Raw genomic sequence first — 141,161 nt, 5'->3', positions numbered from 1 at the left:
GACTTCAGTGTCTCCATTCAGGGAGATAATGGGGTCTTAAAATCAACCCACCTACCGACTAACAAATTCATGCCTTTCAGAATGGGACCTTTACTGTTAGGGTAGAAACAATAACTTTCTAAATGATTGCAATGCAGGAAGCCAGTCAATATTATTACATATTCTCATCCACTGTCATTAGTGGACCTTAGAAAATACTAGAACTGGTCTTAAACAGATAGCCAATCTAGATACATCACACTATCGTATTATGGCATATAATTTGAGTTAAAATTTAGGAAGTTGCTTTTCTTTCTGATTGGTCTTGATTTGGGCTCCTAATAATTATTATTATTAATAAGTGTGCCTACTCTCCAGTTAGTAATCTTTAAAAAAGTACTTAGGGATAACTGAGTACTGTAGGGGCTTCACTCTTTAAGGTATGGTGAGGTGAAATATTTCTAAGGGAAGAAGCCTTTATAACACTACAGATCATCTGCTAATTCATTTTTGGTAGATTTAACACAGAATGAATTAAGTTTAGTGCAAATAAACAGTGACAAAGTTAAGTTTGCTGCTTCATGTTTTCTCCTGTATTTTAGGTTAAGGCAAATTATTTTTCACTTTTTAGTTACCATCCAGTGATTTGGGAATAGCTAAACATAGATTAAGAAATTTAACAGATACATTTTCATTACTTTCTAATTTTTCTTTGTCCATGCTTGATTCCTTAAGGACAAAGTTTAAACACGTGTACCCTGACAGAAAAGACATCTGAGAAACAAAAGTCCATTAACCGCCCACTTTTGCATCTGCAAAAATTGTCTCCAGAACCAGCACTGAATAAGGATTGTGACAGAGAAGTTGTATCTAGATAGCCAGCACTTCATGCTGTGCAAAAGTCTGAGGAAATGTCAGTCAAACCAGGCAAAGTAGAGAGGAAAAGTAATTCAGAACTCATCACAAATGAGATGAAGCAGAGTTTTGCTGAAATTTGTGAAAAATACAAACTTCCTGGTTGTCCTGATGAGGAGCCTCTGCAAGAGAACTCTGAAGGAGCAATGAACCAAAAGGAAATACTCGCTAACTTGACAGATCGCATGCTCGATTAGAAGAAAAAGGATGCATCTGAAGTGCCAATCTCTGGAGAAATCCAGGCATTTCCTGAAGGAAAAGATCCCCGTCTCAAAAATGGCTTTCCATGTCAGCCATACTCTGGGTCCCCGAAATATGCTAAGAAATATACAAGGGTGGAACCTGGATTGGAGAATGTGATTTCTTTTCCATCACATAGTGACAAAATATCAGAAATACATCTTGAGGAAGAATTACACCAAGACATGCAAACCTTTAAGAATGAGGTGGGCATGTTACAAGCAGAGCTTTTGTGGCTCTGGAGAAAGAAAATGTTCCACTTCAAAAAGAGGTAGGGCTTCACTTGCTGCTGCTGCTTTTTGTTTTTTCTCTTATCAATTATCTGATCCATTCTGTGGGAGGTAACTTAGAGACATTTTAAGGAGGAAAGATATGAAACAATAATCATTTAGTATAACCATCACTGGAATAGTGCACATTGTACCCATTTAGTAATTTTTCATTGCTTATCCCCGCTCCCACCCTCTCAGGCTTCCAACCCTCCACTGTATACTATTCTTCTATGCCCATGTTTGTACTCATTATTTAGCTCCCACTTAGAAGTGAGAACATGCAGTATTTGACTTTCTGTTTGAGTGATTTCATTTAAGATAATGGCCTCAAGTTCTATCCATGTTGCTACAAAAGACTACTAGCTAAACTAACCAAGAAAAAAGGGGAGACCATTCAAATAAACACAATCAGAAATGAAAAAAAGGAGACATTACAACTGATACCACAGAAATATGAAAGATCATCAGAGACTACTATGAGCAACTCTGCTCTCACAAACTAGAGAACCTAGAGGAAATGGGTAAATTCCTAGAAACGTACAACCCCCAAAGATTGAACCAGAAAGAATAGAAATCCTGAATAGACCTATAAGAGATTGAATCAGTAATAAAAAATAAATTTCCCAACCAAAAAAAAAAAAACAGAAAAAAAGAAAAAACCCAGGACCAGATGGATCCACAGCCAAATTCTGCCAGGTGTACAAAGAACTGGTACCAATCCTACTGAAACTTCTAAAAAATTGAGGAAGCAAGAATCCTTCCTAACTCATTCTATAAAGCCAGTTATCACCTTGATACCAGAGGCAGGCGATGGCCTTGATTTTCTGAGTAATTTAAGGATCCACATTTGAAGAATCTGTTACACTATAGATAACATTTTATTGCAACTAAATTTCTTTCAAAATGTATTGTTTGTTTTGTTTTAGACTATTCTCAGCCTACTTCCTTCATTAACAAGTGGGATAATTTTATTCATGCAGACTGATGGTCTTAAAGCAGAACTAGAAATGGTATCTCCAAAATCTCTATGTCTATATACCAAGAATCAAGTTCTTCAGCAATAGTCATTACCTATGAAAACAGATACAAAAGAAATATGAAGAACTAAAGAAGAATAATAAGAAGTTGGAACAGGAAGTGGTAAGTCTCAAAAGTCACATGGAAAGGAATATGTTAGAACATGGTCAAGTAGGACAGCATAAACAGGAGATGGAAGAAGGAGGAAGACTGGATATAGTAGAACATTTAAAAGAAGGCAATCTACAGGTTAGTTTACTTACCTGGAATGTGCATTCATTCATTTCACTGCGAAATATATTTTATATACATATACATCACATGTGTTTCCTCTACTTCCCTTATAGCAATTTGTCTTGTTGATTTCTAGAAGGAAGGTGTCGTCTGTTTCTCCCTTTAAATATTTCAGTTTGGATGATTATTATAACTAAATTGATCTTTCAGAAAACTGATTCTTCTTAGAGAATCATTTGATTCTTAAGTTGTCATAAAACAAGACTATTAGGAAAATAAAAATTATGATTAGGAAGTTATGCCATATTCTTGAATAGTTCTTAAGTTACATTATTTAATTTTTTTATTTTAAGTTGATTCTACTGTTTTTGAACTATCAAATTACATGAGAATTAATATAAAAATGATTCAAATTTTTTATAATTCAGATTTATTAGGTCATTAAATATGAAATGTCTGATTTCAAATGAAAGTTTAGTTCATTATATCTCAAACAGGAAGCAGTAAATTAATTAAAGTGTGCACCTAAACTATCAACACAATTTTGCCATCTTAATGGTAGTTTGTTTATGCCAGCAGCAAAAAAGGCTGGAGAGTGAGTGGTGATGAAATAGCAAAAGGTGTTTTCCACACCTTGTTGAGAATTGAATATTTTTCCTTGCAGGAAGTGGTCCAAAGCCTGGAAGAAGTGGTAGTCAGTTGGTGCAAGGTTTGGTGAATATGGTAGATGACAGGGAGTTTCCAAGTTCAGACTCTATAGTTTGAGCAGCATTATTTGTGCGACGTGAGTAAGCATTGTCTTGCAAGAGCGTTGGCCTGTCTCTAGTGACCAATTTGGGCTGCTTAATTGCAAGCATCCTCATCATTTCATCCAATTGGTTGTAGTAGACATCCATTGTAATTGATTGACTAGGTTTCATGAAGCTGTAGTGGATAATATCAGCGCTGGACCACAGACACCATTAGCTTTTTGTGGTGAATATTTGGATTTGGACTGTGTTTTGGCACTTCATCTTTATCCAGCCATTATGCCAAATGCTTGCCATTGTCAAAAGAATCCATTTTTCATCATTCATAATAATATGGTATAGAAATGGGTCACCTTTATGTTGTGACAGCAAACAAAGGCAAGCTTTGAGATGATTTCACTTCTGACACGTTTAACTCATGTGGTACCATATATCCAGCATCTTTACCTTGCTGATTTGTTTCAAATGGTCCAGTATTGTTGGAAGAGTAATGTCAAGCCTTGCTGCTAATTCATGTGTAGGTTGAGATGGATTTGCTTCCACTACAGCTTTCAGCTCATCATTATCCACCCTGATCTCAGGTCACCCATGTGCCTCATTTTCAAGATTAAAATCACCAGAATGGAACTTCTCAAACTGTCGACACACTGTGCATTCATTAGCCACATCCTTCCCAAACACTCCATTGATATTTTGAGCGTCTGTGCAGCACTGATTCCACAGGACTCATATTTGAAAATAACATGAATTATTGACTTATCCATGGTTTCACAAAAATTGCTCGAAAATAACACTTGAAAGATAACCACAGGCCAGGCGTGGTGACTCACACCTGTAATCTTAGCACTCTGGGAGGCCAAGGCAGGTGGATGGTTTGAGCTCAGGAGTTCGAGACCAGCCTGAGCAAGAGCAAGACCCCCTCTCTACTAAAAATAGAAAGAAGTTATATGGGCAACTAAAATATATATATAGAAAAAATTAGCCGAGCATGGTGGTGCATGCCTGTAGTCCCAGCTACTTGGGAGGCTGAGGCAGGAGGATCGCTTGAGCCCAGGAGTTTGAGGTTGCTGTGAGCTAGGCTGATGCCATGACACTCTAGCCCAGGCAACAGAGCGAGACTTTGTCTCAAAAAAAAAAAAAGAAAAGAAAAGAAAGAAAGATAACCACAAGCCAAACCATGTGTTTGAAGAAATGTGGATGTACCTTCATAAGAAAAATAAAACAAGAAGTGTCCAAGTGAAATGCCAAATATCAATAGTCTAACTTAATACTTAAGGAAATCGGACATTTCATACTTAATAAGCTTGATTCTGATTTAATCATCAGTTTAGTTGATATTGATGATAAATATTTTAACCTTCAGCTTCTATTTTCACACATTTAAAATTGATCTCTAAATCACTGGCTCAAACTAAAGGAAAGAAATATCCAATGATTATTCAGTTTATAATTATTTTTAAAATGTATCCTTTTGACTTGTTTTAGACACAAGCAGAATCACAAAACTTAGAGCGGCTAAGACACAATCATACTGCTCCAAGAAGTCAGCTCAAATGCAGGACTAAAGATTTGAAATCTGCCCTTTCCAAAAAGAAACCTCAAGAAGACTCTAATGAAAGCAAATTGGAAAACGATAAGCAGCGCTATCTTAAAGAATTAAAACTTAGAAAATTCTTGTCCAACGAACTAAACAAGTAAGTCGAAACATAGAATCTTGTAAAATAAATGGAGCTCATTGATTTGCCTCAACAGCATAATTTTTAGTGAGATAGGGTCTTGAACTTAGTGGTGTTGACTAGAAAAGGTTCACAAAGTCTGCGAATTTAGAAGGGAGACCGTTTCTTCTCAAGGGTTGAGCCCTGCAGGCTGGCCATCCTGACAAGCTGGGAAGCAGCACAGACACTTCAAGAAAGAGAAGGGTAAGACAAGAATGTATGCCGAATGGTTGGCCAAGTATACATATCCAACACGTCACAGGAGGAGCTATGAATATTGTTAGGGAGACACACACACATGTACATGAGGTTTACAGGTATGTACATACATCCCATGAGCACTTTGGAGTGGAGATTTAAGATGCTAAATGCGTTATAAATGGGTCCTATATGTAAAAAGGTGAAATGTAGGGCCCGAGTCCATGAACTGCACATGCTCAGAAGACCAGGCAGAACCAGTCTACGGCTGGTAGCCATTTATTAAGAAGAAACTGTTTGTGGTCGGAAATAGCTGTCGTATGGAAACCATAAAAAGAGAAGGAAGGGGGAGGGAAGGAGGGAAGGAAGGAGGGAGGGAGTAAGCCAAGAAGTCTTCCTGCCTTTTGTTCTTCTCAAGTCAGCTTTTGAAAATCTCTGGTAAAGATTAGCCAGGGGAAGGGGGGTAGCAGCAAATGGAATGTGGCCAGACTCCGTCCTGTCATGGCCAGGAATTTAAATCTTTGGGGTCTTTTAGCCAAAGGAGGGTCTGTTAGTCTGTTGAATGGGGGTAGGACTTTTATTTCAGTCCTCAGTGGGAAGTAAAAACTAACTAGACTATATAATTTTGGAAAATGATATTAGTGGATGAACTTACCTTTAAAAATGTTAGTCCAGGGCAGTTTATGTCTCTCTGCCTTTTTGGGGGTTTTATATGGCTTTTTCCCCCCCTTAATATTCTCCTGTAGGTAACCTGATCTCTTAGTCTTTGAAGCTTTCCAATTTAGAGAGCGATATTGTTATAAAATTCCTGCTAGCATTCCCCTAAGTAAAAATATCGATGAGTTCAACTATTTTTTGGAGGTTACAATTTAATGCAAAATGGTCAAGTACTATTGCTACTCTGGGTACATTCTGGCACTCAGTAAACTCTCCTTGGTTACGATCTTTGATATTATCACCAGAGGGCGTCTGGAGACAAACTATCCTCTACAGTGTGCCTATGCATAGACATACTTGGGAAGTAGGAAATGATGAACTTAGGGATGAAAAGAAGTGTAATTCCCAAAGTGGTTAAAGCTCGTATCTTGGTCAGCCTGAGGGGGTGTGGAAGACAGCGAGGACAGGTCCCCCTCTGCTGCCTTGGTAACCATGTTAGGAGCGACCTGCCTTGGCAGCTCCTTTAGTTCTTTTTGATCACCGCCTCAGCACTCTCCTTCTCCCCTAGGTGTTGCTCTGAATTATTCCTCAGTGCCAAATGCTTAATTTTTCCTAGAAAATGGGTGAAATGTACAAAAGGTGGTGAAAACAAATGCTTGAAAATGCCTTTGAGGGATTTTTTATTAAATCTCCAAACTAGTTATAAGCATTTCTAGCTTTTTTTTAGTTTGAGTTTTTGAATCTATTTTAGTGTTACAGGTTTATTTCATTCATAAAAAGTATTTATCTTGGATTCCTTTAAATAATAAATATACATATGTGGTTAAGTATTGGGATGTTTAAGGAGTACAACATGATGTTTTGATATATTTGTACATATAAAAAGTTTATTATTGTCAAATTAACAAATTCATAATCTCACACAGTTGCCCCTTAAATACAAGTATTTCTAATGATATCCTCCAGAATCTTACAAGGAAAGCCATTCCAGAAGGTAGAATTAAATAGGAACTAGTTTTCTTTGTGTATCATTATTATTAAACTTTCTATTTCAATTGGTGCACATTGGCTTATGTTTTGGTGGTATTGTCATGATCTTCTTAATGTAGAGAAAAGTAGCGTAGGCCCTTGTTAAATGAGGTCTCAACCTTGTCTCTTTACCTGGCTTCGTGTCCTAACAAATCGCAGAAGAGAAAATCTAAGGTTCAGCCAACAGCTTAAAAGGTCAAATTAAATGACTGCTTTAATACCTAAATTACAAGATTCTCTCTAGTTGATATCTTGTCATGACTTTGTTAGCTTCCTTTGTTTTACTTTTCTGAACAAATTGAGATAACCAGGGTCTAAGTGCTTCAGAGTCGTAAAACTGGACTACTGGGTACAAAAAGATGTGTTAAATACTTCTGTAAATTGTTAAGCACGATATGATAACTGAAATCTTAAAAATTTATTGCAATTTTATAAAAGATGAAACTTATCTGGTTTAAAATTTTATATTTGTATTAGCTTTTATCAGGAAACTCAGATCATGTATCATTTTACAAGATGATGATGAAAGAGTGTGTCTATGCAGATGCAGTGCAAGGGAAGGTTTTTGAGGAAATATTTTCCCCTTGATTAACTTTGTTGGGGGAAAGAGGTGTTTATTTTTAGGATTTCTAGACAAGTTGAGAAATCATTTATTTAAAACTTAATGTATATGTGGTTTCCTTGTGGGGTACTGGTTTGCCAAATCACATCAGACTTAACAAAAAAGATTAAAAAGCACTGTTCTATTAAGCTACAAAGACACGTCTCCATAATCACTGCAGAATGCCTTGAAAGAGCCCTTATTACAGTTGTTGTTTACAAAATTCTTAGAATTACAGAAAGTAAGTGGCTTCTAGAATTGCTAGAAATTTAATTATTTCCACTATGAAAGCATCACATAATATGATGAGAGATGGTAACATATCCAAAATGATTTTTAAAAAGGGGAGGTGGGCTTTGGATGGGGCATTGCAAAGCAACAAGATGTTCAGAGATTTTTAGCTATGATTCTACAAAGTAAAATGTTAAAGATGGCATTCATACTGAATTTGTTTATCCACCCCCTTTTATTTGCAAGGTTTTAGCATTTTGTGCTATTCCTACTCTGAGGTTCTATCTTGGTATTTGTTTTTTAATCTTTAAGGCAAATAATTATAATTATTTCTCTAGTATGCATTTCAGTTGTAGTGATTGTTGAAGCAAGTTCTCTGTGTTCATAAGATGTAGCATTTATTGCATCTCTCCCCCAATTACATGAAGTCTTGCCTTGCCACTTACCACCATTGTAGTGATAACAGATCACTAATAATATGTCTTGCTAATGTTTACTTTTGGTTTTCACATTCTAGTTTAATTCTGGGGTGCTTGATCCTATATATGAGAAGTAATTTTAGAGTTTTATTGGTTCCTTATTCCATTATATTATTATATACCACCAAAATTAAAATTAGCCTGCACAGATGCATCCCTAGTTCACTGTTTTTGAACATAGTATTCTTTTCTGATAACTGAAATCTTTAAAAAAATTCCAATTTTATAAAAGATGAAATTTATCTGGTTTAAAATTTTTTTATATTCAAGAATTGCTAAGGACTTGTGTGACTACAACATTGCATGTCACACAGTAGTTACTCAGTACATGTGTTTTTAAATGTTCTAAATAGGAAGACTAATTTTTACATAGATGGTTTTTGGATTTTGGGTGCATTGCTTTTCAAACATTTCTAATGATTTATTTAAGTAATTTTTTTACTTCTCAAATATGCATTCAATTTAGAAACTCTTTTTCTCAATGTGATTTACAGATACATCAAAGCTAAAACAATAAAGCAAATTCTCTCCAGCTATGAGCCTATGAAATAAAAATAAGTTACCTACTTCCAAAATGCAGTGGTGGGACAGGCATAGGATACACATTCTCCTCCCAAAAGGGAAAAATAGGTGAGAAGAGAGGGGAAACTTCTCCCAGGGAAGTTAAAAACCCAACAAGGAAAATAACATTAAATCTGCAAGTGGGAGACCAATCTCCTTTGATTCTGTGTTCCATATCCTAGACACACAAGGGGCAGGGGTGAGGCCCTCAAAGCCTCAGGCAGCCCTGTCCCCATGGCTTTCTTCGTGGGGCTCAGTCCACTGGGCAGCTCTCATGTGTTGGAGGCTCCTGCCTGTGGTCTTCCCAGGCAGGAATTGCTCCATGAGGTCCCTGCAGTTCTGGAGTCCTGGCGGTGGTCCTGCTCCTACAGCTTCACTATACATTATCCCAGTGGGAACACTCTGTTTCAGCTCTACCCCCGAGAAAGGTCTCTGCCTGGGCCCAGCCCCAGGCTTTCTGCATCATCCTTTGAAATCGAGGTGGAGGTAGCCATGTCCCTACAGTGCTTGCGTTCTGTGTGCCTGCAGAATTAGCACCCTGTCAATGCCACCAAGGCTTACTGCTTACATCTTCCTGAGTGGTGGATCAGCCACACCCGAACCTGGCTGGCACCTCCAAGGGGCACTGCGTCAGGATGCGGGCCGCAGAGACCTGATGCCTCTCCAGGCAGCGAGCCTGTGCAGGGCCTCCTCAGCCCATCTCCCAAAAACCCTTCTTCCTTCCTAGCAGTCTGGGCCAGCGAAGGGTGGGGCAGCCTCAAAAATCTCTGAAATGCCTTCATGGTTTTTCTCCCATTCTCTTGATGACTAGCACCTGGCTCCCTTGTAGTCATGGTAATATCTTCAGCAAATGGTCTCCTCCCCCCACCCCCGCCCCAATTCTCTCCTGAATGTGTTTTTTCACTCTCTGCATGGTTGGGCTGGGAATTTTTCAAATCTTTCTGTTGTGATACTTTTTAAATTCTCAGTTCTATCTTCAAGTCATTTTCCTCCTCTTGTATTTCACTGTATGTGGTTAAAAGTAACTGCAACAGCGTGAATACTTTACTGCTTAGATATTTCTTCCACTAGAAATTACTCTTAAATTCTGCATTCCAAGAAGACTAAGGACATGGACACAATTCGGCCAAATTCTTTGTTACTTTGTAACAAAGGATGGCTCTTACTGCAGTTTCCAATACCTTTTTTCTCATTTCCGAGACCTTGTCAGAATTCCCTTTAATATCCATGTTTCTACCAGCATTCTGATCATGACCAATAAAACCTTCTCTGGGAAGGTTCAGACTTTCCCTACAGCTCTCCTCTTCTTCGGAGCCCTCACCTGAATCACCCTGAATGCTTCATGTATGTCAGTCAAGTCTTTTTCTAGCCGATTCTCCAGGTTCTTCCAGCCTCTACCCGTAACCCTGTTCCAAAACCTCTTCCACATTTTCAGGTATTTATTATAGCAACAGTCCATTCCTAGTACCAATTTTCTGTCTTAGTCTGTTTCCTACTGCTGCAACATGATACCACAGACTGGGTAGGTGATAAATAACAGAAGTTTATTTGGCTAATGGTACTGGAGGCTGGGAGTGCAAGGGCATGGTGCCAGCATCTGGTGGGGCCATGCCATCCTGTAAAGCATCACATGGTAAAGATGTGTGTGCACAAGACAGAGAGGAAGGGGGCCGGACTTTTCAAGAAACCCTTCAGGGGATAACCAGCCTACTCCCAAGATATCAGCACTAATCCATTTATTGAGGGCAAAGCCCTCATGGCCTAGTCTAACCTCTTAGAGCTCCCATCTCTTAATACTGTTACTATGGCAACTAAGTTTCCAACTCATGAACTTTTCGAGACACATTCAAGCCATAGTGATCATTTACTGAGGATCTGCTCATAAGAAGGTATAAGAGAAGAGATCCCTAATCAGAAGATGGGGCCAGCCATGGTACATGCCTGTGTTCCTAGCTACTCAGGAGCCTGAAGCAGGAGAATCATTTGAGCCCAAAATTTCAAGGTGAGCCTGGGCAACATAGAGAGACCCCATCTCTAAAAAAGAAAGGAAAGACAGAAAGAGAGAGAGAGATAGTAACCAAGAAAGAAAGAAAATAGAGACTACTGCACCTTAGTTTTTAACATATGAATTTTATAGATTCTTAACGTGAATTTTTAATACATGAATACAGTGAAAGTTTCCATCCTCTCTTCTTCCAGGAATAGTTACATGATCTGCAAGGAGGGGAGGGTATGTCACAGTCTTATACGTGAATATTTTAGTAGCATTGTCCATAATAGCCAAGAAGTAGAAATAATTTAAATGTATACCACTTTGTGATTGGATAAACAGAATGAGTATATCCATACAGTGAAATACAGCAGCAATAAGAACTATTGATACATGCTTTTTTAAATGGATACCTTAAAAAGCTCTGCTAAGTGAAAGAAGCAAAACATTGAGAGTACATATTTTATGATCCTATTTACACAAAATTTTCAAAAAGGCAAATCTTTGAAGACGTAAGTAGATTAGTCTGTGCCTAGGGGTGGGGGTTGAGATCCGGAGTGACCACCAACCAGCACAAGGAAACTCTGGAGTGAAGGAAACATTCTAACCCCAGAGCGTGGTGATGACTGTTCAGTGCTCTCAAAATTATTGAACAGTGGTCGTACAGTGGGTGAGACTGTTTTGGTATAAGTTACATCTCAATGAAGATGTTTTAAAAGACAAAAAAAGTGGCTATTTGAAAAGGAAAATAATATAGGTTTGAGAAGAGGTAAATATACACTTTAAAAGTGGTCAAATATAAATTTTAAAATAAAAGAAGTCACAGTAATTATCCAGTTGATCAGAGGGTTATATGGCATTGAAGATCCCTAAGGCTTATGGCATTTGAGAGTAAGATATTAAGTATCCTTTCATTAGTTTTTGAATACATGACATGAATTCCTTTGATTATAGCAAGACTAAATTGTTCCTTATAATTTTCTGTAATAAGAAAAGTATGCAAAGACACTTTTATTCTCATTATATTATTATGCTATAATGAAGCCTTTCTAAGGATTTTACTTCTTATAAGGATTTTTACTTTCACTGAATTTTAGAAGGGTTTTCACTTTCACTTGCAAGGATTGAAATTATGCCCATTACTGTCGGAGAATCTTGAGTGAAGTGGAGTCAGTGGTTGGTGGAAAGGGGGGCTGTCCTGGCGGTCTGCAGCAAGTGAGGACTGCATGCTAAGCGAAGACTGTTACGAATCTTGCAGCTCATGTTAGCCCAGAGCTTTCCCAGTTCATACTTGAAGTCCTAAGGTTAAACTGTGCTGTTTCTATGGAGTGATTTGTGGCTTCATTGTGATTTTCCCTCAGTTAATTGCAGATGCCACAGTGTACCCAACTTTATTTATCCTTTTAGACTAAGATCACCATAGGGTTCTAAAATCCTAGGTGTTTTCTTCTCAGCTTTTACATCTTGAGTAATAATGTTACCAAAAGCTCGGCCACTTGTCCACAAGGTCGAAGAAGAAGGACAAGCAGATTGAGGAGGAAGGAACGAGAGTTTACTTTGCTGGCAAAAGAGGAAAAATGGTAGACCTTGTCTTCTCAAGATCCAAAATTTTCCTGCATATTTGCAGAAATACAGAGCTTTTAAAGGATGAGTTCTCAGCTGCAGGCAATTACTGTTCAACTACAGTTGATAATTCTGATCATCCCATATCCCCTAAAGACAATCTCATGACCTCTGCCCAGGATCTCCCTGTACCAGGCTGGGCTGGGCCACATCCTGTTGCACAAATCAACAAAGACTTGCCCCTCCCAACCCCTGGCCTGAGGCAGGGATGCAGGCTGCAGTTCTCAAACAGGAGTGGAGGATGTTTTAAAGAGACAGAAAATATTTGTGCCATTTTTTTTCTAGGTCATTCCCTCTGTTACAATAACTTGGAGATTTTTCAAGCTTATCATTTATGTTTATTATTAACTATAAACATAATTATTTCCAAACCTGTGTCTCATTTCAATATTTAAAGTACGTTTGGGTCTGTTTGGGTTGTGTACTGTTTCTCCTTTTCTCACTGCTGGTGAATCCTTTCCTTGTGTATTTGGTTGGCTTTGTCTGTGCTTAGTGCCCTTGGAAATTATGTGTGGTGATGCCCAAGTCCTGGAGTTCAGGTGCCTTCCTTTAGAGAGGATTCGCATTTATTTCAGCCTGGTGCCTTAAGCCAAATCCAAAGCTTGATGTTCTTTGGAATCCCAACCCCCTTCTCATAAATCCCCTCTCCTCCCCAGGCTGAAAATCAAAGTGAAGACTGATTTTTTTTTCCCCTTCTTTTTCTTCTATTCAACTCAGTAACAAGGCAACCCTGCCTGTAATACCCTGAGGATGGGGGTGGGAAAGGGGTTTTGTTTTGGGTAACATCTGAGGATGTAGATCTTCTAGTTTAATGTGGGGGGAAGTTTTCCATAAGGCTTTACACCTTTATTGAGCCCTGGGCCTTGACTTAGGTTCTCCTCATTCCACAAGACTATAAAACCAAAGCTCATGTTTGTCAGGTTCAGCAAATGCCTTCAAAAACATAGTGATTTTGATGGGCTCGTGTTCCATTCATGTCTGGGAGTGCTTGCTTTCCCCAAGGAATTTTGATTGGAAACTCCCCAGTATCTTAACAGCTGTTGATACATCTATGGTATTAAAAAGTATCTTATCATTCAGCATTTGAAACCATACTGAGGGAAGCACTGGTCCTAATATTGTAGCTTATTTCCAAAAAAAAGATATCCTGGGTTTGTTTCTTTCATTCATTCAAGCTTTTGTGTGAGAATTGATTTCCATCCTTACTGGCATTACAGATGGGATCTCTGACATTAGAATCATAAGACTTTTGTTTAAGAATGGCTGATGATGTTTTTCAGATCCTAAATTCCGGTGGAATGGTTTATGCCAACTAGTTTGAAGACCTCCGCAGAGCAACCAAACCAGCCTGAGAATGCAGTTTCTTCATCTCCTGATCCCATGACTTCACCCTACACTCTTCAGCCAATTAATGATGCCCTCACCTCGACCCACTACTTGTTCAAACCCTTTAAAATTGCTAGTCGCCAACTCCTCAGTGAAGTGGGTTTGTGACGTCCTCCCGTCTCCTCATTTGTCTGTCTTACAATTAAACCTCTTTCTCTGCCGTAACCCTGAGTGTACTGACTTGCCGTGCTCCAGACAATGAACGCGATGGGGTTACAGATTGAGGTAAGCTAGACAGGAGGCCCCTCACGGGCATTTGCACATAGCTCAGTGTCCCTTAACCGTCTCTGCCAGCCAGGAGAGAGCCTGGTTCTGTTGAATCTGGGGCCGCTCAGGAGCTGTCCTTGCTGGTGGGGTATTGTGACCGTCCGCATAGGAGCTCGCTTGCGGTGGAGAAGCAGTTTCTGGGTTTACAATACGCCTTTGGTGAATTCTCTCAAGTGCAGCTGGCGCCGTCTTTCCCTTCTCCTGATGTGCTGTTCTCCTGGGAGGTCTTGTAGCCTCTTGGGACGTCTTGTTGATCCTCCCTCCCCTTTAGGAAGGGCCTTGTTTGAGAGGACTTTCCCTAACTGGAAGGACAATAAAGAGCACTGTCCGGGAAAAGTACTTTCGGGCCCTCTGGGTCGCGGTTCTGGAATTTGGCTTTGAAATTCTTATTGTGAGCTCTCGCGTTTTGTCTTGTCTCATTTGCCTGGGAACCCTGAGGAAGTTGCTGGTGGACGCTCAGTGGGCCTTTCTGGGGGGACGTGTTCTGCTTTGTGAGTTGCATTCAGTGAGCCCTCAAGCCGCAGCCAGCCGCAACTCAGCAGCCTAAATTAAAGTGATTCTCTGCTCTCTTTCCATCATACTGAGTGACCGTTTCCTAGATTACCGGCTGGAGGTCATCCCTCCCCACCTTGAGTGCATTGTGGACATCACCTTGGATGTCTTTTATTTATTTTTCTTAATTGCTTTGGCTAGAATTCTAGTGCTGTGTGAATGGAGGTGATGAAGGTGGACATCCATGTCGATGTCTGATCTCAGAGGAAAAGCTTTCGGTCTTTCACCGTTGAGTTTGATACTTGCTATGGCTACTGGGGAGAGACCAGAAAACCTTGTCTCCCTCAAGGCACTTGTGGAAGCCTACTGCCATTGCAGTCTTCAAATTCTTTATAAGTGTTAAAATAAGTGTCCACCATTTTTAGTTTGCACAGGAAATTATGTAGCTGGTCCTGGCTATCTCTTTCTAGATGAATTTTCTCGTGCCTTGTGTTGACTTTCATGGGGTTGATAACAAGCATTCACCTCCCAGGGTTTCTGTGAAGATTATTTGATGTAATAATGGAAAGTAGTTTATAATGAAAACGTAATAGATGTTCAGTAACTTTTAGTTACTATTATGATTATTGTTACAGAGTTTAAAGTACAATCAACAGATCATCAAAGGCTGATGTCCACGTCTGTTTCCTCCTCCATAAAATGGGTAACATTGCTATGAAGATTGACGCATTCAGCGCACTCAACACGTGTTTGAGCAACTACTTTGTGCCAACACAAGGCCAGGCCCCAGATCCCTGCTTTCTTGAGCTAACATTCTCTTGGGCACCCCAGCTCCATTTTCAGATGAAGAAACTGAGGCACAGGCTGTCTAGTCTCCTCAGAGTTACATAGTAAAGATGCGGATCACGGCAAAGGTTCTCAGCCTCAGTTTCCCTGCAGTGCTGAGTGTCTCCACCAGTCTCACTGGATGGACTCAGGCAGTTGGGTTGTTTCCACCATGGGGCTATTACGAACAGTGCTGCTGTGAACTTGTGTGTACAGATCTTCATGTGGACGTCATCTGTTCTCCTGGGTTTATATCTTGGAGTGGATTTGCTGAGTCATATGGTGACTACGCTTAACCATTTGAGGAACTGCCAGTTTTCCACAGTGGCTGCACCATGTCACATCTCCGCCAGCCATGTGTGAAGGTTGTAATCTCTCCATGTCCTCACCCATACTTACTGTCACCGGCCTCATAGGGGTGAAGTGCTACCTCACCAAGGTGTTGATTTGCATCTCCCTTGGCATTCGACGGCTAACAGTGCTGGGCATCTTCGCATGCGCTTACTGGCCATCTGAATACCTTCTTTGGAGAACGTCTATTCAGATACTTATCCTATTAGTCGGGTTGGTTGTCTTTTTATTACTGAGTTGTGAGAGTTCTTTATATATTATGGATACAAATCCCTTATCAGACATGATTTGCAAAAGTATATTGTCCCATTCTGTGAGTTCTTTTCACTTTCTTAATGGTTTGCTTTTAAGCACAAAGGTTTTTAATTTTGATGATGTTCTAATTTTTCTATTTTTTCTTTTGTCGTTATGCTTTTGGTGCCACATCTAAGGCTTTGGCTAACTCAAGGTGATAAAGTTTTACTGTTATATTTTCTTCTAAGAGTTTTGTAGTTTTAACTTTTACGTGAAGTTTGTGATCCATTTTGAGTGAACTTTTGTGCAAAGCAGAGAAGGAAGGGGTACATCTTCATTCTTCTGCATGTGCATACCCAGGAAAAATGGATTTTTAAATCCCCTAAAGCCATGTTTTATTTTTTAAACAATAATTTCACCCTAAACTGTGGAGCAGGGTGACAATAAGGACCTGGACAATTTTCCCTAGGTCCTTATTGACGGCTTCTGCAGAGCAAAGGGGCTCACCACACCATGGAACTTCTCAAAATGTCTTCTAAAGTTGTGCTTTAGGACAGAGTTTCCATTCTCTCCTGCTAACCCACCTCTGTAAAGAGATCCTATGATTCACTAGTTTCCACTCAGTGCTTGTTTTTCCGGCACCTTTTATGTGGGAGACTCCACAAGAAGAGTTGGAGAGAAACGAACAAGGCCCCCCCACCAGGAGCCGATGGCAGACAGGCCTGGTGACAGCCACTGCTGAAGGCTGCAGGAGCCAGGAACAGCACCAGGCTCACTTCCCACAGGCTGCACACTTGTATCGACCCTCACTCTGCAGGTGGGGAAACTAAGGATCAGAATGGCGGAGCGGCCCCGTGACCTCCTGGGTCCACACTTCCACTCGGTGTGCTCTGCCCTGGGGGTGGTAGAAGATACGCAGGGACCGCTCCGTGCAAAGGACACCCAGGGTCCAGGAAGGCTCCGGGGCTGCAGGGAGCGAGGACAGAGTGACAGGGAAGAAGGCATCGCAGGAAGCAGCCTTGAGTCGTGCCAAGCAAGATTACGTCACCTCCCAATTCGAGTATGCCAGTGTTGGCAAAGCTGCACCCAGAGGGGATTAGGCCAAGACGACATTAACACTCTGCGTTTCAAAAGTGGCGTTCATCGCCGCCCGCTGTAATAAATAAGCTAAGTCAAAGGAACTGAGCGACTGTCTTGGGAGGAGACCACTGGACAGGCAGATTTATGCAATGTGAGGACAAATAGTACTTATTTGGCAGTACACAGCAGAGTTAACATCATTTTGAATAGCTTGTTTACCCAGTGATTATGTGATTAATGAACACCAAAGCCTCACTGCATAAAACCGAAGTTTGAAATGACTGGTATGTTTCTAGATCTGGTTGTAGTCACCATTGCAGTATAAAAAGTAAATCAATTTAAGTTATCTCCCGGGGAAAACAATGCATAATAAATGGTCTAATTAATAGGTTTGGATGTTTTAAAAAACCTCTCCCATCCCTGGAAAAAAATAATGAGAAATAATTATTTCAAGGTTGACCTAAGGTTTTTTTTACAAGGTAAGTAACTTATTTGTTTTCTCAGTTAAATAAGAGATCAGTGCTTACCTGGCTTTAGAGACCCTCCCTGCTGGTTCAAACTCCCTCCCTCAGCAAGAGCCTCAGCGCCTGTCCTTGCACGTACACGCTCCGGAACCCACCTCTCTGGCCTCTGGCAGCTCCTCCTGCTTCAACTCCCCTCTCCTGCCCTCCCACTAGCCACTTTCTCACCCTGATGTCCCCAGCTCCAGCACTGCCTCCCCAAAGCCCAAGGGCCTACAGCTCTTCCCCTTAATGGCAGGGGGCGTCCTCCTGACCCCCGCGGCAGTCAGGGAACAGCAGAGCAGAGGGAACTTCAGGAATGATACCACCAGCCCTCGGGTTATAAATGAGCAAATTGGGGCTCAGAGAGGTTGAGAGTTTCACCTAAGACCACGTAGAGAAAACCAGCAGCAGCCCTGGGTGATGCCCGACACAGAAGAGCTCGGAAGTCAGGCTGCGGCTATGTGCTCACCTAGAGGCCACCCAACTTCACCTCGCCCGTTTCCTGACCCTTATGCTGGAGCGATGACCGCATGTATCCTGCAGAGCCGGGGGGAGGTTGAAACGGAGCAGCACGCGTGAAGCCTCGGGCCAGGGCCTGCTGGAGCCCTCCGACCCCCTCGCTGGTACAATTCCTCTACCCCTGTCTCCCTTGGGTCTCCTGTGTCATCGTGGCTGAGTAGAGGGGAGCACAGGCCCGGTGGCCTGCAGTGGGCCGGCTGGGCAAGAAGGGATCCCTCGCGCAGCCCCCTGGGTGTTTCCGTAGAGGAGTGGAACCTGCGCACAGAGGTCGGGGCTGGCCACAGCACACACCCTGTGGCAGAGAGACGGGTTGGAGGGAGACGACCCAGTCTCAGGGCTTCGACATCAGCACTGGCCCTGCATGGCAACTCTGGAAGGAGCCATGTGTATCGGTCAGGGTTCTCTGGAGAAACAGAACCAACAGGATGTGTATGACAGACAGAAAGAGATTTATTCACTCGATTACGGAGGCGGAGGAGCCCACAGTCTGTCTGAACGCTGGCAGCCTGAGGAAGCCAGTGGTGTGGCTCCTGCTCAGACCTGAAGGCCTGAGAACCAGGGCACCAGTGGTGTAAGTCCTGGTCAGAGTCTAACCGGAGAACTGGGAGCTCTGAGGTCCAAGGGCAAGAGAAGATGGATGTCCCAGCTCAAAAAGAAAGAGGATTCCCCCTTCTTCTGTCTTTGCGTTCTCTCTGGGCCCTCAGTGGATGGGATGGTGCCTGCCCACCTTGGGGAGGGTGGGCTCCTTTAGTCAGTCCATTGATCCAAGTGCTGATCTCTTCCAGAAACACTTCGAAGACACACCAGAAATAGTATCTGCGCATCCCTTAGTCCAATCAAGTTGACACATACAATTAACCATCACACCATCTTTGACCAGCACCCTAAGGCCCATCTGGGGGAGCTGCATATGGTTCTGAACCCTGGAACTGCTGGGGTGCAGGGAGCTCAGTCATAGGGTGGGGGTCACAGGGCCGGCCGTGGTCCTCAATCATCCCTGGCCCCAGCTCCCTGGACGTCAAGGCCTGTGAGGCTCCAGGTGTGTAGAAGTGTGTGCACCTGCACATCTGCAACGTTCACTGTCTCCCCTCCCCATCCAAGGGCCACAGAGGGCCCAACTGCCCTGTGGGCTCACTGTACTACCCAGAGAAAGGGCGGGAGAGCCACCAAGCCTGCACCTGGGAGGTGGCACAGTGAAGGAAGCAGGCTCTGGCAGGCCAGGACAGCTGAGGCCCCTGGCCAGTGACTGTGGAACCCAGGAGCCCCTGCTGCTCCCCCCAGGTTGGAGCAGCCCTGCAAAGCAGGGATTCGGAGCGCCCGCAGCCAGCAGGGGCAGAAATGCCCCACACCCACACTGCCCGTCCTCCCAGCCCACGTGGACTCGGTGACCTCCCCAGAACACAGGCTGGAAAGCAGGAGCCAGGGAAAGTCACCTCCCCGCCCAACCCGTTCCCACGCCTGTAAACGGGGGCAACAATTCAGTAACTCTGTAAGGACAGGACCCAGGTGACAGCCCAGTGATCACGGGGCTTCCCAAAGCAGCTGTGAAGGGCTCCCCTCACCAAGGGCTCCTGACTACCCCCAGCACAGGCGCACACAGACACACACACACGTGGCCAGCTACACACAGAAGCTCCAGAAATGCTTCTTTATTCAAGCCCAAATGTGCAGCAGCCCCTCAAACACCTTAGACCCCTCCCTCCAATGCCAGCTTCCCTCTGCACACACCTGTGCTCTACCCCCAGCCCGCACCCCTCCCTACACCCTCAGAGAAGGCGCTGCCCCAGCAGGGGTCCAGCTCGGCTCAGGAACCTCGGCCCCCTAGAGGTCTGCCTCAGTTTCTGAATTTGCCCAGCAGTGGCTTTGAGGGCCAAGCCCCCAGGCCCTGCTGGTCGAGGAGGAGGGACAGCTGCCGGCGAGCCTCCTGGTACGGCCCAGCCTGGGGAAGGAGAAAAGAGGTGGGGTGAGAGGGGGCGACAAGGGGGTGACAGAGGTAACAAAGGGTGGCACAGGGGGGCAGGGGGTGCAGGAGAACCCAGAGGAAGGGGGCTGGACAGGAAGGGACTGACCTTGGCAGCCTCGTAGGTCTCCAAGGCCAAGAGGTGGGGCTTCCCCACGGCTTGGGCAACCTGGCGAAAGGCCCGGAGAAAGGCGGCCTTACAGAGGCGGGAGGGTGGTCCGAGGGCAGCGCTGGGTGAGGAGAAGATGCCATGGAGGCCAAAGGGAAACGAAGAAGGGCCCAGCAGGCCCGCCCCATGCCCTTCCCACCTCCTCCCCTCATGCCGTGACCGTCTGTGGGAGTCACCGGGTAGGCTCAGGCACCAGCTGCTGCCGCAGAGCCAGTAAGTGGCTCAGCTGGGGTTAGAACAGGGACAGTGACTCTCTCGCGTGCTCTTACCCCACTGCAGGGAGACGGGCCCCCCTCAGCCCAGCCCCAGGGACCCTTCTCACTTGGACTTCACACGCCCAGTGGCCACGTCCACGACCTCAACCCGAGGGTCCCCCAGGCTCCAGTTCAGGCTCAGGCCATGGCAGGTGTTGGGGGTGGGCTCGGAGGGGGCCACCAGGGGCCCCGTGAACAGGTGCAGAGTGGTTCGGGCGTAGGGAGGGGGCAGGCATGGCCCCGGGACCCTGTCCAGGTCGGGCCGGTTGTGGATGGCCCTGCTCAGAGTCGAGGGGTCATGGCAGGGGTCAGCTGCGGGGCAGAAGGCACAGGACAAGCTGAGCCACCTCCACGCTCTCCCAGCCCACCCGGAGCCCGCCCTCAGCCCCTGCCGGAGCGCCTCACCCAGGACGAGGCTTGTGCTGTAGAGCGGGGGCAAGAAGTGGGCCAGCAGGGCGCCACCCAGCCCCAGCACGGCCCAGCGTGCCAGCTTGTCGCTGGCTGAGAGGCAACCGACGCGGGTGTCGTGCAGCGCAGGTGCCACGTAGCACACAGGCTTCAGCTGCCCACCGACGTGGGCCTGCAGGCGGAAGGGCGGGCCGTGCGAGAGGCTCCCCTCCGAGGCCCGGGGCAGGCTGCCGGGGCAGGGGGAGACAAGGACACTGGGGTCAGGGTGCCCTTCTAACCGCCCCCCCCCAGCAGCCCAGCCAAGGGACCCTTGGCCCACATACTAGATGTCGTGGGCTGCTCCCTTGGGGGTGTTGCTGACATACAGATGCAGGAAGATCCGGGGCTTGAGGGTGAAGGGGGGCCCAGGCCCAGTCTGGGGGGCCAGCACAGACCGCTCCTTGCCCTTGGGGCCCCCCTGTGTGGCCAACAGGAGCTGCCGGAACAAGAACCTGGGAGTGACAGGCAGAGGACAGTTGGGGCTGCCACGTGCTGCCAGGGGCTAAGGCAGAATGCCCACCCCAGCTGCCCCTCACCTCAGCAGGGCCCGGCGGGCGACAACCAGCCCGTGGCAGTCATGGAGCTGCCGGCCCGAGAACTCCAGCCACCTGGCGCAGCTGCTGCTGCCTGTGCCCAGCGCCACCAGCTCGTAGGTCTCCTTGGCGTAGCCCTTGGCATCCGGGATCTCTGTGTAGGGAAGGGTAGAGATGGGCCAGCCTAAGGCAAAGCACCCGAGGGAGGCCTGCCAAGGGGAGAGGGGCCAGGGCAATCCCTACCCCTCTCCAGGATGACGGCAGCCACAGTCCCCTTACAGGCCCAGTAGGGCGAGCTCGCGCCCAGCAGGCGGTCAAAGCCGGCGCTCACCACCGCCGCACAGCGCTGCTCGTGGGTCAGGATGTTCTCTGCACAGGGGCAAGAGGGTGCAGCTGGGGATCCCACAGGCCATGCCTTTCCCCTTGACACCAGTGTTAGGGTCACCAAGAGCCTACCTACCTACACTCAGGGAAGCGAGTGGAGTCCTGCTGGGGGTCTGGGGGCTGTCTGGAAGAGAGGAATGGGGGGCCAGTTGCCATGAGTGCAGGCTCCACCCTTCCATCCTTCAGGAACCCAAGGAGGACAAGAGGGGGTGTTTTCATCTTCCAGACACAGAATGCTCCATGAGCTGCTCCTTTAGCCGTCCCTGTCCAGTGTGGGTGTGACTTCAAGGACATAAGAGCAGGGCGCAGATGGTCCTTGCCATGACCTACCCCTTTCACACACACACACAGAGCCACCTCAGCTTCCCAGCAGGACTGCAAATCTCGGGCCTCTGTGCCCAGCTAGGGCTCACTTACCTGGCGCTCCGTTACCTGTGCTCTGCAGCTGGCTCTGGACGTGGCAGGGCGCAGACAGAGCTGCCTGCTGTTTGGCAACTGCCTTGCTATTCGCAGTGCCTGCAGGGCAGACAGCCCCATCCAGTTCCACGGACTCAGAGAAGGGGGAACAGGGACCTGGGGAAGGAAGAGGGTGACAGAGCCTCATGTGGGCCCTTTTTAGGAGGGGGGTTCCACACCTGGCCCCCCGGCCCCTGCTAAGCCACAGTAGCTCTCGCCTGTTTCCACCGGACATCAAGGACAACCAGAAAAACAAGACCCTAACCGCCCTTCCTTAACCATGGATTCCATCCACACCAGGCATGGCACGGTGCTTTTGCATGCCGTGTCTCACCATTAACTCAACCGAGTCCTCGCCGAACTCCTCCAAAATGGGACGGATGACTACATTTTCACAGCTGCGGCACAGAGGGTAGGCAGTGCCAGAGGCAGTGCCAGGACCCAAATCCAGGCCCACCTCCAGTGTCCATGCTACCCTGTCCTCAGGATGAGGGCCCCGGAGCACGTGGCACAGCCTCCTGCCTGGCACCAGGCACATCATTTTATATTTGAAAAAAAAAATTTTTTTGTATCAAATGCCATCATTACTTTGGGTATTACTTGTAACACAAAAGAGAGAGATGAAAACCTTAGAACTGGGTATTTCTTGGTCCAAGGGTACAAACTTATGCACAGTGCTTGCTGCTAAATTCTCAAAAAGACTGCCTTTGTAGAAGGGAACCTAATTTTAGCTATTCCTCCCTAGCACCGAGATTCGTCTACTTTAAAAGGGCATCAAAATCAGCAACTATAGGTAGAGGTAGAAGGAACGCTGGTGTTAGAAAACCACCACGCAGCAGCCATCGCAGCAGTAGCCAGGTCTGGGAAGAATCATCAATGGATGATTCACTAAAACCATGAGGTGACAGTGACATGGGGACAGGATATTTACACGATCTCCAAATGTCTCCCCTCAGATGACGTATGAGGAACAAAGAGGAAATCGAAGACACCTGGCAGATGCCTAATCAAGCCCTCACAGCTAACTAACATCACCAAAGGACAAACAGATCACACGTCTCCTGACTTCTGCATCAAGGACTGGACATCACCTGGGTAACATATAGGCTGAGCCCAGTCCCCAGGAAACAGCCAAAGCCAAGTCGAAGGACGTTTACAAAACTACTGGCCCTTACTCTTCAAAAACATTGATGTTGTGCAAGACAAGGGCAGGCAGGAATTGTTTCAAATAAGAGGAGATTAAAGAGGTGTGACAGTCGTCTTGGGGTAGGAAAAAAAAATGCCCACGAGAGGCATTATTGGGACAAGTGGTAAAATCTGAAAGTCAATAGTAATTAGATGATAGTGTTACATCAATGTTAAATTTCACTTGATAATTGTCCTATAGTATATGAGATGACTTTGTTCTTGAGAAATACACACTAAAGTGTTTAGGGATAAGGACAACGGTGTCTGCAACTAACTTTCAAATTAAAACTGTCTGAGTTGGGGGTTTGAGGGTATGTACTGACAGCGAGCAAACAGTAATGACTATATAATACCTCTATATGCTGTGCATAGACAGCATTCCCCTTACCAAACTGTGTTTAATAAATGTCTTTAAGTCAGGAGATTGGCCCTCCTTCAGGTGTCGCCAATGCTGGCCTGGCAACTGTAATTGCACGTAATTGGCCCTTTTACAAAGTGCACAGAAATGCCAGGAAGCGGGCCCTTAGTCTCCCTGTTGGAACAACATTCACCTCCCCGTGACCCTTGCACAGTTGGATGTCTGCGGTGGCTGGCGAGGCCCCAGGCTCAGTCCAGCTCACACCCCTTCTCCGGCGTCCCGCCTGCCCCGGACGCCCCTCCTTCCATCCCGTGGCCTATTCGGACCCTCGGACTCCCACCCCGGCCGCCCGGCCTCACCTGCGGGCACGTCCTGGCTGGCCGAGTACTGCGCCAGCAGGGCCACAGCCTGGCCCGGGGCCGGGTCCTTCGGCGGCAGGCTCAGCGGGCTGGTGGCCGTCGGGGAGTCCCCGGCGGGCCCTGCGGGGGGGACGGAGACCCTCGGGGACGTCCCCATCAGCCCCCCCACATCTTCCCCTGCCAGGGCTACCTCCACTTTCCCCACTCCGGCCCCCGCCCCGGGCCCACCGTCCCCCGGCACCGAGGCCTGGGGCTGCCCGCCCTGCTCTTCCTCCGACTCCGCGCCGGGGGCAGGCGGTGGTTGCCAGGTGGCTTGGCTCTGACTGGCCGCTAGCCGCCAGGGCCCGGGCCCGGGGCTGATCTGCAACGACGCCGCCAGGCGGGGCTTCCTGCGGCCGCTGTCGTCGCCGCCCGAGGCCGCACCGGCCGGAGAAGCCATGGCCTGACTCGAGGGCCGCGGGACAGCCAGGACAGATCTCGCGCTGCCCGCGTCCTTTTACACGTGTGGGGGCGGGTGCCCCGCGTGGGGAGCACGCGGCCGACAGCGCGTCGTGAGCTCCGCCCCCGCCACGCCGCTGGCCAATGAGAGCCCGCAGAGCTGTGACAGACAGTGCAGCCGGCCAATGGGAAGGCCAGTCTCCCAGAGGGCCCGGCTGGCAGGCTCGGGCTAGCTGGGGGGGGGGCGGGGCGGCTCCCATCAGCCCCTTTTCTAACCTCTGGTGGTCGTGGAGAAGGGGGACGGGGAAGCGGGTCTGGGGGCTCCCACCCTAGGACTTGCCCAAAGCACAGCCCATCACGCCCACGGGTCCTCGTGCCATGAAAGCGTTCACGTGGTAGTAGCCCCGTAGAATCATTAGAAGGCCTTTCGGAAGCCAAACGGAAGTGCTCTCATGTCAAAAATCGGCCGTCGGGCACCCTGCCTGCCCCCCACCCCCACCCCCAAGAGATTTTGAGTTGGCTCATACGGATCCCACAGGACAGTTGTGCTGTGAGGTGAGGAGCCCGGATGAAGTCAGGGATGAGGCCAGTTTACATGAGGCCTGCTCTGATGCAACGCGTACTTGCTCTAAGGGGGCCTCAGACTTAACTCTGAGCCTTACGGGGGCCAGTTCTCAGTCCACATCGTCTGGAAGATTTGTCGTGGTAGCTGTCGCGGCTGCTGCTTGCTACTCTTGGGCCTGACCACACTCACCAGGATTGTGGCAGGGGGAGACTGCGGTTATGAGGAACAGTTGGTGGAACCTGGAACCTTTGACTTGGAAAGAGCAGGTGCGGTGGGCTGGGTGGATTCAACCTCCCAAACATTTCAAGGATGGCATCGGGAAGGACAATTCCATTTTTGTGTGTGTGGCGCAGGGAGCAGAATTAGGCCTGGGTCGACGGCAGGGACACCACAGCAGGTGTTCAGAAATGCACGATGGCTGCACATACCCACAGAGACTTAAACAGAGTCGGCACCCCCAGAAACGTCCCCCAAACGCCCACCAAACAGGAGGCTACGTGAACGAATCATGGCATATTCATACCACGAAATATTGCTCAGTAATTTATAAAGAAACAAACTGCTCCATGCACAACGTGGGTGAATCTCCCAGGCATGGGGAGTGGAAGAAGCCAGGCACATCCTGTGCAGGATTCCATCTATGTCAAGTTCTTGAACTGGCGAAACTAATCTATGGTGATAAGAATTAGAATAGTGGTTACTTCCTGAAGGGGGGTATTGACCAGAGAGTCGCACCAGGAAGTGTTCTCTCTGTCTTGATCTGGGTGGTGTTGATCTGGGTTTATATGTATGTTAAAACTCAATGAGCTCTTCACTTAAGACTTGTGCACGTTACTGCACGGTAAGTATATGTCAGTAACAAAAGCAAACTCATAACAGCTTATTCAGAGAAAGGAAGGATGGAAGCAATGGAATTGATTTCCCAGTGCAGAAGCTGGATGGGCGTCTTATAAGGGTGATAGAATACCAGTGTGGTAAGCAAAATCATGGTGCCCCCAAAGATGTGTATGTCCTAACCACCAGAACCTATGAAGATGTTTTGTTATTTGGCAAGGGGGGCGGTTAAGGTTACAGGTGGAATTAAGGTTGTTAATTGGCTGGCTTTAAAATAGAGAAATTATCCTGGATTATCTGGGTGGACCCAATGTAATCACAAGGGTCCTTAAATGGAGAAGGAGACAGAAGAGTCAGAACCAGAGATGGCATCATGAGAAAGACTCCATTGGCCATTGCTGGCTTTGAAGATGTAAGGGGGCCATGAACCAAGGAATGTAGGAAGCTTCCAGAAACTGGAAAAGGCTCGACAATGGATTATCCCCTAGAGCCTCTGGAAAGGAACCCAGCCCTTCTGATGCCTTGATCTTAGTCCAGTGAGACCTGTGTCAGACTTCTGAGCTCCAGAACTGTAAGATACTGTGTTGTTTTAGGGCATTATGCTTGTGGTAATTTGTTACAGAAGCAATAGGAAACTATTAAATAGTATGTCTTCAGGTTTTTTGCATAATACCTCTTAAAATAATTTTGCAAAACTATGTAGCCCAAATTTTTAAGCACAAGTTTAAATAGTTACAAAAGACATAACTTCTGATTTAGTATATGGTATAATCCTATGTATATGTGTCCCATGTATATATCCTTTAAATATATTTTCACCAAAACCTCAGAGATGCAGGCTTAACTTATTCCATTTATGAAAAGTGTACTTCAGATGACCTCATTGGCAAAGCCCTTCCTCATGGTCAAACCAATCAACTAAATCAGACTTACTTCCTATCAGAAACAGTCTGACTTCATTTTTCAATTTAAATAAATGTACCGATATTTTCCCAGAGGAACCATCTCATTTCATTCCTTGTTTCGTTGACTCATTATTTATCAAGCATCTACTCTTCTAATTGTTGGGGATACATCCGGGACTGACTCAGATAGAAGAAATCCTGACTTCTGAATTTTATTTCTAAGGTTAGATAGCTAAGAAGGTACATAGCCTAACCAAGAGTTTGAAGTCTTGATGAGATAAAGCATCACAGCCAGAAGTATTTTCTTCTTTTCTTTTTAAAAAGACTCTTTGTTGAAGTTTAACATACACATAGGGCCGGGCGCGGTGGCTCACGCCTGTAATCCTAGCACTCTGGGAGGCCGAGGCGGGTGGATCGCTCAAGGTCAGGAGTTCGACACCAGCCTGAGCAAGAGAGAGACCCCCGTCTCTACTAAAAATAGAAAGAAATTATACGGACAACTAAAAATATATATAGAAAAATTAGCCAGGCATGGTGGCACATGCCCGTAGTCCCAGCTACTCCGGAGGCTGAGGCAGTAGGATCGCTTAAGCCGAGGAGTCTGAGGTTGCTGTGAGCTAAGCTGACGCCACGGCACTCACTCTAGCCTGGGCAACAAAGTGAGACTCTGTCTCAAAAAAAAAATAAAAAAAAATACACATAGAAAAGTGTATAGATCATTCAGTGAATTTTCACACGCTGAACATACCCATGTAACCAGCACTCAGATGAAGAAATTAAATTTTCTCAGTTCCCAAAAGCCCCCCTCCTGTTCCCTTTCATCATTAGTTCTTACTGAACCTGTTTTTCTTAGTCTTATGGGGCTCCCTTCTGTAGGGAATCATCCTCTTGTTCAGCGCTCATCCTAGGGCAATGCTCCATAGTGGGAAAAGAGTAACTATAAAAAGGGAGATGGTGCCATCTGTGGTGGCCATGCCCGTAATCCTAGCACACTTTGGGAGGCCCAGGTGGGAGGATCGTTTGAGGCCAGCAGTTCAAGACCAGCCTGGGCAACATAGCGAGAACCCTGTCTCTACCAAAAAAAAAAAAAAAATGTTTTTAAACAGCCCAGAGGATTGCCTGAGCCCAGGAATTCCAGCCTGGGCCAGAGAGTGAAACCCTGTCTGAAAAAATAAAAAGGGAGGAAACAGAAGGGAAAGGAAGGGGAGGAAAGGAAGGTAGGGAGGAAGGGAAAGAACAACCATCCGATTCCAAGCACCTCCCAGATAAAAACTATATAGGTAGAAGTTGAGAATTTGGAAATTGAGTCTTTAAAGCAGTGGTTCTCAAAGTATGGTCCCTGGAGAAGCAGCAGCAGCATCTGAGAACGGGTTAGAAATGCACATTCTTGGGTCACATCCCAGATCTACTGAATCAGAAACTCTGGGGTGGGGCCCTGCAAACTGTTATTTTAATAAGCCCTCCAAGTGATTCTAAGCCACACTCAAGTTTGAGGACTACTGGGCCAGGGCAATGGTAAGATTTGTCAAAGCACAGGATTCTTTTAAGCACAGCTCCCACATAAGCACTATCACCATCACCTGGGAACTTAGAAAGGCAAATTATCAGGCCCCACCCCAAGCTCAACAAATCAGAAACCGAGTTTTAACTAGGCCCTCCAGGTGCTGGTGATGCTCGCTAGAGCCTGAGAATCACAGCTTAAAGCTATCCCTGCCTGAACACTCTTGGGAAAGCCTCACATACTCGCAGGGGCATTTGTACCCTTATTTGTAAAGCCTGCTTCTTAGGATTTAAGGACAATCCGTAGGGATGCCTACTGACTAATACAATGCCGGGCTGATAGTAGATGCTCAGTAAGTGTTTGCGGAATGATTAATTTAATACCCCCAACAACCCTATGAAGTAGGAAGTTGGTGCAGCAGAGGAGGAATTCGAATCCAGAACTACACAGCCTCCGCTGTTAGGACTTAATGGGGCTTTATTTCTGCGGCCCACGAGCCCCCTGCAGGCCCGTTCCCCATTTTCCCAGAAGGGGGCGCTCCAGGACGCGCGCGAGGCCGGTCTGGGAGGAGGGACTTCCTGTCTCCCAGAAAGCATTTCCGGCCAGACCCGGAAACCCATTGGTTGCAGCTGTGGAGGTTTTCCGGTCCTGAATGCTGGAGCTCGGGTGCCGCTTTGGGTCGCCCTCGTGGTGCGAGGGTCCGGCGAGCGTCAGTCCGAGGCGCACTTCGTAGGTGAGCACGACGAGGCCCGGGCTGCGTAAGTATATGCTCAGCTCTCCGCGCGGACGGGGGTTGTTCGGGACGCAGATAACTGAGGGGAGGGACCTCCCGGAGCTCCCATCCTCTGGGACAGCCTCACTTTTTGCTGTCCCGGGCCTGGCATCAGTGCGGACCCGACTGAGTTGTGCAGCCTCGGAGGTCTAAAGGGGCCTGGAGAGCCTACAGCGAGGGCGGGAAGCCGGCCAGGGGAAGTCGAGGCTGCCTTGTTTGAGGCCTTCTCTGCTGGCGCCCTCAGCCTGCCTGGGTTTGTTTCGGGCTGTTTCGTTCTTTTCTCCTCTCATTCATTCATTCAAAGATTTGTTCTTTCCCTATGTGTATTTATTTATTTGTATTGGTTGTTACTATTGTGGTAATAGCCAAGGCCTTGGAGATTTTAAAGTTCTTGTCCCTATTCCTTTGCCTCCTACAGCAGTTTTGAATCAGACGGTTTCATCCTCAAGTATGCAATCGAGCTTGGTATGCATGCTCTGCAGTGTTGTGGGAGGGTACGGTTGGGGGAACTGGGAGAGGCTTCCTTGACTCGAAAATAAAGGATTTTGTAGGAGTGGAGAGAAGGCGTTCGGGCTCATTGTAAGTGGAGAGATTATGTGCAAAGGCCCTGTGGTGAGAAGCATGGTGAGCAAGAACCCAAAGGTGGTCAGTTTGGAGCCCAGGCACCCGAGATGAGCTGGAGACTTTGTGTATCTGTTGATTTATAAGAGATGCAGCCACCTGGGGGAGGCTTGGATGCTCCTCAGCTGCAATCAGTCCTACAAAAGCCATAGTTTTTACAAGGATTCACTGAGCACTTTCTCCATCCTTGCCGCTGTTCTCTTCTGTCATGGAAGAGAAAATGAAAGCAGCAGCCAAACACCAGGGATTCAGGAATGAATCAGATGCAGTCCCTGCCCTCAGGCAGCTCACAGTTGAGTGAAGCAATCAGGGTGTACAGATAAACCACAATTAGAACGAGACTGACTCATACCCCGAGGAACGTGTTTTTTTTTTTTTTTTTTTTTTTTTTTTTTTTGAGACAGAGTCTCACTCTGTTGCCCAGGCTAGAGTGAGTGCCGTGGCGTCAGTCTAGCTCACAGCAACCTCAAACTCCTGGGCTTAAGCGATCCTACTGCCTCAGCCTCCCGAGTAGCTGGGACTACAGGCACGCGCCACCATGCCCGGCTAATTTTTTCTATATATATATTTTAGTTGTCCATATAATTTCTTTCTATTTTTAGTAGAGACGGGGTCTCGCTCTTGCTCAGGCTGGTCTCGAACTCCTGACCTTGAGCGATCCACCCGCCTCGGCCTCCCAGAGTGCTAGGATTACAGGCGTGAGCCACCTCGCCCAGCCGCGAGGAACATGTTATTCATTCGACAAATATTTACCAGAACTGTGCGACAGGCAGTGGGCTTAGTGCTGAGAGTGCACACGTGTACGGAGGTTACAGAATGAACTGATGAAATGCAGCGTATGTTCCATTTTTGCTTAGTAGGACTCTATTGCTAGTGCTTGCTTTTGGATGTACAGTAGAATAGTGGCTCAGGGCTCCAACTCTGAGTTGGATGAGGATCAAGTCTTGGCTCTGGCAGTTACAAGTGCTGGGCATGAGCAGGTTACCCCTTCCTGAGCCTTAGTTTCCTGAACTCCAAAATAGGGGCAATAGGAGAGTAAATAAAGCGTTTAACATCACATCTGGCAGATGCTGGCACTCAGTGAGTGCTACTATTATTTTTGTTGATTAAAAAAAAGTACGATATGGTGTCATACTTCTTATACTGCTTACACTGCTAGAGGACTTTGCGTTTACCAAAGCCCTTTGATAGAAATTTATTTTTACTCAACACGGTGGATTTTCTGGGAGGCATGGTGCTTGACTGTAAGAAGACAGATGAATGAGACTCAATTGCTGGCTGTGGAGGAACTGGAGCTTAGTCTTGGGAGTGTGGCCTAGGAGAACAATGACAATGTTCGTGAGCTGGGAGAGAAGCCGACCCCTCGCCACCTGTCTGACAGTATCTACCACTCTCCTCACTGTTCACTCCGTGGCCACCTGGTTGTTTCTCAAACACTTTCCTCTCCAAGACTTTTACGCTTGTTGACTGTTCTACCTGGAACCCCTCTTCCCAGTTGCACACATGGCTCTCTCCGCTCCCCCCGCCCCCAGGCTGTACTCAAATGCCACCTTTTCAACAAGGCTTTCCCTGCTGCCATTGCTGAAACCACACCCTCAGCGGTCACCATCCCCTCTCTCATGGATGGGTGGGTGGTTTTAATGTAGCGCTTACTACTATTACTACTTGACTTTAGGTTACGTATTTACTTCTTTTTTATTATGTGCTTCCTCAAAGAAAGTATATTCTCTTGGTGTACTTTTTACTCTCCCCAGGAACCCGGGAAGCCATTATCGGATTCAGTTCTCTTTAGAAGGCCAGTGGGACATTTGGTCCTTGTTTTCCAGGATGGACTTCCCCAGCTCCCTCCGCCCCACATTGTTCAAAACCGGCCCCCTTGGTCTGAGCGATGTCCCTGACCTGTCCTTTATGTGCAGCTGGAGAGACATATTGACTCTACCAGAGTACCGGCCCCAGAACTCCGAGGTGAGGATGGAAGGAGGGGCCTGGCAGCTCCAGGCTGTGCCTTTTTATTTGGTCCCCTTGTGTTACATTCACACTGGTTGGCAAGGATACAGAGGGCGGCATTAGCATAAATCTGCCAGACACAGACTGAGCCCAGAATTCCCTCTGTTGGGGTACTTGGAACACTCTGCCATCCGTAGGGGGTTTACTCACAGGCCCCTATTAGACCCTGATAATACAGTGTGAATAAGTCGTTGACCCCTACCCTCCTGGAACTGAGAGTTAGGCTGTGCAGAGTAAACAGATGAAAGACAGGTGGATGAAATAATTACCAAGTGGGATCATAGCTTTGAGCGAAATGAAAAGGATGCTGAAACAGCATGTGGGATTCAGGGAGGGGAAGGGGACCTCCCAGGACTTCTGCTGGTGCCTCAGGAAGGACCCTGGCTGTTTCCTTGGAATCCTAAGCCATCTGCCTGGCACTCAGAGACAGGTGGAGTAAGGATGAAGGCCGGCAGATTCGCAAATAAAAAGAGACAGCAGAGTGAGGGCTTGGGGAATGGGCTTCAGGGATGGCCTCCTTGACAACAGAGGGATTAACATCAAATTGGCCCTTCTCTGGGAGTCTAGCCTGCTGGCTCCTTTGTCCCCTGAGTGTTTGAGCTGAGCTGTCTCAAGCCAGCCCAGCAATGAGGTGGAGCGGGCTGCCCGGATCCCAGCGTAAATGAGGGTCCGGCCTCCTGAGTGATGTGAGGATTGAGTGGGGTGCAGATCGGCCAGTAACGGCAAGGGGGGCTGCCTCCTCTGAGAGCCAGTGGAGGTGGAGGTCAAAGACACAAACTCTGGAGTCAGGCTGCCTAGGTTCAAATCCCAGCTCTGCTCTTTACTGGCTCTGTCATCTGGGGCAAGTGACAGCGTCCCTGTGCCTCAGTTTCTTCATTAGTAAAATGACAACAATAGTTGCAGCAACTTTGCAGGATTGTTTTAAGGATTGGATGAGTTCATGAAAGACAAGTGCTTGCACGGTGCCCGACCCAGGGACTGCACTCATTGTAATGTTGTCATTGTGGTTGTGTTCCCTTCAGAATGGGGCTCCAGACTTGGCCAAGGACCTGGTGTGGGAGCCAGTGACCCCTGGGCCCCTCCCCTTGCTGCGTCCTGCCCCCGGTAAGGTCCCCTCCCTCTGGGCTCGCTCTCCTCCGCCTCCTGAGAGCATGGTTTCCCCGCTGATGGGCTCTGCTCCCATGGGGCCTGGGGACACCTGGCCCTGCTCTGTGCCCTTCCCAGTCCTATCCGTGTTCCCCTTCTTTCTCAGATCCCTGGGACCCTGGCTTGACTGCCCAGGACCTGCTTTTCCGAGGAGGGTGCCAGTACCAGAAGCAGCCCCGCGTCGTGCTGGATGTCACCGAGCAAGTGAGTGGGCCCACAGTGGATGGTGCCGCATGGCCTGGAGGCTGTGCCTAGTGACCTGGCCATTTTCCCTCCCCAGCTCAGCCGGTTCCTGTGGGATCATGGGGAAATAGCCTTCGCACCCCTGGGGAAGCTGATGCTGGAGAATTTCAAACTAGAGGGAGCAAGGGTGAGTAACCCCTGGCTCGCCAGGGGCAGGGACTCCCTGCTTCCTTTGAGGGGTGAACCCACGGGTGTGCAAGCTTGACAAGGCCTTTCCATGCAGAGCCGCACTAAGAAGAAGACAGTGATCAATGTGAAGACCCTGTTCGAGAACCTCGGTGGACACCAGCCCTGGGGGCAAGTGGCTAGTGAGAAAGGATGAGGATAGGCCTGGCTGGTGATGGGAGGCAGCTGGGACGGGCACCCAGGTTGTCAGCACAGTCGCTTCCCCCACCCCATGCAGTCGTGAGCCACACTTCCTTATACAGAACTTCCCACTCCAACTAGCCTCAGGGGAAAGGAAATAGAAAGTGGTGGACTCCAGGAATAGCTGTATCCTGGTGCTCAAGTAATATTAATAGGGCTCTGTCTCTATTTTCTCATCCACTTCCCTCTGCCTGGCTTAAGTCCTAGACAGGCCGCTTTCAAGTGGCAGCAGCGTGGCTTACAATGCCAAGGAAGGAGGCACCCGAAGTCCCGGAGAGGCCTTTGGTGGGCTTGGCTTGGGCCACTGGCAGGGACAGTGGTGTACTGTTGGCTGCCAGGTCTGGGTCATATGACTGCCCTGCCCCTGGGCCCTAGGAGCCGGGTGGGGTGGTTTCCCAAAGGAAGACAGTCCAGTTAGATAAAAAATGTGTGCACTGCACACCTGGCCTTGCTTGGGATGGGACCCAATTCTCCCCCATCACCAACACAATGTGAGCCTCCCGCTGTCCTCTGGTCCCCAGGTGTCCCTGGGCTTACATCACCTACCGACAGCGCCGGTTCTCCATCCTCGGGGGCCCTATCCTGGGCAAGTCGGTGGCAAACCTCTTGGCAGAGCTGCTGCAGGAGGAGCTGGCAGCGCAATGGGAGCGGCTGCTTCTGGACGAGGCCTGCACCGGGGGCGCGTTGGCCTGGGTGCCTGGCAGGACGCCCCACGTTGGGCAGCTGGTCTATCCTGGTGGAGGCACCCTGGACACGCTGTGTATCCTTCCTTGCTGAACTGGAGATCCCAGCGGGCTCCCCTCTGGTGGAGGAGAGGCTGTCGGCGTGACCCAGGGGAAAGGTAGAAATTTGGGGGCCTGCAGTGACCACAGCTCTTGCACTGATCCTTAGCGAAAGGCCCAGGTTTCCAAGAGGTCAATCTGACCCCAGACGGCAACCTTGAAGTCCCTGGGTGTCCTGGACGCATCCAGCTCCGGGGACCTGTGCGGCAGGTGGCAACCTCCACTGTTCAGGGCGAAGGTAAGGCCCTCAGACACCTCCCTCCCTCCCTCCCTCCCTGGCTGACCTGCTGCCTGACCCCTGACCCTTCCTCTCTCCTTCCCTTCCCCAGCCATGCTGGCTGTCCGTGCTGACTACCACTGTGCCGTGTGGAAGGTCAGTAAACAGGGGCAGCAGCCAGCCCTTCTGCAGGTGCTGCAGGTGGAGAAGGGAGCCACAGGGATCAGTCTCAGGTGAGCAGGGTGAGTTGGGCTGGTGACAAGGAGGTGGGTCTGCAAGAAGGGACAGGTAGCCCGAGGTTAATCACACTCATGCCCCGCAGCCCTCACCTGCCCGGGGAGCTGGCCATCTGCAGCCGATCGGGAGCCGTCTGTCTGTGGACCCCTGAGGACGGGTAATGCCCCTTCTCCTGTTCAGCAAGGCCTGACCCCTCGAGCCTCCCCCGCAGCCCGTCCCCCCACCCACGGCTTGCCCATCTCCCCAAGGCTGCAGCAAGTCTACAGAGACCCTGAGACCCTTGTGTTCCGGGACCCCTCTCCCTGGCGCTGGGCAGACTTCACCGCCCACCCTCGGGTGCTGACGGTGGGGGACCGCACTGGAGTGAAGATGGTCGACACTCAGGTACGGGGGTGGGGGCAGGAGACCCCCGGCCGAGTGTGGCCAGGGCGAGGACGGTGGCACGGGCCTGGGGCCATGGGGAGGGCCTGACGCTGTGCTTCTCCAGGGCCCGCCGGGTTGTGGTCTGCTGCTTTTCCGTGGGGGAGCGGAGGCATCGTGCCAGAAAGGGGAACGGATCCTGCTCACACAGTACCTGGGGCAGTCCAGCCCTGAGTCTCTGCCCCCCACCCTCCATCTCATCTGTACCCAGGTGAGCGACCCCTGCCCCGTGTCTGTCGCAGACGTGCACTTGAGCCTGCCGTTTGCCAGCGGCTCTGCTGTGCCGGGGCACCTGCGGGCGAAACCAGACTCAGCACCCGGGTGCATCTGGCCAGACATGAGTTCTGCAGCCAGTGCGGCCTGGGGGGTGGGGAAGGCCACCTGGGGAGGTGACATCTTAGCAGGGTTTGAGGTGTAACTAGGGATGGAGCAGGTGGGGAGAGGCATTGGGGCCAGGGCACCCTTGCAAAGTTAGACAGCTTTAGGAGCGGAGGAGGACCCGGGATGCTGGTAGGTGTCACGGGCACAGGCCAGGAGAGTGTGGGGTGGCACGGGAAAGCCAGGTGGGCTCCTATGTGACGAGCCTCCGCACCTCTTCTGAGAACCGTTGTCCCAGCTGTGCTGTCCGTCCTTCCCGCTGTTGGTCAGAAGTGGCGATGGCGCCACCCACTCAGGAGGAGCCTCCTGGGCAGGGCTGGCAAGTGCCCTTGGAGAGGCTCGAAGGCTGATCAGAGAGTGCTGCTCCCCTCCGGACTTTGCACCCACCCCCAGAGCCATGTGGGGCCCCAGCTCATTCGCAAGTTTCAGCCACCCCCCTGCCCTTTGCTTCTGCCCGCAGTTCTCGCTCTACCTGGTGGACGAGCGCCTGCCCCTGGTGCCAATGCTGAAGTGGAACCATGGCCTCCCCTCCCCACCCCTGCTGGCCCGGCTGCTGCCTCCGCCCCAGCCCGGCTGCCCACAGCCCCTGCTCCTGGCAGGTCAGGGCGGGCAGCTGCAGCTGCTGCCCATCACAGGTGAGTGGCCAGCGAGGGTGGGAGGCGTGTGGGGAGATCGGCATGGCGGGCCGGGCCTGGCCTGGCCTCAGCCACCTGTCCTTCCTCAGGAGGTGGAGCGTCCGTGCCCCGGCTGGCTGGGCCACCCCAGTCTCTTCCCTCCAGGATAGACTCCCTCTCTGCATTTCCCCTGCTGGAGCCCAAGAGCCAGTGGCAGCTGGAGCAGCGTCTGAAAGCGCCAACCATAGGTGCACTGGGGCAGGGGAGCAAGCTGGGGGCGATGTGGGGGGGCTGCGGTGGGAGAGCTCTCTGTCCCCCTTGCAGGCCTTGCAGGGCATTGTCATTCCCGTCTCTAGGTCTGGCCACTGCCGTCCCGCCCTCGGCCTCCACGCCGGGCCTGATGCTCTTCCAGCTCTCCGCGGCTGGAGACGTCTTCTATCAGCACCTCCGGCTGCAGACGGACTCCAGCCTCTGCAGAGATGCCGGGCCTCCTGGTGACCCTGGGCCTGACTTCCCTGCCCCTGCAGCCTCCTGGACCCCTCAGGACACTGCCTGCTGCAGCAAGTGGCTGAAGGTCCTGCTGGAGGTGCCCCCGGATCCCCCCGTGTGGGCTGCGCCCACCTTTTCCCACCGCCAGCAGCTGGGCCACGTGGAACTGCGGAAGGATGGCGGGAAGGTGCCAGAGGCTCTGCGGGCGGCCATGGCCAAAGGGCAGCTCCTGCTGCAGAGGGACCTGGGCCCCCTCCCCACAGCAGAGCCACCTCCCGCACCCGAGTCAGCCCCAGAGGATGAGCTCAGTGAGCGTCTGGGGGAAGCCTGGGAAGGCCGAGGGGCTGCCTGGTGGGAGAGGCGGCAGGGCAGGACCTCAGATCCCGGGAAACGGCCCAAGCGGCCCAAGCGCCGGACTCAGCTGTCCAGTACCTTCTCCTCACTCAGTGGCCACTTAGACCCCTTGGATGCCCCCAGCCCGCCTCACAGCCCAGAGCAGACATCTGCTAAGGCCAGGCCTCGGCCCCCAGCGATCCCACCCTCCCAGGAGCTGACTGCAGATGTGTGGGCCCAGGACATCCCCCCAGAGCGGCGGAAAACCCTCCAAGACTACATGGTCAAGCTGCCCCTCCAAAGGGACACCCTGGGATGTACTGCCACACCCCCCATCCGGGCCACCCCCTCCCAGCAGCACAATCTCCAGGACCATGTGGCCAAGCTGCCACTCCAAAGGGACATCCCAGGACATCCTGCCACAGTCCCCTCCCAGGCTTCCAGCATCCAGGCCACCCCCTCCCAGCAGCATACACCTGTCCCTTCTGGTGCTCAGCCCCACCGGAAGAAGCCTCGCATGGGCTTCTGAGGGCACAGGGCAGGCTGCCCCCCATGCCCAGAGATCCTCGTCCTCCCTCGGGACCAGCTGTGCCTTCCACGGCGGAAACTCAGGAACTAGAACAGTCTCCGTGGTGCAGAACTTTTCCTCCCTGAAGGCCAAGTGATTATGAGCCAAGTCAGAGGAATGGAGCAACAAAATAGTTTCTTTATTTTGTATCTGTGTCTGAAGGAGATTCTAAAAAGCACATTGGCAAGGTCACCCCTGGGCCTGTCTGAGGGCCGGTGTTGCTGCAGGGCTGGTCCTCCCCAGGAGACAGAGCAGGGTCTGCTGTGCCTTAGCTGGGGGGCTTCGGGCAAGTCGCGCAGTCTTCCCGTGAGGTGGGCAGCAGGACGAGCTCCCCGTGTTTGGTGAGGGTGGAGTGAGGCCCCCGAGAGCTGCTGGTGCCTGGCCGTGCCTCGGGAGGCAGGCGCGGTGGCCGTCAGCAGCTGCCGTTTGGGCTTGTGTTTGTCAGTCTCCATTGTCATCTGATGTTTTGTAGAGGGAGACACTGTGGGCCCAGGTTCAGGGACTGAATAAACCTGTCACCATGCACGGCAGTGACCGCGTTTCTCAGACTGGACAGTGTCCCCTTACTGCTGACGTCTCATGCACGAAGTCCCAGTTCCTCTGACTTTCTCCAGCTCTGGTGGAGGATCCTGCTTTCCTTTGGGGAAAACACCCACCTGAAAATTCTGCAGGGACCAGGATCTATCTAGGTCTACCCACATTACGGGAGAAATGGCCGTAGGGTGGCTGACGGAAAGAAACGCACCCGACTCTCACACATATTAGACAGTCCAGTAACACTGACTCACGCGGACGGATGGCAAAATGTTTATCATGCTCAAAAAGAGACATTTATAATTATACTACTTACGCTACAAATAACGGGGGAAGTGGTGTGGTCCCTCACGTGCGGACTCGGGGGGAGCAGGTGGCTCGGGCAGGTGTCCTGTGAAGGCCCCGCAGCACACTCTCCAGTCACCGCCGTGCTCAGGATGCAAGGAGAGCCAGCCGAAGGGGTGGCCTGTGCCCGCTCCCTGTCCCTGTTAGTCCAGGGGCAGAGGGGCCGCCTTGGGGTTCAGTCCAAGCCAAACTCAGTGTCCTCCTGGCTCGTCCCCACCCTGGGCTCCCCAGGCTCCGAATGCGCTTCGTTCTATTCGGTGCTGTTTCCTAAAGAGTTAAAGAGAAGGCCATTCAGCGTTCCCAGAAGTGCAGCCCACCCTCCGCCGCTTCCTGCGTGCAGGCCTCGCCTCAGCCGTGAAGCTGTGTCAGGGAAAGCCTGGCGACCCGTTAGGGTTGGTGAGCGGGCGCTGTCCCGGCCCCACACTCCCTCACCGGGGCAACGTCTGAACGCCAGTGCTGAACAAAAGTACCTTGGCGACCTTGTTCTCAGTCCTCACTGACCAGCTTCCCCCACAAACCACGTCCCCCAGGCTCCCCTGATGTCCAGCGTGGCTTTACGTGCCCTGCCAGCCAGGCCTCTGGACGCTGCCCCTGCCACAAAGGCATCCAGGGCATGCGCAGGGCTCACCTGGCCCAGACCTTCACGTGGAGCAACTGTCACCCTCACTGGTCCCACACTCCTCAACCACGGTGTCAGTGCCACCCCCCCAAACTGTGGTCTAGAAAGGCCCAGGGCCAGGGATGGTGAGGGGTGGAAAATGCAGGTTCCTTAGCGCCTCCCCCTGCCCCAGGCCTACTGGACCCAAACTGCTGGATCTGCCCGACCACGGGGGCCGGTGGTCTCCGCACAAGCCAGACTCGGCCCCCGAGAGGGTGGCTTCTCAGCCCAGGCTGGCAACCGGCAAGGGGCAGCTTCCGAGCCGTGCACTCGGGAGCGGGTCTGCAGAGGATCGCGTGGCGCTGAGGCAGAGGCTCAGGTGGGATCCCCGCCCGCCTCGCCCCGGGTGGGGAGTCGGCAGTTCATTCCTACACTAAGGCTTTGGCCCCCTGGTCTCACCTGGTGCAGAGGCTTCAGGGAGCCCAGTGTCCTCGTCTCCACTGGAAGGGAGTGACACAGTGTCTCCTTGGCAGCAGGTAGCGGATGTCAATGGTTGGCCTGAGGGGTCCTCGTCATTGAGCTCCTGAATCAGTGGTCTCGGGGACTTGGTGTCTTGTGTTTGAGTTTCCACGTCCCTCTTTGCCTCTATTTTAAATATGTCTGTGAAGGGCGCCTGAGCTGCCTTTGAGGTGTCTTTGGAGACAGCGAATATATTTGAAAGGGCATCTGTGGACGTGTTTTCCAGCACGGGGAGTGACGTGTAGTCTAGTTCAGGGTCACTGTCGTCACTCAAGTTCGAGATGGCCTCAATCTTCGGAAAGCACATTTTCTATTAAAAGAAGAGATGTTTTTGAACATTTCTGTTTTCACGATAGAGCTGCTCTGAGGTGCACTGTGCCCATTCTGCTTTTTTATGTAACATCACAAACTATCCTGTTGCCACCTACAAAAACCCGAGGGAACATAGGACTCTGCCATTTGAAAGTCAGGCCGTGGGACGGACACCCTTGGCTAGCTGTGTCCGCTAAGCTGTGCAGCCAGCGTCTACACTGCTTTCCAACCCTCTGCCATGTCCACGCCGCGCTTCCCCGCCCGCTGCTGAGCGACACCCTCCAGTACCTGAATGAGCTCCTCTCGGAGCCTTGGCCTCTGGCTGGCACGTCCCTGGCCCCAGCTTTGTGCCCAAACTCTCTGGGACTTAGCTCTTTGGATATCCGTCCACCCATGGCAACTGTGTGTCTACTTCCTTTGTTTCATGAAAGCTCGTGCACAGAGATTAAGTCTGATGCTTCCTTCTCCCTCGGGGCACGGGCCTGAAACCTATGGGCTCTGAGTAATGCCCGAGGGGGAGGGCCAGGTCATTGGGAGGATTCCCCTTGCTGCCTCACTCCTCTCCTTGCTTCTGTCCACGTGGAGCTATGTTCAACCAGATAGTCATAGGAGTAACATACAAATACATCACACGGACAGAAAAGTGGGTTCAGGCCACTATGCACAGTAGTCAGTTATTACAAACCAGCAATAAAATGTGTATTCAAGAAAACCCAAGTGGTTAGTCATAAAAACTTAAAGTGGCATGGTGGCTCATGCCTGGAATCCCAGCACTTTGGCAGCCCAAAGCAGGAGGATCACTTGAGGTGAGGAGTTCGAGACCAGCCTGGGCAATTTAGCAAGACCCCATCTTTAGAAAAGATTTAAAAAATTAGCTGCAGGCCTAGCTACTTGGGAGACTGAGGCAAGAGGATCGCTTGAGCCCAGGAGTTCCAGGCTGCAGTGAGCTATGATCGTGCCACCACACTTCAGCCTGGGTGACAGTGAGACTCTGTCTCTAAAAAGATAAAACTTTAAAGAAGTGAGCAAGAACAAATAACTACATCTCCTTTGGCAAGGTGAAAATATGGAGGTGTGCGATGCTTTAATCACAAAGAGCATTTTACTTTCAAGTTCAGGAGATATACTTTGTAAGTGACAAGAATGAAAGTTGACTGTGGGAAAATGTGTACTGATAACCTTATCCTGATCGTCCAAAGATTCGCCTGTATCAACATCTTCCAGGTCAGGTAGGTCCTGAAAGAGCAAATGAGCCGAATGTCACCAGGGAGGCACACACACTCTGAACGTTCCATAGGCAAGATAAATGCCAACGTGTACAGTACATTAAATCCTAGTTACATGCAAGCGAAGTTAGAGGAGAAATGAGTAATTACCCAAGTCACTCAAGGACTCCTCCGCCCACTCCCCCGCAAAGGGAACCCCTCCACACACACACAACAAACTGCCACTCCAAGTGTCTGATCTAATGAAAGTGAGACTTTGCAAGATGTGACACGTTTAAAGAATGTCCACGTCTTTTCTCCACTGTTAGAGACACAGCCAGTTCATCTGGAGAAAACAATGGGACCCAGCCAAATGTACCTCTGTACAAATTCATGCCAGGACTGTGTGGTACAGAAGTAATATATTTTGTACCCCTCCGAAACGGGTAGGACTTTTATATTTTGTATTGTGGGGTTTTATGTTTGGTATCTTTATCTGTAGGAATCAGTTGGCATGTGGGGGGAAGATAGTGGGAGGTTAGATGGGTGAACTCTGGAGCCACATTGCCTGGGTTATTCCCATGCCACAATATCCTAGCTGTGTTGCTTTGGGCAAGTTGCTTAACCTCTCTGTTTCTCAATTTCCTCATCTGTAAAATTGGGATGTAACAGTACACACCTCTTAGAGTTATTGAAAGGGTTAAATCAGTCAATACAAGTTGTGCTTAGAACAGTGTCATGCATACAGTAAGAGGTCAATAAATATTAGCTCTTAGTGTTGTGGTTCTACATGCAGTCAGTTCTCAAATGTTAGAGATAAATTGCCCAAATGTGTTTCTTATACATAGGTCCAAAAAACTAGAAACCCACTACGAATATTGACTGTGGTCACTTTAACTCTTACTGAGTCAGGTGAAATTAGAAATTAACAAGGTAGCCGGCAGGAGCAGCAAAGCTGCACACAACCAGCAAGAGTGACACCCACTGCCCACTACGCATGAGGTCAAAGGTGCTGAGAAACACCCCTCCCACTCTTGCCCCATCAAAGTACAGTTCCTGGGGGGGTTGTGACAAAATGTGGGCTCCCATGGTGCTGTGCCTGTGGGCCAATGCATTTAAGACTGTCATCAAAACAGGAAGAGCTTCAGGGAGTGACATGCAAGGCTGTGATCAAACATTCACTGAACAGGCCCGAGGGGACAGTCACACCTTCACAAGCCAACAGGCCAGTGAGAGCGTGGGCTGCTTCCTGGGCAGTGTCCTAGGAGGACTGAGAGGCTGCGATGATAAAACATAACTGTCTCACCAGTTTTGTGTAAGGTGAACTGGGCAGAATTGCTTTGCACTGTAACTTACTTGGTGAAAACAAATCAAGTGTTGGGTAGACATAGTGCAAAGGGAGCCATTGGGCCAGTGCTTCCCAAACTTGAATGTGTGCACGTACAAATCCCCAGGGGAGATGGTACAAAGTGCAGATTCTGACCAGCAGGTCTGGGGGGGGCCTGAGGTTCTGCGTTTCTAACCCGCTCCCCACCCTCTTGGCCCAAGCACCACACTTTGGGTCCTGCGGATTTCAAAGGTTTGTAACTGATAACCTGTTTTACCGACTGTAAAACTGGTACTTCTCTCCAAAGGTAAACACTCCACATACATCGATGAAGAACGTCTCCTTTGTCTCCGGTTTCACGGTTTCTGAGTCTTCAGTCTCAGCTCCACCGAGTTCAGTAACTGCTACGCCCTCAGTGGCCACAAGCTGGGGAGTCGATTCTGAGGAACAAAACAAAACGTTATTCATCCTGGAGTGAGTTTGACACACAGTGTCAGATGCACAAGCCCCAGGGGAAGATGGATCCCAAGGGCGGGCGAAGGCAGGCCAAAAACCCTCCTCAGGTCCCAGAGGTCAGCCCCCGTGACAGAAGCCACCAGCATCCACAGCTTAGGACAGGCTTCTATCTACTAGGAAAAGGACAAGAATGGCAAGGCCGCCCCTTTCTGTAATCTGGAGGCGAATCCAGTGTGACAAAAGCACCAGCCAGAGACCCGCACAGAAGCAGCAGGCACCCTGGGAACAGCAGCAGGACCGAGGCAAGAAGACGCTGACAAGGGCCGGCTCGGGAGACGAGTGGGGCAAGCTTTCCGGCCCTGCCCAGGGCGGGGTGGACCCCCGTAGCCTGGGCGCCTGTCCCCAGCCAGGGCACACGCCCCTTGTGCGACGTCATAGTTGCCAGGTCTCCTGGGGAATGTGGGACCACCATGGGGCCCTTCCTCCACCAGGCCCCTACTCTGCAAGGTCCCCAAGGCTGTGTCCTTGGGTCCTGAGCTCCGATTTCTCTTTGGTCTCATGGCTTTGATTTTGTTAGAGATTAATGGGCCACTTCTCGTCTTTATCCATAGGTCCAGTGTCCACCTGAGACTCAGAGCCACATCTGGGCACCCCTTGGGGATGAGACAAGGAATCTGGCACAGGCCCTCTCTGCCTCCGGCCCTCCTGACTCTTACTCCGAGGCCCGGCTGTCTCTGGTCCCCTCCACTTGGACGCCCCGTGGCTTCTCAAACTCCCGGCTTGTAATTGCAATGGCTCTCACCTCCCTCTCACACCCACTCTTCTGTCTCCAACTTTCCCAGCCAAGGAGCCAAGGTCAAGGCAGCTGCCAAGTCTGTTTCCACTTTACTGAAGCCTAGCTGTCTGGGCTTTGTTTTGTTTGGGGGAAAAGGTGTAGCAGGGAAGAGATTGACGATCACTGGGTGCTTTGCTGATTTCACTGGATCAATGGCCTGGGGACTGCTTCCATGTCACAGAGGCACAAACAGGCTCAGAGGGGTTCTGTGGTTTGCCTGAGGTCATTCAGCTACTGAAGGGGTTGGACTTGGGTTTGACCTCGGGGTCCATCCAGAAACCACGCTGTGCGCAGTGTGTGTCAGTAAAGTGCTGGCAGCATTCTGCAGCCGTCTGGGGACCACTAGATAGACGCTGAAGCTCTTCCAGAGCGAGGTGCGGTTAGAGAGAGGGAAAGTGTACGGCATCTCCAGCCTGGGACGCACTCACGTACAGCTTCTGCCCCCTTCCCCGCCCCCCTCGCGTGTAAGCGGCAGAGCGGGGTGGGGGCGGGCGTCCGCCGAGTCTGACCCCGCCCACAGGCGGCCATCCCTGGCCCCTGCCTTCACCTGGGCCTCCTTCCTCGTCATCCTCGCAAAGGCCTGATCACTCCCGAGGAAGGACTGGTCGATGCAAGAAAGATGAAAAGTGACGTTGTAAACAGATGGTTTTCTACGCAGATTTGCCTTTCCTGGGGCCGAGTCACGGAAGAGCCGGGGTGGAGGAAGGACCTCCTGCCCGACAGACAGTGCAGGCGCAGACGAGGGAGATGCTGGGGAGCTGGCGCCCGAGTCACACCAGGTTCGCTTGCTCTGCGGTCTGGAGCACGTTTCTTCACTTGCTGAGCCTCAGTCTTCAGCTCCATAAAATGGGGTGATGGTGGTAGCATCTACCTCGCAGGGGCACTGGGAAGGCTGCGGAAGACGCGGTCTGTGCGAGTGTCTCCTCCTGCCCCACTGCTTGCCTAACTCGCCTTGTGTCTGTTCAGCGAGGCGAAGGCCTGTTTCTCGCATACAAACCGCTGCCAGGCCAGGTGCGGTTTCAAAGGAAAACACTTACAGGAGAGGGAGTGACTGTGCAGGGAAGACCTTGTATCTTGATCTTTGCAAAATCCATGTGTGATGACACCTAAGTTCACAGTCAGGAAGACAACACTTCCCCCGTATGCTTAAAACAGAAACCTCGCACCCTTTAAATAGTAACCCCTATAACTTCCCCATCTGTGGGAAGCTTTCGGGTAAACATGACCCTGGGGGAGTAAGAATTTTCCTTCAGGAGCCAAGGAACGGTCAGGCTCCGGAGGAGGATCCCACCCAGCACAATGGAGCCAGGAGCTATGGAAAGCGGCACGTAGCGTTTCATAAGGAAAAATTAGATCAAAACAGGTCACACTTCTCAGAAAGACACTTGAGCCCCTGTCTCATGTCAAAGTCGAAGAAGAGTTGTGGCCACTCCCTGCAAAGGTGGGAGCAGAGCACCAGAGGGGGTGGGGATTGTGTCCCCCCAGCCTCCCTGAAAGTGGTCTCTCTGTTTGAAGACTCGCGTGCTGCTCATTCTTCCCTTCCTTGCTCCTTCCCTCCTTCCCTTCCTCTGCCTCTGCCTCACCTGGCTCAGAACCCCTGGGAGACCCTCGGGTCCCAGCACCGGAGAAATCACCATTGCTGAGCTCCCGACGTGGGGTCGGGCGGATGTCAGCACCACGCAAGGTCACCCTATGCCCCCTTCCAAGTGTGCGCTTTTATTTCCCACACACGTTTTGTAAAACACCCTCGGCTAGAGATTTTTCAGATATTACTGAACATAAGGGAGGTAGATAATAGATACCAATTAATGACACAGCACTAAATATGTGTGGGTGGGGCCAGCGTGGTTTTGAAGTGAGGAATTTAAGTAGGGCTCCCTTGGGTTCATCCTGGAGGATGGTCCAGGTCCCGTAGGGGGGACCATAACTCACCCAGCCCCGGCGCCCTGGGGCGTGGCCCTTGCTCCCGTGGCTGGCCTCTGTCTCGGTCTGGAGGGCAGCATCACTTCTGGGTCTCTCCCACACCGTGGGGACCTTCCTTCTGGGCTACACTAGCTAAACTGCCCACACAGACCTCAAATCCTGCTCAGGTTGGAGCCCAGAATGTTCCCCATGTCCCGAGGCCCCAAAGACTGGGGGTGCTGCAGGTCTGGCTCACCCCAGCCATCCCACAGCCATGGCAGCGGCTTTCTGGGGAGTCCTGGGCCCGTGTGTTGATGGGCAGAACCCGGGTAACTGGGCTGGAATCTGCCAAGGGGGTTCCTTCTTCTAGATCAGCACCATCTACTGTGGTAGCCATAGCCACGTGTAGCCGCTGAGCACTCAAAATGTGGCCAGTATGGATTTTTTAATTAATTGTTTTTACTTTTAATTAAGTTTAAATTTAAAAACTGAAGCAGTATAAAACGGTTTGCTTGGTTTGGTAGGACTCCACCTCCCTTTAACCAGTGAAAAGTCAGCGTGCAAATTGAGACGTGCCGTACGTGTCAAATACACGCTGGGCTTTGTTGGCAGTGCAAAAAAAACATAAAATATGAACAATTTTCATGTTGATTCCATGTTGAAGTGATTATATTTTAGATGTGTTGGGTTAAATAAAATATAGTGTTAACAGTTTTACCGGTTCCTTTTTACTGTTTTGAATGGGGCTACTAGAAAATCTAGTAATGCCTCCCTTCCCGTTCTTATTGGCCAGCGCTGTTCTAGACAAGGAGACGCCCTGTGAACTCTGTCTTCCAGAAGTGGCCGCCAGGGAGAAGTGACACTCAGACCTGGGGCTCACAGACTCGCGATGCCGAGGCGAGGCTGGGTTCCCTGAGGGTGGCGCCCGCGCCCCCCGCACCTGTGCGTGCGTCTCCGCCTGCATTACCTTCCCTGGCAGCTGCAAGGGGTGGCGGTGGCGGGGCCTCGGCTGGGAGGGTCCCTTCCGGCTCCTGCTCTTCAGTCTCCCCGTTGACCTCTGGGGGCAGCCCCTCTTCTCCGCGGGGCGTGTCTGGGCACAGCTCGTCCTTGGCCTCAAGGCTTTCCTGAACAAACAGCTCCATTTTCTGCCTCGTCTCGCCATCCCCGGAAGGCTCTTCCTTGCTGTCCGCGCTGCCACGCGCGCTCTCCCCGTCGCTTGGCGGTGGCATCGCCCCTAAACAAGGGAAACTCAAAGGTGAACTTAGACATCTGGGAGAACAAGAGTGTCTGTGCGGCCGTCTGTCATGGGCACGCGGCACACGAAGGTCTTGGGGTGCAGTTAAAGACGCATCCTGGGTGGAGGCCGGCGACGCGCTGTTTATGATCAATAACAAAGGGTGCTGCCGTCCGCAGAAGGGCGTGCGGAGCACACACACCCGCTTAATGGGACGGGAAGGGCACAGCCATCAAGAAGACATAACGCAGGATGTTCTTAAGGGACGCACTGAGTTGTTTGGGGCTTGGGGGCCTCGATGTCCACCTTTGCTCCCAAATGGTTCTGGAAAAAAGCGTGTGTGTGTGTGTGTGTGTGTGTGTGCATGTGTGTATGTATATGTGTGTGTATAAGTGTGTATGTATGTGTGTATAAGTGTGTGTGTTTATAAGTGTGTGTATGTGTGTGTATAAGTGTGTGTGAGTGTGTGTGTGGCAAATGTGTGGCAAAATGTTAAGGACCATTGGATCTAAGTGGGCACAATACAGCCATTCATTTTATGATTCTCTCAGCTTTTCTGAAAATTTAAAAAATTTCAAAGTAAAAAGTTGGGAAAAGAAAATATATATATACTATTAAATATAAGAAAATGTTTTATGGAACTAGTTGTAGTATGCTAAATCAAAATAGTAGACAGAAAGCAATATAATTAATGTCATGTTTATATGCGAATATATGTGTTGCATACATGGGGAAAAGCCAGGAAATATACACACCAAGATAGTGAGTGATTCTTGCTGCGATTATAGTATTACTTGTGCTTTTCCCTGTTTTCTACACATAAGTGCGTTCTACACATAATTTGTAATTAGGTGAAAAGCAATAAATATTATTTTAAAACACACATGGAGAGCCTGGCTCCTCCACCGGGTATGGAATCGAACCGTGGCACACCCAGCTGGTGTTGGAGAACTGGCTGGCGTGGGAAAAACCTGCACATTGTGGTGACCAGAAGTATGTTGAGTGCTGGGAGTACAGTAGATAAAAACAAAACTATTTGTTTTCTCTTACTTTACAGCATCCATAGAAAACGAATACATCATTTATTTTGAAAAATAGAGACTATTTTAACCAATTGTGTTTCAATCCATAAAAGAGGTTTGGAACTGCCCATAACCGTTAAGAGTTTCGCACTGGCCCTGGCAGCTGGGTGAGGCCAACTGCAGATAGATCTGCAAGTGTGTGAATACGTGGTTTTAAAAAAATCCCCGAGAGGACAGACCATGAGTGTGACAGCCGGGACTTGCCTATCCTACAGGGACTGGGCCGTGTGTTCCATGCGGAGCGCGTACCTGCCTTGTGGCTCCCCTGCCTTCTCTCCTCCGCCCGCCGTTTGAGCAGCGCCAAGGCCTCAATGCTGTCCGAGATCTTCTTCTGCTCTCTGCTGTCCCACTGCTGTCTCTCCTCCTTCTCAGCGGCGTACCCTCCCCTAGCCCAGGCCTCCGCACAAGCTCTGGTTAAAAAATAAAGAAACAAAAACAGGAGAGGTGTGAATTTTTACAAGTTAAAAGCCAATTCCAAACATACGCCATCTGACCAAACTTGGTCATTTTCTTCCAAATCAAAACTAAGAGCACATAAGACACGTAGCTGCAAGGATGAAAATCAACACGTGTACACTTTAGTCTTTAAAGTCCAATGGTCTGCAAAGCCTTCTTAGATATGGTACCAAAAGCACAAGTGACAAGAGAAAAAATGGAGAAATTGGACTCCATCAAAATTTAAAATTTTCATAATGCAAAAAATATCATAAATAAAGTAAAAAGATAACCCACAGTATGTGAGAAGATACTTGGAAATCATAGTCTGATAAGGGCCTTGTACCTAAAAAATATAAACGACTCTTAAAACTCATAAATAAAAAGACAATACAATTTAAAAATGAGCAAAGGTTAATAGAATGAAAAGACAAACCACAGACCAGGAGAAAATATTGGTCAAAAAAATAACTGGACAACCGACAAATGGCTTGTATTCAAAACATACAAAGAAGCATTCAAAACTCAAAGATAGGCCGGGGGTGGTGGCTCACGCCTGTAATTTTAGCACTCTGGGAGGCTGAGGTGGGAGGATTACTCCAGGACAGGAGTTTGAGACCAGCCTGAGCAAGAGCGAGACCTCCGTCTCTACTAAAAAATAGAAAGAAATTATCTGGCCAACTAAAAATATATATAGAAAAAATTAGCCGGGCATGGTGGCACACACCTGTAGTCCCAGCTACTCGGGAGGCTGAGGCAGAAGGATCTCTTGAGCCCAGGGGTTTGAGGTTGCTGTGAGCTAGGCTGACGCCACAGCACTCTAGTCTGAGTAATAGAGTGAGACTCTGTCTCAAAAAAAAAAAAAAACCTCAAAGATAAGGAAACAAACTACCCAATAAAAAATTGGGCAAAAGAGCTGGACACATCACCGAAAAAACATACACAGATGGCAAATGAGCACGTGAAAAGACATTCAACATCCCGTGTCATCAGACAACTACAAATTAAAACAAGATGATATTAGACGCCCATTAGAATGGTTAAGGTCCAGAACACTGACGCCACCAAATGCTGACAAGGGTGTGGAACAGCAGGAACTCTCACTCGCTGCTCGCAGGAATGCAAGACGGCACAGCCACCCTGGAAGACAGCCTGGCTGCTCCTTACAGAACCAAACACACTCTTACCGTACAGTCCAGCCACTGCGCTCCTAAGCATTTGCCCAAAGGAACTGAAAACTTACATCCACACAAAAACCTGCACATGGATGTTTACAGCAGTTTTATTCCCACTGGCAAAACTGGGAGCAACAAAGATATCTTTCAGTAGGTAATTGTTAAACTCCCGTACATGAATGCAATAGAAAATTATTCGGCAATAGAAAGAAAGAAGCTATCAAGCCACAAAAAGTCATGGGAAAAGGTTAAATTCATCGCCCAGTGAAAAAAGCCAGTCTGAAGATTGATTCCAACTATCTGACATTCTGGAAAAGGCAAAACCATGGAGACAGTGACAAGATCAGTGTGCCAGGGGTTGCTCAAAAATCAGAAATTTTAAAAGTTTAACCTTAAGCATGCTCAACCATTAAATGGTAAAACACATCAAAAGGCTTTTCTCTTCTTACCTGTCCTTTGGAAAAACCGGTCTATCATCCAGGTATGTTAAGTGTTTTAGGCGAATAGTGACTGTCCTTCGATAATTAGGAATGTGCCTAATAACCGGGTTTCCCATCAAATTCAGTACACGCTGTAAGAAGATAAGCAGAGAACCAAACCAATTACTAAAAAAAGATGTGATTAAATGATTTTTTATGTGCTGTGCGCTAAGAATAAGTACATAAAATTGATTTTCTTTTTTTAATTGGGCAACTCTTCAATCCCTAAAAACAGAATAAATGTTCCCAAAATTGATTTTCTTGAGCAAAAGGGAAGTGCCAATATCATGTGCTGGTGACTCGATTGGAGAAATCAGAAGGTTTTCACTGCCCTTGTGACATCAGAACTATACAGATAATTGAGCAGCCCTTTCTTCTTGAACTTCAGATCTGAGACCTCCTTGTCCTTCCAGAACAGATATTGGAAAACATTTCCTGAGGCCTTTTCCAAGTGCAGTTGATTATATTAGTTTTGCTACCCAACCTCTTTAACTGAAATTAATCTCAGTGTAATTGATCATTTTCTTTCCTTCCCAGCCAGACCCATTTTAAGAAAACACACAGCGGCTAGGCAGATAGTCAGCAGTGACTAAGGGAAAAAACAGGCAGTGCCGGCTCATCTCCGTGAGAGCTGCCAGGAGGGAGGGCCCTTGCGTGGAGGGGGTTGGAGGGGGGGGCGGATCACAGATCTCCTCCAAGTCAGTTAGGGACAGGAAAGAGGAAGGGGTTCTGCGATGCCGGCCTGCCATCCACCCCCCACTTTAAGTACTATCACCTCCTCTCTTGCCTTAAGAAATTCAAAGAAGGTGAATGGTTAAGGCTACACGTGGTGAACCATTTTGAAATCTGTTTGCCCAAACCGATTAAATAGTTTTCATATCTAAAGTGATTTTTGTTGATGGAGAAGACAAATATATTTTAAACTAGTTAGGTTAGCATTTCCCAGACTTCGCCTGCATGCCATCTCCACCATTCTCGCTTTATTTGCAAGTAACTTATCCTGCAGGCGGTGGGGTGGTGGGAGCAGTATGCCCCAGGGGCAGGCAATACAGGGGTCTATGGAGAATTTAAAAGCAATCACAAAACAACTGCCTTTGTTATGGGCTGAACTGTGTCCCCCTCAGAATTCACATGTGAAAGTCCTAACCACCAGCACCTCAGAGTGTGACCGTATTTAGAGATCAGACCCTTAAAGGGTGATTAAGTTAGAATGAGCTCATTAGGGTGTGCCCTAATCCAATCCAGCTGGTGTCCTTATAAGAACAGATTAGGACACAGACAACATACAGCACAGAGGGACGACCACGTGAGGACACAGAAAGAAGGTGGCCATCTACAAGCCACAGCGAGAGGCCTCAGGAGAAACCAACCCTACCGACACCTTGATCTTGGACTTCTAGCCTCCAGAATTATGAGAAAATAAATTCCTGTTGTTTAAGCCACCTAGCCTGCAGTACTTATGGCAGTCCTAGCAAAACAAAACAAAACAAAACAAAAAAGGATTATACTATAATATAGCTTGATGTTCTCACCAACTACTGGCAATTCTAAACTAGTCCTTCCTAATAGTGCATGCTACAGATTGTTCCTGAACTGTTAATATGATTTGCTTATTATTTTTCTTTCCATCGACTCACTTTTTTCCTCATCCATACCCTAAGCAGTATACAGTGAACTCAAGGGTTTTGTGTGCTAGTTTTAATATTTTTTCCTAGTACACATGACAATACATACACGCTAAAAAGCCAGGAAGCCGTAAAAGGCTACTAGAGCTGAGTCCAAAGGATATTGGAACCAACCTGGAGGGCTTCTTTGGCCAAAGGCCAGGAAAATTTGAACATCAAAAATTAAAATGACAGCACTGGTTACGTCATACCAAATACTGTCTTTATATATGTGTGAGTTTATAATGACACTGAAAGAGAAAAAGCCTTCATTGTCACCATTAGAGGCTGCGGGGGTCTCAACTCATTTTACTGAAAATCGATAAACGAAAGGGCCAAACATTTGTTCTGGCCTTTTCTGTATGAACCACTAGTTGATAAGTGAAATTTCTTTGTAGAAGCATTCCAGCTAATAAATGCAAAAGGAATACGAGAATTAGAAAATGACCACTGTGCTACTGCTAATGAAATAACGCATCCAGGCAATGTTCACCAGTGACTGCTCACACCATTGGGAGGAGGACTGATGGGGAATTTCATAAGGCCTGGATCAGGCCGACAACATCTGAACCCACCTATCAGTCTAAGATGACAAAAGGAGAGGTGAGCAGACATGACGTGCCCTGCGGCAGGATGCAATGGAAGGACACCACACACCTCAAAGGAACTATCGAACCTGGGTCTAGTCAAGCCTCTGGCTCCTTTACCATTTTACCAGAAATACTGGGGACAGCAGAACATGTTAAATGACACCACGAGGACACAATCAGCCAAATCCAGGATGTGAGAAACTACCAGACAAAGGACTTGATTTCTTTGAACAACTAATGGGGTCGGGGGGCGGAAAACAAGGAGAGGCAACTGTTACAGATCAAAAGAGAAAAATGACCCAAATATAAACATCTGAATGTGATTTGGATTTGAACAACCCACTGTCAAACATATTTCTGAGACAAGTGTGGAAAACTAAACACAGACTGGGTATTAAATGTAGTCATTATGATAATTTAGACATAATAGTGGTATTGGGATTATGCTTTATGTCAGAGATCCTCACTGAAATATCTGTGGGTGAAATAAAATGATATTTGTCATTTAAGACACTTGTCGCTAGAAACACAAAGAGAAAAAAGTGTGAAAGAAGGAAGAAAGGAAGGCAGGAAGGAGGAAAAAGAAAAAAGGGCTTGATGTTTAGTGAACATAAAACAGTATGAGTCGTTTCCTCCAGGGCTCTTTTGTTCCGTTTTGTTGTTACCAGGTCGGGCATGTGCTCCAGAACGCTCAGGATCTCGGGATCGCTCAGCTTGTTGTGGGAAAGGTCAAGGACACAGAGGCTCAGGCACTCCTTCAGATGCTGGATGTCGCCCACCGTCTCCAGGTGATTGTGGGCTATCTGCAGGGTGTTCAGCACAGGCAGGCAGGCTGGAAGGGTGGGGGGAGGGGGTCAGCAGAAGTAAACAACAAAGGCATAAAAATGCTTTTCACCCACGATATAAAATTTTACAACCTCCCCCAGGGAAAGCGACGAACACAGGGCGTATAGAAAGACTGTGTGTTGGACACTCTTACAGAGATTTTCAATGGTCTTGATGTAATTGTTGCTGAGGTTAAGAGCATCCAGTTTCTGTAGAGGCTCCAGGTTCTCAATCTTATGAAGCAAGTTCACTTGCAAGAAGAGGCACCGCAGTTCGGTTTGGGCCTCCAGGTTCTCAATTTTCTGTATTCCATTGCACTCCAACCACAGACAGCGCAGCCCCGTGTACTCCTCCAAGTTCTCGATGCGATCGAAGCCTGGTGAGAAGGAAGAGGGTGTCAGTTAAGCTCCTACACACATACGGGGCAGGGGGTCATGGCCACCCTTGGTTTTGCCTACTGTTAGGGGCCGAATGTCTATGTCCCTTCAAAATTCATATGTTGAAATTGTGAACGAAAATAAAATCATAAGCCCCTCCCCAGCTGACGGAATGGACCCCCTCTTGGCCAAGGGGACCCCAGAAAAACCTTAAAGCTGAGCTGCTGGCCACGTGGAGCAGGGAGGTCAGACATGCCTTGTCACGCTCCCTCCCTTTTGGAGTTGCTCTTTGTAACAATAAGATACTGAATCATTAACAGGTCTAAGGCCATGCAAGACAAAGCTTACGCCACATCTGCAGAGCCTCAGTTCACTTAACACATCACTTGAGTCCAGCATATGTCCATATATGTCTGTGGCTTGTCTCTGATTAACAGACATCCTCGAGTTAAAACATTCCAAGCCTTTAGACAAAGTTTCATTTTTTAAACAATTATAAATCAAAGAATCCTTAAACCCACCTATACCACCTATAGTCTATAGGCTTCCCCCCTCCCCCCCGACTTTGAGATGTCCTTCCTTTTCAGGCCAAACCAATGTACGCCTTCCACGTACTGACTTAGGATCTTATGTGTAATTCCTGTCTCCATGAACAGATAAAACCAGACTGTGACCTGGCTACCACGGCGCATATTCTCAGGACCTCTTGAGGCCATGTGCTCTTGCCTGGTCACACACAGTCAGCTCAGAATAAACCTCTTTATATTATTTGACAGAGTTTGGGGTTTCTCCCAATAACAAAATCCTAACCTCTAATGTGATGGTATTAGGAGGTGGGACCTTTGGCAGAGCCCTCATGAACGGGATTGGTGGCCTTACAAAAGAGGCCCAGAGAGAAGATGGCACAGATGAATCAAAAAGCAGGCTCTCACCAGATATCGAATCTGCCAGCACCTCGATTCTGGATTCACCATCCTCCAGAAATGTGAGAAATAAATTTCTGTTGTTTATAAGGCACTCAGTCTATGTATTTTGTTATAGCAGCTCAAAACAAACTAAGACACCTACCTACCTATCATCCTCACCTCCTTCCTGTAGTAACAACTTTTCTTTGAGGAACCATCCCTCTTCTGAGATCACCTGATGGCTCTCTGGGTGGCCAATCAGTCACGGTTCCTTAGGGGCTGGTCACACTTAGCCAAGCGGGGCCAACTCTGATGAATCCAAGGGAGTTTTGCTGGCTTCCTTGGAATGAGGTAGTCTTTTTGCAGGAATTGCCAACCTTGGGGGGTGGAGCCTAGCGCTACGGCAGCCATCTTCCCTTCTTGGTGGGGAGGGGTTTGGGGGTGGGGGAAAACCTGCCCTGGAAATGTAGCAGCCCAGGGGAAAACAAGGCCAAGGAAAGGAGAGAGCCGGTGCAGAAACACTATGAGCACCGGGTTCCAGCCAAGCCCACAGCTCGTGCAACGATGGGCCTTGTTTTGTTCTCTTCTGCAGTTTTATGAGCAAATGTAGAGTTAAAAAAACAAACATTTCTGTTTTCTTCTTTAGTAACTCATCATAAATGTGTAATTCATGATTCATCAGCTGTTACCAAAACTTTTAAAAGTTATTTATTGTCTGAAAAATTTTTTGATTATAAAATTTTAATATTAATGGTGAGCAAAATAAAAAGAAAATTTACCCATGATCCTGCCAACAGTCAGCCTGTTTTCATTTTTCTTTATCCCCTCCCAAACTTGTTATAAACATAATGTTATATAGGTATAGTATAGATTTGTTCACATTTCTTCATTGTCTTTTTTCCAAACTCTTTGTCTGAATCAGCACATAACTAAGGTCCAAACATTGTAATTAGTTGATATCTCTTAAATCACTTTTAACTTAGAGTCAGTCTCTCTCTCTCTCCTTCCTCCACTGCAATTTTTTGTTGAAGAAACTGGGTTGTGTCCCCTCAAGTTTCCAACATTCTGGATTTATTTCTTGTCCTCTCTCCAGCTCCCACCCTATTTCCTTCCTTAACTGACTAGGAAAGACCTTCTTCTGCTTGTTCATGCCATCTCTCCTTTTTTTTGCTGTTTTGTTTTTTTATTAAGTTATTACTCACTTATTTATTGTCTCCAGGGACATTGGAGAGGAACTTGCCATCTCCACTTCACCCCTCCCCTCTCAATCCTTCCAGCACCACCCTTGGCTAAGTCTCCCATAACATCCTGGTTGTTAAATGCCATTCCAGCCCTCTCAGTTCCCAACCACTCTGAGGTGTCTGCCCCCGTGGGCCCTGCCCTCCTTTTCTGAGCTTTCCCCTGAGGACCTCATAATCACACGGTCTGTTGTGTGTCACCATCTCCGGGTATTCATGCTGCTGTTTCAATGATGCAGGAAGACTGGGAAGCTCCTGAGACCAACAGAATCCAGCAGTGTGAGGCCGCACCCCTCCACGACTGGGCGTCTGTCTTGGCCTCACTCTCCTTCCTGGCCAACTTGCTCTAGGGAAGCCAGGTGCCATGGAGAGGCTCTCGTGGTGAGGAATCGAGGCCTCTGGCCAATGGCCAGTGAGGGTCTGAGGCCTAGAGCCCGTGTGTGGATTCTCCACCCCGGGCGAGGCTTTGGATAATTAAGGCCTGGCTGACGGTTTGACTACAACCCCATGAGAGATGCTGAGCCACAGCTACCCAGCTAATCACCCCTGGGTTCCTGGCCCTCAGAAGCTGTGAGATCATGAATGTGCTTCAAGTTGCTAAGTTTTAGGGTAGTTTGTGATGCAGCAATAGGCCCCTCTCTCTCCTCGTTCTTCTATCTCTCTGACTCCTTGCAGAGAAAGAGTCTTTCTGGACAACTTTGGAGGGGGTGAATGTGGAGGCACGGAGACCAATCAGGAGTTGTTTCAAGCGCATCTCCCTGGCATAGCACCGTCCTCACGGTGGCTGCTCCCGTCCCCCAGGAAACCAAAGGCATCTTGGCCATATCCCTTTCTGCATTTCCTGCACTGAGCACAGTGCCTGGCACACAGAAGGCTCTCAGGAAGCATTTTCTGAATAAATCAATGAACACTAAAATGACTGATAAAGCAAGTTGGCCCTCCCCAACTCAGCACAGACTGGGAGCTCTCACACCTCTTTATCACTGCTAGGAATAGCTCTGCCTGTGAACCTGAACTTAAATCTACATGTGATCCTGGAGCCCAATCCTGAGCCCTGTTCACACCTCTCCATTCTGAAGGGCACCCAAAGTTCCTCATCCTTTGTTCTCTGTGCCTGTCTTCAATCCTCACAGCATATCCCTCCCACGCCCAGAGCACTTACAAATCAGCTTTCTGGTTTGAAAAACTAAAAGTCCTTAGAAAACATAAATAAAAGATACCAGTGTGCTTCCTAAGTATTCCCATAGCCAGTGGCCCCTTTATGAACTCTACTCAAGCAAGACTTTTTCTTGAAAGAAACATCACTGCTTTTTCCATAAATCTCCACTGAACTCTGAAATTTCTATTTAAATCTAATCTGAGAATTACAGATGATCCCTGAAAGTAATGTTTTGTACCATAGATATGTAGAGCTTTTCTGTCCCTACCTTTACCAGGTCCCTACCTTTAAAGTGCAGATACAGCGTATCATTCAACGCCGGGGTAACATATAGCTTGTGCTGCTTGCAGAGTTTTTGCAGAAAACTTTTAGTCATTCTGTTAAAATGGAAAATATGAACAAGAAATTTATTTCAGCTTGTCAGCTGTCAAATACATTCCAAAAGTTCTTCACCGTATCCATTCCTGCCCCAAATTCTACAACATCCTATAAGCCTGGTACCTATTTTAAGTTCTTCTTCTTTTTTTTTTTTTTTTTTTTTGGTATAGATTTCAAGGACTCATCGGACGTCATTACTTTCGGCATTTTTAAAAATTGCACTGTATGTTCTAATAAAAATACTTTTAATAGCGTCATCAGGAACTACTGCTGTTCCTTTCTCCAGGCCTGGCATTAAAGTTTAATAGCGTGTGGTTAGTTGTGCCACAGAGGCAGTGCCATCCTGACTTCGCCACTTAATGATTCACAGACATTGGGCAGGCTCTTCAATCTCCATGAGCCTCAGTTTCCTTATCTGTACAAGGGGGTAATCACACCATTTACATGACTCCATAAATGTGCAGTAACTGGCAGCATGCCCACGTACCTGGGGCCCTGATCTTCCCTGTCACCTCTTGGGTGCGCTAAGTGACCATCTGACCCGCTATCCCCACTCTGTTTCCTCTGGCTTTGGTAGGAGGCATCAGAGGGACCCACACACATTTCCTTAGGATCATTAATTTCTGTAAAATAAAAGAGGATGGGTCAATAGAGATCAAGAATGTACAAAAAAATTCCCCCAATTTCAACTTGGTTAAAATCTGCTTTTAGTATGGAATACCAGCACTCTTTAAATGTGTAACATTTTTTTTAAAGCATTAGCTAAGACTATGTAAATTTCACTTCTAGGTAGAGTCTCTATAGAAAATCTCGTACAGGTATGCAAGTAAATGTGTGCAATGTTACAGTGTTTCTGCATTGGTTGTAAAAGCCAAGAACTCTTAACAGTGCAAATATCCATCCGTAGGGACTGGTTACATAAAACAATGTGTTACTCTTCTACCTTTGAAGAGAATGCACGAGAACTACCTCTATCAATATGGATTATTCTCAGAAACATACATGAAGGGAAAAAAGAAAGTTTCATAATAGGCACAGGATACCATTTATATAAATTAAAAGCGTGCAAGCCAATGCTATGCATTAAGGGCACGTATGTACAGAGAAGTGATTGAAAGAATCTATGCAAAATTCTGAACAAGGGAGGAAAGGAATGAGATTAGAAATGGGGGGGGAGGGACAAAAGAAACATCAAATTTATGTGAAATGTTTTATTTCTTTAATAAAAAATTACAAATAAATATAAAATGCTAATAAGTTTCTGTTCTTGGTGGCAATATGTGGGTGTTTAATATAATGTTTTCTGTGCTTTTGTCTTTAAAAATTTCTCAGAAGAAAAAAACCACATAAAAAGAAACAGAAATGGTGGGAGTATCTTTGATAAAAAGAAAATGAGCACATTCAAATCCACTTAATTTTTTTAAAGGTCAATCAAAATTGGCCAATTTGAATGCACTTAATTTTAAGGGCTGCCGCCCTCTGTGTGTGTTCCTGTGGTCTACTGAACAAGACTAAATGTGTGGGGACTGTGTCTTAAACTCATCAAGTTCTCACTGCATCCAAAACCCAACCACAATAGGCACCAGATAAATGTTTGTGGAATAAAGAATAGGTGCTCAATATATAATTGATTATATTAATAAAAGGTACTACCATTTATTAATGGCCCACTACACGCTGCAAACTTATATCTTTAATTCTCTCTTTATATCCCTGTGTAATTATCCCTGCTTACAGATGAGGAGACTAAAGTTCAGAGACATTAAACTCTGGGCCAACAGCCATGAACCCTTTATGGCGAGCTACAGTCTGAACCCAGTGTGGGTGGCTCCAAGGGCAGTGTCTTTGCACTGGGTAACACCAACTCCCCACAGCTCCTCATACAGGGTTTGCCTGGGCAGCTGACACTCAAGATATATTTGCTGACTGGGTTCAAAACATGAAACACAAATCAATTGGTTTCTTTATCCAATCCTTAAAAGGGTTCCTGTAGGGCCCCAAGCCTAGTGGGAGCAGAGGCTGACGCCTATCTTTCAAGACCATTCCCAGATACTTTGGTGAGTGGGGTGGTCACACACTGACCCCAGGGCCGCTAACTCTTCATTTAGTGTCTCTACCATATGTCAGGCGCTGGACTAGACGCCTTTAATTCAATCAGGATGTCCTGCCTTGACATAGCATGCAGCCTCCATGGGGAGAAAGCCTTCCTCTTGCACGGTGAGGGCAATAAACAGGTACATTCAAAGCATCAAAGTTGGGAGTAGGGAGAATGGTGCGTTGGACAAGGGCCTGGGCTGCGGAGTCAGACTCCCCAGGCCTGAGTCTCTCTGTTCTGTCACTGACCAGCCGGGGGTAATCTGTTTGGAGCGAGTTTTACAGCCTTTTAAGTTTCCGCTTGCTCATGTGCATGGAGCCGGGAGACGAGCGCCGGCACGTACCACTTAGGAAGTGCTGGCTGCTATTGTTATTGTTATTGTTGTTATTGTCTGGCCGTGAAGACCGGGCAGTGGTGCTGGGAAGAGGCTGGAGCGTTCAGCCGGGTCTGCCCGTCGCCCCCCGCACCCCGGGCGGTGGCTGGCACCTTCCTTGCGGCCCCCCTGGCCCGCGTTCCCGTGGTCACCAGCGGACTCCTCCACGCCGGGCTCCTGCTGCGCCGCCGGGTCCGCCGTGGGCTCCGCGGGCTCGGGGCGCATGTTGATTGCTGCAACGACGACCACCCCGCAGCAGCGCGGAGCCCCGTTCCGCGGTGGCCACGGCCCCCAACCCCGCTAGACAAGCCCCTCTTTCTCTCGTCGCCCGGCCAATGGCGCCTGGGCCGTTGGTAGCGGGATGCTTCCCCAGTCGCCACGGCAACCGCCGCGCAAGCGCACTCGGGGCGGGCCAGCGCGCCGGGGACGGGCCCTGCAACGGCTCCGCCCCCTGCGCGTGCGCGGGTCACGTGGGGGCGCGGCCGGCGGCAGCTGCGGCGGTGGAGACGGGGGCGGTGGCCGCGCGGGTCTGGCGGGACTGGCTTTGGAGAGTGCGTTGCCCTGCAGGTACCGCGCCCCCCGTACCCTCGCCCACCCCCGCGGCGCTCCTTCCGCCCCAGTCCCCGCCTCGTGCCCCTCAGCCCCCGCGGCCGCTCGGCTCGACCCCTGTCCGCCTCTGTGTCCCCACCACGCCCCCCGGGCCCCTCCGCGCGGTCGGCCCCGCGGTCCCTCGGCATCCGGACCCCCGGAAGTCTTCGTCCCTCCCCTCCCTCACACCCCTCCTTTCAGGCCAAGCACCCCCAGCCGCGTCCCCTCAGATCTCGGAGCCCTCTCATTCCCCACACTCCATCCGCGCGCCCCCCACCGCGGCGCTGCGTCCCCCGGAGCTCTCCCTCCCTGTGGCCCTCGCCCCCCAGCCCCAGGCCCGCGGATCCGGCGGCCCCACCCACTCGGCGCGTGGCCCCTCTTTGCCCGCGGTCCCTAACCCGGCTCCTCCCCAGGGGCTTTAGCAATCAACCTTCTTTATTCTCCTTCCTAGACGATTTGGTATGAGTAGGATTTCGCCGTTGCGGTCTTTCTCTAAAGTAGGAATAATTGAGAATAACAGAGCTCGTAGAGAAAGGGCACGCCGATATCTGATGCGGAGGCCGTTGGTTCTGCCGGCATTGCCGAGTTTTCTCGTGTTTGCTGGGCCCTGCTGGGGGCTGGAGGGGAGGCGTTATGGAGATGAATGGGGCATGTCCCAGTTCTAAAGGAACGTGCCCCACAAACCAGAACGCGACAGCGCCTCTTGGCGATTACAGCAGGGTGTGTGCAAATTACTGTGAGACCGTGGGCGCAGAGGTGTTTCACAATTGGGTCTCCATCCAGGGCTCTGTGCTTTGATAGACCTTGATCTGAATTCCAGCCCCGCATCTTCTTAGCTGTGGGATCCTGGGTCTGCAACTTTACCTCTGCAAGCCTCAGTTTCCCCTTCTGTAAATTGGGGATGATTGTAACTTTACCTCATAAAGTTGATGGGAGAATAAAGTGAGACCATAGGAATAAAGCACTTAGAGTCTTTTGCATAAAATGAGCTCTCAGTTTTAACCCTGGTGGCTACAAGTAGCCAACAGCTATTGTAACATCGAACATAGAACACCCTGAATATGCGTGGCTAATAGCTAAGGTCTGTTGAGCACTTAGGAACAGACACTGCTCTAAGTGCTTTATATGGATTACCTCATTGAATTTGCATCATAATCGTAGGCAGGAACAATTTCCCCATTTTCACTGATGATCTGAGGAAATGTGCAGAGTGAAGTAACTTCACTTAGGACACACAGCAACTCTTGAATGGGGAGCTGGATTCCAACCCAGACCGTCTCTCTTCAATCTGTGGTTTTAATCACTGCAGGCATATTCCTGGGGCCTCGAGTTCAACAAATTGGTGGTACTTTTTTTTAGTTGATTTGTAAAAATTGAGATAAAATTGACGATTTTAGCCATTTTACAGTGTACAACTCAGTAGTTTTTACTATATTCCCAATGCTTTGCAACCATCACCAGTAACTAGTTCCAGAACATTTCCATCACACACAAAAGAAACCCCAGCCCCATTAGCAGGCACTCCCTATCCACCCTCCCCCAGCATCCGCAATCTACTGTTTCTATGGATTTGCCTATTTGGAACATTTCATACCAATGGAATAATCCAACATGTGGGCTTTTGTGTTTGCTTTCTGTTCCTTAGCAGAATATTTTCAGGTTTCTTCTATGTTGTGGCGTGTGTCAGTACTTCATTCCTTTTCATGGCTGAATGATATTCCATTGTGTGGAGAGACCACATTTTGTTCATTCATTCATGATGGACATTTTGGTGGTTTCTACCTTTTGGTTGTGAATAAGGCTGCTATGAACATGCATGTGCAAGTTTTTACGTGAGCAAGAGCTTTCCGTTATCTTGGGAGGGGTGCCATGATTATTTTAATTCCTATTGGACAAATGCAGACATGAAACTGAGGAATATTGGATCTTGGTTTCCAGTTCTCATGTTGCTGCTGTTTCCACTCAACCCCCCCGATAGTTTAGTCCTATACCAAAAATTGGCAATGGAAGGTAAGCAAATTCCAAAATGCCATGATACACCAATAATAATTTTGTCAAAGTGCTGACACAAAGTATGAGAAGCTTCTTAAATTTTTTTCTCCTCAAGTGAAATTTGAGCTTTGAACACAAAGCAGTATTGGATTCTGTTTGTTAAATAAATATGGCACACATACCACATGCCAAGTGTTGTGGAGGAATATTAAACATGTATGAGATCCCAACCTCATACCATCACAAAGCTCTGTGATGATTACAGACTTAAATCTGAATAGCAAACCTGTAAAATTTTTGGAAAATAACGTGGGGAAATATCCTCATGACCTGGGGCTAGGGAGGGATTTCTGAAATAAAATGTAATGAGCACAAACCATAAAGGAGAAAGATTAATACATTGGTCTACATGAAAATTAAGACATTCGGTTCATCAAAGGCACTATAAAGAGACACAAAACATAAACAGAGATAGTATCTAGAATATGTAAAGAATTCTTGTATTTCTGAGTGAAAAAGAAAAAAGGGCAAAAGATAGGAATAGGCATTTCATAGTTTAGAAAACAAACAGCACATAAACATCAAAAGAATTTCAGCCTTATTAGTAATTAGGGAAATGTAAATGAAAACCATAATGCAATACCATGTCACAGCTGCCTTTAGGCAGGCGAACTGTCACACATTACCAGCCAGTGACATTGACCTAGGGGGTGTATAGTTGGTTCTGCTGCTTTAGAGAGGCATTTGGCAGTGTCTGGTTGAATGCTTGTGTCTTAGCAGTTCAACCACAAGGCACGTCCCTGCGGAAACTCTTGCACAGGTGTTCAGGAGATGAGGACAAGAATGTTGATCACAGTGCTGTTCGTAACTGTAAAGTAAAAACCAACAAAAACAAGCCCCATGCCTGTGAGCCACAGAACAGATACATGAGTCGTGGTGTGTTTGTACCGTGAGATGCTGTACCACTGTGGAAGAGTGTGAACTACAGCTGCAGGATCAGGGATGTGTCTCAGGAACAATGTTGAGTGAAAGAAACAAGTCACCAAAGAATACACACAGTGTGGTTCCTTTATATAAAGTTCAAAACCAGGTCAAACTGAACAACACGGGTTTGAATAGCATGGGTCCTCCTGTACATGGATTGAAAATGCGGTATTCTTGGTATGCAAAACCCACATACATGGGTTTTGTATAGGTGAGTTCCACAGGGTGGGTGTACGCAGGGCATTCTGGAACCAGTGTTCCGGAGGGATGACTGTACATGCCTGGGTTGTACAACTATTAAAAAAAAAATGCCAGGGATTGATTACCTCAGAGTTGAAGAGAGTGGCCACCTCAGGGTTAGGAAGGGGACATGATCAGAGAAGCGGCACGTGGGGCTTCCGAGACGTTGGTTTTGTTGACAGGCTGGTGGCTGTTTTGTTCTATTATTCACTGAACTGTGCATAATAAATATTATGTACTTTTGTATATATTTTTCAAATGTTTTTAAATTACAGAAAAATTAGCTTTAGATAGATTTCCTGTCCTCAAGAGATGAATGCTCTCGTTGAACCAAGATGTAAACAAGTTAAATGTTTGCTAGAATGCGGAGCAGTGTGTGAGTGAGAGAGCAGTCAGCCCTCCGGCCTGGGCAGGGAAGGAAGTTTACCGCAGGGCTGACCTGCCGTGGTGCTTGTCAGTAAGTCGTGCTGGGACTGAACCGAGGAGAAGGGAGGGACTTCGACAGGTCTTGGAAGGACAGGTAGGATTTAGAGTACTCAGTGCAAAACACATTCAGACTCTGAAAAAAGTAAGATTTCTGTGAAAAAAATGTTTCCAATGAAAACGTCCATAGCCTGGAGCTTCCGAGAAACTGGATGATTCCAGCCGTTGATGAAGACGGTGAGGGGGCCTCGGGTCCACCCCGTTCAGTGCAGGGTGTTGCAGGATTCTCAGCTCGTCTCTGTACTGTCCTTACAGCTAGACCGACTGTCCATCAGCCCTTTATCCACCTGTTCATCTTTATTCCCTGTGGCTGCTGTAACAAATTATTAAATACCAAATGTAGTGGCTTAAGACAGCACACGCTTATTGTCTTAGTTCTGGAGATAAGAGTCTAAAATCATCTTAGCTGGGCTAAAGTCAGGGTGTCAACAGTGCTGCTTTCGTCCTAGGGGACAGTACTTTGTCTTGCCTTTGCCAGCTTCTGGAGGCTGCTCCAGTCCTGGGCTGGTGACCTCTCTCCATTTCCAATTCCAGCATCCTACGTAGTACCTTCAAATTGCATACTCTCTGAGCTCCACTTCTGTGGTCACGTCACTTTCTCTGTCTTTGATCTTCCTGCCCCCTTTGTAAGGACACACATGATTACATTGGGCCCACCTGGATAATCCAGGATCGTCTGCACATCTTAGGGTCCTGAACTTAATCCCATCTACAGAGTCCCTTTTGCCACATAAGGTAACGTATTTACAGGGTCTGGGGATTAGGACATAAACTTCCTGGAGGCCGTTACTTAGCCGACCACACTGTCTGTGTTCCAACCTTATGATAGTGCTTTGATTTCCCTCATACTTGCTTTATTTTCTTTAAGACCATTTTGGGCAATCTGTTTCATGTTCTTTTACCATCCAGCCCAGGTCACATTCATTTGGAAAGCTTGGCGCTGTCTGTGTTTCAGCCAGGACTTTTCTCCCAGAACTCTTGATTCATGAAGGTTTTTGTATTTGATTTTATTGCCCTTTGTGCACTGCTAAATTGAGTCAGCTTAATTGTGGATCAGGATAATGTTACAGGTCGCAGCACAGGTGCTTTGAAGAGGTGACTTTGCTCCTTGCAGTTTTGACCATAACTTTCCCATGACACGTCTGCAGTTGTAATATTTCCTGTAAGTTTTTGGTGACTGTTGCCACTTAGAAGTAGAAAATGCCTAAAGACAAGAGGGAATTGCTTTTCTTTTCCTAGTTTGGGGACAGTTTTGCTTTTGTTTTGTTACTGATGTTTTAGTTTTCTGTAGAGACAAGAAAAAGCTTTAAATTTTTTTTTAGTTTAAATTTTTTTGTTTTTCCAACTTTATTGAGGTATAATTGAGAAATAAAATGGTATATATTTAAGATGTACAATGTCATGCTCTGATGTATGTATACATTGTGAAATGATCGCCACAGTCAAGTTAGTTAACACATCTATCACCTAACAGTTACCTTTTTTTCCCTACAGGGAGAACACTTAAAATCTACCCTCTAAGCAAATTCCAAGTATACAGTATGTTATTGTTTACTATAGTTGCCATGCTGTCCGTGGAATGTATTCATCTTATACCTGAACGCTTCTTGGCTATGCTGTTCATTATTCATAAATAAATTGGCATGTGAATTTGTCAGTCTTTTGTGAGTTTGGTGCATGTGAGTCAGATCTCTCTGTCTTGAGCTGCCTCTGAGGAAAGATAAACTTGTGTTTCTGTACATCAGGGCTGAGGACCAGACCTTGAATGTCATCAGCCCTCCTCTGATTCTCTGTGATTCAAAAAATACATATGGCAATGGTAATACGTGTTTAAGGTAATGTTAAAATTTCATGGTGGTGTTCCCCTGACAAGATGGTGAGGGGTGTCTAGTAGGTAGAGGTGAGAAGGCAGGCCAGGTCGGCACCACTGCCCTTCCACTCCCCCCTGAAGTAGGTGCACTCTCTTTTGCTGGATCTGAGTAGTAGGTCTCTGGTTTAGCACACAGATTTTTCTTCCTGTAAAAGATCAGAAGACTTTGTTGGTAGTCTGCTCTTGAGCTGGGGAATAGGATGGTTCCTGCCCTGTGAAGACTGAGAATTGGACAGGAAAAGACCCTGCCTGTGAGCTGCAGCCAGAGGCACAGGTGCAGTTTAATCCAACACACAGCTGTGGAGCGCCTTCGCTTTGCCAGGAATTGTGGAAGGTGCTGGAGGAGCAGAGAGGAGTAAGATTTGGCCTCCTCCTGTAGGCATGCAGCCTATCGGGGGTGCTACCGTGTGGTGGAAGGATGGTGGAAGGAGAGGGAAAAAGTGTACCAGGGTTTCCTTTCATTTCTTCCTTCTCAAAGCTCCTGACCCACTCACAGCCTAGAGGGGGCTGCCCCAAACACTGCAGATGCTTTCCTCCCTGGCCCCCTGCCGGGTGATTAGATAAGTGGAGGATGCCTGAGCTCAGGTGAGCCAGCTGGAAGCTCTGCCAGGAATTTGGAATAGAGATGCTAAGGCGGCAGCGCTAATGTGGAAGTTCGAGTGGAGCTGGGCAAGGTGTGTGCAGAGACAGAACAGGCAGGCCGCAAGGGTAGCTGTGTCTGCTCCCCTTCCCAGACACCTACCTGACACCTGTGCCTTGTTTCCCCGAGGACCCTGGTGTCTGCACAGGTTGCCATCTTATTCTGAACTACTTTGAGTGGGTTTTGTCCCATTTGATGAAATGTTCCTTAAGAAGAAAGGTGCAGGAAAGGGGGAGCACGCTGCAGCCGAGCTGCAAGGGTGAGTGGACGTGTGTCCCCGGCAAACACTGTGGTGTCTTTCTTACTCTGAGCAGGGTATTTTGCATTTAGCAGATGCCCTGCTGCTACACAGAGATTCACAGTGTATGGATTTTTGTGTTTTTTTTTTAATTTTTGAAAAGTTGATGTTAGTTTTGTATAAAGTTTCCCCAGCTGAGCTGTGAGGAAGAAGGAGAGTGTTTGTTTCTCATTGGGTTTTGTTCGCAGGCTGGCCTTAGGGCAGCACGGGGAGGGAAGCGGGGGTGCATAGTGACCAGAGCAGGAAAACGGGGAGCCCCTTTGTAGTCGGGCACCTTTTGCTAGAGACTTACTTCAAAAATGTTCAAATTCTTGGAAAAAATGGGCTGAAGGGGAAAGACGTTCCCTTTACACAGCTTTCTGTCTGGTGAGTCGCGCCCGGCACCTCCTTTCCAGCTGGGACCCTGTCTGCACGCTCAGTGCGTGGATTTCCCGCAAGCAATGCTGGGACACAACCCACACAGCTTGGTGTATGGTCATTATTTTCTCATTGAAAACATAGTTTTAATATCCTAGACACACACCTACCTGTTATTAGCATAGATTTCATATTCCAGGTGTCTGGGTTTCTTTAGTCATAGTTATTTCTAACTTTATTACATTTTGTTTGAGAAGTCCTAGTGCATACAGGTGATTAGTTTTTACATCTACTTTCCTCATGGCCTTGTGTTTGATTAGTCATGACAAACACTTTATAAGTGTTATTTCAGGAACACCCAATTTAGGATGGTTTAACATGGAATCTCAGTTTTCGATGTTCTTATGAGGAATGAATGTTTTGGTCATTTTTTTGGGAATCTTATGATTATGGCTGTTCAGGGACTGCAGCCAGCATGAAAACTGCGACTGCACCTGGCCATGGGCACGCCCAGCCAGCCTGGCGAGAGGCCCCCAGACGGCAGATGGGGGTCGTGGAAGGGTGGTGGCCCGTGTTCCCTCTCACCTGGCATCTGGAAACAGAGGCAGCCTCACACACAGCATAGGAGGAGTAGCATTTCTGAGACAGATGATCCTAACTGTGAATGTATTTCATAGGATTTTGAGCAATAAGGGGGTTCTTGCCTGCTGTATGGATGATTGGTCAGAAAAAGAAAGACATCTTCAGTCCGAATGTCGTTGAACTTGGTATCTCATATTTTAGGTCCGTGGACCTGAACACCTGTACGCGGCCTGTTAGGGACGGACCAGGCTGCAGAGCTCTGCTGTCCCTCTGCGCACTGTAAAAAAAAATGCCTTCCATGAAACCAGTCCCTGGTGCCAAAAGGTTGGGGACCGCTGTTTTAGGTGATCTCAGCTAGTCTGGTTCATGAAGAAAAATTACCCCAAAAGAGAATTCATTTTGATGGCTTTTATATTAAGTAATTGGTTATGTACTTGGTAAAGTTTATAATTTTTTTTCGTGATTCACTTAGGCGTTCTTGTAGGAAGTGAGTTTCTGTGAACAGAACCCCAGTACGTAGGAAATAAAATGGCCTAACTTTTTATGTGAGAAAAACTTTTTTTTTTAAACTTAATGCCATGTCAACTTAATTAGTAATATGGTAGCAGTGTGAAACTTCATTGTTGGGGCTGTTGTATTCTATTGTGGGGCATTTAGGAATCCTACTGCTCACCTGTTTCTAAAGTTTCTCATCATATTCCTTTTGCATATTTTGTTCATAATTTGGACTACACATTCATGTATACATTTATTCATGTTTTTTCATTATTTTATGTGCCCTTTATCTCGATATGGAGTTGTTCTTGCATGTGTTCCATTTCAGTGCTTATTTTGTTTTGTCCTGCGTAGTTTTGTGTTTTTTTTTTTTTTTTTACTCTACAAAACTTGGCTGAGCTCAAATTACATTGCATTGGAGTAGGAGGGAATCCAGTCATTCTTCCTTAAACTTATGCCAATTTTTCCTGCTATTGTTGGGTATTTTCTTAGTTCCAGGACTTGCTTTTTTTTTCTGTCTTAATGGGATTTCTTTAAGGGGGCCATTCCCAGAAGTTTTATATTTCAGTGGGGTTGTTTTTGGCTTAAAATCAACCTTCTTTTTATAATATAAGCTGTATCCTTATACATGTGTTTGTGTATATCTGAGTCCCATGTCATTTCAGTTTAGTCTCTTCTAGTCTTATTGATATTTTGTCCCTCATAGGTAGCGCACAGTTGGGTCAGACTGCAGCGGCTCCCCTGGCGTAGTCTGAGATGAAGTCCACTCACTCAGTCACACCGCCAGGCCCCCTGCTCCTGGCCTTTGTTTACCTCTGCAGGGTTAACTCAGATTGCAGGCACACATAGCAAATCATACAGCATTTTAAATTATTTTGTTAAATGTCTGCCTCTTCGCGTAGGCACAATTATTTAATCCATTTTGGAATCCCGTGAATCACAGTACATAGAATGCAGTAGGTGTTCAGTAAGTGCTTACTTATCTGGGTACCTACAAAGTTGTATTGGACTTTTCTTTCCTCAAACCTAACGGGCCAGGCAAACGTGATGGCGTACAAATTAAGTTAGTAAGATGGAGCGGTGCTCACTCTGTTGTCATTTGAGAAAACCATTTCTTCAAGCCTGGTGGGTATGTCTTTTTAAAAAATATATACATTTTTAATGTATATTAAAGTTTTCAAAAGCTTAGTGTTGTCTCTAGTGGATTGTAAGCTCCTTGGGCTAAGGCTGTGTCTTAATACTACCTCTGTTTCATCTGCTTTGTCCCTACATGAGCAATAGGTCCTCTGCACTTGCTGATTATGAATAAAGCAGAGGAATAAATGTGTCTCCTGACTGTCATATAAGTTAAAAAGTCTGTGTCTGCCATTATATTAGACTAGGAGCTTTTTTAGGTTACACAGCATATTGTGTTTATCTTGGTAGCCACAACATGTAGCACAGTATCTGAATTTGAGTAGGAATTTGGTAACTCTTGGTAGCTATGTTGATTAATTTCCTTGGAAGAAAAGAACTTTATATGCTACAAATGCTAAACAATGAGATTGCAAATTGGTCCCACAGGCTGCATGCATTTGAAATGTTACTGTTATGTGAATGCAAAATTGTTAAGATTTCATGTCCTCAGATTGATGTCTTTGCTCAAACTATGCATGCTCCTTTAATTTATTAAGCAAAGAGCATCTCTCTCCTTTCTCTTTCCTGCAGGTTGCCATGGCTGCTGTTGACAGCTTCTACCTCTTGTATCGGGAAATTGCCAGGTCTTGCAACTGTTATATGGAAGCTCTAGCTCTGGTTGGAGCCTGGTATACGGCCAGAAAAAGCATCACCGTCGTCTGTGACTTTTACAGCCTGATCAGGCTGCATTTTATCCCTCGCCTGGGGAGCCGAGCAGACTTGATCAAGCAGTATGGAAGATGGGCCGTCGTCAGTGGTAACCTAATTTAAAATCGAGATAATCTTTTCTGTTTAAGTTGTATTTTAAGTCACATGCATTTTCAAGGAGATGTTGAATTTAATGTGATGTTTTCATGGGAGCATACTGATAAAAAAATAAAACATTTGATTCCTGCTCTGATTATGTTCACATTTTCTTACTGCCCTCATCTTAGGAAGAACTTGCCCCATGATTTGTATCCCCCTAAATCTGCCCCTCCTATTTCTGGGCCTACTCTGGCCCCATTTCCTCTCCTTCCCTTTGTCTTTTGCTCTGTTTCAAAATTGTCCCTAGAAACCACTTTCAGAAATGCTTCACCTGTTTTGAATTTAATTTTACTTTATCATTGTTTCCTAGAAAAGCCAGATAGAAGTTTGAAAACAGATTTCTGCTGTGTCCCATGATCCACGTGGTGAATGTGAAACAACTCCTTGTCAGGGTGTCTGGGAGAGTATTCAGTAGGCATCGTGCACATTATTGATGCAGCATTGTCCTTGACTCATAAATACTAGAACTTGCTTTATTTCCAGTGTGAATTTTTCTCTGGTTAAACCCGGCAGTGGGGTATTTAAGGTCCTTTTTAAAGGTCGCACCACGGAGCATACTCACTTTTCCTGGCTTGTGTCGCAGGTGCCACAGATGGGATTGGGAAAGCCTACGCTGAAGAGTTAGCCAGCCGGGGTCTCAATATCATCCTGATCAGTCGGAACAAAGAGAAGTTGCAGACTGTTGCTAAAGACATAGCTGACACCTACAGAGTAGAAACCGATATCATAGTTGCGGACTTCAGCAGGGGCCGGGAAATCTACGTTCCCATTCGAGAGGCCCTGAAAGACAGAGACATTGGCATCTTGGTAAATAACGTGGGCGTGTCTTATCCCTACCCACAGTATTTCACTCAGGTCTCCGAGGACAAACTCTGGGATCTCGTAAATGTGAATATTGCCGCTGCTAGTTTGATGGTCCATATAGTGTTACCGGGAATGGTGGAGAGAAAGAAAGGTGCCATCGTCACGATCTCCTCTGGCTCCTGCTGCAAGCCCACCCCCCAGCTGGCTGCGTTTTCTGCTTCTAAGGTCAGGTATTACTTACTGGAAAATGAATGCCTAATGCAATAGAACGTTAACTAACAATTGCTTGGTCTGATTTGTGGAGCCATTTGTCAGAAACTCATGTTTGCTTATACTATATTCTTTCCTAATAAGTTTTTTTCTCCTAAATTTTCTTTTAAGTTCCCCCCAAATTAAAAGTCTTTTCCGTCCCTCTGTTTTAATAGGCTTATTTAGACCACTTCAGCAGAGCACTGCAGTATGAATACGCTCCCAAAGGAATCTTTGTGCAGAGTCTCATTCCGTTCTATGTAGCTACCAACATGACTGCACCTAGCAGCTTCCTGCATAAATGCCCCTGGTTGGTGCCTTCGCCAAAAGTGTACGCACATCATGCTGTTTCTACCCTTGGAATTTCGAAAAGGACCACAGGATACTGGTCCCATTCTATTCAGGTAGCACCATGTTTTCAGGTCTTGTTACTAAGTTAAAGCATTATAAACCTTTCTAAATGATACGTAGGAATCTGATTGAAGCCTGATGTGGAAAGATGAGAATTATAAATTCCAATTTTTAAACCTGACACGCTTAATGATTTTGGTTAATACACTAAATTCTCTTTTGTAGGATAATTAAAAATTTTCAAAAGTTCAATCTATGTGGCATCAAAAAGATGAATTATGCTGCTTTAATATAAGTGGATGGTAGGAGAATAAAAATACTAAGTATATGTATGGGAATTTTGAAGTAAAAAAAGATTCTAGTAATGGTTGAGGGGTACCGCTAAGTAAATCTATAAAAACATAAAACAGGTCTATATTGTATGTAATAACCATTACATCAAATAATATCTAAGTATATTCTTGGACTCCTTTGTTCAAGAAACACAGAATGTTTTTTATTGTATTTATTTATGTTTTTAATGATATGTTTCATGTTCTGTGAAATGAATTGTTAGGCCATTTCATTGTTGTATGAACATCACAGAGTGTACTTACATAAACCTAGATGGTCTAGCCTACTCCATGCCTAGGCTATGTGACATAGCCTATTGCTCCTAGGATCCAAACCTGTTCAGCATGGTACTGTATTGAATACTGTAGGCAGAATTTTTTTTTAAAGTTTGTTCAGGCATGACAAAGATTTGGGTCTCTTAGTATTTTAAAAAATAACTTTGTTAAATATTTGAAATTGTGATTCTAAGTATTAGTGAGAAAACTCAATAATTTATTAAAGTTTGTGTTTCTTCATCTTGCATAGTAAATGAATGTGCTCTAGTTTAGATTTTTTTCCTTTAATATTTATAGTTTTCTTAATTACCAAACAAATATTTTTGGGACTGTTTGCATAAAGACTATTAGATTTACCACTAAATAAATAAGTAAATCAACAGTTAATTTTTACTTTTATGAAAAGATCTGGCTAACAATTTCTTTAATAAGAAGCAGTTTTATTTAAATGGTTGTTTCCACGTCCTTTAATTACTTGAGAAAAGCAGAGAAACCTAAAAAGTAGCCTTAGACGCCACTGACCATGAAGTTTTCTTAGAATTGAAGATATAATGAGGATGGGGTTTAGATGGAGTAGATACTTTAACTATGTTTATAGAACACCAACATTTTAATCACAATTAAACTTTGTTCACATTGATGAACTTTTCTTGAGAATATATTTTTCTGCCAAGAAATTCTGTTAAGGTGATTTAATTCCTAGAGTAATGTTTTGTGTAAAGTTGTCAAAACTTTCCATTTTTTTCTATTTTTATTTTATTTTATCAAATTATTTTCAACCTTATCAAGTTTTTTTACAGTTTTACACCAAAGATTTGAGTCAGCAATCGCTATTTGTCCATAGTGGATTTCTCTGATGGCTTTTGCTACTGTGACTCTTCTTTTGTAGTTATCATTTGTTCTGAATACAATTTGCCCAAGTTGCAGAAATCTAAATTTTATCAAGGTTTCAATCCTCTGTCAATCTTCTATAAGAAAGAAGTTTGATATGTCAAACATAAGATATGATGTTTTATTTTGTGCCATTTATTCCAGTTAGTTTCTTACATTGTGAATTAAATAAGAATGATAGTGTATATTTATTTCTTGATAAGATATGATGACAGATTGAGTATGAAGGGCTGGAGGCAAGGAAGCAGCAAAACATATTTTTAGGTTTATAGCTTCAGAAAGTCAGTGGTGCCATTTACTCAGGTAGCAGGGTAGGATCTGATGCAGAAATAGGTGTTCATTACTGTAGCATCTCAGGGCTTTTTCCTTTGTTGTATTTAATGCGATTAGTGGATATTTGTTTGATTAAATCATATGTTGATCTGTGTACTTGTTCCTTTGGTGTTGATGGTTTTGGGTTCTAACCTTATAACCTTTGTCTCTTTCATTTTTAGTTTCTTTTTGCACAGTATATGCCTGAATGGCTGTGGGTGTGGGGAGCAAATATCCTCAACCGTTCATTACGTAAGGAGGCCTTATCGCACAAAGCGTGAATCTGAGTGATCGTTTGAGAAGTTTCGCCAGCTCTTGGGAAGCTACAGTATTCTGACATTTGGGAAAACATATTTAATTTATCTTATGTATTTTCTTTTATTACTGATTATTTAGCATACTGTTGATTCATCATTTGTAAAGCAAGCATAATACTTTCGGAGAGTGCTGTGAAAAACCTCAAGGGACATGTGGACGGCACAGGAGTCAATAACAGCCAAGGCATAGGAGCTGACTGAAGAAACGTAAATTAATTTCCATGCTTTTTTCCTAAGCTAGTCAAACATTGTATAATTTATGTTGTTCTAGGAGCCATGGCAGTCTAATATTGAAATATACTTACGACTCGTCAGCTCTTAAAATTTTAGATTTTTTTTTTTTTTTTAAGGAAAATGGCCTATTTCATCAAATAAATTATGGTTTTCAAATGTTCATGGGAAAAGACTATTGATAGTGTTATTTTGTAACTAAGATTGCTGATGTTAGCCGTAAAAATCTGTGTGTATTATATTGCATAGCTCTAGTTGTTTGTCTGTTATAAAAATGCTGCACTTCAACTGATATTTCATTAGAGAACTTTGTGTGTGTGTGTATGTGTGTATGTGTGCGCACAAGCAACTTTATTTATGGTTACATTACAAAGATTTTTTTGTGAAGATGACTTAACATGGAAACTTATGGGGTATTAAAAATCTAGATTATTCCTTTTCATACTAAATAAGCCTACCAAATTTTGTGCTATTAGGTTTCCATGTATAATATTACTTCCTACATTATGTTTTTGGTTTTTTTTTTTCCCAAATCTTCTATGGAATGAATTCATTCCTCGATTTGGATATGTAATGGGTAACCCGCAGTCATCTTTTGATTTATAAAATAATTATTGTGGATAAGTAGTCATTTCGCAGCCCGTGACCCATTTTATAACTGAAATTTAGCCCCATAGAGCTTGTTATATCTGGTTTTCATACATTTTTCTATGTAATATTATTCTATTCCAGTAGCATTATTAATATAAACATCTAGTATTTAAGGAATAGTAGTTAAAATATGGACAAATTGTGTGTGTGATATGATGTACTGTCGAAATAATAAGTTAGAAGCTTATTCTTGGTTCATGTAATGAATTTTTGCATTATGGTGAATATTTTATTGGTGTGAAGATAATTATGCACAACCCCCCACAATGTGGGTTAGCATTGAAACCTACTGTGAAATGTCTTTAGTTCAGGTCCTGTAAAACCAACCATTTTTGAGGACCACATACCTAGTGCTTTGACAGCTGTAAATCACTATATGAATATGACAGTATGTGCATATTTAAATTTCAGAGCTTAGCATTGTGATGCTAATGAAGCACCTAGCAAGTTGGTTGAAAGCCTGGACTTCTGTGCATTGTTTTCTCATGAGGTGATGTTCTGTTAGGAGCAGGCCTTAGCACACTTTTATGTTATGCACACAGTTTTCCCCAGGATATTGCCTACAGTATTTCCAGATGTGACTTGGCTGAGATTAGTCGTCAACCTCAGAAGCTCTTCCACTCCTAGATCATGTCTTCAAAACATAAGATGTAAAAAACTACACACTTGGAGATACTGAGTAACACCAAAGGTTTGATGGAATTATCTTGGAATCCTCTTGACTTCATGCCACATTGACATGAACTTTAACTGATGTGTAATAAACAGTAGCAACTTCATGTAAAAATATTGCCAGATAGTTATATGTAAGGTTATGTGGTCCAGTAATGTCTTAGATTTATAAATTTGTTATGGAATCATTGTAACGTGATGAGAGTAAGTAAATACACCTTGTCAGTGATGTTTTAAAATTCTCCCCTTGGGAGGACACAGGTAAACGTGCTTAATTGGTACAAATGTGGTGCAAAGTTGTCCGTAGCTTTAGTGAAATATCAAGACTGAGAATTTCCTTAGGTTTTCTAGCTTTCATAAAATGCTTTTTTCCCCCTCAGAGTTCATCTGAAAGATACTTGGACCACTGTGGACAGGGTTTTTTATTAAGAATGTGGGAAATACGAACCTTTGAAAATTAATCTGTGAATTGAAAATTTAACAATAAAAACAGTTGCTTCTGTTTCCTTTGGAAGAGGTTTTATTACAAATGTTTGTAAGCTGGTTGTTTGGGATGAGAGATACATTTTTCCTCTCACAGAATGATTACAAAAAATTAACTTGTGAACACCTGTGGTTATAATTCATTAAAAGCTGATACTTCAGTAACACACAATATGCCTAGTAAGTCTTTTTTAAAAATCTGAGATGGGGTCTTGCTGTGTTGCCCAGGTTGGACTCGAATTCCTGAGCTCACGTGATCTTCCCACTTCAGCCTCCTGAGTAGCTGGTGCTATAGGCAAGCACCATTGTGCTTGGCTTTGTAGTAAGTCTTCAAAGCTACTATTTTTTTTGAGACAGAGTCCTGCTCTGTCACCCTGGGTAGAGTGCAATGGTGTGATCATAGCTCACCACAACCTCAAACTCCTGGGCTCAAGTGATCCTCCTTCCTCAGCCTCCCAAGTAGCTGGGATCATAGGCACACGCCACCACGCCCAGCTAATTTGTCTGTTTTTAGTAGAGATGGGGTCTACACTCTTGTTCAAGCTGGTCTTGAACTCCTGAGCTCAAGCAATCCTCCTGCTTCAGAGTGCTAGTATTACAGCATGAGCCACCGTGTCCAGCCTAAGTTGATTTCCTGATCATTCTCCTGTTAGGTTGAGTAAGATGAAGGTTGATTTGATCATTGAATTTAACAATGTAGAGATCACTGGGGATTTTCCCATGAGCCATTTCAGTCGAGTGGTGGGGATGAAAGCTAGATTGTTGTGGGTTCAAGAAAGCATAGGAAGAAAAAGAGAGCAAATAGAGACAGCTCTTAGGAGACTTTTTTGTTTTTTCCTAAACTCAATTACTTAGAATCTTTTCACATATGTCGCATACCACCAGAGGGTTAGGCAGGGTATGTCCTCGGTCTTTACATTCTGTGTCCTCCAAAACCCATTTGTCTGTCTTTGTCTCTCTTTATCTCAATATTGGCTTGCTTGTTATTATTTTTTTAAGATTCACATATGTTTAATGTGTATAAAGCCAAGGAAAGGACAGCGTTAAATCTGATAGAAATACTATGTAATTCCTCTGGTGGAGTTGAGAGGGAAGGGGCACAGGCTATTGATTCCACACCCAAACACGTCCAGAAATAACTGACACAGCAACCCCCACCTGTAAGGATGAGGTAGCTCTCCGCCCAGCTCCCAGGGTTAGGGGCACGTTACCAAAACAGCACCATGGGAGCAGACCAGGCCCCGATGCTGGTGGGATTGAGAGGGCCACCAATCCAGGGGGGCAGGGGGCTGTGAGGAGCCCTTGAGGTGGTAGCAGCGCATCCACCACAGAATGGGTGTAGTGGAGCCAGCTGACCAGTCCCGTGCAGCAGCCATACTCCTCTAGGAGGCTCAGGTGGCACATGCGGAAGTCCCACTTCTTGTTGATAAAGGTCACAGCTGCCACTGGTGGCACAGGATGAGTCTGGTGTGGTCCCGGAAGAAGTGGATCTGCACAGCATCATTGCTGAGGTGCAGCCTGGCGGTGCTGCAGGTGCAGTACCAGGTGCGCAGCTGGGGTGGCCGGGCCAGCTCATCGTCTTCTTGTGGCATGATATTGACACCTGCCTTCAGTGGGTGTTCGATTAAGTAACTGCGGAAATACTTGAGGAGGGTGATCTTCAAGGAGTTGGGATGGGAACTCACGGTGAGGTTGGGCTTGGTGCCATCATGCTCTGTATACAGTAGTCCCCTCAAGCGTGGTTTCACTTTCTGAGGTCTCAGTTGCCCCTGGTCAACTGTGGTCAGAAAATATTCAATGGAAAATTCCAGAAATAAACTCGTAAGTTTTAAATTGCTCACCCTTTGAGGAGCATGATGAAATTCCGTTCCCTCCAGCTCGGGTGGGACTCCTCCCTGTGTGCAGTGTGTCCACGTGTCAGTGCTCCCCACCCGGTAGTCACTTAGGAGCCGCTCAGCTATCAGGTCAACGGCCTTGTGTTCAAGTCACCCTTATTTTACTTAATAACAGCCCCCAGGCGCGGGAGTGGTGATGTTGGCAATTCAGACATGCCAAAGAGGAGCTATAAAGTGCTTCTTTTGAGTGAAAAAGTGAAAGTTCTAGACTTAGTAAGAGAAGGAAAAAGAAAATGTATGCTGAGGTTGCTAAGTTCTACAGTAAGAACAAATCTGTCCATGAAATTGTGAAGAAAAAAGAAATTTGTGCTAGTTTTGCTGTCGCACCTCAAACCGGCCAAGTTACAGGCACGGTGCATGGCAAGTGGGAGTTAAGTGGAAGAGGCAGTTTGTGGGTGGCAGACATGATCAGAAACGTGTTCCGATGGACAGCAGTCAGGCTCGGACTACTCGAGCTTCCGGGCATCCACGGGGGGTCATGGGCCACGTCCCCTTGGATAAGGTGGGATGGCTGTACTGCAGGCTGTCACTGTCATTGCAGAGGATAAGGCACGTCAAGTCATTGAAGAGCACCCCATGCTGTTGTCACGCAGCTGATACCTGAGGCTGTACTTGTCAGAATAGGCCGCCCACTTGCTGACCCAGAAGATGGGGTGCAGGCGGGATCCTCAGCCTCTTGCCTCACCAGCCCTCACTTGGAGGGCTTGGAGACACTGACGCAGTGTGGCTGCCACTGCATGCCACCACGGTGGCATTAACTGTCTCACCTGTTTCCCAAGCCTCTGGTTCCTTTTTTTTCCTGGGGTGGTTTGGCAGGACGTTCTTCATGCCTTTATTGACGACCATGAGAGGCTTCTGGTTGCTGGGGTGCAGGCTGCTGGGAGGGCCTGAGAACCTCAGTGGAATGATGAGGCAGGGGTGGGGAGACAGCTCGTAAGTGGTTGGGTGGGCAGTAGGATCATTCTGAAGCCTCTGTCTGGATGGAAGGAGGTAGCCACGGGGTTGAAGGGCTGGGGAACACTGTGTTCTTAATCTGGAGGTAGGTTTTTTTTAGACAAGAGGTCTCAAAAAGTGGTTTGCCTGCTGGCAGGGTATGCACGATGCACTGAGTAGACCACACGTCCACCTCAAAACTGCGCCCTTTATTGCTAAGTACCTCGGGAGCTACGTACTTAGGAATCCCACTCAGGGGTGGTCTCTCTCTGCTCCCCGTCATGCTCAACTTCGGTTGCCAGTCCCAGATCCTGTTTTCACTTTGAGATCCTCGGTCAGGAAGATGTTGTCCAGCTTGAGGTCCTGGTGAATAACCTGATCTCGGTGCAGGCACTGGCAGCCAAGGATGGTCTGTCTCAGGCAGTAGTGCCCTTGGGTTCAGTCAGTACTTTCCTTCTCTTGTGCAGCTCCAAGAGAGACCTCAGGTGGCAGAGCTTCACCACCATGAACATGAAGTTGATGTCCTCAAAAAAGCTGTGGAAACCTAAGGCGTGCTGGTGGGTGAGACTGTGGTAAATGGATATTTTCGTGGACATTTTCTCCTTCTGGTGTGGACTAAGCAGCAAAGACTTAGGCATGATCTTGTGCTCCTTGGTTCTGGCAAAGCTGCCCTTGCCCAAAAAGCTGCCTGCACATAGCGTGGCCGGCTGCACAGGTCCACTAGGACCTCTGGGATCTCTTTCACTGACGAATCAGTCGTCCTGACCCCAGGAGCCACAACTCTAGGGAGGCTTTCCCCAGATCACTTGGTGCCTGCACTATCAGCTGTTATTCTTTAAAATAACATTTCATTTGAATAAAGATTTACCTTATGGAATTGCAAGTGCTTTATTCTGTACATGTGCGTAAGTTTAGAAGTTATTTTAGAGCCCAGAGTGGCAGAAAAACCACTGGTGGTAGACCAGGGTCCTGTAGCTCAGCCTTTCTTGGTAGATTTCCAAGTGACTTCTCTCTCCCATGCCCAGCCCTCTTCAATTCAAAGGCATTCTCAGGAACTGGGTGTATTACTCTCTTCCCTGCTTTGGGGCTTCACTGTCACATGACAAGGGCGTTTGCAATTCACTAGTGTACCCCAGTTCCTAACAGCAGGGCTGTGTATTCAGTAGCATAGTGACCACAGGGCTGTTAAAAGGACCCTGAACAAAACTAATTTACGGAAAGTTAGAATGACACAGTCAAGTTTAATATCAAATGTACTATGTGGTGGCAGAAGAAAGTGCCTCCAAACTTGAAGGTTTGCAAATGCAGAAAGTCAAGAATTCTCTGAAAAATTTAATAAAATCATATGAGATCTGAGACAGGAAAGGATTTAAAAATCCACCATCATTTATTGAATCTTCTGTGAGCCAAGCACATTATGTATTTCATTTAACCCTCATCCTGTGTCAGTATCCCTATCTTTGGGGTGAGGAAACTGGTTAAACAACTTGCTCAAAATTACAAAGTAGATGTCTGCAGTGGGATATGGTAATTGTAATTCTGTATCTATCCATTATGTTAAATCAATTTTGTAAAATCATGTTAAAGGGGAGATGAAACACTGTGATTTCTTGTCATCGGTGCCATTCAGCATTACTATGGTGCGGTGGAAAGTTCAGAAAAGATACAAAACGGTTCCGACTATAACACATCATTACCTAGAAATGCTTTCCGCCCCTCAGTTTGGCCCAGTACCAAGTGTGGGCCAGCTCAACATTTACACTGAAAACAACTGGTGCTTCTAGTATCTGAGTCACCCAGATATTTTGGGGGATGCAAAGTTTTCAGAGTTTTAGTACGTTGATCCTTGTTTCTTCAGAAGGGTAAAATTAGCATTACAGAAATTCTCCCTGTTTCCCAAGGCACAGGTACCCCTGGCGGCAGGTGTGCGCTAGACTATGGGAGGCCCCCTCAAAAGTCAAGCAGAGGCCGTGAGGGGTTCAGAATGTCGTGGAGACGGGATTTGGGGTTTCTCAGGTCACGTCAGGAGTCAGACTGTTCAGGATTCGAACCCTCACCGGCACCTTAGCCGCCACGCTAAGATAGAGATGTCCCGAGTAAGCGAGGGGTGTGGAATCCAAGCCGCCCCAGCTTGGAAGAACCACGAGCTTGACTTGGACGCGGACACCTGCATTGGAGAAATGAGCTTTCAACACGTTTAAGGCAAAATATTAGTGGGGGCGGGGCTTTCCGCCGGGGTCGTCCTTTCTAGAACGTAGCCCAGCTCAGCCGCCTTCAGAACTGTGCTCATTTTCCGAGCTTGCGGCCTCAAAACCCGGCGAATCCCAAGCCCGGGCATTAAAACAGTCCATTCCGACCGCCTTCCACCGTGTTCCGGCAAGTTGGCTGCACCCCTCCACCCCGTCCCCGGCCCGGGGCAGCAAATGTCGCGAGAGCTCCGTCTGTCCTCCCAGCCCCGGGCCCGCGGTCTTCGGCGTCCAGAGCGCGCACGCAGGCGCGGGGCACGCAGGGCACGCTGGGGTGGCGGAGCCGACCCTCCCAGCCGTGGGCCTCCTTGCCCCAGTCGCGCGGTCTCGCGAGAGTTGGGAGTAAACAGCCCCGAATGGAGAGCCGAGGCGTGTTCGCCGCTGAGGCGCCGTTATCTCCGGCCCGCGGGACCCGGGCTTGAGGCGGCAAAGGTACGTCAGCCGCCCGCGCGCTCGGGCTCCCCGAGGCTGCCGCCCCTCCCACCTGCCCGGTCGCGGCCGTCCGCGCGCTCAGGTGGGCCGGTTGTGCCCGAGGCCCGGCGGCCGGGCGACGCGCGAGGCGAGGGGCTCCGCGGGCGCGGCCGGGTCCTCGGCTCTGAGCTTCGGCCGGGCAGCCGGCGTCGCGGAGCCTGACACCTGCGGGCGGGCGGCCGGGCCACGAGGCCAAGGTATGCGTTGGCGCGCAGGGCTCCGCAGCAGTGCGTCCTCGGACCTCGCGCGACAGCCACCGCCGCGGCTTGCAGAGTGTGCGTGCTGCGGGCCCTCTCTGCGGTTTGGCACGGTTTGGTAGCTTGCTTAGTTTCATTATTTTCTTTATGTGACATAAACGTTAATGGAGTGAAGTAATATGCCCGACTCTGGCCCCGAGCCTCCAGACAGACATATAATTCTAGGTGTGCTTCCAGGGAGGTCCTGGTATCAGATTTAAGTGACCTCACTTTTTTGCCATATCTCAGTCTGTGCGTACTGCGCTAGTGATTTTTTAAAAATGCAGTTTAAGGAGTCTTGTGGGCAAGTTGGGCACGTGATAGTGTTTGGCGAACTCTCAGAACCAGAATGCCTTTTCAACCTGTAGGATCTTAAAGTCTTGGCATGGTTGTGCTACCTAAGACTGCTATGGATCGTTAACATTTTTATTAAGATGTTTACTCCTTGTTTTGGGTAGAGCCCCTGAAAATCTTACCTGTTTATCTGCACAAATTAAGTATTTACGTTTTCTTTAGATTCTAAATGACACTTCTAAATGACTTGAAGTGGAATGAGACCTCAGAGTTCAATTCTGGAGACCAGCCCTTTAGTCTTAACTATGCTAGTAAGCCTCTCTAACTTCTGGGTCTCAGTTTGCATATATATAGGCACAAAGGCCCTGGAGAAGACCAGTAATTCCTCCCAATTTTTTAAAATCTGCAGAACCCTCTTTATTTTTTTATGTAGGAGCTTCATTGAGGTGGAATTTACATACCAGAAAATTCACCTGTTTTAAGTGTACAATGGTTTTTTTTTTTAGTAAATTTACAGAGTTATGCAGTCATCACCACAGTCATTTTTAGAATGTTTCCATCACCCCAAGAAGACCCCTGTTGCCCATTTGCAGTCAATACTCCTTTCTAACCCCAGCTCCAGGCAACCACTAATCTACTTTGTCTCCCTAGATTTGCTTTTTCTCAATATTTCATATATTTAGACAGAATCATATGATATGTGGTCCTTTGTTTCTGGCTTCTTTCACTTACTATGTTTGCAAGGTTTTACTCATGTTGTAGCACGAATCAGTGTTTCATTCCTTTTTATAGCCGAGTAGTATTCTATTATATGGATATATGACATTTTGTATGACCATTCATGCAGAATGCTTTTTGCAAATAAAATTTTACTTTATGCTCCGGTATATAATGCAGATGACAGAAGAGCTGTTTATCGAGGTTAGGAGCTGGGGCCTGAGCCAGGCTTTTGCCTATTAGGTCTCTGCTACACTCTCCAGGCACGTCATATAATCAAGAGTTGGTCATTTCTCTGTGAAAAGGGACATTTTAATGCAGCACTTACAGAACCTTTGAAGCACCTGGGGATGAAGTGGGATCTTTTCTAGTCAAGAGGTTTTTAACATTTCCTTCAAATTCGTATGTTCTTTTATTCTATATATTTTCTACCATTCTAGTGGTAGGTAGTTTTTGTCTGCTGCCTTCTTATTTGTGTGACAGCCACAATAAATACCACATATTATTAGAATAACAAGAACTAGGAAGCCTGAAGGCTAGGGTAAACTGCACATTGCTCCCAAGAATGCAGCAGAAATCTGCATGAGGAAATGAATTTAGAGTAGAATGAGAAAGATATGGAGTTTGGAGGTGCCTCAGATGTGGCCAGTTAATACTAGATGACTAAAGGATAAGGGAAGACTAAAAAGAGACAATAGCGACATGTACGCTTGGCAATGAAGACACCCAGATTTTGGGGGCTTATTAAATGCTTCCCTTGGATGGGGTGGGGCAGGGAGGATTTCTTACCCTGTTTGTTACGTTTTGAGGATAGTAAACGTGTGTGATCTGGTTTGGTTAAAAAAAACAAAAACACCACAGGCCAGGGTTTCTTAACCTGGCTATATTGACACATTGGGCTGATTTTTTTTTTTTTTTTTTTAATTATAATACCAAGTTGATGGGCTGGGTGCAGTGGCTCATGCCTGTAATCCTAGCACTCTGGGAGGCCGAGGTGGGTGGATCGTTTGAGCTCAGGAGTTCGAGACCAGCCTGAGCAAGAGCGAGACCTCCGTCTCTACTAAAAAAATAGAAAGAAATTAGCTGGACAACTAAAAATATATGGAAAAAAATTAGCTGGGCATGGTAGTGTATTGCCTGTAGTCCCAGCTACTTGGGAGGGAGGCTGAGGCAGGAGGATTGCTTAAACCCAGGAGTTTGAGGTTGCTGTGAGCTAGGCTGACGCCACGGCACTCTAGCCCAGGCAACAGAGTGAGACTCTGTCTCAAATAAAAAAAAAAAAAAAAAAAAAAAAACCCAGCTGATGGACAGAAGAAATGGTTCAGTCAGGCTTAAGAATACACCCTTATTTTAACATAGTGCAGTCAGGCGTTGCTTAATTGTTAGCCTGTTAAACAATGGTAATACAGCCAAGTATGCAATTAGTTACGAAAGTGGTAGTTTTCAGCCAACTTTTAATTGAACTGTATAGTATACTTTCATAGTCTAAACACAATTCAGTCTTCTCTGGAGCTATTTTAGTAAACTAGTGTATTAAAAAGTAAGGCATAGGTGCATAGTTAGATGATTGTTGTGTGATTCAAGTTATTTCCTCTCACCTGAAGTATGTTCTTTAATTATTTTCAGAGAAATACTTTCCAATGTATTTTAGTTACACCCAGAAGTATAATCTTTGTGGTATTTTATTCAGATTATAAGTAGGAAACTCTCAGAGCTGCAAAGAATGTTAGTTGTCTGCTAGACCAGTTGCTTGTCCAAGTAATACATTTCCTCTACTTTGTCTTCCTTTTACACATACATCTCGTTAAATCTTGTTCCCTATGTGATTTGAACTATCTTTTCCATTTAGTATTTGATGTCAAATGTTTTTTGATTACACCTGTATTAGAGGTGTAATCATACTCATGGAAAATCCATAGGTATGGAAATACCATCTTTTAAGGCTATGCCTTTGTATGGAAAGATAACTAGGTCTTCCACATAAAGAATTTATAGAAATTAAATCCAGTCAACACTTAGTGGATCCAGTAACAGCTCCAGTAGGCTCTGTGAGTTAAGTAATATTCTAAATGGTAGTAATAAGCCTTTTCAGAATGAACTAGCTAAAAGTAATATTTTCAAAGGATATCTTTTCCTTAGACTGGAAGGTAGCTGTAGACAGATTTATGAGAAAAATTTCTGGGAGATAGATCTCTTTTAAGCTCTATTATATTTACAAATAAAATTAAATCTGACATACTTGAATTTTTGTGCCACTGTTACCGGAAAATGTGATTTTTTTTTTTTCCTTTAAAATTTATTTTAAAAGGTTTATTTAAGTATTTAATGTTTTATCTAATTGTAAAAATAACATGTGCTCCTTGTAAAAATATAAATAAAATAGAACAAAACAGAAAATAACTATCTGTAATCATACTACTGAAAGGTAGAATCACTGTTACCATTTGGGTATGCGTCTTTCAGTGTTACTTTTTTTCATACGTACATAGACACATTTTTTGAGGGGAAAGTACTTGTATTAATGTATCATTAATGGTGACTGATGTTATTAATAATCTGAAGAGTGTTATATATCTCTAAGAAAAATGAGTAAACATCCAAACAAAAATTTTGGCAAAATTCATAAACCAACATCACACAAATAAATTCAAATGGTTAAAGAACATTTAAAACAATGTCAAGTGACAGTGATAACCAAAGAGATACAGAGTAAAACAAGGAGAAATAATTTTCACTTATCAAATTGACAATAATAAAATGTTCCCATTGTTGGAGAGGGCTCAGAAAAGAAGTATCCACACACATCACTGCACATTTTTAAAAATAAAAATTTGATTCATACTCTACATGAACTGTTTCACTTAATATTTCATTAGCATTTTACCGTATTCCTATTGCTACTGTAACAAGTTACCACAAACAGTGGCTTAAAACAACACAAATTTACTATCTTACAGTTCTAGAGGTCAGAAGTCCAAAATCAGTTTCACTGGGCTAAAGTCAAGGTGTCTGCAGGGCAGGTTCCTTTTGAAGGCTCTGAGAGAATCTGTTTGCTTCTCTTTTTCAGTTTCTAGAAGCCACCTGCAGTCCTTGGCTTGTGACTTCCTCAAATTCAACCACTTGCTTCCATCATCACTTCTGTTCCCACTGTTGATCTCCTGCCTCTTACGGAGACCCTTGTGATTGATTACACCTGGCCCTTAACACCTGCAAAGTCTTTTTGGCCTATATACTTTTGTGTCTAAAGTAACATTCACAGGTTCTGGGGATTAGGATGTGGACATCTTTGGGGGGACCATTATTGAGCCTACCACAGGAACATAGTAGTATGAAATTGCTGCATAGCGTTCCGTGGTATGGATGAACTGTAATTATTTAGCCAGTTTCTTATTATTGCACATTTAGGTGGTCTCTGATTCTCCCAGTTCTAATCTTGCAGTGTATATCCTCCGACAGAATTCATTTTGTGCCTTCAGATTCACACTTTGTGGGTTGAATTCCTAGGGGAGATTGTAGAAAAGCAGCCCACCTATCTCTGAAGAGCATAGCTCGACCACCTGAATTCCCAGCCCGGTTTTCCCTCTCACTGGCTGTGTGGCGCTAGGCAAATTGCTTAGCTATTCTGGGACTCAGTTTTCTCATTTGAAAATGGGGGTAATAAAAGGTGGTTGTGAGGATTAAATGAGTTAATACATACAAATTACTTAGACTAGCACCTTCACATAAATGCTTACTGTTAGTTTTTGTTGTTATTACTGGATTTATTAGAGCAAAAGTATTTTATGTCCATTTTTAAGGGCTTTAATACATATTGGCAAATTGCCATTTTAAAAGGGTATAGTGTTTTTGTATTCACCAGCAGCATACATTTTGTAAAGTACTTGTATTGGGTTTGTTGAATTCGTAAACATGATTCGTATTATATAGTGGATGCCTCAATTTTTTTCTGTCAAAATGTTGCTTGATTTTTGTAATGTAAATCATAGAAAACTGAGGTTAATTTTAACAGAAATTTGCTTTACCATGAATCTTTTTAAGCATTCTGTCAATTCCTTAGAAAGAGAATCTACTTTTAATTTCACTTTAAGGAGATCAGTCCCATCTGTTGGAATATTTGGATGTCATTCTGTGTAACAGGTCATGTGCGTAAGTCTGTCTGATGTGATCTGTAGTCTCGTTATGCACACAGTGATCAGTACTGACAAAGTCTACTAGAAGAGGCTTATAATCCTCCCCCACCCCTTCTAAAATTTGAGTACCCCTCAGCCTAGTGCATTACTGGCAACTAAGGCTAAATAAAGAACTTATTTTTTCTGCATATTTTGGAAACAGTCTGAACCTGATAGGTGACAAGAACAGTGTGAAACCTTTTTTCTCTGAACCATTTGAGAGTAGGTTGCAGACCTAATACCCCATTGTTCCTTGATACTTCAGTGGGCATTTCCTCCAAGCAGTGACGTTCTTACATAATCACAGCACAGCTGTCAAAATCAGGAAATTAGTCTAGATCCGTCACCACTGTCTAAGCCACAGGCAGGCCCATTCAGGTTCTGCCAGTTGTTCCAGACTGTCCATTACAGCCAATGGATCCAGTTCAGAATCATGAGTGAAGCTGTCTCTTGAGTCTCCTTCAATCTGGAGCAGTATCTCAGTCATTTCTTGGCTTTCATTATCTTGGTACTTATGAAAAGTTTGGCCAGTTACTTTGTAGAATGTCCCTCAGTTTGGGTTGGTGTGATGTTTCCTTGTGATTTGATTCAAGTTGTGCATCTTTGGCAGGTCCCTCACAGAAGTGAGGCTGGGCTCTTCTCAGTGCAACTGCTCCGATAGACCTGGGTGCATTTGTCCCATCGCTGGTTAACGTGGGTGACTTGGTGAAGCTTCTCTGCTGTAAAGTTACTCTGTTCTCCTTTGTAAATAAGTATGTTTTTCCATCGTGAGGCATCTTGAGACTATGTAAATACCTCATTCTTCTTCAAACTTTATTTATTTGTGTCACTCCTGTTTTCCTGTTTTATTCAGTGGGTTAGGATCTGTTGCTGTCATTATTTATTTTGATACTCAGATTGTCCCAGATTTGGCTAGTAGTGGTACTTCCAAACTGGCTTCTGTGTCCCTGGGACACTTCCCCATCATGCTTTGAGTGCTTCCTTACTGGTATAACAAGATATTCCAGACTCAAATTGTTATTACCCTGCCTAGCCTGGAACTACTTTCTCCAAGGAGCCTGGTTTCTTTTAGTGGAGAATGATATTTAGAAAACCAGTTGTGGGTACTCGGTGGGCTCCCCGGTATTGGGATGTCACTGTTGCCAGGTCCTTTCAGTATACAGAACTGGAAAATGTATGTATACATGTATGCATGTACACACTCACATTTATTTATTTCTACTTCTGTCTGTCTACATATTGAAAACCTTAAGTTTATACCAGCACTTAGAATTTCAGTCTGATAACAAAAGGTTCATTCACTTTTTTCTCTTTCATATTTATAACTTCCTTCTCTAACAATAAGGAAGCTGCCTCCCATGATCTTTAAAATAATCTGTTTGATCAAACAGGTTTGTCTTCACTGCCATCACCCTATTGCCTATCTGGTGCCACCTTTACCCACTTCGGGTCTGTCCCCCTCACCAGGAGCCTCTCTCCTCTCACACCTTCCTCACCCTGCCCAGACTCCAGCACTGCATAGTGAGCCACTCTCCCATGGGCGTCTGGCTTCTTGTCTTCAGCAGAATTATTCAGAAAGGGAAGAAGAAAAGGAAAAGTTAGAACTACTTTTAAAAAGTGTTTTTCTTTTTGTGTGTGTGTATGTATCTGTATACATCTTCTGTGTGCTTATCTTCTCGTTGCTGCTTACTTGCCTGCCCTGGGTGGTGAGCCTGTCTTGGGGAACATGCTCACCAGGTTTGCATTATACAGTGAGAACCAGGAGGGACCGATGGGTGACAAAGATGAACAGATATATGAGACACTGGCAAGTACAGTCTGTGCTAGTAAAGCCCCACTGGATGAGACTGTGGGGACAGGATGTCTTAAAAAATAGGCCCAAGAGCACAGGGGCTGGTAATGAGTGGCTGGCCCCTGGGACCCTGGTGCCTGTGCCGTCGTTCACTAGCCTCCAGCCACCATTGGTGGTTTTGTTTTCTTCAAAGGAAACACTTATTTTGAAGTCTTCTTATTCTAGGACTAGGAAACTATAGAAACCTCAGGATCTGTTGTCATAATTTTGGAGCCATAGGTCCTTCATAATAGTGTCTTCTTCGAGCCTGGATTTTAGTTCACCTTTTAGGAGCATAAGCAGGTGAACCAGATCTGAACAAAGCAGGGGGAGATGTTTCCTTGTCCCTATCATTTTCAACCTTACCATTTCTCCCCATGGGATTTTATATTTGAGGACATCTTCCTTCCAGCTGCTGATGGGTTTGGAGACAAGGGCAGGTGGGCTGGAGTTGACCAGCTTGGTATAGTGTAGTCTGGTGACCAGGCTCACTCGTTCACTACCTAGTGTGGCCCTTTTCTGGAAGGGGTCAGTGACTAATTACTTAATTTAATTACTAAACCAGTGTAATTAAACTAAGTACTTGCTCACCTTCCTTATGCAAATGCTTTTCCACTGATTTCGTTTTTCATCTCCCTGTTCCCTGTTTATTGTCTTTTCCCAAAGAAATCCTGGATTGCCCAGGATTCTGCTCTGAGCGGTGCCCTCCCCACTCTGATGCCCATCCTAAAGTTAACATGCTCAGAGCTCAGCTCCTGCTAGTGTCCCCCAGACCAGCTTCCCTGCAGTCTTCTTCATGGCAGTCAAGGGCAGGCTCCATTGGTCCAGTTGGGCAGCAGGCCTTGGTGTTGTCCTTGACTCCTCACTTGGGTGCCCCCGACTCTGGTTGGCAGCAGGTTCTCTCAACTCCTCCTTTACATCTCATCGCCTCTCTTACCTTGCCTGGTCCAAGCCACCGTTTTTTCTCCCCTGGTTATTTATATACAGGAGCCTTCCATCTGGTCCCTGCCTCTGCTTGTGCCCCTTCCACACAGCCAGAACAATCAGGTTAAAGTGCAAGTCAGCTGTGTCTCCTCTCAGAACTATCGCTTGCTTTCCCTTCCCATTCAAAGTAAAAGCTGAAATCCTTTCTCTGACCTACAAGGCCCTCTTTGGTCTGTCTCCCCACTTACCTCTTTCAACTCATGTCTGCTTTCCCTTTTTTCACTGTGCTCCAGCCACGATGGCCTCTTTGCTTTTGTTTGCACACACCAGTAATGTTCCTTGCCCCAAGGCTCTTGCACTTGATTTTCCTACTGCTTGGAATACTCTTTCCCCAGGCAGCTTGGCCGGCTTCCTGCTTCCTTCAGGTTTTTAATCAAAAGTCCTCTTCTCAGAGGCTTCTGCAGCACTGTAGCTAAAAATTCAGCCCTCTCCTGACTTGTCATACTCGCTTTTTTTTCCCTCTTTTCCAAATGTAGTATTTGTTACTAGCTAAATACCGTGTTTCACTTGTCTTGTTTGTTATCTGTCTCCCCACACTGGAAGGCAAGCTCCATGAGGTCAGAGATTTCTGTTGGATCTTGTTCATTACTCTGTTCCTGCTGCCTAGAACGGTACCTAGTCCTTAGTAGTTCCTCAGTGAATGAGTTAAATGAATAGAAGAGCTCAGCAGTCTCATCCCCTGGCTCTGCTTTATCTCTACACAGTTCACTCCCGATAGAGTGGGTGGAGGTGGTCTGTATTTCCAGCTGTTCGTTGGATGTTCTGCTTACGCTTTGTACCTGCTTGAGGTCCTCCCCTCCCCCGTCATCTTTTAGCCTCTCTAGGTGGACATCTCATTGCCTCCTCTTACTGGGTGATGTACTGCCTTGTGCACGTCCTCGTGTTTCCCTGTGTTTTCCCGTGTCTCTAATGTTGCTTTGCTCAGGATGCTCCTCTCCTCTCTCCTTATGTTCATACTTCCAGCCCTACCCAGCTCAGATTCTACAAGAGCCAGCTGCTGTGCCACCTAATCAACAGAAGCCTCCTCTTTACTCCCCAGAAAAAACTCTCTGTATCAGTTCACCTTCCTCGGCACTTCACATGTGCCTCTCCTTTGGCATTTTCCTTTCCTGCATTTTGTTTAGTAGCTTTTGTGGTTGGCCTCCTTTGCTAGATCACACCTGGAGGGCTGTGTCCCTGACTTACTGATTATATGTGTTTGCTCTGCAGCACCTGGCAGCGTCTTAACTTGGTAAGCACCCTATAAAATTGCGTGATTTAATGAGCAAATTAAAAGTCCTATGATAGCGCCTTTTCTGTGTCCTATTTTCCAAAAACCTAAAATTTATTTTTGTATTTGGAGAACTGATTACCCTAGGGATTTTTTTCATTAAAACCCCCAAACCCTCCCATTTCTTTCTTTTTAAAGTCAGGCTCCTGCCTAAGTTGTAAGAGAGCATCAACCATCTCTTCTGCATAGGCTACATCATACTATTAAGTTCACTGTCTTTACCTGTGAGTGAATTATTTTGAAACAGGTTTAATTAAAGTTGATTCACCAGTTAGGCCTAAGATTTTCTCACTAGTATTGCTCACTAATATATGGGTTATATGTGGCTCAAATATTTCATAGATTGTTTAGATTGAGGCAGAAGAGATCTAAGAGATTTAAAAAAAAAAAACTTGCCTTAATTGGTGGACGTGTTTAAATCTTTTAAATATACGTTCATTTACTGTAACATGAGAGCTGTTATCACCAGCTTTATTTTCTTTGACCAGTAATCTCTAATGAAGCTAGATAAATGCTTCATGTGATTATATTCTGCGATACCCCATTGCTGAGAGTGTCAAGCATAAACAAACTAAAATACCAGGGCTCACTCCTATGTGGATTTTGGTAAAATATGTTAACAGTGGCTTTAGGTGCCCTCTGGTCTTTCTGTTTTGGTCTTTGTTTTTAATGTCTTTGTTCTTGTGGTTGAAATTCGTTGAGATGGACGTAATTTCAAAAATTTCGTCTCTCTTGAGTTCTGTTTCTACTAACTTTAGTCTCCAGTGCCAGTTCTAGAGCTAGGCTTTTCTTTTGGGATTGTTATTACAGCAGTGAAAATCCTGTTTAATAAATCTTTAAAAGTTCTTTAGCTACTGTAACCCTTCATAGTATTTTATCAGTGCTCTTCTGTTTGTAAAAGCACACGTGGATTGTTCCAGAAACCAAAAACTCTTTGTTGCTATAAAACACCAGTTTCTACCAGAAGAGTGAGTTTAACACCTTGACATATGTCTCTTGAAAAGATGGCTAACTCCTTTTCCTAAATGTTTTCTTTCCAAAAACAAGTAGCAGCACAAGGCCTATCTTGTTTAATATATCTATCCCAGCTTGCTGGATTACTGATGTCTCAGGTGTGATCTGTACGGCTGAGTTTTCTGGGCATGATGCAGCCAGCATTGTTTTTTACTTCTATTCTGTTGTTTTGTCATGAAGAATGACAGTGTTTCTTACAGTTCAGATATTTTGAAAGATGTCTATGCCCTTGTGTAATATAATACTCAGATAACATTTTTCTTTAGTAGTAGCTTCTCCCACAAACCGCCCTCTCATATCACTTCCAGTAAAGAGATAATCTGGTTTTATAACAGATTTAGCAGGTTAATTTTTTTTTTCAGTTTGAGGCTTCAGATAAAATAAATCTAATGACAATAAAAACCTTCTATGCTTTTTCATAGAATTGGCAGAAAACATTTTAAAATCTGGGTAATTTTAAAGCCCAGTGTCCCTTAAAAAAGGTGTTAAATATACATTAACACCTAAGAACAAGTCAACTTATATGGAAATTAGTTTGTTCTTAGGTGTTAACGTTACAGCAGAAAGTAAGGGTGTATACCAAGAGTTTGCCTGAAAAATTGGTGAAATTTGTGGGAAGTGAAGTGCTGATTGGGAAATGTCCTGGAGATGAAAAGTTGCAAGTGATAGGAAAATACAGACTCTGAAACAGAGGGAAAGTAAAGGATCATAAGCAAAGGGTTATGGTTCCTTCTTCTTTTTGGCTGCTGGGATGCTCAGGGACGATGTGCTTAATACGTCTGGTGTTATTTTGTTATCCTTAGTTTTGTCCACTTTTTTCATTTTGTCCCTTTATACTTTTGAAGATGCCTTAAAACTTTATTTTTTCCTGAAAGCAGTGACGAATGAGTAAATAAAAATGAAATAATAAGATGTTTTATTGTTGTATTATACACTCATTTGTCTTCTAACTGGGATATCTTTTTGACCCTCTTAATTGATTTTGTTTTATTTTACTTTTTTAGAGACAGGTTTCAATATGTTGCCCAGGCTGGACTGAAACTCCTGGGCTCAAGCAGTCTTTCTACCTCAGCTTCCCGAGTAGCTGGGACTACAGGCGTGTGCCATTGTGCCTGGCTGACCTTCTTACTTAAACTGTAAATATAAGTAAATCGTACCTGGCTGTGTCAGTGCGCTACTGATGTGGATGGGTGCTGTTTTTTGTTTCATAGATCGGCTCACAGAGTGACTGATCAGCTCCGTCGGACTGGTTCTGTGGGGCAAATGGAGTGTAGGACTCAGTCGTTTCGGCCTGAGTGAGAGAAGCCTCATGTCCAAGATGGAGAAGAAGCGGAGAAAGAAATGAAAGCCTCTTTTCAGGCCAACCCACTAAAGGCCATGGGATTTAACTTTTATTTACGTTGGACAAGACTGTAAGACGGCTGATCTGCAATGTTGCAGCTTTTAGCCGAAACGAAAATTCACTTTTAATCAAGGAAGAAAAGTGTGATTTGAATTTATGCAATTTTATGACCATATTCACTTGTGACCATGAAGCTTGTCAACATCTGGCTGCTTCTGCTAGTGGTTTTGCTCTGTGGGAAGAAACATCTGGGTGACAGACTGGAAAAGAAATCTTTTGAAAAGGCCCCATGCCCTGGCTGTTCCCACCTGACTTTGAAGGTGGAATTCTCATCTACAGTTGTGGAATATGGTAATGATATTGTCTTAAATATTAGGACCTCCTTCCCCAATTTTTTTCAAACTTAATATAAACTCTAGCTTTTGTCAAAGCACATGTCCCTTTTTCTACAATAAATTTCAAATGGGTGAGTGCATAGCACATGGATATTAACTTTGCTTAAGTTTGTTTTCCCAATAGAGTTAGCTTATGTGAAACAAGGAAATTGACATTCTCAATTATATACCTACAACTTGATTCCGTGGACCAGATGTCATTGTAGCTGGTGAGGGTGGGGGGTTTGGAGGTGCTGAATGTTTATGTTCTAAAGTTCATGTGACCAGATGTGAATAACTAAGGAAGTAGTCTCAGAGAATCCACTCTGGAATTTTGTTATTTTCATTAAGATAAAACTGAGCATTCAGTTCTCCGAATTCCTTTTTCCTATTTGAAAAAAGCATATACATTTCTTAGCTGTGTATTTAAACTTCGGTAGATATTTGCTTTTTAGAAGACTGTCACAGGTACCTGGTTTTGTATGATGTATTCTGTGTGATCAAGGGATTCACAAAGGTCGTTGTTTTAACTCAAAGCTCTGCAAACAGCTGTCAGGGCATTTAAACTAGTTTTTTGGTTTTTGTTCTTTTTCACTGTGGACTTTAAGATACATAGTTTTTCTTTTACCATCTCTTAGCTTCGATATAATATAGTCTGTGCTATAATATATGTACATAAATTCTTATTTTTGTTTATGGTCATTGATTTCAGAATATATTGTGGCTTTCAATGGATACTTTACAGCCAAAGCTAGGAATTCATTTATTTCCAGTGCCCTGAAGAGCAGTGAAGTAGACAATTGGAGAATTATACCTCGAAACAATCCATCCAGTGACTACCCTAGTGATTTTGAGGTGATTCAGATAAAAGAAAAACAGAAAGCAGGGCTGCTGACACTTGAAGATCATCCAAACATCAAACGGGTAACACCCCAACGGAAAGTCTTTCGTTCCCTCAAGTATGCTGAACGTGAGTATTGTGATCACAGGCAGGTTTTTATATCACTTTAGTTTCACTTTGAAAATTGCAAAGTGCAGAATAATTGAAAAATAGTATAGTGCATACCCATGTCCTTTCATCTAGTTCACCAATTATGAACATTTTCCTGGCAAGATTTTTTTTTTTTTTTTTTAAAAGAGGCTTCATGCTATTCTGGTAGAAAAAATCTGAGGGTTTACAGTAGAGGATGGTAGTGATTTGTTTCTGTTGAAATGATTTTCATCCAGATTTGTCTCAGAGCCTGTAGACTTGGAGGCTGTAACCCCCCTTCACGTGCTGAAAGGAAAGACCATGTCTTTGTGTCTCTTCTTTACTTGCATTTTGTATCTCTTAGTATGTGTTTTTATTTTTTAAGGCACTCTTGCAAAACACCTTTTCCTTAGGTTTCATTTTGTCTTCTTAAAGTCTCCTGACCATGAACAGTCATGCCTCAGCTGGGTTTATTTAAGTCATCAGCTGTGCAGGTGTGAGGATGGAAGGAATCTGGTTTTTCGCTTTTCATTTTGAGGGTTTAGTCTTTCCTACTTCATTACAATTGGGCTTATCAAGATAAAGTTTATCCTCAAATAATAAATTGCATATTTATTACATGATATTTTCCAAAGTATATGTGTTATCAAAGGAAAGATTATTTTTCCTATTTATCATAAACTAGGTTAATAAATTACTGGTTCTATTATTATTTAGTATTTCTTTCATTGAAATGAAGTAGAAATAAAATTTTACTCTTCTTCCTTTGTCTTTCATATACTAGGCTTGAGAGCCTGTGAGGTTTTGCTGCATTTTTAAAAAAAAAAAACACACCAAGGAAAAGTTAACTATTTTACATAGTATGACAGGCCAGTTGTTGAGTCAGCTGTCTACTTCAGGTGTCTGACTTCTTCAGAGCCTTTTATGCCAGTCTAGATACTTTGTTATTCTTCTTAAAAAGCAGTAACACCCCAAAATGATTCAGGAAGATAAAAGCAAATCAAACTTGGTATAATTAGCCAAAGGTATACATTGTGCCATTTTACTTGACTTTATTTTTTTTTTATTTCATTTATCTTAAAGAACTCTAGAATGCTTTAGGAGACATGGAGATACCTAATTTTAGCACAAGAGTCATAGACCCTCCTGGGCTGGTGAGGGTGGGTATGCTTTCTACACCATCTGCACTGTGTTTGCCACAGGGCTGTGCCTGACACCCCCCTAAGGAGATACTTACCTATTGACATGCCTGTTGTTGGAATTAGCTATGACCTTGAGTAGTAAGCTCATTTTCATCTTTACGCTTCAATTTTTTTCATCCGTAAAATGGAGGTAATACTACTTACCTCACAGTTTTCGTGAAGATTTGAAGAAATAATGAATGTGAAGAGAGCTTAGCAGAGTGTTCAGGATGTTGTAAGTAATAAAATTATTGATAGAGGTTTTGCTTTATTTTGGGCTGAAACATATCTCACTCTGGAGCCCATCCATTTGGCTCTATCCCTTGGGCTGTAAGACAAAGCTAACCTCTTTTCCACAAGACCTTATTTAAAGATACTATGAAGGTATCTGTCTTTCTGATATATGAAGATACACAGGATATCCCCTTTGATGGTTTCTTCTCTCCAAGCTAACAATCTCCAGTTCCTTCAACAGTTACCCAGATGACATGATTTCAAGTCCCCTCACCATTTTAAGTGTTTTCCTTTGAATGCACTATAGTTTTCCTAAATTGTTCTTAAACTGTGAAGCCCTGAACTGAATATAATACCTCAGGTTTAGTCTGGTATGTTCAAGGTAAAGCAGAATAGATCCCTTCCTTGTTCTAAATGTTGTTCTTCAGTTAGTAACTCCAGTATTGTCTCATGCTATTGACTTAAAGATCAGAATCAACATGGCAATTTCGATGCAGAACAATTTCTGTTGGACTGTGCAAATAATTACTTAATGGAATTGACATGACTGTATATTTTTCTCAGTCCCTGTGCTTCCATGGGCGTAGCCTGGTAAGGATGGAATAAAAATGGTAGTAATTTGCTTTAGAAATAGAACTGCAGTAGTATTTTTCTTCTTAAAATGCCTTTGAAATATGATTTGTTCTTCATTATAACACAGACTTTGAAAGGTAAAGGGAAAACTCTTATGGTATTTCTTTTGCTTTTTTCCTCCATTTTTTTTAAAAATAAAGAGATTTACAGATAGTAAAATTCATCTTTTAGGAGTATAATTTGGCACATTTTGGCAAACATATCCACCAACAAAATCAAGATATAAAATAATTCCATTACCATCAGAAATTCCTCATCCCTGACTCCTTTGTATTTTGAAAGGTGAAATTCTAGCAGATAAGAATATTGACCAATATACAGTTTGAAAAAGGTCCTGTTGATGTTTGGCCAGAGATGTGTTCAGTGGGATAACATGGCTTTTTTCTGTCCCCGAAATCTATTAAAATGTCCAGTAAAAACTAAAACTTCATTATTGGTTAGGGGCCATTTTCTTCAACTTTTTTGCCCTTTCTGGTTCAGTGAGAACAAGTTACTGATGAAAAATCAAGTTTTTCTTTAGTTTTAGTATCACAATCAGCTTTATTTCCTCTCCGCCTTACCTTGGTTCAAAATTTTCAAGTAAAGAACTATTTGGGAATAATGTGAAAGTTAAATAATGTCGTATAATTATAATTACATTGAGAAAATTCTTCTAGAAAAAGGAGAAAATCCCACTTCCTTCAAATACGATTTCAAGAGCTCGTCATTACCGCATTTAGAATGTTTGTTTTGCCTGACAGATGTATTGTAGTTTGTTTTTCCTCTTCTGCTCTGACCTTTCTCTTTCTTGTCTCTAGCTGACCCCATAGTGCCCTGCAATGAAACCCGATGGAGCCAGAAGTGGCAGTCATCTCGTCCCCTGCGAAGAGCCAGTCTCTCCCTGGGCTCTGGCTTCTGGCACGCTACAGGGAGGCATTCGAGTAGACGGTTGCTGAGAGCCATTCCACGCCAGGTTGCGCAGACACTGCAGGCAGATGTGCTTTGGCAGATGGGATATACAGGTGTGTACTGTTCACTGGGTGTCCAGGGATTCCATCTGTGGGAGTGCCTAGTGCTGATGCTCTGCAGCCTTACACGTCTGTCCCCCTTACTGTTTCTTGAGCTGGACATAGTCATTTACCCGTCATCTTCTATTCCTGTTGTGCCAGGCATCTGTTTCTGTGGCTTTTCTAATTGTCACCATTATTTTTGTTACCATTTCTGATATTAGAAGGGGCAGATTATGGTCATTTCTCTTTTGTTGGCATATACACGAACACACGCAGCACTGCTTCACAGCCTGAGCTGGCTGGCAGTACTGAAAAGGCCTGTACTTTCCTAGGGAAAGAGATCAAATTCAAAGACGGCCACTTTGACATGGGCAATTTCATGAAAACTAGTTTATCACATGAGTTAAGTGCCCTGTATGCAGAATGACCAAGTAATTGACTGTCACATATGTCTAGGTATCTTTCCCCATGTCTCCTTGACTTAGAGACTCTTACTTTTCCTTTGATCTTAGCCCCCTGAAAATTTTTAACTCCTGGTGGACCGACATTTTATTATTAAAATGTTTGTCTCATCTTGGTTTTATCTTTTTAGAGTGAGAACTGCTTCACAAAACAAATTCTTTAATCATTAGAAAACCATTCTCCCAAAATCAAATTGTTTCCAGTTTTATTTGTGCTTTTTTAAAAAGCAGCAATAATTTTGATAGTTATCACTGTGTAATTATTTAACATAGTATTGATATGTAAACAGCTCTCATACCAGAAAGACATTAGCCTCTTTACATTGGTTAGCTGTTAAACAATACAAGTATCTTGTATTTTTTCTAGATGTATTCTAGAATTTCTTTATCTGGCAGGCCAATTGTATTTCACATTGGTACAGATGGTTTTTGGCCAGTATCTGAAATAGACTCATCATTACAGAAAAGTGCATGCTATCATGATTTTCCTTGAAATGTAGTTAATCCTACGTGTTGTTAATAGTACTGCTCTGCAGAGTTTGTTGTAGATTAGCAGCATTGAGTAAATTGCTGTCCTTGTCAAGAATAGGAACAGTGTCTCCTTCCCCCATTTGCCACGCTCTGCTCCAAGGAGCTGGGGGGATGGAGACATATAGTAACTTACCAGGGAAGATCAGTCATAGATGGCAGCCTACAGCCTGGAGGAGCCCTCTAGGAGTGGGCAAAGGTGTTCCATTCCTGAGTATTGGGAACAGTTGAGGAGGGTCCAGAGAGATTGTTTTTATCCTCAAATCTCGTTTAGCAGCAAATGATGGCATTTCTCCCACTATCCTTTCTTCTTAGTCTTGGCTCGGCTAGCTGACCCCTGGAGCATCTGACCTAACCTATTGCATTCTGGGCAGGCTTTGGCATGACATGTCATTTTCTGTGGGTCCCAGGAGGGAATGTATTTTACAGGTAAAAATCCAAAAAAGATGATTTCTCCAAACACAGTTACTTTCTTTCTTCTTGGAATAAGGTGCTAATGTAAGAGTTGCCGTTTTTGACACCGGGCTGAGCGAGAAGCATCCCCACTTCAAAAATGTGAAGGAGAGAACCAACTGGACCAACGAGCGAACCCTGGACGATGGTAGGTCTGTGTGGTGGTGAGAACATGGTGACGTACAGAGTTAGGACATCACTCCCATCCTCTCTGTTAGGTCTGTTTCTCTATGTGCTAATGATCCCACAGTCTGTGTCCAACTGTTATTCAGACAAACCCAAGTTATTGTGCCTTTTGTTATAACGGAAGCTTTTCTGAATATCTCAGAGGATGTTGGAAAATAGATTTGGTGGGGAGGGTGTTGTGGGGAGGATGGCTTGTGGAGGAGCAACTCTTTGTGTAGAGAAGAGTAGGTATGGCTAGACCTTCAAGTTGTGCTCATGTCAGGTGAGTTCTGAGTGAAGCGGCAGCAGAGATTCTCCATCCAGGACTCGGACCATGGAGTCTGTATGGAGGTGATGGTTTGGAGTGTTGCATTGTGGCCTACAATATCAACTGTGTTTAATGGGATTTTTTTTTTTCCCCTTATGGGCTACAGGGTTGGGCCATGGCACGTTTGTGGCAGGTGTGATAGCCAGTATGAGGGAATGCCAAGGATTTGCTCCAGATGCAGAACTTCATATTTTCAGGGTCTTTACCAATAATCAGGTAGGTGTTTTGAGGAGTTCTGAAACTTTTTACTAATTTTTACATTTCAATATCAATTCCTTAAAACACTGGACTATACACACCTGTTTAAAAGCAGCACACATCAGTGATGCTGAGCTACATTTTGTGCTCCTTGTGTACTGCACTGTCTCTCCACTGTCCCTTCTGCCCTCGACGTGGCTCTGTCCCTCTCCTAACACTCCCTTTGTTGCCCTAACTTGAACCCCAAGATGCTGCTCTGAGGCTTCTACGTACAGTGGTTTCCTTGATTTCCCATTTCTTCTTCACCTGCAGGTTTTCCCAGGGCCTCTGTGCCTCTGTGTCCTGTGTTTCCTTGGTAGAGTCATTGTATGTTTATGTATTTGCCTCCCTGTTTAGATTCCTGCCACCTTGGGGGTGGGGACTGTTTTATTTACCTTTGTGGTCCACACCTAGCGTCTTGTTGGGTAATGGGAATTTACAAGCTTTGTTCCCTCACTCTTCATTCGGAAACCATTTATAGAAAAAGGAGGATCCTAGTATTTATTTTTTAATTTAATTTTTGAGTAGGTAATACATAGCTCAAAAACATCAGAAGGCAATGCAGTAAGTCTCCCAACCCTGTCCTTATCTAGCAATTCTTACCTCACTTTCCCACGTCTCCCATGTGATATTGTTCTTAATTTCTTGCACCTTCTCCTAGAACTTCTTTTGCATATATAAACAAATATAAATATGTGGTCTTTTAAAAGCCTTTTAAAAACATAATTCTCAATCATTACATTGCTTCTCTACCTACTGTAAACTTAAGGTGATCTACAAACTAATATGACTTCTGTAAGGAAAGGAGGAAGAATTGAACATCAGAGAACTAATACTGTGAAATAACTGTTATTGCTGCCATTTATCCTTCAGTTTATTTAGGAATGAAGAATATTAGACAAAAACATACTACTTAAAAGCGCTTAACATTATACTGTTTAGGAGTGTTTGACTTAATAGAAGTGCCTTAGGATAAATCCTTTTCTAAGAGGGGCAGTTAGAAGTTTGGGGTTTTATCTAGGAAGGCATGCTGTAAGTGGAGAGCTGTACGTCACACCCGGAGAGGGAGGCTACCTGCAGAGCTCAGCTCCCTCTTCCGCGCATTCACCTCCAAGGACTTAGACTTTCTGGGTGTAGTATTTTATATTCCAGAGCATTGTTTGTACTTGGGATTTATTTCTGATTTTAAGTTAATCAAAAAATATTAAGAGAAATGCTTTATGCTTTTAAGAGTCTTAGAAATAAAAACTGTCCTAGCACTTTGAGACTTTTACTGAAACACTAAAAGGGCTGTTTTAACATTTAACTAGGTATCTTACACATCTTGGTTTTTGGACGCCTTCAACTATGCCATCTTGAAGAAGATTGATGTGCTGAACCTCAGCATTGGCGGTCCTGACTTCATGGATCATCCCTTTGTCGACAAGGTCAGTCGAGTCACTGCACACAGACGTAGTGTTTGGATGTCGGCTCCTGCTCTGTTGCAGCCCCAGCTTTGTGTCATTTCTAGTGTGCTGGTAGCTTTTTTGCCCAAGTGGTGGCAGCTTTGTGAGGACAAATGGTTAATGACATGAACTTTAATGGCTTGCATGTCATAAATTCAGTGAGTTAGAGGCCTGGGAAATAGGTGTTCATAAGGAGCACTTGGTGCCTTGTTGATTCTTTCTTACCTAAACATAAAGCCCCATGTTTTCCTGAAATGACTGGGAAGCCAGGAAAGCTAGTGTCTGCTCTGGGCTCTGCGTAGTCCTACCTTCGGAGTGTTGTCCTCTCTGGGCGTGGCAGTTGTCACACATCTTCACCTCTGTAATCATCCAGCGCTTTGTTTTTTTTTGAGACAGGGTCCTCTTCCGTCTCTAGTGCTTTATTTTGAGGAGGCTTTCCTTCTTCTTTAGGACTATTTTTAGAAGTTGTGGGATTTTTTTTTTTTTTTTGACAAATTACATGTGGATTGTTTAAAAGTGTTACACTTTGATTGAATAAATGCTTTCTGATTTTATAGGTGTGGGAGTTAACAGCTAACAATGTGATCATGGTTTCTGCGATTGGCAACGACGGACCTCTTTATGGGTGAGTAGCCTCAGCAGGGATGAGCCTAGGGATTGTTTTCCCCTCAAGTGGCTGGAAAATTATTGTCTGTCTGTGTGCCTGCCTGTGTATACCTGTTTATCTGCGTAAAGCTTTATATTATGCATGTTTTCATCATACAAAAAATAAAACGTATAGTGAACCCCCAAGTACTTACCACTTACTTCAGCAGTTGTCAGCCCATGGTCAGTCTTCTGTTTAATTTTTTTAAAACTGTGCTTGTAAATAGTAATAGTAATTTTTATTCTAACTATTTTTACCCCCCAAATCAATCAGGAAAGTAAATCTGTTAGAGAGAAATGGGTTCTGCAGTATTTATGAGACACATTCATTATTTTTAAGCACAGGCGATGAGGAGGCAGACAGGTGAGGTGCCTGCCTTTCTGGGAAAGATCAAGTGCAAACACAAGGAAACCAAAATAAGACAGGAGTGCTGGGGCCTCACAGACACACAGGTGGTGCTTTGGGAGTGGATGTGGGATCAGACAGGGCAGCAGGGAGGATGGTGGCCCAGAGGTGCACTTTTGTACCAGGCTGCTGTGGTGAATTTGAGCAGCGTGAGATGCAAAACATTTGTCATTCACAGCCAATTAACTTTTGTCTGGTTAGAGATCTCAGTTTTCTTTCTACCTGCAGCTCTGAATTTTTTTCTGTAGATGATGTATATAAATAATTACTTGTGCTGAAAGGTTTCTGTAGGAGGCTGTTTGTTACCCTCCTTTATTGAGTACCCAGGATGTGGGCAGTTTGGTACCGTGACAGAGGGTTTAAGGTAACCACCAAGAAAAAAGAAAATTACAGAGTATGTGCTCAGCGTGCCATGATACAGTAGAGAGAAAGGTGTGTGCGCCCACATACCCTGAGTGTGCTCGTCTGCGGCGCACACGGGGGGGATGTGTGTTTATGATGTGGGCACACTCTCTGCATCTTGCTGGGACATCCTGGAAGCACCTGCCAGGGAAAAGCAAGTTGTCTTGGGGATTAACTGAGTTTACGCAAATCATCCAGGGCGCAGTATGAGGCTAAATTATGTGAAGTTAATGTTTATATAGCTCAGAAAACATGAATGTTGGCAGTCACATGGTTCCAGCCTAATAGTTGGGTACATGATCCTGTCCCGTCGTAAGAGGTCCAGGGTTTGGATTTTGCCATGGCATCAGTGATGTATATTGTGATTCATAGATTTAAGGGGCCTAAACATACTCTAACTGTAGCCGTACCATGACAAACACAATTATTAAGTCATCTTGTCAGGTTTTCTGGTTTTCCCTTTCAAATGTGTCTCCCATTTCTGGTATTCCCACTCAAGGCTGGCACTCGTCAGTTCAGAGTCACCCAAGTGGTCAGTGTTTTCTAGGCTGCCTTTCTACCTTTAGTCTGTGCCCACCCCAGCTCTTCCAGCATGGACAGGGCTGGAACCAGATGTGGAAACAGACAGGTCCCACCTGCCACTTTCAGGCTGAGGGGGCTTCACTTCTCTGAGCCTCAGCTTCCTTGCCTGTCACAGAGGCATGGGACCTGCCCTCGTGACTGTGAGGATGAGGTTAGATAGTAGAGGGAAAGGACGGAGTACCGATGCTCTGTGTTAGCTGCTCTTTTTTCTTCCTTTTTTCTGTATTTCTACTGTTAAAACATGTATTCTAGCAATTCTCTATTCAAGAATCTGCAGTGGATTATTATTGCTTAATAAATCAAATTTTTCTTCTTGGTTTTCAAGGTCTTCAATATTCTAGGCTGGAATTGCAAACTTTTTCTGTAAAGGGTCAGCTAATAAACATTTTAGGCCTCGTGGGCCATGCGGTCTCCACTGCAACTACTCAGCCCTGCCACTGCTGTGCGAAAGCAGCCACGGGCGGCGTGTAAACGAGTGAGCATGGCTGGGTTTCAGTAAAACTGTGTTTACAAAAACGGGCCATGGTTTGCCAACTCTTGCTAGAATTCTCTTGGCTCAGTGCTATTTTCCACTACTCCATGCACATCTTCCTCAAATCTGGGCTTCCTGTCATGTTTCCAGTAGAAATTGTGTGTGTTTCAAGTCCCCTCTACCTGTCCCTACTGCTGATCCTCTGTTTCACACCTGTCTGGATTACCAGCTCTTTCACATGCTGTCCTGACTGCTTTGTCACACACCAGTCGCTCTTCTAAAACCCTGTGGCTTTTGTGGGCAGTTGCGCTTGATATTCTTATCAAAGAGTTGTGAATTTATAGTGTATTAGAGGAAAAAAACCTTGAGAGGAAAGCCCGTTTCTGCCTTGTGTGTATGCTCGTGGTGCCTCACACAGACCTAGACATCTGCCAGCTGTGTCTAGTAGTGACGGGAAATGGCATGTGATCATTGCAGCCCAGTCTGTGGCAGTTAGTGTTTTACTGCTTGGGTGTCCAGTAGGACTGCTCCCAGCGCTGGTCTCAGGGCAGTAACATGCTCACAGCAGCACCCCTGGAAATAAGGCCTGCATCCCCTGGCACCCCTTCCTGTGATCTCCTTCTCTGGGTCCCACACTCTTGACACTCAGACTTGTGGTGCCCGCAAGTCTGCAACTGTAGCTTCCTCTGTTTCAATACCAACGATGATTTATTTCCTAGCTCTTTGCTCTTGATGCTCTCTCTTATTTTTTAAGGGTTTAAAGTGCAGTAAGTATTATTGGGATTGACAAGTAGAGGGAGGATGGGGAGATGGCATTTTTTGGTCAACTTCAGTAGGTGTTTCTGTCAGTGACTTCTGTACTCTCTCCTCTGCTCCTTGAATTCATGGAAATTTGTAAATTTCTAGCATCAGCCACTAGAAAGTCACTTATTAGATCCTCTGAATGACCACTTGGCAGCATACTCGGGGCCAGTGAGCTGAGAGGGCAGTGCCACTGTTGATTCGGTGTAGTTTGGAATCCTTGGTTAAAAGCACATGCTCTAGAACTTCTTATTGTTATTTAATATCTCCTAAACCACTTGGAATCTGTTGTAGTTATTGAATGGTCAAAGAGTTCATTTTTTTTGTTGGTAGTGGAGCTATAATAGATACAGCTTAGAAATACAGATTAATAACGGATTGTTCCATACTTTCAAATAGTTCAACTTCATCTTGACTTTATAGTTTAAACATTTTCTTGTCATTATTCATTTCATTATAATTTCTTTGCAGATCTAGTGCACTTGTGGTATTGGAGAGAAGTGTATGGCTTTTTCCTTGCATCCCATGTCTTCCTCTAACGAGCTCAAGATTACAGGGTAATGGCCAGGCGCGGTGGCTCACGCCTGTAATCCTAGCACTCTGGGAGGCCGAGGTGGGCGGATCGTTTGAGCTCAGGAGTTCGAGACCAGCCTGAGCAAGAGCGAGACCCCATCTCTACTAAAAATAGAAAGAAATTATATGGACAGCTAAAAATATATATAGAAAAAATTAGCCGGGCATGGTGGTGCATGCCTGTAGTCCCAGCTACTCGGGAGGCTGAGACAGGAGGATCGCTTGAGCTCAGGAGTTTGAGGTTGCTGTGAGCTAGGCTGACGCCACGGCACTCATTCTAGCCTGGGCAACAGAGTGAGACTCTGTCTCAAAAAAAAAAAAAAAAAAAAAGATTACAGGGTAATGATAGTCATTCCCACAGTTCCCTGTGAGGAAGGGGGAACAGCACTGCAAAAGCTCAATTGAAAGCTTACGAAACTTCCCGCCCATAGTGGATGCAGATGTGTGGATATGGTTTCCTCGGAGAAGTATCTAAAGCTAGTTGGGGAGGTAAGATGGATATACTTGGAACAATTAGAAAGCGATGTAAGAATGTGTAATTAGCTGGTGAATTGTGATCATGTTAAGTCTTGTGATGTTCAAAGCAAGGGGAAATCCTCAAAGCTTTGAGTAGTGAGGAGAAAAGTGAGCCTGAAGCTGGGCCCAACTGTGATAACATTGACAAGGAGGAGGAGAAAGGAAGGGCTTTCCAGGTGAGAGGACATAATTTGAGCACAACACACAAGTGGCAGGGAACATGGTGTTTCACAGGACATCAGCGAGGAGCAGCAGTCTGTCAGAGTTGCACAAGTCTCCTCACACAAGAACCTAAGAAAGTCTTAGATTTTTATTGGAATATTTGACATATTTGAATTATTCATTTTAAGTTGTCTCTCTTCCTTTGTTTTTTTGTGACTCAATTTAGCACGCTGAATAACCCTGCTGATCAGATGGATGTGATTGGAGTAGGTGGCATTGACTTTGAAGATAACATCGCTCGCTTTTCTTCAAGGGGAATGACAACTTGGGTACGATTTGCTTTATTAGTCTCATGTGGCTAACGGAACCGTTTGTTCAAGAGTCTTGGGGTATATTTGTAAGTGCACGGATTGTAAGCTTGTAAGGCAGACCGGCCTTCATATTCATGGGTTGAGCCAGAGCTTTGGGTGCTGGCCCTGCCATGAGGACAGGAGAGCTGCCCCTCGACATCTGCTGCTTCACTGGCCAGTCCAGAGCCACTCAGAGCACCGGCCGATTCTAGGTGGTGTTTCCCAGTTCTTGTGATGTATTTCTGAGTAACTCACTTTTTGGGTGAATTCGATTCCTGCCCACTTGTCCTAACTAGTAGTAAGATAAGCAGTCCTCCTTAATGCTAGGTGAGATGATTTTTTGGTTTTGGCCTTAAGAAGTGGGAGAAGACATTGAGAACAGCTTAGTATCAATTCCACCAACACAGAAATAATTATATTTAGCTGGACAAAATTGAAATAACTCCACAAGTTAATAACTCAGCTGCTTGGGGTTTATTTATGCTACTAATTCACCCTCCTTTACCCATCAAAACAAAGTTTGATTCAAAATGAGATGTTCAGCGGAGTAGTACGCAGTTCTTTTACTGAGTGGGTGAGGGGAGCACCTGCCCCTGGCGTTCTTCTGGGACAGACCATCTCTTGGTACTCTGACTTGACATGAGCCAAGCTTGGAGGTCTTGGGGAAGTCCCCAGAAAGAGTCACACTTCCTGGGAACACTGTGGGCCTGCCTTGCCCACCCCCGCAGCACTTTATGGGATAGTCTTCCACTTGCACCTTAGTACCATGCCAGTGTCAGCGCCCCCAGGGGTCCATGCCTCACACACCGGATGCCTCCTCCTAGAGCTGACGAACTGACTTGATGCCATGGTCTGGTAGTCCCCACTCTTAGGTGAAAGTCAGTCCCAGGACTGTGCCGTGTGTCCTTTCATCTGCGCTCCCTCAGCATGTTCTTTGTGTTAAATACCAGGAAACAATGCGTCTACCAGTTTATGTCTCTATCTCCCTGTGTAAGCACTTCCACTGCACTGTGATGTGGTGGTGTGTCCTTGGCCTTCATCAAGAGCTTGTTTTTAATGGCATTTTGAGAAATGTTCCTCAGTCATCCACGGAGCCGCAAATGCAGATCTCTTCACTCACACATTCCTGTATGGTTGGTTGTCAGGAAAGAAAGACTTTTCACTCCAAATTGGTATACATTTTTTCCAGTGTAATCTGAGACCCTATTGTACTTTTCATTTTGCCCTAATTTCTAGGAAGCTTGAGAGAGTACTTAGTTAAAATCTTATCCCAAGTTAGTTGTACAGTTATCTTGATCATTGTAAATGGTTTCTTACTTTATTTTTGACAACAGTTTGAAACATCCAGTCATACCATGTCCTTTTTTCCTTGTAAAGAAATATGTTTGAGTTTTTTTCTAATTTTTAATTTTAATTTTCTAATTTCTTGAACATATTTCTGATTTTTAATTTATCTAGAGATAAATTACTTTCTAGTTTTTGGTCTTGTTGATAAGTCAATATCTGATTTCTAGTTTTGCCTGTTAGCAAAATTAAAATATTTATTTTTAATTGCTTTATGCCCTTATTATATTGGTTATTATAAAACATACTAAAAATAGTTTTATTTTCTGCATTATCTAAACTTGTTTTTTGTATTGCAGTGAATTTCAGACTAAAACCAGTACCTTCCTAAAGTTACACCATTTTTAAATAACCCGTATTTCTTTTCTGGTTTTATCCACTCATAACTGCACGTGGCTGGGTACCAATGTATGCACTGTAGAAACCGAGCTGCTTTTATTCCCAGGAACTACCAGGAGGCTACGGTCGGGTGAAACCTGATGTCGTCACCTATGGTGCCGGAGTGCGGGGTTCTGGTGTGAAAGGGGGGTGCCGGGCCCTCTCGGGGACCAGCGTTGCCTCTCCAGTGGTTGCAGGCGCTGTCACCTTGTTAGTGAGGTGAGTGTTGCTTGGCAGAGACCAGCAGCTTTCGTGTCAGGACAGGACCACTCGGTGCCAGCACAGCAGGATTGAGTCGTGCTTCTGCCCCTGACTAGATTAGAGAATTTAGGCACATCATGACCTTGATCTCTATTTCTTCACGTCTACAAAAGAGGTAGGAGTCCCTTCTTTTATAGTTAGATGACATGTATGTGAACACACTTTGTAAAGTAAACCATAAAGCACTATACAAGGGCAAAATATCTGTTACTTTTTTGTGTGTTCTGTATTTTTTAAAAATATGCTGTTTATGTGCTAGAACTGTGCTTTTTAAAATTTTTTTTAAATTTTATTTATTTATTTATTTTGAGATGGGGTCTCATTCTGTTGCCCAGGCTGGAGTGCAGTAACATCATCATAGCTCACTGCAACCAACCTCAAACTCCTGGACTCAAGTGATCCTCTTGCCTCATCCTCTCAAGTAGCTGGGACTGCAGGCACGTGCTGCCACGCCCAGTTAATTTTTTCTGTTTTTTGGGAGTGATGGGGTCTCACTCTTGCTCAGGCTGATCTCAAACTCCTGGCCTCAAGCAATCCTCCTGCCTCGGCCTCCCAAAGTGCTAGGATTATAGGCATGAGCCACTGCACCCAGCCAGAACTGTGCTTTTTATATTCAAACAAGAATATATATTGGGCAGGAAACAAAAAGTAAGATATTTCTCTGCCATATCCCCATTTCCTGTGGGAATCACGTTGTTTTTTTTTTAATTCTTATTTCAGCATATTGTGGGGGTACAAAAGTTTAGGTTACATATATTGCTCTTCTCCCCCCCCCCCCCCCCCCGTCAGAGCTTCAAATGTGTCCATCCCCTAGACAGTGCACATCGCACTCATTATGTATGTGTACACCCATCCCCTCCCCCACCCACATCTGCCCGACACCCGATCAATGTTAGGGAATCATGTTTTTTTAAAAAAGTAAATTTTATTATGGATATGTAAGGTATACAACATGATGCTGTGGGATACATATGGCTAGAAAAAGGTTATTATAGTGAAGCAGATTAACATATTCGTCTTCTTACATGGTTAACCATTTTGTTGTTGTTTGTGTGGCAATGACTCACCTTTTAATGTGCTCTGTTAGCTAAGAATGTCAAACCGATCAGAGACTAACAGTCACTACTCCTCTTTGTGTCATTGAATCTCATATACAGTCGGAATGGAGTTTAGTGATCGGCCCTTAATCTTGCAGATAATGAAACTGGAAGAAAGTTCTCAAAGTTGGGAGACTGAAATTGAAGCTCACTTGCTCTTTTAGTTGGATGGGCCATGTTTCCTTATTCTGAATTATTAAAATATGTCTTTGGGGCTAGCATTTATTTTGTGACTGTTTTTTCCCCCCACAATAAATCTTAATTTTTCTATCTAGATGAGGTTTTAGAAGAGCTCTTATGTTGTGATAACACTTAAAGCTCTGCATATTTGAAAGTTATTAAATATGTTCTAATTTAAAAATTAGATTAAAATAGGTAACTCATATTCAAATTTTTTGTTTAAAATTGTGTTCAGAAGTAAATTGAATGTTGATTTTAGCTTCTAAAGCCTGAGATGATTTTGTTAGTAATCCTTGATAAAGGTAGTAGATATCTACCTCTTTCCTGCTTTCCGTATCCTTTTCTTACATCAGAGCCAAATTCTTGAAACTGTTGACGTTGGCCAGAGAAATTTTTGGAGATTAACCATATGCTTGCTAGAAACATTGTCTTTCTCTTTCAGTTGTTTTCCTCTCCCCCATGTTACGTAAAGTGAAGAACAAAAGAAAGGGAAGGTGGATGATGGGTTACCTGTTTCATTTGAGCTTTTGTAGTTGCCAAGTGGAGACAGTTCAGCTAGGGCTCCTGTTTCCAATCTTGCTGATTCTGGAAACAGAAAATACTGGTTCATTTCTCCCACTTGCAGTGGTTGTTAGCAGGAAATGAAGGTTCCAGCTCTACCCTTGAGCCTGTCGAATCTCCTTACTGTTAATAAGTGGGAAGATGAGGAGGTTGTGTTTTCCATTCCCAGTGGCATCTCTAAGTACAGATATTGTCAGCAACAAGGAAACTTTTCACTCTCCTCATCTTCCTGCAGCAGATAAAAATGCAATTGTGATCATTCAGGAATACTTTTGTGACTTGACAATAGCTCATAATAGATGCTGAGCAACAAAGGAGGGCTTCCTGAGCTTCCAACTTTACAATACTCTGAAAGGAAATGGAACCTAACCTTTGGTTTTGCTTTATAGGCAGGAAGAAGGGGAAGATTGTTGACTTATAGCTTTTAGCAGTTCTTTTATTCTGTCATTAAGAATTAATCCTACTTTATCTCCTCTTACTTCTCCTTATATCAGATTTCCCATTTAGAAAACCTGCCTAGACTCCGAGACCAACCACCATCATATAAAAATATTTAGGAACTTAGGAGAGTAAGTTTTCCTTTTTTGCTTACTGATTTTTTCCCCCTCAATTTAGGGGTTAAAATTTACTTGCATATGTAATACATAGATTCACAAAAATGAATGTTTTAATGCTACTGTTACCTAAGTACCCAGTTAGGTAGAGCTGTATGTTAAAATTTGCTCAGATAACATTCTGATGGTGAAACTCTAAAGATGGCCTTAGGTCTGCAATGTTCTAAAAGGTGTTATCCACCAGGGCGATGCCTCCAATATGGAAACAAAAAGGCAACAGTTAGCTAGAGGCAGTGGTCTCCATGCAGACCCCGTGCCTCCTGCCCATCCTGCGGTGTGGTCCCTCCCCAGGATTCATCTGTGCTCCTTTTCTTCTCCCCAGCCAGGTGGTGTCCTGCAGTGTCTTCTCCTTCTGTCCAATGGGCTTCCCCTTCTCTGAGGAGCCAGTACCTCTTATATATTCTTGCCTTCTGCAACCTGTGTGATTCAGTTTAGTTGAATTATCAGAAAAATGTGTGTTACTGGTAAATTTAGTATAAACAGGCACTAGCCTGTAAGTGACTTCAAAAAAGCCTTATAGAAGTTGGTTGCTAAGTAATTGGTCCTAAGGCAAGTACAGAAATGAGTAGATGCTCATTCTCATCTTACGTGGGCTCAACCAAAGAAGCTCCTGTTAGATACAGAACTAGACTGAAGGCCACATGTTTGCATGTTGGTAAGTTAGGGATAAATAATCTGTTTTTCATTCTTTTGCTGAAAGGAAATGAGCAAATGCTTCATTTTCCCCCCAGCACAGTCCAGAAACGTGAGCTGGTGAATCCTGCCAGCATGAAGCAGGCCCTCATCGCATCAGCCCGGAGGCTTCCTGGTGTCAACATGTTTGAGCAAGGCCATGGCAAACTTGATCTGCTCAGAGCCTATCAGATCCTCAACAGCTACAAACCACAGGCAAGGTCAGTATGCTGTACCTCTAAGTAGGCCTTTCTCTTCTTTACTGGGCTCTTGGGGGTGCTTCCTTCTGCACGGAATACTAGCCTCAAAACAAACGATCACTGATCACAGTACTTGGGGCATTCAGGGAGAGTTTAAAACTTGCTGCTGCTTCTACTAGGGTGCTGGCTGGCAGGACTGGTAACTACTTTCTACTTACTGATGTTCTATTATCTTCAATATAAATGGTTAAAAATAATAAGCATTTGGATTTGTTTGTTTTTTTTTTAACTTTTTTAAGCTTTTGAAATAATCTTAGATTTACAGAAATTTTGCAAAAATCTAAAGGAATTCTCATATACCCTTGGCCCAAGCTTCCTCTAATGTCACCATCTTATATGATCATAGCACAACCATAAAAACTAACAGATGAACTCTGTAATTAATCTGCAGCCTGTGCACATATTGCCAGTCCTCATTGAGCTCTTGTGCCTGTTGGCCCAGTCCCCACGTTGCAGTTAGCTGTCTGTCTCCATCTGCTCTGACCTTTGACACTTCGCATGTCTTGTCTTTCATTCATGACTGTGAATCCTTTGGAAAATGTCAGTCACTTATTTTGTAGACCGTCTCTCACTGTGGGTTTATCTGATGTTTTCTAATGATTAGTTTGAGGTTATATCTTTTTAGTAAGACTTTTTTTCACGCTTTATTTTGAAATGATTTTAGATTTGTAACAAAGTTTCATAAATAGTACATGAGAACCGATTAATCCTTCACCCAGTTTTCCCTGATGTTGACATCTTACATAACCAAGGTATGAGCCTCCAAGCCTGGAAATTAACATTGATACAACACTGCTTAGTGATCTCCAGACTTAGTTCAGATTCTGCCCATTGTCCCACTCTGGTCCTTTGGGATCCAGTCTAAGATCCCACATTACACTTAGTTGTGACGTCTTTTTAGTCTTCTCTAATCACAGACAGTTCCCCAGTTTTTCTTTGGTTTATTACTGGTGGTGTTAATTTTCATTATTTGATTAATGTGGTCTGTCAGTCTGGGTCCCCCAAGAAGCAGACGCCAAGATGGGATTAGAAATTCAAGAGCTTATTGTGGGGAGGGAGGCCTATGAAGGATAGAGGGAAGGGATTGGGAGTAGGCACGAAGTTTTAGGACTGTGGTGCTGATCTGACACCTGTGGAGTGAGGAAGGGAGGGAGGTTGGGGAGAAAGCCTCAGGCCGCAGCACAGGTCTAAAAAGGTTTTGGCTGATGGGAGATCCTTGAACCAAAGTCACACATGTTGGAGGAGTCCCGCATTGCCTGGGAATGGGCCTGCCCGAGTACCCACTCTGTGCTTAGTCATCAGCTAGGAGCAGCCTGGTGGGGGGATGTGGCTTTGGCACAGACATGGTGGAGGATCTCGAGGGCTGCAGCTGGAAGTGTCAGCCAGCTGTGCTCCTGCAACAGGAAATCTCGGTGGTGGCATTTGCCAGGTGTGTCCACTGTACAGCTCCTGTTTTCCCTTTGTGACTACTAAGTATCTTGTGGGGATACGCTTTGAGATGATTGTGTTTCTTAACATACGTCCACTCACTGATTTTGGCATCCATTGATAGTTCTTGCCTGCGATACTTACTACTGAGAAGTTTGACACATGATGATTTTCTGTTTCCCTTATTCCTTCTGCATTTATTAATTGGAATTCTGCCGGAGGGAAAAGCTGTCCTTTCTCTCTTGTTTATTTATTTATTCAATTATTTATGTCAGTATGTACACATGGATTTTTTTTACTCTATGGATTATAATCCATTAATATCATTATTTAGTTTTTTGCTCAAATTGTCCCAGGTGTGACTATTGGGGGCTCCTCCTAGTTGGCTTCTGTGTCTGTTCAGCACATCTTTATCATTTTCTGAGCACTTTTTTTCTTTTTGGCAGCATAGGATGTCCCGTGATGTATTTCCATGCTGCAGCCTTGGTATCAGTTCTTTCTCCAGGCAGCCCTGTTCCTTGAATTGCAGAATGGTGTTCAGAAACCCAGACCTGGGCACTAGGTGTGCTCAGAGCTGCTGTGCTTATGGTTGTTTCTAGGATCTTTAGCAGACAGATCTAGAATAGGTACACACGTGTACCTATTTCTGTATCTGCCCATTTATATATTTTAGAAACATGAATTCATACTGTCTCCTGAGTCTGCCCAACATCACAGTGTTTGTTCTGGCCTTCCCTCTCCTTGTTTCTAACTCCTTTCTGCAACAGTGAGAAACCTGGCTCTCATTATCCACGATAAATATATTTATTTACTTACTTGCTGTGTCGTATATACATAACGAGTAGCTTTAGAATGGCTAATCCATACCCTCGTGACTAACACATTTACTAAATACAGTATTTGTGATAGTGCTTTTTTATCTTTAGCCTTACAGAATGTAGTCATACTGTTTTCCAGAGTTACTTAGGTTCTTCTCTTGCTGTTCATTTTTAATAAGGTTAGGCTCGTTTGCTAGTATTTGTATTCCTTTTTGGATTCCCTGCTCCCCTACCTCAAATCCTGGTTGATTTCATCTAGTCATTGCGTGTTGGAACATTACCGTGGGTCTAAAGGTCAGAACTGCATGTGAAAGTATAACTGTTCCTATTCCCCCATTCTTTCCACCCTGTTTGCGCGCACTCTTGTGGTAACAGTTACATTAGGTTTTGTTTATCATTTTTGAATTCCCTTTTGCACATGAGCAGATCCACAGAAGGATAGCATGGCTGTGCATATTCATTTGCAGTTTGCTTTTTTTGCTTAACAATATCCTGGAAATCACTGCATGTCAGTGCATAGAGATTTTCCTCTTCCTTTTTTACAGTGGTATCATGTCAATGCACAATTATTTATTTATTTACATATGGGTGCTTAAGATGTTTCCAATATTTTGTAATTATGATTTGTTGCAATGAATAGCCTTGTGCGTATATATCTTAGTTTTGTTAGAGATATTTCTTTAGGGTAAATTCCTAGAAGTGACATTCTTAGGTCAAAGTTAAGTGCATCAGGTAGCCTTGTTAGGTATTGCTGTGTGCCCCTCCAGAAGGGTTATACCAGTTTGTGTTTCCCCAGCAGTGTGAGAGAATGCCTGTTTCCCCAAAGCCTCGCCAACAGAATGCTCTATTATACTTGTTACTTTTTTGCCAGTCTGACAGGTGAGATATGGTATCTCTGTATTGTTTAATTTGCATTTCTCTAGTTATGAGTAAGTTTGAACACTTAATGTCTACATTTAAGGGCCATTTTTCTTTCTCATGAATTGTTCATTTCTTTTTCCTCTTTTTCCATGAGGTTTTTGGTCCCTCAGTTTTTAAGAGTTCTTTTATATATTAGGGTTAGTAACTCTTTGTCAGTGGTATATGTTGCAGATCTTTTTCCCAGATTGTCAGTTCTCTTTTGACTTTGTAGAAGGTATTTTTTGCCATATGTATTTTTTGTTGTTGTTTTCATGGTCAAGTTTGTTAGTTTTTTTGCTGTTTTTACACCTCTGGATTTTGAGTCCTAGAAAGTCTGTCTTTGCACTGAGTGAGGTAAAAGATAAATTTACCCATGTTTTCCTCTAATACTTGTTTGCTTTCTTTTATTTACTCGAGATTCCCTGATCCATTTAGAGTTTATTCTCATCTGCGATATGAGATATGAATCTAATTCTGTCTTTTGCCAAATGGCCACCCATTTGTTGAACAGCTCCAATTATTAAAAAGTCCATCTTCGGTGCAGTAAGTTGAGATGCTGTCTTTACCATGTACTGAATTTTCATATGTGTTTGGGTCTATCTCTGGGCTTTCTATTCCATTCCACTGGTCTATCTGAAAGGCTTCCTGGCGTGTTTTAATGTCGGGTAGGGTTAATTCCCCTTGTAATTTTTTTTTAGTGTTTTCTTGGCTGTTCTTAGATGTTTGTTTTCTTCATATGACTTTTCGTATCAACTTATTTAATTCCATGAAAGAAGCTTATTGGAATTTTTATTGGGATTGCATCAAATTTTAAATGAACTTAGAGGTGATATTTTTATAAAAATATTGAGTTAGTTTTTCCAGGAGTAGAGGATGATGTGTTTCCATTGGTTCAGGCCTTTTGTGTCTTCCAGGAGGAAGATTATAATTGCCCATGGAAGTCACAGTATCCCTGCAGATACTCTGTTTGGGTTTTCTGTAAGATAGAGTGGTGGTCAGAGTCACGTGCCCACTGTACTCAGGTGCAGCTTGTTGAGTCTTGGGTCACGTCCTACCTGAAGCACTCGCTTCCTACCTGTCTTTTCACTTGTGCATAGATGACACTGCTGCTGTGCTAGGAATGATATTAACCCAACACAGAGTCATTTCAGATAAGGGGAAAATGTGGAACAAACAAAATTGGGGGAGACACTTGTGTCAGCACTTCTGACACAAATTATGTCAGGGTCCCGAGAACCACTCCCAGGCTTGGTGCTTTCCCTGAAGGACTTGTGGGTTGCAGCCTGTGGTGGTACTCACAGTTAAGATTCATTACAGTGGCGCAGGCAGGATGGATAGAGAGTCGATCTGTAATGGAAAAAGGTACCTCACATGGAGGGAGTCTGGTGAAATCCAGGCTTAGGCTTCCTAAGCTCTCCCCCTCCCTCCTGCCAGGCAGGGTCTCACAGAGCTGGCCCCTTTCCTAGCAGCAAACTGCATCCCCACATCTGTGTATTTCTGCCCAGGGAAGCCCCCTTGAGACTCAAGCGCAAGGTTTCCATTAGGGCTGGTCATATACTCATTCTCTGCCGTAACTACCAAAGCTCCAGACTTGCAGAAGGAAAGAGGTGTTCCCTACACATCCTGCTGTTTATACAGTCTGGTGGGCTGGCATGGCGACCTTACCAGCACAGGAGCATTCCAAAGCCACGTTCCCAGACACCAGCCAAGGGGACCCCTGTAAGCAGGCCCCTTGCGAAGCTCAGGTCTGCGATGTTACCTCTTTCCTGCACGGTTGTATTGCTTCATTGCAGTTTTCTAATATGGTCTACTCTAACGCTGTATTCTCTATTTCAGTTTGAGCCCCAGCTACATAGATCTGACTGAATGTCCCTACATGTGGCCCTACTGCTCCCAACCCATCTACTATGGAGGAATGCCAACAATTGTTAATGTCACCATCCTCAACGGCATGGGAGTCACAGGAAGAATCGTAGATAAGGTGAAACTTCTTTCTGTCTTGGTGTCTGATTTGGTGGGGAACTTAGACGTGGCCCTGACCTTTATGCCTTAGTTATTTCTCCTGAAGTTGAAAGAGAAAAGTTTCCCTTTTACCTGTCTAGGGTACCAGGGCTATTAGAAGTAGTGATTTGTTATACTACTAAGTTCCTTACAGAATAAGTCAGGGTATACTTTAATGAAATCAGTTTTACTTTTTTGCTTTGGCATCTTTAGCTTGGCCCCTGAATCAACTAATCACATTTGATGCTTCATCTATACAATTTTCCAGCTATAATTAAAGGCCCAGTTGTAATTATCTTATTCCTTAATGAGCATCGACTGGCCTTTGTGTTTGGGAAGTATAGCCTTTCTTTTGAATTTTATTTTTATAAATTTTTAAAATACTGCATAGACATTATCACAACAATAAAAGATAGGGAAAAAGAATAGAAAACTCACTTCTAGCCCCAGCACACTAACATAGCCTCTATTTTTTTTTTTTTTTTTTTTTTGAGACAGAGTGTCGCTTTGTTGCCCAGGCTAGAGTGAGTGCCGTGGCGTCAGCCTAGCTCACAGCAACCTCAAACGCCTGGGCTTAAGCAATCCTACTGCCTCAGCCTCCTGAGTAGCTGGGACTACAGGCATGCGCCACCATGCCCGGCTAATTTTTTTTTTCTATATATATTTTAGTTGGCCAGATAATTTCTTTCTATTTTTAGTAGAGACGAGGTCTCGCTCATTGCTCAGGCTGGTCTCGAACTCCTGACCTTGAGCGATCCACCCGCCTCGGCCTCCCAGAGTGCTAGGATTACAGGCGTGAGCCACCGCGCCCGGCCATAGCCTCTATTTTTTAAATATTCTTTTCCAGCCTTTATCTGAAATACGTATTCTTGTTGTCCTTGTGCAGTAGGCAAAAACTTCAGTCTTTTTTTAAGTTCTCATTATATTATAAACATATAAAAATGTAACTATGTTCCCAGTAGCAGTGTACTTTTTAATGGTTATTTAATATTATATAGAATTGATAAATTAAAATTTATTTACTTTTCCCCCATTTGAACAGTTAGGTGGTTTTCAACTATGAAGATTTCACTGAATGTCTTTACATATATTGTTTTCTTCTGAATTATTTCCTTAATGTAAACTACCTGGATTCACTCCCTGAATCAGAGGGTGTGAACATTATTATGGCTCTTGGCACATACTAACAAATTCTGTCTCGGAGAATTCTGTCCCATCCGCTTAGACTGCATGGCAGTGGTATTAGGGGAAAAGTGTCTCTATCAGGCCTGCACTGGGTGATAACATCTTTTCCTCCTTTTTTAAAAAATTGAGATACAATTCACATGCCATAAAATTCACCCTGCTGTTCAGTGGTTTTTAGTATATTCCCCAGATTATGCCAACATCTCATTCCAGAACATTCCCATCTCCCCAAAAAGAAACCTCATACCCATTATCAATCACTCCTTGTTCCCTCCTTCTCCCGCCCCTGGCAACCACCAGTCTGCTTTTTCTCTCTGTGGGTTTTCCTGTTCTGGACATTTCATGTGAGTGGAATTATACAGCATTTGTTCTTTGGTGTCTGGCGCCACATAACGTTTTCAGGATTCACCCATGTTGTAGCATGATCCGTATTTCACATCTTTTTTTTTTTTTTTTTTGAGACAGAGTCTCACTTTGTTGCCCAGGCTAGAGTGAGTGCCGTGGCGTCAGCCTAGCTCACAGCAACCTCAAACTCCTGGGATAAAGCGATCCTCCTGCCTCAGCCTCCCGAGTAGCTGGGACTACAGGCATGCGCCACTATGCCCGGCTAATTTTTCTATATATATATTTTTAGTTGTCCATATAATTTTTTTTCTATTTTTAGTAGAGACGGGGTCTCGCTCTTGCTCAGGCTGGTCTCGAACTCCTGACCTTGAGCGATCCACCCGCCTCGGCCTCCCAGAGTGCTAGGATTACAGGCGTGAGCCACCGCGCCCGGCCCGTATTTCACATCTTTTTAAAGCTGAGTTCCACTTCATTCTATGGAGTAGACCACGTTTTGTTTATCCATTCATCTGTTGATGGGCATTTGGCTTTTCTAGGTGGTATATCTTTCAACTTTAAATTTAGGGCATAAAATGGGCATCTTGTTTAATGTGCTCTTCAATTATTTGTGAGGTGGATATCTTTGAATGTGTTTACTATTAGTAATTGTATCTCCTCTTGTGTGAATTACCTTTTGGTTTCCTTGGCCCATTTTCATGTCATAGAGAAATTAACCATTGCTGTGTTTTATGCAGAATGTTCCTCCAGGTTATTCTTTTCCTTTCCCTTTAATATTACTTATCGTAGTGGTTTTTAAGTTTTTTCTTTCGTAAAAGTTTTACATTTCATGTAGTTGAATTTTTATCTTTTGTGATTTCTCCCATTATTTCAAAGATTAGAAACTTATCCCTCCAGAGATAAAATAAAATCTCAGTTTTATTTTTCTACTCATTTTCATTTATATGATTGTTAAATATTTAATTTTTCACCTGTATTAATATGATATGTGGTATAGGGATGGATGAAAGTTTAACTTTTTTCTCACTTGCTAACCTGTGGTCCCAAGAACATTCATTAAAAATCCCTTTCCTTCCTCATTATTTGTGATGCTGTACCCTATAAATATTTTTCTTTTCCAGAATGGTTTTCTTGCTATGCTGACTCACTTGGGGAATATGTTCTTGCTATGTGGCTTGTGAGGGAAATAAGTAATTTAGGTTTGTTTGAAATATTGATTAATTTTAAGAGCTCATTCATGTTTCTTCCAGATGGACTCCACTTGAGCTTTCCTTTCTGCTTTCCTCAAACCTGGGAGAGACAGAGAGGGTCGTCATCTTACAGCTACCTGTCACTAGCTTCAGAGTTTGATTGAGGACAGCTGGCTGGTGTTCATGTCATTTTATTGCTTTCAATTAATATGATTCTTTAAGTATACAACTAATTTGGATCTAACCTCAATCTGACAGTTTTCATTTATATAAGGAACTTTTGACACGTCTCCTCTTTTTTTTATAATGAGAAAAGAAGTCTTCATAAAATTAAAGGCTATCAGAAATAGTGGTTGCTAGACTTTTCTAGTGGTTATGTTCCAGGGAGTACATAGGATACTTTGGTTATAGGTTACTTAGTATCTGTATGTAAATTTCATTTTGCCCTATTGAAAGTAATGTTTCTCAAAAGCCAATTTAGATAATTTAGGAATTGAAGTGTATCTAGTTTTCAAATGTTTTCTCTGTTAGTATTTCACTTCAGCCTTTGCTTGGTTTCTTTTTCCTGCAGCCTGACTGGCAGCCCTATTTGCCACAGAATGGAGACAACATTGAAGTCGCTTTCTCTTACTCCTCAGTGTTATGGCCGTGGTCAGGCTACCTGGCCATCTCCATTTCTGTGACCAAGAAAGCGGCTTCCTGGGAAGGCATTGCTCAGGGCCATGTCATGATCACCGTGGCTTCCCCAGCAGAGACGGAAGTAAGGACATGCCAGGGAAGTGGCTTGTTTTTCTCAGCCTTTTACCGTCACCTGCCAGGAAGGGGGTGGGCAGGTTAATGCCTAGACTCTCAAAGTACAATTGACAGACGGGATTAGCCTTGATGGCCATGACTGATGGCTCCAGGGCCTCCGGAGCAACTGGGGTTTAAAAAATCATCTCAATACATGACTGATAGTGCTTGCTATTCTCTTGTTGCACAACTGCGGACAACACTGTTTTGTTCCAGATTTCAAGCTCAAAATGGGTACACCAGAAATACTGTTCTCTAAAAAGAAATGTAGGGTTAATCTAATCGTTTTCAGAAAGTATCTTAAATTTTAAGCCTTAAACTCTTAAGTGTTGGAAAGCTGTTAATTGTGATACATGAATGTTCTATCATATGTTTGTAATTGGAAATTCTGTGTTCAGATTATTTGAGTTAAATTGATATATAGAAATGATTTTTTAAAACCTGAAAATTTTTTTCTGGGCAGAGAAGACATTTCAAGTTTCAATGTTTTTTAGTCAAAAAATGGTGCAGAACAGACTTCAACAGTGAAGCTCCCGATTAAGGTGAAGATAATTCCTACTCCCCCACGAAGCAAGAGAGTTCTCTGGGATCAGTACCACAATCTCCGCTATCCACCGGGCTATTTCCCCAGAGATAACTTAAGGATGAAGAATGACCCTTTGGACTGGTAAGCACCACACTTGGGTGCTCGTCTCCTCTTTGGTCCTGCTGTGAGGGGACGAGGTGCCACTGTTCCCGTGACTCTTGGGAAGGAGACGTTGCTCAGCTTCTCATTGAGCTTGGACCCTCGTGGCCCCTAGACTTTACAGGCCCTTGTTACGCTCTTAGGGCAGCCTGACTTCTCTTGAAACTTAAATAATTATGTAGCAAAAACCTTAAAGTCCTCCTTAACTGCTCTCTCCCCCTTGCTTCTCCCGTTGAGTCAGTCAGCAGATCCCATCAGTCTGACCCTCAGACTGTGTCCTGAATCCTTCCGTGTTGGGCCTTCTCGTCTGCTCCCAGCCTAGTCCAAGTTGTCGTTGTCTTTTGCCTGGATGGTGTCAGTAGCCTGATGAGTCTCACTGCTGTGGTTATTGCTCCCCTAAATTCCATTCCTCACGTAGCAGCCATGATAATCTCAAAAATAAATTCCATCACAGTTTGCTTCCAACTGGCCAGTGACTACCTATTCAGACTTCCTCACATGGCCAGACCTCCTGGTGTCACCTGCACGGTGCTTCTGCATCTGGGGCTGCTTCCCTCCCTGGGTCCTCACCCAGCCCTCCCTGTGCCCATGCCTGCACCTGCACCTGCACCTGCAGGGCAGCTGGGCCAACTTTCTCTCGGCCTGTAACTTTAGTGTTTGGACTAAGTTTGGACTCCATGCTAAAAGTGGGGGAAAGGGAGGCATTGAAAGATTTGACTAGCATACTTTTAGGGTCAGATTTGCCTTTTAAAATAAGATGTCCCTGGGAGACAGATTGGAGGAGCTCAGACCAGAGACAGGTAGACAAGAAGGTGGGAGGTTGATAGACCAGGGTGAGGTCGTGGGCCTGCAGAGGAGCACGTGGGGTAAGTGCTGCTGAGGAGTTGGGCTCTGGAGGGCTGTGAGGTGGGGATGGTATGACCCCTGGGTTTTCCAGGGGACGTTGGGGTAAATAGTGTACATGGAGTGTCCCATGGGAAAGTGAGCACAGTTGGGAGGGACAGGGATGGAGAGGCGATCAGTAGCAGGGATGCCAGCTAGTCATACGCTTCCGTTGTAGTGCACTTGCTCTGTGTGGCTTGTCCTAGTGTCCCTGCATGCCCATGGCCATGTGCTAAGCTCATTTGTTAGATGCAGATGGGCTGCCAGTAATTTACACGGATACCACTACTAAAGTGATGCTCCAGTGCATTTTAAAAAACGTGTGTTTAGCTGTCTGTTGTCATCATTTTATTTCCCTTGTGCACATGTCATGCACACGATTTCCTCTTACCGCCCATTTCCATATGTCCAGCCCAGAGAACGCAGGTCTGGGGAGGCTGACCCCTGTTCCAGTGAGCCAGACATCCCAGGTCTTCTCTGGTGGTGATGATGCAGTTCTACTGCAGAGACGGCCCTGTGGCTAGATACACCTTTATTGCCAGTAGAGATTGATCATATTAATGCCGAGGCTTGTTGTTTTTCAGGAATGGTGACCACATCCACACAAACTTCAGAGATATGTACCAGCATTTGAGAAGCATGGGCTACTTTGTGGAAGTCCTCGGCTCCCCCTTCACGTGTTTTGACGCCAATCAGTATGGTGAGCAGCAGCCATGTGCTAACCAGATGTTCTTTCTGCTTAAGTTGGATGTTTGTTTAACATTTGAAAAGTGAATCCCAGTTTCCAACGATAGGCCAGCCAAAGGAGCACGTGTGTGGGCTCCGTGTCCTAGCAGAGGCCGGGGATGAGGCTCTGAAACAGAATGAGGAACATTCCTACTTGGTGGTGATGGGTGTGGCATTCAACTAACGTACTGAACTGTCGACTGATTGGAGTCAGGGACCTTTGTACTAGTTTTTTTTTTCCCCCTTTAAACTTTAGCACTGTATTTTATCCCCTTCGAGCAAGTGAAAAATCTTTATATTGAGCACCACAAATGGAAACAGAAGATCTCAGTTAGTTGGTCCCTATGTTTTATTGGACCATGCTCCTTTATTTTTCATCCCCTTTTAAAGTGGTACAGGGTGGCACAAACCTAAGTGTTAGGAGTCAGTATCTTGAGTTGTGGACCCAGTGAAATGCTGTGTTGCTGAAACAGTGATATCCTGTTGTTTGGAGGTGACAGTTCTCAAACTGTGGCACTTTGTTTGTCAGGAACTTTGCTAATGGTGGACAGTGAGGAGGAGTACTTCCCCGAAGAGATCGCCAAGTTGAGAAGGGATGTGGACAATGGCCTTTCTCTCGTTGTCTTCAGTGACTGGTACAACACTTCTGTTATGAGGAAAGTGAAGTTTTATGATGAAAACACAAGGTACTGATAAGAGTTGATATTTGAATAAGAAATGTGACTTTTGGGGAATGAAATTCTTTAAGTGACTATTTGACCTGTTGGTGGTCTTTAAAGTTAGCAGAGACAGGTTCAGAGAGCTAGGTTAGAAAAAAGCTCTTTCTTAATATAGCAGAGATGTTCTTGAAAGTTGCTTGTGAAGTAAGATTCGTATTGATTCTGAGCACTGATTTAGAGGCCTTATCATCTTTCCTATTGGTCGTAGGTCCTTGAGCTTTAAATTTGTGTTTATTCTTCTCCATCATCTCATCTCTCTGTTACTGAATATGTACAAATTTAATGCACCAAAGGAACTGTTATTTCCTTCTAATAAATTAATTGTGTATTTATAATACATTGAGATCAAGGATTCACAATGTATTATAAACATATCACCCTTATATTTTGATTTTCTTTTCTTTAGAGTCTGTGACTTGAACTTTTATAAGCTTCCTTCTCATCTCTTTTCCTTCACTGAGTCTTGCTAGGTCTCAGCTAAGCAGTTAGCATGTGATGCATTTGAGTGCTGATTTTCATTTCATAAAATAAGTTTATCTTTAATTTATTGTGCACCATTGGCTGAAGCATTTACATTTGCAGTATTACTCAAACCCAAACAGTTAGCTTTAGTTGAAACCTTAGTGTGGATGGACTGGATTCTGACCGGAGAAATTTAATTTTGTCATGAAAAGACTAATCTACTCGGAGTGTCTTAATCCTTTTGTTCTCTGTGCCTCTCATCACTTTCACAGGCAGTGGTGGATGCCGGATACTGGAGGATCCAATATCCCAGCTCTGAATGAGCTGCTGTCTGTGTGGAATATGGGGTTCAGCGACGGCCTGTACGAAGGGGAGTTTACCTTGGCAAACCACGACAGTAGGTTCTGTGTTTGTGTTTTAATAAGGCGCAGCGTTCCCACAGGTGTGAGAGCGGAAGCCACACACCTCCGCAGTCTAAGTTTCTGAGCGAAGGAATGACGTGATTCCTCAGTAAGCTCGAATCTGTGGAAAGAACTAGTTGATATTTTCACAAAGGACATCTATAAAGCTCTAGTTTTGTCCAGATTTTTTAAATGAAAATATTTTATATAGGATTCCTAATTTTAGTGCTACTTAAAAGAGTTTTTATGTACTATCTATAGTTTCAAATAGGAAATATTTCATAGGTTCCTGATTATAAAATTCTGTTTATGAAATAACTTTGGATTTCTCATTTAAAGTTTCTTCACAGATAAATTTTTGGTAGCTAGTTTCTAGAACAACTTTCTGAGAATTACTGTTAATAATTCTTCAAGTCTCTACTTAGATTAGTTTGAGTCTCTGCCTGCTCTGACTTACAGAATCTATTCAGAAACTTTATATTACTAATAATTTTTACTTGAATTTTAGGTGATTACTTGTAGTTTAAGTGTGACAAGACAATAGTAGCTCCTTTCTTAAGATTAAAAATAATTTAAAAAATACATAAAGTCTAAAGAATGCATTTTGGGTGAAGAATAACTGTTGATGACAGTGTTTCTACGTTCCCATAACTTGGAACACCTCTTTTCTAGTGTACTATGCATCTGGGTGCAGTATCGCGAAGTTTCCAGAAGATGGCATAGTGATAACACAGACTTTTAAGGACCAAGGTAGAGGATGCTGTTCGTGGGCTTTTTGGTCTCTTCTCTCCTTCCCTCCCTCAGTCCCTTCCTCAGCTTTATTGCGTATAATTTACATACATAACTTTCACCCTCTTAAATCTTACAATTCAATGGTTTTTAGTGTGTTCACAAAATTGTGCAGCCATCACCACTGTCTACTTTTCATCACCCCAAAAAGAAATCCCATACCTGTTAGAAGTTTTGGTTTCTTTTAAAATTTATTGTAATATTATTTGTATGTTACCTACCTTATGCATGACGACATGACTTCTTGGAAGGGGCTCTGGGAGCTACAAAGATAGATAAGACAGCCTTTTGCTGATAAGTTGAATAAGTTTTTAGAGGGGGGTGTGTGTATGTATTTATGTATAGTGACTACTACAAAAGAAATCAGATTCCTTCAGGAGAGGGGCAAAAATACTTATTTGTAGCTTTTGAAAAACTACAAATTACTTCAAAGTTACCTGAATTTTCTGTTGCTATTTATGAATTGTTCTGCTTCTGTGATTGCCAGATTACTAAGATTTTAGAAAAATTTGACCATGTTTTGAAGTTCTTAACTGCATAGTGTTTTAAAATTCTTTTAAGAGTGGTGTTGGTGTTCAGTTTTGCTTCAATTGTAAGCAGGCATCACCCAGCATGGCACCATGCCAGTTCCCCTAGACCTGGTATCTGTGATACCGCTGGGTGCTTAGTGCTCACAGAGCCCACCTGGTGAGCCAGGGAGGAGTGGGAGTGAGCTGGGCCACCTCTGCCTTCCCAACGGCCAGGTGCAGGAAAGTAAGAACGGGTGAGCAGAAACCACAGGACATCCTTCTGCCACCTGTCACTCCAGACTTGTTATTTTGAACCATGTGTATCTACTCTCACCTCTTCTGAGAGCTTTGATACTGTTATATGCCCCAGAGCATAGGCTTGTGGAAATGTACAAGGTGGATCTTTCTCCTCATGCAAGTCGATATTATGTATTTCAGAATGATAGGGCCCATCTGTAGTAATGGTTGCTATTTTTTTTACTTGGAAGTTAAGGATAGTTTTATTAGTTGAAAATGAGGAAAAGGTAGGATTTTTCAACTTAGTATTTGCAACTGCAGGATAGTGTCTATTTTATTACCTGGAAGAGGGTTTTTCCTTTTATCAAAGCAGGATCTGTCAGTGAATAGATATATTTCATAGGGTTATATTTTAAACTTAAGCACGTAATGATTATGTTTTCACAATCACTTGGCATGGTTTACCGTGGGTTAGTGATTCTTTCTGAAAGCAGTTTCTCACAGGCAGTGTCACTTCTGGTACTGGGTATAAACAAGGGGCGAGAGCAGCGTTCTCCCCATTGGCTGGTTGCCCTCTGGTATAGAATTGTTTTGGGATGGGGGTGGGGATCAAAAGTAGATTTAAGAATGCATACTTCATTTTGGGGTTCTGGTACAGTCTACAAATAAAAATTAATTACCTTGAAATCCTTTTTAAGGGGCTTTTTATTCCCATAAAGACTTTTAAGTTGAATAATCTTTTGAATACAAAATAGGAATTGGGGTTATGGTGGATCAGAAAAGATCCTGTTGTCAGAAACAAAACTCGGCCAAATGGCAGGCAGCATGTGTTCCCTGTTTCATCTGTCTGACCGCTTGGTCCTTCCCTCCCTCCAAAGGAAATCATATTTTTTCTTCTGCTCACCTCCTACTGGGTTTCTGCACAGAGAGCAGGAAATGTTGCATTTATATAGCTGCAGACATTTTTTTTTTTTTTTTTTTTTTTTTTGAGACAGAGTCTCACTCTGTTGCCCGGGCTAGAGTGAGTGCCGTGGCATCAGCCTAGCTCACAGCAACCTCAAACTCCTGGGCTTAAGCGATCCTACTGCCTCAGCCTCCTGAGTAGCTGGGACTACAGGCATGAGCCACCATGCCCGGCTAATTTTTTTGTATATATATATTTTAGTTGTCCATATAATTTCTTTCTATTTTTAGTAGAGACGGGGTCTCACTCTTGCTCAGGCTGGTCTCGAACTCCTGACCTCGAGCGATCCACCCGCCTCGGCCTCCCAGAGTGCTAGGATTACAGGCGTGAGCCACCGCGCCCGGCCTAGCTGCAGACATTTTAGATGTTTTCAACACAGACAATACTGGATTCCAATGAAGATGTATGTCGTGTTTAGTGCTAAGGAAAGCATTTGCTTTAGGGCAGAGACTCTTAGACTATCTGATGGTACCACCCATGATGCTGCCCATGGCATTTATACATTTTTTTACTTCTTGACTCATTAAGCATTTTAAATTAAGAAGGCTCTGCTGTTGGAACATGTCTGTTTGTGAAATTAATGTAACATCTTAAATCTAAATTGAAAATATTATGTGGACACACTTTTTAAAATTAGTTACGTTTGTCTTAGCGTTTAATAGTAAAACACCAAACCTGGGTATCAGTGTATATAACTGTATTTGTAGAGATACCTGTGTGTTTCGTAAGAGCTGCTGGCTGGCTGCCCCTTATATGGGCAGTGTGAAGACAGGCCTTTCAGCATAGTAAGAGGGACAGAAATTTGTTTTTTCAGGCTACAAGGGGAGAAGTGGCTGGGCACGGTGGCTCACGCCTATAATCCTAGCACTCTGGGAGGCTGAGGGGGGCGGATCGTTTGAGCTCAGGAGTCGAGACCAGCCTGAGCAAGAGCGAGACCCTGTCTCTACTAAAAATAGAAAGAAATTATATGGACAACTAAAAATACATATAGAAAAAATTAGCTGGGCATGGTGGCACATGCCTATAGTCCCAGCTACTCTGGAGGCTGAGACAGGAGGATTGCTTGAGCCCAGGAGTTTGAGGTTGCTGTGAGCAAGGCTGACGCCATGGCACTCTAGCCTAAGCAACAGAGTGAGACTCTGTCTCAAAAAAAAAAGGGGGGGGAGGGGAGAAATAACACCTTTTGGGTTATAAATATTATGTACCATGATTTCAAGTGAAAATGAATGAGGATAGATATAGAAATACACATATAAGTAAATTTTGCTAAAGCCCAAATTAATGGTACCTAAGACATTGCTTTCCTAACCTAAAAGTTTGCAGTTTTGATTGTATATTAGATTTTACTAATTTTTTAATTGGTCACATGGATTAAATCTCAAATGGCAACTGGAAAATAACTCACTGCTCTACAGAAACTCTCATTGCTGTTTTTTGCTGTGTTTCAGGATTGGAAGTTTTAAAGCAGGAAACGGCAGTTGTTGAAAATGTCCCCATTTTGGGACTTTATCAGATTCCAGCTGACGGTGGAGGCCGGATTGTACTGTATGGAGACTCCAATTGCTTGGATGACAGTCACCGACAGAAGGGTAGGAAAAAAGCAGATAAGCTTAGTGATTTTGGCACACAAATCCTTTTTCCCTTAGTCCCTGGAAAGACGCTGATAAGATGCTGGGGAATTGATAGGTCTCTAAGTCTGGACATGATTAATAAGCAAAACAAAACTGCTTTCACAGGCCGTGATGCTTTTTCTCTGCCAGAGCCAGTGGAGGCCAGGAGCACCCTGGCTCCTTACCGGACTTACCTGGTTTCTGCCCTTCCAGGAAGCCATCTGGGTTGTCTGTACTTTGTGGGCACTGCCACGTGGGGGCGCCCTTCTCTGCTCTGACCCACTCTTTCCTCAGCCCTGCTGCCTGGGCGGCCGCTCTTGGCCTTCTTCCCAGACTTGGGAGTTGGAGCTGTTGTGAGCCTTTGCCAGTGAGGAGTGTTTGTTATCATCTTCAGGCATGAAGGGGAGGCAAAGAAGGGACAGACTAGTCCTCTTCCCCCTCTCCTGTTTTTCAGTCTCTCTTGATGCATCCTCCAGATTTGGGTGTTTAAGCTTGGAGCAGACTTCATTTTTCTCATTTTATAAAGGAGGAACTGGAATGGTGAAAGTGTTGCACATTTTTACCTGGTAAAATGATGACAAAACCAGGGTTAGAACCTAGTCTTGTAACTCACAATGACCAAGGGAGAACTGGGGGAGGTGGGGAGGTGGGTGAGTTACACCCTGATGTTGGCAAACAGTGAACAGCTTAACTGAAAGGGAGGAGGCACGAGAGCGTGCACGGAGAGTCGCGTTTGCACTCTGATTTTCATTTGAAGTTGACCAAGTTCCTAGCATTTAGGTAAATCCTTAGACTATGATTGGTCTTTCTAAAACTCAAAAGTGAGGGTTAAAATCACAGTTGAAAGAAGATTAATGTTTTATTTCCACAGAGATTTTATTTTAAGACCTGAGATCTGATAAGGAGTCTTTATTAAAATTTCAAATACCTCAGAGGACTGACCTGGTGCTTAAATTTCAAATGGCAGCTTTTAGGATCTTTTAGGGGCTTTAAGCACTTGACCAGAAGTGCTCTTTAATGACAGAAAGAACTTAATGGCATTTTTTTCTCTCACGAATCGTCTAGTCCAAGTTGATGTTAATGGGACTCGAAGTGGGCAGACACAGGGAGAAACAAGATGGCAACAGAAATTCCAGCTTTTACCCTGTGCTCAAAAGGCCCCAGCAAAAAAAAAAAAAAATTCCAAGTTTACGTATGGGACGGTGTGTTCAGCCTCCTGATGGAAAGGCTCCGTCGTGTCTGGGAGCTGCTGGTAGCCCGGCACCTAGACTCCAAGAAGTCCCTGAAAACAAAGTGACCATTCTCTGCTTTCACACTTCAGTGGTCGGGGACCCCTGACAGAAGCCCAGCTCAAATTAATAGACTCCCCGTCTGTGTTGCCCTCGCACTCCCCTCCCTAGAGGTTTGCCCGTCCCGTGTGCGCCCAGCTCCTCCCAGGGAGAGCCCCTGGAGCGCTGCAGGAGCGGTGGTCCCCTGCTCTCCTCTCCCTCCTGCCACTGAGCCCCTCTCCCAAGGCCATTCCTTTCTCAGTGGGTGTCACCTGGTCTTGCCATCTCCAGGTGAGCTCCATTCTGTCCTTGTCCATGAGGGGTCCAGAGCTGAGTGTGGTGCTTGGGCAGTTAAGTCCAGCTCAGTGGACAGTGGTGCTGACCCGCCCGGAGCCCCGGGGTCGCTGGGAGTGAAGCCCACGGTCAAGTCGAGCCTGTGCGTGCTGGGCTGGGTGGGCTGGGGCTGCCTGTGGAGAACGCGTATCTCGTGAGAACAGGGGAATCAGGGATGTGTCAGGTTTACTTTGACCTGAACTGCTAACTTCTGAGCTCGCATTTTCCCTCTCTTTTTGGGAGCTAACTTTATGTTTTATTTTCCTGTAGAGATATCTTTTTAAAAGAATGAAATTCCTAACCGGCATGCTTGTTGACTCTGCAGACTGCTTTTGGCTTCTGGATGCCCTTCTTCAGTACACATCCTACGGGGTGACCCCTCCCAGCCTCAGTCATTCTGGGGACCGGCAGCGGCCTCCCAGCGGAGTGGGCTCCATCACTCCAGAGAGGATGGAAGGTGAGTGAACCGTACAGCCCCCCAGGGAGAGGAATCGGATCTAGTTTCTTGCAGTGCTGCTGCAGAAAGCGGCTGTGCTTGCCAGCAGGCGGAGCCAGGTGTCATGAGCCACTGAGGGTTTTTTCTTGATGGCTGTAGGGGGACCCGCATGCAGTGGCCCTCACCTTCAGGGGGCCATTCTCGTGTCCCAGGAGGGACATTTATTGAAAGCCCCGTGTGTAGGTGCTTTCCCAGGCCCACTCCCACTGCTCATGCCCTTCCCAGTCCACGTTTTCTGTTCCACCCTCACAGAAGAGTACACTGGCTCCTAGGGGTCTTCAGGAAGAATCGCCAACATCTTTGAGCACTCACTGGGTACCAGGCACCAGACTGGGAGTGCTTTACACGGATTACCTCACTAACTCCTCTCAGTAATCCTGTGAAAGTGGATAGTATTATTTCCAGTTTACAGATGAAGAAACAGGAGCTCAAAGAATTTAAGTAGCTGCCTGAGATCACTCGGGCGGCCATGCAGTGGAGCCTGAAACCTGATTCTGAGGCTGTGCTGGTTCTGTGGGGCCCCAACCGCTCTGCACATAGTAGGGCCAGTGGAAAGTGCCTGCAAGTCCCTAATGTTCCGATCCTCACAGAACTGTCCATGGACGACTCATGTGAGCCACAGATGTCATTTAAAAATTTCCAGGAGCTACATAAAAAAGTAAAAAGAAGCATGGGTGAAATTCATTTTAATAAAACACTTTAGCCTACTACATGAAAAATATTATTTAAATATGTAACCCCTTATTTCAGTTGCTTGGTAGTCACATGTTGCTAGTGGGTACAGTTTTGGACAGCACAGATGTAAGACATATAAGGAATTTTGAAAATGCAGATTGAATATCTCAGGAGAGAAAGATTTTTCCATGCAGCCTATCTATAGGTTAGATTCCTCCAGTGTGGCCTGGTGATGTAGCTAGTGGTCAGCACAGATTGACCAGCCAGTGATGTGCACACAGTGTGGCCATCTGAAAGGGAACAGTTCTGATTTGTTCGCCCACCTTCAGCAGCGAAGTCACGCGTTGTCTGGGAGGAACCGAGCAGGTGTGGTTCCTGAGCACGCGGAGACAGCTGAGCAGAGCACGGGGCCTGCTGGCAGAAAAGCAGACAGACAGACTCATAAGGTGTATTTTGTTCCTTTCCATTTTAGTAATAGAGATTATTTCCTTTTTTGTTGATATTGCTGCTAACCACAGGAAACCATCTGCATCGGTACTCCAAGGTTCTTGAGGCCCATCTGGGAGATCCAAAACCTCGGCCTCTGCCAGCCTGTCCACACTTGTCTTGGGCCAAGCCACAGCCATTAAACGAGACAGCACCCAGGTTAGTGTCTGCCTGCGCCTTTCTGCTCTTTCTGCAGGGCTTATGAGTCATTCCTTATTTTATAGGAGAGAATGCAATTTTACTGACATCATTATCAAATAATCAGATCTTCTAACTTGTCATTTGTGATGGTTATTGACATTAGTGAGCCCCCGTATTGACCTTTAGAAATGTGCTCCTTAGTGGTATCCTGCATTAAAAAGTGCTTTGGATAGAAATTCACATTTTGTTACGTTTGGTTAATTGTTATTTAAAAAGCTATGATCCAGTGGAGTAATGTCATTTGAACTGAAGTTCTGAGTCCTTTGGTTGGGGCACTGAGTGTCACCATGTGTGTTCCGTGTGAGATACTGATTATAAAATACAGATAAGTCCTTTCTTCTCTCACACCTGGGGGCCGAGACTGTGCTGTTGTAGGTGTGGGTTCTGCTGTCGCAGCCTGGCCGGGAAGAGTGTGCTTCTGTGCTGTCAACTCCCTGTGCTGCTTACGATTTTGGGAGAAAACACCCTCCTCTGATGGCAGGCCGTGACCTCTGTCTGTGTGTCATTACACTTGTTTTTGTGCTACCCCGAAAGCATTGCTCAGTCTGCTGCTTTATCTCGGCAAGTCGGCCTCTTTCCATAGCTGACCCTGGAGTTAGCCCTGGTGCTTCTCTCTGCAGCCAGGGTGAGCCAGTGCAGTGTGGCTGGTCCCTGTTTGCTCCAGAGCCCACCCTCTCTTCTTTCTCTCTGAGCGCCTCTGGCCTGAGCAGGACAATACAAGGAGAAAGAGGGCCTTTCCTGAGAAGGGGGCGAAGCCAGGGACAGCTGTCAGAGCTGTCCTCCTGGCCAGGCAGGCACACCTCACTCCACTATCAGGTAGGAGCCCTTCCCTCCAGCCCCCTCAGCTCTGACATCTGTCCCTCCCCTCCCACTCCCCTCGGGCAGTAGGCTCCTCTCCAGAGTGGTCCCCTGCCTGCCTGCATTCTCACCCCACCTCGAGGCTGCCAGTGCACTGTGTGTGGATCAGCTGTTGGTGTGGCCCAGGGCTGTGGGGCCAGGACAGCACCACCGTCTGCGCTGTAATGAGGAGAGGTGCCTGCAGGAGGGCGGTCGAGCTCTGCTTCTGCCTTTACCATTTGTCATAAACAGAAAGTGCTAAATACAACACTTAGTGACCATATGTCTTCATTTAGATTATGCTTAGAAACCAGCAAAATTACAGAATCATCAGATTGTCTTCTCATCGCAATTTTCTTCCCGAACCTTTAATTACTGAGTACTTTTCCATTCCAGTTAATATCCCATCATTTAAAAGTTTCTGATAAGTTTTCATTTTTGCATCCAATTTATTTATAATCTTCTATTATTCTAGCATTCAAACCAGATTTTATATTCCAGCCATGGTCAGCAGTTCATACTCAGTGGACAGTTGGTGTTAGCTAAAGTTCCAGAAACCCAATTATTCTCCACAGTGTTGTTCAGGACTCTGAGACACAGATAACAATATCCTCTGGTATCTAGCAGTCCACGTCAAATAATCCATCAAATACTGAACTGGCCCATCAAGGAAGTTGATAATGTACAGCTCCTAGAATTTAGTTTTCACAATCACTCTCGGTAATTCCTTCCCTTAATACTCTGCTGGGTGTCACATTTATCTCACATTTCCCATCTTGTTGAAAATTATTCTCAGTCCTCAGAGACCTAGTTTGAGACATATTCTGAATGTCTCAAAGAGACTTGAGACAAGCAGACAGCTACAGACGTCTGTCAGCCCCGCGCTGAGGGCAGGTTTCTGTGGGTGTGAAGTGAGCAGGCATCTTCCCGGTTTCTTTGTTGGGCACTGGGTATCCGCGTATTGCAGCTGCAGGAGCATCGGCCCCCGCCCTCCTTCGGCACGCTGGGAGGGTCCCGAGTGGCCGTGCGAGGGGACTTAGCACAACTGCTCCCTGGGAAGGGCCATCAGCAGATAATGACGTTCCAGAATAGGATGGCACTGCAGGAGTGACAACACAGCCCATGCATGTTCAGCTGCAAAGTCATAATCCTAAATGTCATTGATTCCATAACTTAACACTGTCGGTTTAATTTTCAGACTGATTAAGCCTGAAGTGTAAAGTTAAATCGTATAAAATAGAGCAGGTTATAATGAATGCTTGTTGGCATTCAGGCAGCCGTCCAGCTGGGAGTATCCAGTGGCAGCTTCTTTCTTTCCTGCCTAGGAAATCTCTTCACAGACCCAGGGGTGGGGAACCTTCAGCCTCAAGGCCACCACATGTGGCCCTCCAGGTCCCCAACTGTGGCCCCTTGACCGAATCCAAACTTCACAGAATAAATAAATTCCTTTACTGAAAGGATTTGTTCTGTAAACTTTGGATTCAGTCAAAAGGCCGGTAGCCAGTCACCCGCCAGCTTCTCGTGGACCTTCGGTCTGATTACTGATGGGACTGGACGTCTTCGCTTTTACTCGCTCAGAGTAAGAGACAGGCTGACAGTTTCCAAATGAATAAATAGCAGAAAAATAGGAAGTTCGTAATTTGTGAACATACTGTATTTTATTTACTCTCATTTAAGAGCAATATTCAGATTTTCCATTCATGTACTTGGCTCTAACCTAGGTGTCCTCCCAAGCTCTCTGCTGCTGTTGACAGCGTGTCAGCCTCTCTGTACTCTTCATTCTGAGTTCCACTGGCCTGAACGGCTTCTTCAGATCTAACGTGAATGGTGCTAGATACTGTGCTGCCACCAAGAGTGCAGGGCCTTTTACAGAGCACACGCTCACTGGGTCGTCAGCCCGCCCTGCAGGGCAGATGTTGATTCCCAAATTTTGCTACTCAGACTCTCTCCACCAATGGGCTACCTGTATGTTTGTCACATTCTCCCTCCAGACATTGGTTTCCTTGAGGACAAAGATGGTGTCTGGTTTCCGGCACCATTGTGTCCACTTCCCGTATATGGCGGTCGTGGAGTTGCCTTCACCGCGTGCCTCGCGTTAATCAGCAAGCAGCCTCCAGCTGCTCGCTGCCTCTGTGGCCCCCTCTGGCCCCAGGCCCGTGTCCACTCACCAGGCTGCTGCTCTCCTGTCCACGGCCTCCTTCCGGAGGTTCACCAGGAACACCTTCCTGCATTGCTCGGCAGTGTTTCCAACTTTCAGCAAAAACAAGCTCCTGTTGGCAATATTATAAACCCAGTAGAACTGATCCCTCCTCGGAATATTAAAATCTCATGAGCAGGGACTTGATTTTGACATTTCTCTCTGGAGACTTGGCAGTGGTCATCACCACAATTGCTGTACAGTGGCATTTAGGTATGTGTAGATGGAAACATCATTGCACATTTCTCTTTAGAGCACTCTTTTTAAGGTATTGGCTAACTTCCTAGGCTAGTACAATTGCTTATCTTAATTTTGTTTAAATCCATTTTCCTAAAGTAATCTTTGGAAACATCAAAAGTTACTCTCCATCGACCTGGACAAAGTGGTGTTACCCAACTTCCGATCGAATCGCCCTCAAGTGAGACCTTTGTCCCCTGGAGAAAGTGGCGCCTGGGACATTCCTGGAGGTGAGTTCTTAGGTGCTTTATTGTTGTGCTTAAATCTTGAATTTTGTTCAAAGTCATCTTCCCTCCCCCAGGAGGTAGGCCAGACTGTTCCTGCCTTTGTCTTCCTGGGAGCAGTGGGTCTTGGCTTTTTCTGTGGTACAAATCAGCAAGGCCAAAAGCAGGCCTAAAAGATGAAGAGGTCATTGTTTCTCTTAGAAAATTTTACATAGATTTTGAAATTTGAATTTCTTTTAGAATGACCAAGTGTTAAACTTAAAATCCTTCAGAGTAACTTGCATACTCTTTATGAAATTTCTGCAAAGCACATAGTAGGTCCCCAAGGGATGCCTGTCTGCTGGTTTGGGTCCCAGCCACTTGGCAGTAGCCGCCCTGAGCCCCCAGCCTGGAGGTTTCCTCCAGTTCTCTGTCCTAGCCCGCCTGGGTGGGGCTTGACTGAGCTGGGGTGTGCCCCTTAGGTGATCCGATACTGTCCCCTCCGTAGACAATGACTTTGGCCTGAGTAGATTACTTGCGACATGTTCTTCTCCCTTACCTGGGACAACTGGTTACAAGTCTTTCCAGCAGAGCATGGGCAGCTCTTTTGCTGTGGAAACCCCTGCACTCTTCCAGAGAGTTTACAGCTACCAGTGGGGATTTCTCTGGGTTCCAGAACTTGGCCAGAAACTCTGGGGATCAGGATGGGGTGCCCCAGCCCATGCAGTCTCACCCTGGGAGCTTTGCGTGGTGACGGCAAGATCCTGAAGGCCTTGCCTGTGGGTCGCAGGATACACTGATGTTGGTAAATTCTGGAGCCCTCAGCACTGCTCAGTTACAAAGTCCTATTGACATTCTAAACCAAGGGTCCTCCAGTGGCCACTCTGGTTTTCACTCACACACCCCATCCGTGGAGGGCTTCCTAGAAGGCCCGGGCACAGCCAGTGGTCCTTGTCAACCTCGCTGCCTTGCCACCTTCCTCTTCCTCCCAGTCAGCTGGTCCAACACCAGCACACCCCTCATTTTCTCCTGGACTGAGATATGTCCTTCTTCCATTTTTTTTAGGGAAACAGAAAGCACCTCTGGGTCTCTTATAGGTTTTCTGTGACAGAATCAAGGCCAGTCCTGGTATCTGTCTGTGGTGAGCCCAGGGAGGAGGAGCACAGGCCCTGCTGCGCCCTCAGCCCCCGCAGGGAAGCTCCCGCTGAGCACGTGGAGAGCGTGGCTGCACTGCCTCTCATCCACGCTTTATTAATGGCCTGGCTTGCTTTACCGATGTGCCCTGCAAGCCTGGCTAATGGAATTAGCCAGCATCTAGTTTCTGATGAATCCAGCTGTCACAGAAAAAGGCCATAGTGGTAGCTCTGTGGCACTACTGACTGTCCTCCCGCTGCTCGCTTGCAGGGATAATGCCTGGCCGCTACAACCAGGAGGTTGGCCAGACCATTCCTGTCTTTGCCTTCCTGGGAGCGATGGTGGTCCTGGCCTTCTTCGTGGTACAAATCAACAAAGCCAAGAGTAGGCCGAAGCGGAGGAAGCCCAGGGTGAAGCGCCCTCAGCTCATGCAGCAGGTTCACCCACCAAAGACCCCTTCCGTGTGACCGTCAGGCTGGCTGACTGTGAGCCAGAGAGCGCCTGCCGGGACGGCTCTGGTGGGCAGGCAGAGCTGTGGAGAGCTTCCGTGGAGCCGCCTGTTTAAAAGGGATCCAGTTTCCAGCTGCAGGTTTGTTGGAGGCCATTCTAAACGAGCTTCCCTCCTGTGGTGGTGGGAGGCTCGTACGTCTCGGAGGATCTTGTGGCCGTGGGCCCCGCAGGAGGGACTCCGTGACTCAGCCTCGAGTAAGACACCGAGCAGCTGCGAGCACCAAAGACTCGGAGCACGTGGGAAGGCCGACTGGGCCCTTTGGACCTGAGAGGAAGGATGTACTTTTTAAACAAATGAAACAACCTGACCAAGCTAAGATATGCTTGTTAAAGGCTATTTTCTATATTTATTGTTGGGGAAAAGTCACTTTAAAGACCTGTACTATTTGGAAACAAAGCTATTTTTTTTTTTTGTCAATGGAATGCAGTTTTTTTACTATTACATCATGGGGAATGACACAGATTCCATAATCTCCTTTTTGATGAAAGGACAGACTGAGATTTGAAGGAAACTTGCACAAATCTGTGAAACATAGACCTTTGCTTTATTTTTATAAGTATCAACTGCCATGATGTTTTGTAATTTGGGGTCTTGATTTCACCATTGTCGGTGAAGAGAATTTTCAATAAACATGTACTACCTGTATGAAGCTGAAAAGCATTGCGTAACAGACTCTCTGCTTGTCCATTTCTCTCTTGATGACAACCTGGAATGGGTTCTGAGTCAGCTTATTAATTTTTTTATTAAGATGTAATTCACATACCATAAAACTCTCCATTTTGTAGCGCACAGTTCAGTGGTTTTTAGTGTATTCACAAGGTTATGCAACCATCACCACTCACTATCTAATTCTAGAACATTTTTGTCACCCCCAAAAGAAACCCTGTACCCATCAGCGGTCACCCCCGACTCTTCCCCCTGGCCCCAGCCCCTGGCACCCAGTCTGCCTGCGTCTCTGGACTTGCCTGTTGGACGTCTCACAAATGGAATCCTGCACTATGTGGTCCTGTCTGGCTTCTGTCACTCGGCAGCGTGTTTTCCAGGCTCTGCCGTGCTGTAGCGTGAATCAGTACCGCATTCCCTGTCACGGCCCCGTAGTATATTTCGTGTGTGGCTAGATCACGTTTCGTTTATCTGGTCCTCAGCTCAGGGACGTGTTGCCACGTTCTGGCTGTTACATATTGCTGCTGTGAGTATTCTAGTACAAGTTTTTGTGTGAACATAAGTTTTTATTTCTGTTGGATATACACTTAGGAGTGAAATCATATAGCTCTATGTTTAATTTTTTGAGGAACTGCCAAACTTTTTTTCCAAAGCAGCTGCACCGTTTTACACCCTTGTCAGCGGCGTGTAGGAGGTCCAATTTCTCCACATCCTCGCCAGTACTTGTAATTATCCGTCTTTTTGATTACAGCCGCCCTAGTGGGCGCGAAGTAGCATCTCAGTGTGGTTTCCATTTGCATTTCCCTAAACACTGACAGCGTTGAGCATCTTTTCATGTCTTTATTGGACATTTGTATATATTCTTTGGAGAAATGTCTGTTCAGAGCCTTTGCCTGCAGTTTTAATTGGGTTGTCTTTTTATTACTGAGTTGTAAGAATTCTTCCTGTGTTCCAGATACAAGTCCCTTATCAGATACGTGACTTGCAAGTATTTTCTCTCATTCTTTGGCTCGTTCTTTTACTTTCTTGAAGGTGTCCTTTGAAGCATAAAATTTTTCATTTTGATGAAGTCAGTTTTTCTGTGGTTGCTGGTATGTTAGGTGTCATCTGAGAAGCCATCGCCTGGTCCCAGGCAGCCTGTTAACGTGGAGTCCCTGCCCGACTGGCACGTTCGCTGCGTGCGGCCTGGCCAAGCACCAGCCCCTCACCGCACACGAGGGTGAGCTGGAAACGGGCAGAGGCCGTGGGGTGCTGGTGGGGTGCCACCGAGGTCACGGGTGGGAAAAAGCCTAGGCCAAGGGGCGGGACACAAGCTGCCGAGGCTCTGCCCTCCTGTGCTCGGCAGGTCACAGGGCCACCTTGCAGCTCTCCCTGCACTCGAGCTGCGGTGGCTTCCAGGACCTGAGGTGTTGCTGAGACCCCGCGCAGCGCTTGCTCCCCATCCCCAGTCCCTCGGGCAGCCCTGAGGACGTGCACCTTGGGCACACGGTAGCCTGCTCATCCTCCGCAGGTGGCTGGGTCTGAGCGCCACTTCTGCTTATCCAGACGAGGGGCTCATACGCTGGCGATTGTGGAGCCTCTCGTCTCCCTGCCAGTCCTCAGCAGAGGCGGGACGCTCACCCCCTGCAGCTTGATACCATAAAGCTGGGGCCACCTGCGCACCACTGGCTCTCAGTCCCCGGCAGGTCCCAGGCGTGAGGAAACGGGTCAGGTGGCCCAGGGCTCACTGGAGCGCCAGGCCCCATCTCAGGGACAGCACGTCTTGATTAAAGAGACATCTGAAACCAGGATCATGCGTTTTAATGTTGACAAATGATTGAACTAAAGACATTTTTTTTTTGGTAAGGTAGACCAGGTTTCTTTGATCTCCATGGTAACATCACGCCAACTGCAGGTGACGGGGCTGTGGAATGACGTTCTAGCCCAGAGAACAAGGAGCAGGTGAGCCCCTGGGAGAGGCTCCTGGGCCCTGCAGAGCCCAGCGTCATCGTGGACCCCAGGGGTCAGGACTGCAGAGACGACCGTGCGGGCTCGGCCCCGCCCTGCTCCCAGCCTGCTGACACCACCCACCCGTGTTTCCTCCATGGGATACAGCGGGCAGCAGGAGCGTGAACTTGAAGGTTATGGTAAGAATGCTTCCTTTCACTCCCAAAGTTCCAATCCCTTTCCTCCTCCACCCAAAGTGGGACTCCCGACTAGCTCCCTGGAGAACCCGCGCTTAGTAACGGGGGGACAGCCGGACTTGGCAAGGCCTGCGCCTGCCTCCCCTGAGGGCCCGCGGGGGATCCCAGGGCCTCTGCTGTCAGAGTTGCTGGAAGTCAGAATCTCAGAATGCTGCCGTATTCATTTGTTGCCACTGTCACAAGTCACCACAAATCCAGTGGCTTAAAACACATTTATTCTGCTGCTCTGGAGGCCTGATTCAGCCTCACTGCGCTCAGTCAGGTGTCAGCAGGGCTGGGGGTTCCTGCTGGAGGCTCCAGGCGAGAGTCCACTTCCGGGCCTTTCCTGGCTTCTGGTGGCTGCTGCACTCCTGGGCTCGAGGCTTCCAAGCACAACACTCCCGTCTCCGCCTCCATCTTCAAGGCCTCCTCTCTGACCTCTGACCCCTGACCCCTCCTGCATCCCTATTGTAAGGACACCCGGATTACACTTGGGCCCCCCTGGATAGCCCAGGGTAACCTCCTCATCTCAACACCCTCAACTTAGTCTCGTCTGCCAAGCCCCTCTTGCCACGTGGGGTAACACATTCACTAGGTCTGGAGGGGAGGACAATGACTTCTTTGGGGCCATCATGCAGCGACCACACTGGGTCTTGCTGTCCCTAGGTGTCATATATTTCCTATGCAAGGACTTTGGCTCCCTAGAGAACTGCCACAGGTGCCTCTGCCCTTCAAAGTCCCTAAACCGCTGTCATCTGAGGAGGCTGAGGCTTTACTCCTTCAACGTCCTGGGCTCACTGCAGCCGCATGTCCCAGGGCTGGACGCTGCGGAGCAAGGAAGGCCGCGGGCTCAGGGGTGGGGTAGACGGAGGCCCTGCCTGCCCAGGGCTCTACCTTCCCTCATCTGTCCTCCAGAATGTTCTAACGGGTGTGCACGAAGGTGGGGAAACGAGCAGAGGGCGCTAGTTGTGGTCTGACAGGCTCTGGGGGAGGGAAGGAGGGATCCTCAGGGACCTCCATGGTGGGACAGGGGCTCGCCCAGCGGGGTGGTGCTGGTCCCTGCAGCGCAGAGGGGAGAACGCCACCACGTGGGGCTCCTGGGCAGGTGCTGGGCTGCGCCAGCGCCTGGGCTGTCCACACGACACCTCTGTGCGTCCCCTGCGAGTTCCTGCTGTACCAAGACCGGCGCCAGGCCTGGCGGGGCTGGGCTGGGCTGGGTAGAGGGTGGCCGCCCGCCCGCACCCCGAGACTGCTGATGGGGCCCAGCAGGGCGCCCTCCACGGCTGGGAAAGGTCACGGCCCTGTGATGCCAGCAGAGGGTGGATATCAAAGCCCTCAGAATTAAGAGGTGTCCCGTTGCCTGGGATTTCACAGCCCAGTGGCCAATTCCTAAGTCATGCACGTTAATGGGCAGCTAATGAGGGGCCACGACAGGGACAGGGAAGTGCCCCCAGCCCCAGAGCTGAGATTAAGGAGTACAAAGCCCCCGGCCGCCGATGAAGGGCCCTTTATCTGCTTTCTCAGGAGGCCGGATTTGGGGGAAGAGGGGATGACGTGGGCTCTTTGGAGGGCCTGGGAGAGCAGTGTGACTCCTGCGTGGGGCCTCCACCCCCCAGCCGGGGGTACCC

General features: G+C 45.6%; 5 protein-coding genes across 7 annotated transcripts; 3 read left to right on the top strand and 2 right to left on the bottom strand.

The window, feature by feature from the left end:
• Positions 1-19,981: 19,981 nt before the first annotated feature.
• On the bottom strand, positions 19,982-24,694 carry ADAD2 (adenosine deaminase domain containing 2). Its single transcript, XM_069456422.1, has 10 exons — positions 24,256-24,694; positions 22,327-22,467; positions 21,971-22,018; positions 21,754-21,879; positions 21,514-21,664; positions 21,262-21,429; positions 20,936-21,165; positions 20,599-20,842; positions 20,217-20,337; positions 19,982-20,086 (listed from the first exon to the last, which is right to left on the bottom strand). Exons 1-10 carry the CDS (start codon positions 24,692-24,694, stop codon positions 19,982-19,984), a joined length of 1,773 nt encoding a protein of 590 aa, XP_069312523.1.
• A 4,466-nt stretch (positions 24,695-29,160) lies between these two features.
• Positions 29,161-38,200, top strand: TAF1C (TATA-box binding protein associated factor, RNA polymerase I subunit C). Its single transcript, XM_069497886.1, has 16 exons — positions 29,161-29,231; positions 31,718-31,856; positions 32,921-33,002; positions 33,151-33,248; positions 33,325-33,414; positions 33,511-33,584; positions 34,175-34,413; positions 34,557-34,673; positions 34,765-34,885; positions 34,975-35,046; positions 35,138-35,273; positions 35,377-35,520; positions 36,148-36,322; positions 36,412-36,549; positions 36,658-37,456; positions 37,550-38,200. The coding sequence occupies exons 2-16, from the start codon at positions 31,719-31,721 to the stop codon at positions 37,650-37,652; spliced, it is 2,526 nt and encodes an 841-aa protein (XP_069353987.1). The 5' UTR covers positions 29,161-29,231; position 31,718; the 3' UTR covers positions 37,653-38,200.
• Positions 38,201-38,820: 620 nt separating this feature from the next.
• DNAAF1 (dynein axonemal assembly factor 1) lies at positions 38,821-59,958 on the bottom strand. The gene is made up of 12 exons (XM_069456421.1): positions 59,847-59,958; positions 57,753-57,888; positions 57,173-57,264; positions 53,363-53,584; positions 53,049-53,215; positions 50,100-50,221; positions 48,290-48,450; positions 46,692-46,958; positions 42,856-42,971; positions 41,179-41,235; positions 39,628-39,997; positions 38,821-38,837 (listed from the first exon to the last, which is right to left on the bottom strand). The coding sequence occupies exons 1-12, from the start codon at positions 59,956-59,958 to the stop codon at positions 38,821-38,823; spliced, it is 1,839 nt and encodes a 612-aa protein (XP_069312522.1).
• A 293-nt stretch (positions 59,959-60,251) lies between these two features.
• HSDL1 (hydroxysteroid dehydrogenase like 1) lies at positions 60,252-73,786 on the top strand. Its single transcript, XM_069456465.1, has 5 exons — positions 60,252-60,300; positions 69,970-70,195; positions 70,829-71,274; positions 71,475-71,702; positions 73,643-73,786. Exons 2-5 carry the CDS (start codon positions 69,976-69,978, stop codon positions 73,739-73,741), a joined length of 993 nt encoding a protein of 330 aa, XP_069312566.1. The 5' UTR covers positions 60,252-60,300; positions 69,970-69,975; the 3' UTR covers positions 73,742-73,786.
• A 7,335-nt stretch (positions 73,787-81,121) lies between these two features.
• Positions 81,122-137,364, top strand: MBTPS1 (membrane bound transcription factor peptidase, site 1). Of its 3 annotated transcripts, none has more exons than XM_069497922.1 (23): positions 81,122-81,320; positions 93,086-93,567; positions 94,303-94,560; positions 97,406-97,609; positions 99,077-99,187; positions 99,639-99,748; positions 101,080-101,196; positions 101,772-101,839; positions 106,000-106,102; positions 107,913-108,064; positions 111,290-111,451; positions 116,473-116,617; positions 119,926-120,114; positions 120,641-120,813; positions 122,298-122,413; positions 122,969-123,125; positions 123,893-124,017; positions 124,694-124,771; positions 127,969-128,109; positions 130,057-130,188; positions 131,421-131,547; positions 134,960-135,090; positions 136,468-137,364. In XM_069497922.1, exons 2-23 carry the CDS (start codon positions 93,405-93,407, stop codon positions 136,662-136,664), a joined length of 3,159 nt encoding a protein of 1,052 aa, XP_069354023.1. In that variant the 5' UTR covers positions 81,122-81,320; positions 93,086-93,404; the 3' UTR covers positions 136,665-137,364. The 3 variants fall into 3 exon arrangements, with proteins under 3 accessions (XP_069354023.1, XP_069354024.1, XP_069354026.1); XM_069497923.1 differs by lacking the exon at positions 81,122-81,320 and adding an exon at positions 81,504-81,556 and having other exon boundaries at positions 136,468-137,352; XM_069497925.1 differs by lacking the exon at positions 81,122-81,320 and having other exon boundaries at positions 93,431-93,567; positions 94,364-94,560; positions 136,468-137,352.
• Positions 137,365-141,161: the final 3,797 nt, after the last annotated feature.

This window comes from Eulemur rufifrons, chromosome 23 (assembly GCF_041146395.1).
Source record: "Eulemur rufifrons isolate Redbay chromosome 23, OSU_ERuf_1, whole genome shotgun sequence".
In the NCBI taxonomy this organism is placed as follows: Eukaryota; Metazoa; Chordata; class Mammalia; order Primates; family Lemuridae; genus Eulemur; species Eulemur rufifrons.
This window is presented reverse-complemented; position numbering and strand designations above follow the sequence as displayed.

Excerpts from the sequence above, each read along its gene's own strand:
- ADAD2 (XM_069456422.1), bottom strand. The coding sequence starts at position 24,694 with ATGGCTTCTCCGGCCGGTGCGGCCTCGGGCGGCGACGACAGCGGCCGC. Across the intron at positions 21,880-21,970 it reads ACTCGCTTCCCTGAGTGTAG|AGAACATCCTGACCCACGAG; the intron begins GTAGGTAGGCTC and ends GCCCCTGTGCAG. Across the intron at positions 21,166-21,261 it reads GGAGCAGCCCACGACATCTA|CCTGCCCCGGGCCTCGGAGG; the intron begins GTATGTGGGCCA and ends CTGCCCCGGCAG.
- TAF1C (XM_069497886.1), top strand. The coding sequence starts at position 31,719 with ATGGACTTCCCCAGCTCCCTCCGCCCCACATTGTTCAAAACCGGCCCC. Across the intron at positions 33,585-34,174 it reads GGTGGACACCAGCCCTGGGG|GTGTCCCTGGGCTTACATCA; the intron begins GCAAGTGGCTAG and ends TCTGGTCCCCAG. Across the intron at positions 37,457-37,549 it reads GGATGTACTGCCACACCCCC|CCCCTCCCAGGCTTCCAGCA; the intron begins CATCCGGGCCAC and ends TCCTGCCACAGT.
- DNAAF1 (XM_069456421.1), bottom strand. The coding sequence starts at position 59,958 with ATGCGCCCCGAGCCCGCGGAGCCCACGGCGGACCCGGCGGCGCAGCAG. Across the intron at positions 57,889-59,846 it reads CCAGGGGGGCCGCAAGGAAG|AAATTAATGATCCTAAGGAA; the intron begins GTGCCAGCCACC and ends TTTATTTTACAG. Across the intron at positions 42,972-46,691 it reads CCTTGCAGCTGCCAGGGAAG|AATCGACTCCCCAGCTTGTG; the intron begins GTAATGCAGGCG and ends TTTGTTCCTCAG.
- HSDL1 (XM_069456465.1), top strand. The coding sequence starts at position 69,976 with ATGGCTGCTGTTGACAGCTTCTACCTCTTGTATCGGGAAATTGCCAGG. Across the intron at positions 71,275-71,474 it reads CTGCGTTTTCTGCTTCTAAG|GCTTATTTAGACCACTTCAG; the intron begins GTCAGGTATTAC and ends CTGTTTTAATAG. Across the intron at positions 71,703-73,642 it reads ACTGGTCCCATTCTATTCAG|TTTCTTTTTGCACAGTATAT; the intron begins GTAGCACCATGT and ends TTTCATTTTTAG.
- MBTPS1 (XM_069497922.1), top strand. The coding sequence starts at position 93,405 with ATGAAGCTTGTCAACATCTGGCTGCTTCTGCTAGTGGTTTTGCTCTGT. Across the intron at positions 120,115-120,640 it reads CTTCCCCAGCAGAGACGGAA|TCAAAAAATGGTGCAGAACA; the intron begins GTAAGGACATGC and ends AATGTTTTTTAG. Across the intron at positions 131,548-134,959 it reads TTAAACGAGACAGCACCCAG|TAATCTTTGGAAACATCAAA; the intron begins GTTAGTGTCTGC and ends ATTTTCCTAAAG.